This window comes from Tenrec ecaudatus, chromosome 12 (genome assembly GCF_050624435.1).
Source record: "Tenrec ecaudatus isolate mTenEca1 chromosome 12, mTenEca1.hap1, whole genome shotgun sequence".
In the NCBI taxonomy this organism is placed as follows: domain Eukaryota; kingdom Metazoa; phylum Chordata; class Mammalia; order Afrosoricida; family Tenrecidae; genus Tenrec; species Tenrec ecaudatus.
Window position 1 is genome coordinate 25558451 of NC_134541.1, and position 144179 is coordinate 25702629.

Sequence of the window (144179 nt, forward strand, 5' to 3'; positions counted from 1 at the left end):
TATATCAGGATATTCCCATAGACCTAAAAAGGGGGTACCCCGAGGAAATACACTTTACCACAACTACAAGGAGCACGTTTGTGAAGTGGGCCTGAGCATCTCTGAATACTCCTGTAATCGCTATTTTTTTCTAATTAAATAATTTTATTAGGGGCTCATACAACTCATCACAATCCACACAAACATCCATTGTGTCAACCACATTTGTACAATTGTTTCCCTCATCATTCTCAAATTATTTGCTTTCTACTTGAGCCCTTGGTATCCGCTCCTCGTTCATCTTCTTCTTCTTTTTAATCATTTTATTAGGGGCTCATACAACTCTTATCACAATCCATGCATACATCAATTATGTACAGCTTACCAAAGGGAGAGCGGGGGGCGGTGAGGGGTAAGTTTTGAGAACTAAAATGGAAGCACCTGAATCAAAATGGGGTTTCTTGCGCCAAGGCCAGACAGTTGCTACATTGCACCCTGTCTAGCTCACCTCCTCCAGATACCCTTCTGTAAGGGGATATCCAGTGACCTACAAATGGGTTTTGGGTCTCTACTCCACACTCCCCGCCTCATTCACTATGATATGATTTTTTGTTCTGATGATGCCTGATACCTGATCCCTTCAATACCTCATGATCACACGGGCTGGTGTGCTTCTTCCAGGTGGGCTTTGTTGCTTCTGAGCTAGGTGGCCGCTTGTTTACCTTCAAGCCTTTAAAACCCCAGATGCTATATCTTTTGATAGCCAGGCACCATCAACTTTCTTCACCACATTTACTTACTCACCTGCTTTGTCTTCAGCGGTTGTGTTGGGGCGGTGAGCATCATAGAATGCCAATTTAATAGAAGAAAATATTCTTGCATTGAGGGAATACTTGAGTGGAGGCCCAATGTCCTTCTGCTACCTTAATACTAAACCTATAAATATAAGCACATAGATCTATTTCCCCATCCTTATATATAAATATATTTGCATATGTACATGCCTTTATCTAAACCTCTATAAATGCCCTTTGCCTCCCACCTCTTTCCTCTATTTCCCTGGACTTTCCTCCTGTCCCACTATCATGCTCAGTCCCCACCTGGGTCTCAGCAATTCCTCTTGGTTACATTATCCTTGATCACGCACTACCAGGCCTCCCACATCCTCTTCACCACCAATTTGGATCACTTGTTCCCTTGTCCCTGGGTTTGTTAACACCACTACCTTTCCCCCCAACTCTCCCTCTCCCATCTCCCCCAAGAACTGTCAGTCCCATTGTTTTCTCCTCCAGATTGTTCATCCAGCCTATCTTATTTAGACAGACCTGCAGAGATAATAACATGCACAAAAACAAGACAGAGCAAAACCAAGCAACAACATACAACAAAACAATAACAACAATAAACCAATGACAAACAAAACGCAAGAAAGAAAAACTTGTAGTTAGTTCAAGGGCTGTTTATTGGCCTTTAGGAGTGTTTTCCAGTCCAGTCTGTTGGGGCACCATGTCTTGGCCCCACCTTCAGCATTCCTTGGGGACCTCGCTGCTCTGTTCCCTTGCTGTTCTGTTGCACCCACTTAGTGTTTTGCCTCGGTGTGGTGGGATCAGATAGGGTACAATTCCCACATTGTGTCTCCGGTTTTGTCCCCTGTAGGGCTATGGGTTTGTGAGGGGCATCATGTTTTATAGTGGGGCCGGTCATGTGGTCTTCTCTGTGGACTGACTGCTCTAATTGGGTACATTGTCCTCAGGGCCTGGTGGGCCAGGATGTGCTCCACTCTCTCCTCCTCCTCCTTCATCTGCTCCCGTGTGCTCTGATAAGATATGTCCCTCTCCTGGAGCTGCAGATTCAATGCCATCCTTTGAAATAAATTATTCTGGAGGGAGAGGGAGGTGTCCACATAGTAGCTGGGTTTGGGGCCAGTCCCCTAAATCTCTCCACTGGTTGCCTACTCCATGCCAGCAGTAATTGCTATTTTATATGCACCAGGATTAACAGTGGGAACTGCCCTAAGCAAACTCTGACATTTCACAATGGGGCTGATAGGGGCCCATGGTGGTAGAGGGCTGGTGTCAACACTGAATCAAAAGAGACAGGGTGGACATGGTTATAATAGACAGTAAAGTTTCTGTAGTAAACAAAGCAACCTGTCTCGTGTCAGCTTATGGCACTGGCTACTTAGCCACGGTGTCCCTAGGAGTGAAATACATGGGAAACCTATTAACTATTTACATGATCTATACAGGTGGAAGAATGACAGATCAGGTGAACAGCAGAATAGACAGTCATGATCACTCAATCAATTCCCAGACCTGAGCCAGTTTACAGACCTACAACCCCTTGAATGAGGGGAAGGCCAGGTCCCTTTGAGGAAAGACCCTGCTACATCACCGAAGGTTTATACTGTTAGTCTTTCTTCTATCCTTCCCCAAAGGGGCCTGAGGCCTTTCACAAGAGTGACTTTTCATTGGGGGAAAGGAAATAATCAAACCTTTGGGGGATTACTGGACACTGGCTCGGAACTGACACTAATTCCAGGAGACCCAAAGTGTTTCGAAGGCCCACCAGTCAGAGTGGGGGCTTATGGAGGTCAAGTTATCAATGGAGTTTTAGCTCAGGTATGCCTCACTGTGTATCCAGTGGGCCCCGGACCCACCCTGTGGTTATTTCCCCAGTTCCAGAATGCATCATTAGAATAGACATACTTAGTAAATGGCAGAACCCCCGTATTGGATCACTGAAATGTGGAATAAGGGCTATCATGGTAGGAAAGGCCAAGTGGACACCATTAGAACTGCCATTACCTAGGAAAATAGTAAGCCAAAAGCAGTTCTGCATTCCTGGAGGGATTTCAGAGATCAGTGCTACCATCAAAGACTTGAAAGGTGTAGGGGTGGTGATTCCTAACGCATCCCCGTTTAACTCACCTATTTGGCCTGTAAAAAACCCAGATGGATACTGGAGAATGACAGTGGATTATCGCAAACTTAACCAGGTGGTGACTCCAATTGCAGCTGCCGTCCAGATGTGATTTCATTGCTTGAACAAATTAATACTTCTCCTGGTATTTGGTATGCAGCTATTGATCTGGCCAATGCCTTCTTTTCAATACCAGTCCCGAAGGACCACCAGAAGCCGTTTCCTTCAGCTGGCAGGGGGCAACAATACACTTTCACAATACATACCTGAGCTAAAACTCTCCCCAAGGGGTACACCAGCTCTTTGGCTTTGTGGCATAATTTAGTCAGAAGGGACCTTGATTGCCTGTCTACTCCATAAAATGTCATACTAGTCCATTATATTGATGACATTATTTTGATTTGACCCACTACAGAGGACGTATCAAAGACTCTAGATTCATTGGTACACATCTGCAGACAAGAGGTTGGGAAATTAGCCCAACGAAGATTCAGGCACCCTCCACCTCAGTAAAATGTCTAGGGGCCAGTGGTGTGGGACATGTCAAGACATTACTACTAAAGTGAAGAATAAGCTATTGTATCTGACCTGCACCAACAATTAAACAGTGGGCCTCGTTGGATTTTTGAGGCAACGTATCCCTCACTTTGGTGTTCTATTTCAACCTATTTATCAAGTGACATGAAAGGCCTCTAATTTTGAGTGGGGCCCAGAACAAGAAAAGGCTCTGCAACAGGTTCAGGCTGCTGTGCAAGCTGCTTTGCCACTGGGACCATATGATCCAGCTGACATGATGGTGCTAGAGGTGTCAGTTGTAGATAAAGATGCAATGTGGAGTCTTTGGCAGACCCCTATTGGTGAATCACAGAGTAGACTGTTGGGATTTTGGAGTACAGTCCTGCCATCCTCTGCAGACAACTACTCCCCCTTTGAAAAAGAGCTGTTGGTTATCAGGCATCAAGGAACAAAAAAATCATATCATTGGGTGCACACCTCCATGATACAATCGCTGAGGACAAATGGGTACATAAGCAAATGTGACAAAGAAAGCTGATGGTGTCCAGCTATCAAAAGGTATAGCGTCTGGGGTCTTAAAGGCTTGAAGGTGAGCAAGCGGCCATCTAGCTCAGAAGCAAAAAAGCCCACATGGAAGAAGCACACCAGCCTTCTTGATCATGAGGTGTTGAAGGGATCAGGTATAAGGCATCATCAGAACAAAAAAACTTACCATAGTGAATGAGGGGGGGAGTGCAGAGTGGGGACCCAAAGCCCATTTGTTGGTCACTGGAGATCCCCTTGCAGAGGGGTCTAGGGGAGGAGACAAGTCAATCAAGGTGCAATGTAGCACCGATGAAAAATACAACTTTCCTCTAGTTCCTAAATGCTTCCCCCACTCCCTCCCCTCCAAATATCATGATCCCAATTCTACCTTGCAAGTCTTGCTCGACAAGAGGATGTACATGGTACAGCTAGGAACTGGAAACACAGGGAATCCAGGGAGGATGATACCTTCAGGACCAGCGGTGTGAGTGGCGATACTGGGAGGGTAGAGGGAGAGTGGGTTGGAAAGAGGGAACCGATTACAAGGATCTACTTGTGACCTCCTCCCTGGGGGATGGACAACAAAAAAGTGGGTGAAGGGAGACGTTGGACAAGGCAAGATATGACAAAATAATAATTTATTGATTAGCAAGGGCTCATGAGGGAGGGGGGAGCAGGGAGGGAGGGGGAAAAAAGAGGACCTGATGCCAAGGGCTTAAGTGGAGAGCAAATGTTTTGAGAATGATGAGGGCAATGAATGTACAGATGTGCTTTACACAATTGATGTATGTATGGATTGTGATAAGATTTGTATTAGCCCCTAATAAAACTATTTAAAGAAAAACAGCTGTTGACCTGTTACTGGACCTTGGTGGAGACTGAATGCCTCACTATGGGCCACCAAGTCACCATGAGGCCTGAACTACCTATCATAAAGTGGGCATTGTCTGACCCATAGAATCATAAAGTTGGATGTGTGCAGCAACATTCCATTGTTGGGCCAAAGTAGGACCTGAAGGTACAAGTAAGCTGCATGAAGAAGTGGCCCAAATGCCCACAGTCTCCACTCCTGTCACATTATCGTCCTCCCAGTCTGCATGTATGGCCTCCTGGGGAGTTCCTTACCATACTTTAACTGAAGAACAAAAAAGTCATGCTTGGTTTACGGATAACTCAGCACGATATGCAGGTGCCACTCGTTAGTGGACAGCAGCAGCACTACAGCCCCTTTCTGGGATCTCCCTAAAGGACAGTGGTGAAGGGAAATCCTCCGATAGGCAGAACTTTGAGCAGTGCACCTGGCCATTCAGTTTGACTTCCAGGAAGAATGGGCAGATGTGAGACTGTATACTGATTCATGGGCTGTGGCTAATGGCTTGGCTGGGTGGTCAGGGAATTGGAAGGAACATGATTGGAAAATTGGTTTGGGGAAGAAATATGTGGACAGACCTCTCTGAATGGGCCAAGAAAGTAAAGATAATTCTTCTCATGTGAACACTCACCAAAGGGTTACCTCTGAAGAGGAGGATTTTTTTTTTTTTTTTGAGGAGGAAGAGGACTTCAACAAGCAAGTGGATAAGATGACATGCACTGTGGAGACTGGTCCTCCTCTTTCCTCTGCCACGACTATCATCACCCAATGGGCACATGAACAAAGTGGACATGGTGACAGGGAGGGAGGTTATGCATGGGCACAGCAACATGGATTTCCACTCACCAAGGCTGACTTGGCCACTGCCACTGCTGAGTGTCCCATCTGCCAGCAGCAGAAACCAACATTAAGTCCAAGCTATGGGACCATTCCTAGGGGAGATCAACTAGCAACTCGGCAGGTTGATTACATAGGACCACTTCCATCATGGAGGGCTCAGCTTTTTGTTCTTACTGGAATAGACACCTACTCTGGATATGGATTTGCCTTCCCTGCACGCGATGTTTCTGACAAAACTACCATTCGTGGATTTACAGAATGCCTCATCCACCGGCATGGCATCCCACATAGCATTGCTTCAGATCAAGGAACTCACTTTACAGCAAATACAGTGTGGCAATGGGCCCATTCCCACGGAATCCACTGGTCATATCATGTTCCTCATCATCCTGAAGCTGCCGGCTTAATAGAACGATGGAATGGGCTCCTAAAGACACAATTATGGCGCCAACTAGGTGGCAACAACTTGTGGGGCTGGGGCAATGCTCACCAGGAAGCTGTATATGCTCTAAACCAGCAACCAATATGTGGTCCTATGTCTCCAATAGCCAGAATTAATGGGTCCAGGAACGAAGGGGTGGAAGCTGGAGTGGCACCACTCACTATTACTCCTAGTGATCCACTTGCAGTATTTTTACTTCCTGTCCCAGCAACCCTGTGTTCTTCAGGCCTAGAGGTGCTAGTCCCGAAGGAAGGAACTCTCCCACCTGGAAACACAGCACTGATTCCACTGAACTGGCAGCTGAGAATGCCCCCTGGCCACTTTGGGCTTCTCATGTCTTTGGATCAACAGGTCAGAAAGGGTGTCACTGTACTGAGTGGTGTGATTGATCCTGATTACCTAGGAGAAACTGGACTGGTAATGAAGGTAAAGAAGACTATGTCTGGAATCCAGGAGATCCCATAGGCTGACTCTTAGTGCTACCATGCCCTGTGATTAAAGTAAATGGTAAATTACAGCAACCCAATCCTGACAGGACGTCTAATGAAACAGAACCCTCAGGAATGAAGGGTCTGGCAAAAAAAACCACAGCCAGCTCAGGTGCTTGCCAAGGGCAAAGGTAATACAGAATGGGTAGTAGAAGAAGATAGTTCTCTACCTATCAGTTATGACCACATGATCAATTGCAAAAGCAAGGTTTGTGATTGTCAGTTTATTTTCTTTATATGTGCTTATTGAATATCTTTCCATTGTTCATGTATGATGTGTCAGATACAATTGGACTCAGTGTGTTTTCATTTATATATTTGATGGATGTTTGATGTTAAGTATAAGTGTGATTTCATTAATGTCTGGAAATTATATATGGCTAAAGAATTGTGTACAGGTGCCAAGTTGGCAAGTGGTGGATTGTGATATGTAGGTTTATTGTGCCAACTTGGCCAATGAACATATGTGAGATTAATTGAAGGGCTGAGAGATAAATCTCTCGACGAGCCTCACCCTTCTTATCTCTTGCTCTTTGATGATCAGACCAGTGTGTGGCTGCCTTAGCTTGCTCTCTGCCTCAGTTTGCAAGCTACACTATCTGTGGGACACCTAACCCGTGGACTGTGTCGCTGTAGTTTGAGGTCCCTTCAAGGTCTGCTTCACCATGCTACTGGAGTATACATCGCTTGAGCTGGGGACTGTTGGACCTTGTCATCCGCCTGACTGTTGGTTACCTGCCTTGCTGTTCACTGCCTGTGGCTGGATAGCATGCATTGCTCTACAGAGGACTACCTGGTGGCCCTCAAGACTTGAAAGACTGCCAGTGTATTAGCTGTCTCACAGATATGAGTTGCACTGAGCCATTTGTACTGTTCTGTAGATTAATTAACTATTTCTTATATTATATCTATATGAATATATCTACAATCATAAGTGTCCCAGTTTGTTTCTCTAGAGAACCTCATCTAACACATTTATGAATTACATGTAACCGTTCCTCAAATCAGAATATAGAACAGTTTGTATCTTTCTGGGAAATGCTGGTGCCCCTTTCCAGCTAAGGTTACTTTCCCTACCACCATCACTTGCTGATTTTTATAAACATTGCTTTGTTTAATTTGTTTTGAGATATGTTTTTTAAACATTTTATTAGGGACTCATACAACTCTTATCACAATCCATACATACATCAATTGTGTAAAGCACATCTGTACATTCATTGCCCTCATCATTCTCAAAACATTTGCTCTCCACTTAAGCCCTTTGCATCAAGTCCCCTTTTTCCCCTCCCTCCTCACTTCCCCCTCCCTCATGAGCCCTTGATAATTTATAAATTATTATTTTGTCATATCTTGCCCTGTCCAACGTCTCCCTTCACCCCTTCTCTGTTGTCCATCCCCCAGGGAGGAGGTCACATGTAGATCCTTGTAATCGGTTCCCTCTTTCCAACCCACTCACCCTCTACCCTCCCAGTATCGCCCCTCACACCCCTGGTCCTGAAGGTATCATCCACCCTGGATTCCCCGTGTTTCCAGTTCCTATCTGCACCAGTGTACATCCTCTGCCCTATCCAGACTTGCAAGGTATCATGTGGATCATGGTAGTTGGTGGGGGAGGAAGCATTTAGGAACTGGAGGAAAGCTGTATTCTTCATTGGTGCTGCATCGCACCCTGACTGACTCATCTCCTCCCCTAGACCCCTCTGCGAGGGGATCTCCAACAGCCGACAAAGAGATATGTTATAAATTAAATCACATAGCAAGTTTTTATCTGTCATGACATTGCCCCCCCTTTTTAAGAGTACAGACAACTCTTTTGTTGACTGTCCCTCAACTTGATGTTGAGCATGTCCTCGGAGTCAGACAGTCCATGTGGATAGGAATGCCACCGATGCCACATTGTGTCCTTCTCGTGCAAAATACCAGGAGCAGCATAAAATCTATTCAATATCACTGATGATCATTTAGTTAAATCAGTGTCTGTCAAATTTGTTCTTGATAAAATTAATGCGTCTTTGATTTGCTGTTTAAAAATAGATATAGAATGAGGTTTTGATTTTCACCTTGTGTCAGTGTTTGGTTATAGGAGCCGATGTCCCCAAGAGCATCATTTGATCCCTATAATAAATGTGAATTGATAAGCAGAAACAAGTGAGCAAACTGAGTTGGTTTAATATTCCAACCCAAATTTGGACTTCATTTTAGTGGCAAGCATGGAATTTTATGTGTTTACCACTAGAGGGTAAACACTAACAGAGTTTGTAACTTTGCAGATTCTAATACTGGTTGAAAGGCAAAACTCAGGACTTCCGGGAACAAGGCGACTGAGTAACATGTACCAGAGGGACTCCGCAGAAATCCCCAATGAGTTTAGGAAATTTTACACTGCTGAGTCGCAGAAGGAGCATCATCAAGGTAAGGAGGCACAGACCCACTAGGTTTTGAGGAGCTGGGAAGTTTTGGCTCACCACAGTGGAGGCCGGCTAGGGTTTGACCTTAGCCCCACCACTGTCTTGGCCGGAGCTGGGATCATTTGGAGCCGGCTTGTTAGAGCTCTCTTGTGGGAGAAATATACCGTGGTCCTTGGCTTTGCAGGAGAAAGAATTCACTCTGAAACTTGATCGTGATCCAAGTAAGTTTTAAGGAAGGTCAAAGAAGCTTCAGGTTTTACACAGGCGCCTCAGGGCCCTTCACCACCCCACATAGAGTCTCGAGGCCAGAGGAGATGCTGCATGACCTCTGAGGAGCAGCTTGAGAAGCAGAAGGGCCCCAAGGCTCTGGATTCTGGCTTTTCAGGACATCTGCTGGGAGGCATGGCCGATGATCCTGGTCAACCCCATTGGCTGAATTGAATTCACCTGGCTTAGATGGGCCAATCCAGGTGTTACGTCCATCTAGGTATACCACCCCTTCCTGGCCAGAAGATTGAACCTCTGAGCATGCATAATGGACACCCCAGTCCCTATGCTAGCTACCTAACTGGCTCAGGGGCTTTATCTCAACACAGCCACAGCTTGCTACCTCCTCAGGGCAGGGATTAAACCCCTCCAGGCCCACGGTCAGGGATCGGGGCTCAGTTATATTGTTACTTTTATTTTCCGCTCTTCTCTCTCACCCCACATTGTCAGCAGGCTTAGTTTTTTTCTTTTTCTCTTCCCTTTTCTCTCATAAGTCATTGCCGACCTCCAGACCAATCCCCTTAGCCTAGGGGTTTTACACCTGCCCTCCACCCAGATGGGAGAGCTCCACCCTCTGCAGCTTAACCGGAGGCCAGGGAAAGCTTGCCCACCCTCCACCAAGGGATATCCCTGCCCAACTTCTTCCTGGGGATATTGTGCCTGCCTACCCACTGTAGTGCTTAACACTTGGCTGGGGAAATCCCACTGACCTTTTTTGGGGGAAATCCTGCCTGAGTGGCTGGGGGAGCTCCTATCTATCCTCTGTGGTCCCATGTGACTGAGGGAACAGTCTTCTACATGCTGTAGAACCTCACATGGCCTAAGGCATCTTGTGAGATTGAGGAGGACTCCCTGAGGAGAAGATAATGTGTTAGTCTGGGTACATTAGAGAAACAAGGGCAAGTGTACATTAAGAAAGCATTCCAACCCAGTTCTCTCGAGGGCCATAAATCCAACATTATCCCAAATGTCCGGCACTGATCCATAAAGTCCTCCTCCATCTCACAAAGCACACGCAATGATGCCGACTGCAGGAGGAAAGTCGAATCAGTGAGCGTGTAAGCATCTCAGTGCTGGCAGGGGTCTGCACACAGCTGCTTCAGCACCCAGGGCTGCATTGGGGTAGTTCCATGTGGCTTTTCCTCAGGGGTGTCTTGCAGGAAGTGAGTCTTGCAAGCTGAATCAGGGAACTGGCTAAGGCACCTGCAGCCTGGTCCGACCATCACAAAGCAAGAGAGCCGAGAACTAGAAAGGTGAGGCTCACCAAGCCATTTATCTCTCTGCCCTTCAGTTAATCCCACATGTGTTTATCAGCCAGGTTGGCACAATAAACCCTAACTCTCTCACTCCTTCAAAGCTACATATTTGTCTCAAAAAAAGTTATATTTCTACTGTTTAATGATAAAAATGAAACATTTGTCTTTTCTCAACTTTTTTGACCTTTAAAGCTACACATTTGTCTATTTTATTGTTGTTAGGTACCATTGAGTCGGTTCCAACCTATCATGACCTTATGTAAAATAAGGCAACACTGTCCTGTCCTTGCCCCATTCTCACAATTGTTTCTATGCTTCCGCCCATTGTAGCAGCCATGGGAGTCAATCCATCTGAAGCACCTTCCTCTTTTTCACTGCCCCTCTACTTTACCAAACGTGATGTCCTCCGCCAGGGACTGGTCTCTCCTGATAACTTGTCCAGAGTCTCCCCATCCTTGCCTCTAAGGAGCAGTCTGGTTGTACATCTTCATTACACACTTGTTTGTTCTTTTGACAATCTGTGGTACTTCTCCAACACCACCATGCCAATGCATCCGTTTTTTCAGTGTTCCCCATTCCATGTGCAACATTCCCAGGCATGTGAGACGATGGAAATGACCACAGCCTGGATCAGGCCCGTATTAGTCCTCAGAGTGACACCCTTGTCTTTTCAATAGTCTAAAGCAGTTTTGTGCAGCAGATTTACCTAATGCAACGTGTCTTTCATCTCTCTCTCTCTCTCTCTCTCTCTCTCTCTCTCTTTAGGTTCACTACATTTATTTTTTAATCATAAAACATTTCTTACAAAAGAGCATTACGTTGTGGGCAGAGCTCTGAACTGAAGACAGAGGGCACGTGCACTATCGTTACGGTTAATTTTCCTCCGTGTTGCCGCACCCACAGCTTACAGTGATCACAGAAGCAAGGTGTTCACAATCATTACATTGAGAAATTTGCTTTAAACCACCAACCGTGAATAAAAAATAAAATTCACTCGCTCTGATGCTGTTTCAAGATTTCAGTGTCCATTCTTGCACACTCTCCCCCTCACCCTGGGTTTAAGGAGTTCTCACATTGCATCTCGGGAACAACAACGATTTCACCACATCGCAAATGAAGACCGACTATGAACCAGAGGAATGTTGGCTTTTTAAACAGAAGCAGATTAAAAAGAAACAGATGCAGGACTCCCTCCGTTCTTCACTGGTCTTAGAAAAACTTTCTAGAATACTGCTTCACACTGTTCTGCAGCAAATACTATGCATTCTGTATCTGGTCCTGTGCCCCTGTAATGGTCACGATCCAATCTTCAAACCCCATCTAAAAGCTCCTCAATTTTGATCGAAGCTCCTCACTCATGACAAATTTGGTGAATCCACTGACCACCTTTGCCAGTAACAGATTGAACCAAATCTTTGGGGATAGTTACTTGGGTAGTAACAATGGGTCCACCAAGATCGCCGCATCATCCATGACCTCCTGCATAGGAATAATTGTATCCTGAGCCACCCTGTGACTCCTAAGCCATCTGCCACTCCAATGGGCTCCATGTATCTACTGCAGAATCCCAGTTCTCATCACTGAAACCAACCCTGCCATCATAATAGTCTCCGGGAGTCCCTCTTCTGTCATAAGCCATCAGATCCCTGCCTCTACGTGGTGGTGGTGGTGGTGGTGGTGGTGGTGGTGGTGGTGGTGGTGGTGGTGGTGGTGGGAAAGGAAGAGTCTTAGCTTGGCTACCACTCCAGCTGCAGGAGGCAGTGGAGGAGGAGGAGAAATAGACCGAGAAAGAACTCCTTAATGGGAGCTCCTATCAGCATTATATCTTCTCGAGGGAGGCATTCTGTCCAAACCACCTCTCCCCTGCCTGGGGAACCCCACAGCCATCCACAGCGATCATCAAACCTCATTGTAAAACCACCGTAATCCTAGGTTTCATTATAAAAATTGGGATCATCAGGTTGTGCACGTCCTTTGATGGGTGACTCAGATGTAAGCTAAAGGTTGATGGGCATGCATGTGCTCTACAGTTCTATCAGGTTTCCCTCCAATAAAAACAACTCCGTCAGTAGGAGGAGGACAGCATTCCTGGAGATGCTTGATTGTTATCTGAGTGTTCTCACGAAACTCTTTGATTTCAGCACCTTTGACTCAATAATTCTTCCTGCCAGACTCTGATGAAACAACAGTCCCGACTCGCAATCAAAGTCTCTTCCTTTATGGTGTTGCTAATTTAAGCAATCGACAGCATCCGATTGGAGCGGGAGCTGACTGGTTACAGGGGTGATGGCAGCTGCAGGCGCTCCTCTAAGGTAGGGATGGTTTTCTTCAGAATTTCCCCAATTGTTTCAATATCAGCATTGATACTCAATATGCACTCAGGGCCATTGCTGTCTGGGACGGAAACACTGGCATCGTAGACTGTGTGAAGATCCTTAATAGGCCTCCCTCCTTTCCCAATCACTGCCCTAGAATTCTTACTCAACTAGCTCCTCAGGGCTCCTAGATCTTGTACATGCTTGTTCCTCTTCCATATCATTTGCTGGCCATTTACGATATTCGCCATTGGTTTCAGCATTGGGGAAGGTTTCTTCTTTTGGTTCAGTTTCCATTTTCTTTTATTAAGTGGACACAGAAATCAGTTATACTCTATCCTTGCTGAGCTGAACGTGTGTGTTCCTGGCAGGAGCAACAATGGACGCCCTGGTGCTTCAGTAGCCTCTCCAGGGCCTCATCTCATCACCACCACGCAGCCTCAGCTGGTCACAGCTACACGGAGGGTGAGCGCAGAGCCCTGCCCTCTCTTGATCTCTTGGCTGCTACTTCCAGGAACGTTGATTGTGGATCCAAGCAAGACAAAATCCTTGACAACTTCAACCTTCCCTCCCCACACCCCCCCTCATCTATCATGAGTCTACCTATTGGGCCAGTTGTGAGGATTTTGGTCTTCTTTGCATTGAGTTGGAATTCATATTGGAGGCTGCAATCCCTGATCTTCAGCAGTAAAGGCTTCAAGTAAACAAGGTTGTATCATCTGCATATTGCAAGTTGCTCATAAATCTACCTCCGATCTTGTTGCCACATTCTTGTTCATATAATCCAGCTTCTGAATTGAATAAGTATGGCGAGAGGACACAACCCCGTTGCACATTTTTTTCTGATTTTTAAGCTCTGCCGTATTCTCTTGTTTTCTCGGGGGCACTGCCTCTTGGTCCATGTGTTCTGGAAGTGTTCTGGAATTTCCGTTCTTTTCCATAGTTATCCATAGTTTGCTTTGATCCACACAGTTCAATGCCTTGGAAGAGTCAATAAAACATGAATAAGCCTTCTAGTATTCCCTGCTTTCAGCCAAGATCCTTCTGACATCGGCAATAATATCCTTTGTTCCACCTCCTTTTCTGAATCTGCCTGAACTTCTGGCAGCTCCCTGTAAATGTACTGCTGCAACCATTGTTGGATGATCTTCAGCAAAGTTTTACTTACAAATGGTATTAATTGTATTGTATAATTTGAGCATTAGCCACAAAAACAAGGCTCCAGGAGTTGATTGAATACCAATCTAAATGTTTCAACAAGCTGATGAAGCACTTACAATATGCAGATGACACAACCTCACTAACTAACTAACTTACTTATGCTTGTATGCCCGGAAATTTGGAAACAGCTACTGGGTCAACTGACGGGAAGAGATCCATACTTGTACCCATTCCAAGGAAAGGTGATCCAACAGAATGCTCCAATTATGGAACACTATCACTGATCACTTGCAAGTAAACTCATCCAACATTGTTACAGCAGTACATTGATGCTTGATGCCAGGAGGGTAGGCCAGATTCAGAAGATGATGTGGAACAATGAATATCATTGCTGAAGTCAGATGGATCTTGGCTGAAAACAGAGAAACGAAGAAAGAGGTTTATCACACTCCAAAAGCCACACCAGGAGGATCTGATGTGGAAACTCCTCTAAGTGAAGTGGACTCTACCACAAGCACTCCTGTAACTTGAGGATTTAAAACTGAAAATTCTCCCTAATAAAATGATTGGGAAAAAAAAAACAGCACTGAAAATTCATGGTGTTTAAAAAAACAGAAGACAAGTTATACCAAGGGTATTGAACTATCAGTAGACAGATAATCGTCAACTTATTACTACATCAGTGCCCTGTATGCTGTATTAAATTATATATTATTCTGGTAAACCTGTAACTGACATTGTTGGTGAATATCATTGTAAAGTTTCCTTGACATCCAACTCCCAATGTTTGTGCATATAGCATCCAGCCACAAAAGGATTGATTCTGTACAAATGAATCATTCAGGTATTGCGATACGGAGTTAGCCTATAATGGCCCAATATCCTTCTCTCAACAGTGTTTTAAAAATTAGTACCAGGGGTTAATTGGTGACAATATTAACAGAAGATCTTTGTGTTCCAGGGAGATGATCTATAAGACTCTACCATAAACTAACAAGGAGGTCTCTAAAGGGAGCCAAAGGCAGATGAAAAAAAACATAGATCCAGGAAAGGGTTTGGGGCTCGCACTAAATCCTAGCTCTAATTTAGGAACAGTTAGTTCTTACATCGTGGCCCTGCTTCATACTCACCTCAAGAAGGGAACATGGAGGAGACAGGTGCTTTAGAAAAATGTGGTGAAGAAATTAGATGGTGCCTGGCTATCAGACAAAGAGCATCTGAGGTCTTAAAGGCTTGTCTCCAAACATGCTGCCATCCGAGTGAGAAGTAAGAAAAGCCCGCAAGGAGGAAGTACACGTACATCAGTGACTGAAGGATGGTGAATCACAGAACCTGAAGTTGCCGTAGGGATTAGCATCAAAGCTAAACTGTGGAGCTCTGGTTTACAGAGGCTCTGGATGACAGTGGGAACCCAAGGTACTTTGGTGAGCTCTACACAGGAAATAAGCCTCCGGTGATTTCCCTCTGTCCATAATGGAGGGGTGGGAATAAACAGGTTGCCTAACAAAATGCACTGAGGAGATGACCATAGGAAATCAAAATGATAAACCTGACTTGAATGGTTAAAACCTTGTCAGTTGATTCTCCCCACTGATAGACCTTGAGTCCCTGACCTGGTTTTCAACATTTTCTGTGTTTTGTTTTGTTTTTATACTGGGTTTGCCTCTAATATATTGTCATTGGGGGTAGCCCTCTTGAATTTTTGTTATACGTCTTTCTGTTTTTCAGTATATAAAACCCAGGATTGATGAACCTGTACAGACAAGAAGAGTAAGGGTTCCTGGGGGGTGGTACACTGGAGGAGGGGGTGGGGATGAGTGGTAAAAGGGAGTTGATACCAGGAAGTTCAAGAAAGAAAAGTGTGTGATCCAGCCTTACATCTGGATGGGTCCTAAAGGAAGGTTGTGTAATTGAAGAGAAGTCATTAAGAGACAGACAAAAGTTTTGGGGTGCTCACCTCCGCCATGGCTTCAGGAACCAGGTCTGAGCAGAGAGAGAATATAATCTCACATGATCTTATACACTCTTGTTAAACACAGACTTAAGAAAGTGTGCTGAACCCTAACCCTAGAGGTCCCTGAGTTCATTGGAGGAGTAACCTAACATCAGTGCTGGAGACAGGTAAGGGGGAGTGACAGTCCCCTGAACAGGGAGAGCAATAGCAACATGTCTGCTCTTACAGATAAAGCTGCAGGCCAGATAGCAATCAGCCATTTGCTTGTAAAAAGTAACTTTAAGGTATCACTATTATGGGAGGATATTGTAGAGATTAATTTTGGTTATGAGAATATGATTGGGACTCATCTCTAACCCCCAAGTGTGAAGTTTCCCTCTACCCAGAATCCTGACCTCCCAGGCTTCTTAAAATATGAAAATAAAGAATGTGTCTGTAAATACTCTCTTTCTGTTTCTAAGTTTCCTACATTTCCCCCTTTTGTTTCATGGATAAAATTCAAAAGAACCATTGAGGCTATATGACCTTTTTTTTCATATGCCTTGGCTTTCTATATAAGCAGCATGAGATTGAAAGATAAAAAAATTATGGCGCTAAGTAACACAGTTAGGCTGGAACCTAAGCTATTCAAAATGCTTTGAGCACAGGCACATGGGTTAAGCCCCTCGAGACCATCTACCAATTGTTTAATTACATCAGAGCTAGGGTATAACTTTAGGCCATCTTTAAATGTATAGAAAATTTCCTCTTTTATCTGGTTAACATCTAAAAATAAGTTTCCCTTAAATCCTTGCAAATGCTTTCTCATCAAAGCCCAATTATGTAAGGTTATATTGTACAGGTAAGGGGTTATATAAAAAACTTATAATATCCCAGTCCATATTAATAATCACTTGAGAGTAAAGGTCCATGCGATAATTGGGGTGCTTTAGAGAAACAAATCCACAGGAACACATGTATAAGAGAGAGTTTTATATAAAGATTAAGTGCACATCAAGAAAACATTCCCACCCAGTGCTGCCCAAACCCACAAGTCCAACATTAACCCATCTGTCCAACACCAATCCACAAAGTCCTCCTCCATCTCACAAAACACACACAGTGATGCGACTGCAGGAGGAAATCTGAGTCAGTGAATGTGTTAGCATCTCAGCATTGGCAGGGGTCTCCACACGGCTGCTCTAGCACCCAGGGCTGCATCGGGGTAGGTCCATGTGGCTTCTCCTCAGGGATGTCTTGCAGGAAGTGAGCCTTGCCAGCTAAAGCAAGGAACTGGCTAAGGCAGCTGCACCCTAGTCCAACCATCACAAAGCAAGAGAGCCGAGAACTAGAAAGGCGAGGCTCACCGAGCCATGTATCCCTCCGCCCTTCAGCTAACCCATATGTTTATCGGCCAGGTTGACACAATAATCTAATGACCTCAGTCCATAATCTCAATCTTTCAGCAAATGAGCAGTCTGTTGTAGTAGTCCAGTCACTTTAGCATGTGTTCAGTTATGATAGACATAACTATCATAGAGTGTCTCATAGGCAGCACCGGCAATGGTAGAAATGATTATAAGTCTCAGAAGGGCAGTCCACTGAACTGGCAGCTGAGAATGCCCCCTGGCCATTTTGGGCTTCTTATGCCTTTGTATCAACAGGTCAGGAAGGGTGTCACTGTAATAAGTGGCGTGATTGATCCTTATTACCAAGGATAAATTGGACTGGTGTTACATAATGGAGGTAAAGAAGACTATGTCTGAAATCCAGGAGATCCCATAGGCCAACTCTTAGTGCTGCCATGCCCTGTGATTAAAGTAAATGGTAAATTACAGAAACCCAATATTGACAGGACTTATAATGGCCCAGACCCCTCAGGCATGAAGGTCTGGGTCACCGCACTAGGCAAAAAACCACAGCCAGCTGAGGTGCTTGCCGAGGGTAAAAGTAATACAGAATGGGTAGTAGAAGGTAGTTTTGCCTATCAATTACGACCACGTGATCAATTGCAAATGTGAGGTTTGTAATTGTCCATGTATTTTCTTTTTATGTGCTTATTGCATATATTTTCTTTGTTTAGGTATGATATATCAGATACAATTGGACTCAGTGTGTTTTCATTTATATGTATGATAGATGATTGATGATAAGTATAAGTGTGATTTCATCAAGGTCCAGAAATTATATAAGTATATATGACTAAAGAATTGTGTACAGGTGCCAGGTTGGCAAGGGGTGGATTGAGATAGTTTATTGTGCCAGCCTGGCTGATAAACACAAGTGGGATTAATTGAAGAGCAGAGAGATAAGTAGCTCGGTGAGCCTCGCCTTTCTTGTCTCTCGCTCTTTAAGTTCTTTAATCATCGGACCAGTGTGCAGCTGCCTTGCTTGTTCTGTGCCTCAATTTAAAGGCTCACTATCTGTGGGATGCCTAGCCTGTGGACTATGTCACTGTAAGTTGAGGTCCCTTTAAGACCACTTGAATGAAATTTACATCTCCGGAGCTGAGGACTGACAGTTGGTGAGCTGCCTGGCTGTTTGCTGCCTGTGCTGGGATAGCCTAGCTCTCTCTCTCTCTACAGAGGACTACCTGACGGCCCTCAAGACTTGAAGGACTGCCAGTGTCTCACAACTCTCTCACGGGAGTGAGTCGCACTGAGCCATTTGTACTGCATTATAATTTAACTAACTGTTCCTTTCTTGTATTATAGATCTGTTTATAATTTAACTGTTCATTTCTTGTGTTATATATCTATCTTTATATATATAATTATCAGCAATCTGGTTTTATCTCTCTAGAGAACCCTGTCTAACACAGGCAGCAATGCCCATTAGGGATCTTTGATGTTCCTTTGATGTTTTCGTAACTTCAGCAACAGGACAGGAGTCTCTGGGCTGTTTTCCCAACTCTCATGTGACGTCTTCAGTTGTCCCTTCCCTTCTGGGCCTTGCTGGCTAAAGAGAAATCCATGTATCTCCTTTGCCTGTGAAAACACAAATAGCCCCTCCCTTTGGGCTGTTAGAAACCTGAACACAGAGCCATTGTCCAGATTGGGTGGTTTCTTCATCTTTTCCTTGTCCTTCATCTTCCTCCACACGTGGAACACCCTCCTAATGGACGTCTGTCTGCTTTCTCCTGAAAAAACGTAAGCCTGTCCTATGGACCATTAGGGGACCGGATCCCAAACACAATGATCATCTTTCTGGGTCTTCTCAGGATCAGCTTTTTTTGTAGGGGTGAAAATGTGTTTATTTGCCTTAATTTTGTTAGAAGCTTTTATTTTATTTCCAAGTTAAAAAAATCATTTTATTGGGGCGCGTACAACTGTTATCACAATCCATAAATCCATCCATTGTGTCAAACACATTTGTACATTTGTTGCCATCATTTTCAAAACATTTTCTTTCTACTTGAACCCTTGGTATCAGCTTCTCGTTTTTCCCCTCCCTCCCCCCATGAACCCTTGATAATCTATAAATTATTATTTTTTCATGTCTTATACTGATTGATGTCCCCCTTCACCCACTTTTCTGTTGTCCATCCTCCTGGGAAGGGGTTCTATATAGATCATTGTGATCAGCTCTCCTTTCTCCCCCTACTTTCCCCTTCCCCTCCTGGTATGGCTATTCTCAACATTGGTCCTGAGGGGTTTATCTGTCCTGGATTCCCCATGTTTTCAGCTCTTACATGTACTAGAGTACATCCTCTGGTCTAGTCAGATTTGTAAGGTAGATCATGATAGTGGGTGAGTGGGGGAGGAGCATAAAAGAACTAAGGAGAGTTGTATGTTTCATCGGTGCTATAACACACCCTGCCTGACTCATCTCCTCTCCGCCACCCTTCTGTAAGGGGATGTCCAATTGCCTACAGATGGGCTTTGGGTCTCCACTCTGTACTTCCCCTCAGTCACAATGATATGATTTTTTGTTCTGGGTCTTTGAAGCCTGATACCTGATCCTATCGACACTTTGTGATGACATAGGCTGGTGTGCTGTTAGAAGCTTTTAGTCGGGAGAAAAAAATGGAGATAAAAAAACTAAATGAAGTTTGTTATACATAAAATGTCTCTTCTTCTCGCCCTTCTGTCTTCATCATGGAGATTTTAAGGCCTTGTGAGGAAGTTCTGGCAATTTGCTTGATTTCAAACCTGGCAAGCAAGATCAAAAGGGCAGTATTTGCACACAAACAAAGCTCAGGAACCCAGCAGGGCAGAAAATGAGCAACCCAGGAAGGAAGTGGGCAGAGTGCTATTCCACTGAGTGGATCACCCTGGAGGCCACAGAATAAAATCTGTATAAATCACTGAATGGAAAACCAATCTACTTATTTGCTCCATAAACTTTGACCCAAACTGCAATTAAAAACAAAAAGGAAAAAAAATCCCATACACAATCCCTATCCTTCGAGGCTTTAATCCTCACACCACAACCACCTCACACCTCCTTACCTAGTATGCCCTTGATTAAGACTTTGACAGAGGTCAGGGTTTTCCTCTCCATTTTTATCTCCGGCCCTTATCCCGAGTGACTTCATATTCCAACTCTTTGAGCTCTTCATTTTCTTTTTTGTTTGGTTGTTTTTTTGTTGTTGTTTATTTGTTTTGAGCTCTTCATGTTCATCCTCACGGATTTTACCTACTCCACCCGGGCCATCAGTCTCAGCTGATTGCTTGCTGAATGTTCTGGACATTCGGAATTGCTCCTCCAATAAAACCACTCATTTAAGTAACCTGTTCTCCAGTCAGGAACTCCTTCCCACCTACTTTGCTAGCTCCTACCTCATCAGAACTGGAATAGCCTAAGTAAAGCCATTTCGTAGTAAGCAAACATTCTGCACCAGACCCTAGGTTCAACCACAGGCCTTATAACATTCTCAGAAAAAACAAAATAGCCCCTTATCCTTAGAACTGGTAACAGACCACCCTGAACCAGGAAGTTGTGCTTAACCGCCTAATCGCAAGATCTGCTTCTGTATCGGCTTGCTTGCACAGCTGCGCAGCTCAATTGTTTGATTAAAAAAAATACATAAAAACATAAGTCTGGCAGCGAACAGGGCCAGCCAGACAGACACCCTCTTCCTTTTAGGTGGCTGGTCCCTGCACAGGTTTTTCTTCTTCTTTTTTTGTTGTTAATAAACTCTTTTTAATTATTCCAATCTCTCGTCTCTGTTGTTCTTGTCTGGCCTACGTACAACAGAACCTCCAGTTTACTGGGTCCTCACCAGCTCCCAACTGGTTGGGGACCTTCCACCTTTATATTTCTCTCCCAATCTAATTCCTAGGTTTTTTGATCCATTTAGCAGCCCCTGGTGTCACAGAAAAGCAGCAGTTCAAACCCACTAGCGACTCCACGGGAGAAAGATGATGCGTTCTACTCCAGTGCAGATTCACAGTCTCATAAACTCCGGGTGTTAATCCGGGTAGACTAGAGAAACAAATCCATAGAAACTCATATGCGTATAAAAGAGAGTTTTCTATAAAGGGTAAGTGTACATTAAGAAAGCATCCCAACCCAGTCTACTCGAAGCCCATAAATCCGACATTAGCCCATATGTCCAACACCGATCTATAAAGTCCTCTTCAGACTCATGAAACACATGCAATGATTGCCAAGTGCAGAATGATCACAGGCCAGTGCGTAGAAAGTCTTTGGATCCAGTGGCGTTGTAAGCATCTCAGCGCTGACAGGGGTCTCCATGTGGCTTCTCCAGCACCCAGGGCTGCATTAGGGTAGGTCCATGTGGCTTCTCCTCAGGGATGTCTTGCAGGGAGTCAGTCTCCAAGTGAGTGAACAGGGAGAGAGTCTCTCCTGCTTCCAAGGAAGAAATTTCAGGAATTCCCAGAATCCTTAGGGGAAGGCCACGTTCCCACAGGGGCCTCATTGGCTAGATCCTGAATGACAGCCTAGACTCCACCCCTACACTCTTAATCCTCAAATTGACGCCAGCTTATGTAACTACCACACTCAGAATCAACTCGATGGCAGTAAGTCTGGTTTGGGGTTTGGTAATCCATTTATTCAGTCACCTAACTTGCCTGTCTTTCAGATCTAGACTTCTCCCTATCTACATACACCTCGACAGGTCAACCTTCTAGAGAAGATCACTGGACCGGCATCTCTTACACTTCATGGTCACCAATCTCAGCGGGGGCCCTCAGTATCGCTGGCAGGCTGGCAGCAGTTCCCCCAGTCTCTCAAGCCCTCTTCACTCTTCTCAAACCTTCAATTGCATTTATATTCACTCTCTGTGGACTGCCCAACCCAGACTCTGATTTGATAGGGAAAACACAGGCCAGCAGGCAAGAAAATCCAACTGCCACCAAATCAGCAAGCCCACCTCCACCGGCAGCTGTATTGAGCCTTCCTGCGGTATAGCAATCTCTCCCCTTACCAAAGGCTGAGATTCCCTGGTGGCACATTAGTTAAAGCACTCACTTGCTAATATAGAGGTCCTTGGTCCCAACCACCCTCCGCTCCAGGGAAGGAAGACATGACTCTGCATTCATAAGGATTTCATTGTTGGAAACCCTATCAGGGAGTTCTGCTCTGCCTTGTACAGTCTCTAGGAATCAGACTCAACTGGACAGCAGTGGGTTCTTTGGGGACAGGGCCTTCTACTTCCGTAAAGAGTTACAGACTGGGAAACTCACTCTGAGTTGGCATCAACTTGATGGTAGTGAGTGAGATGAGCCCTAGTTGCCTAGGGGTGAGGTGTTGGTCTGCTGACTGCAGGGTCAGTAGTACGAAACCACTGGCCACTCCATGGGAGAAAGACAAGACATTCTACTCCAGTAAAGAAAATGACCATCCCTTCAGGAGAAAAAAATATAAACAATCCAACCCAAAATGGGCACAAGCCAGGAGTGGACAGTTTACTAAAAAGGACATCCTTGCAGCCAACAATCATATGCGAAATGCTCACGTTCATCAGTCATTAAATAAATACCAGTTAAGGGCAATGAATGTACAAATGTGCTTTACACAATTGATGTATGTATGTATTGTGATAAGATTTGTATGAGCCCCCAATAAAATGATAAAAAGAAATACCAATGAAAGCAACAATGCACTCAAGATGCCTTGACAGTTGCTGACGATGGAAAGGGAAACGTTGAAAACAGAGAAGGAACAGGAGGTGGGTAAGAGGGTCTTGGTAAAATAAAAACAGCTGGAGATCACATGATAGAACGTTGTAAGACCAACAACTTGTTCACCGCAATACCTCCTTTCAGTTGAATTCCCAGTTTAGAACCCCTAGTTCTATGGGTAGACCGCAAACCTCAGTTTCTGGCTTTAAAACTGGAGACAAACCTCCCCCCACAAAACAAACAAAAAACTCATCCATGGAGTCTATTCCAATCATAGTGACACTTAATGGCAGGGTAAAACTGCCCCTTTCAGTTAACTAGGTTATAAATCTTGGGAGTAGAAAACCTCATATTTCTCTCCTTCAGAACATTTGCTGGGCTTGAACTGCTGACCTTGTAGTTAAGAGTCCAAAGCATTACTACTATACCACCAGGTTCTATTGGAACCTGATTCATCCATTAACTAACAGTCTACTTATTTCTCACCAGAAGGTAACACATTCCATTTGCCGGCTATCCTATTTACGTCCTGTCCATTTCCACTGCTGATACCACCCAACTAAAGCCACAATCACTCCTTTCTAGGATTAAACAAAACACCAAACTTCTTTTGTTCTCTAAAATTCTTCTATTGGGGGCTCATACAACTCTTATCTCAATCCATCCATCTATCCACCCATTGTGTCAAGCACATTTGTACATTTGCCATCATCATTCTTAAAACATTTGCTTTCTGCTTGAGCCCTTGGTATCAGCTCCTGATTTATTCCCTCCCCTCCCTCCCTCACTAATCCTTGATAATTTGTAAATTATTATTATAGTTTATATATTATTGATATATAATTTATATGTTATAAATGATAAAATATTATTTATAAAAAGATTATTATTATTATTACTGACGAGCCAGTCAAGGTGCAGTGTAGCAACAATGAAACATACAACTTTCCTCTAGTTCTTAAATGCTTCCATCCACCTCCCCTCTACTATCATGGTCCCAATTCTACCTTACAAATCTGGCTAGACCAGAGGATGTACACTGTACAGATAGGAACTGGAAACACAGGGAATCCAGGACAGATGATCCCTTTAGGACCAGTGCTGAGAGTGGCGATACCAGGAGAGTGAAGGGAGGATGGGGTGGAAAAGGGAAACTGATGCCTGATGCCTGATACCTGATCCCTTCGACACCTCGTGATCACACAGGCTTGTGTGCTTCTTCCATGTGGGCTTTGTTGCTTCTGGGCTAGATGGCCTCTTGTTTAGCTTCCAGTCTTTCTCCCAAGGAGCAGCTGGTAGTGGTTTAGGTAAAAAGTTCAAGTTTGGCAAGAGAAACAAAAGAAGAAAAACAGCTCATGGTTGTGCAAGATGAAGGGCACTTCCCAAAAATGTGAGAGGAGACCCTACAGAAATCAGGACCTGGGTGTCCTCCACCCAGGGCACATGACTATGCCCCATTCTGTCCCCAAGAGGACTGTCCCCAGGAACTCCCACAACTGAGAAAATTGAAGGAGATCTCTTTGGTGGTAGATCCATCACAGGAAACCAATGGCCCACCAGCTGCCCAAACACCTTAGTATGCATGCTTTGCAAGGTGCTGACCAAGATGCCCCTCAAGATCCACCCCACCTCCAAACTAAACAATCCTTCCCCTTCCCCAAAATCAAAAGCCGCTAAGCTTTCAGACCTCTCCAATTAGCTCAACTTTAAACCCCACATCACTTTCTGTTGCCTGGTAGATTGCCCCTCAATTTATTGTAAATTTTCAACCAGTCATTTCCTACTTCGCATACATGCTAGTGGTCCCTTTAGTCCCCTTGTTTCTCTTTCAGAAGTTTTGGCAACTGTCAGAACTTTTTACAAATTATGTGGTGCTTGAGGGTATCTTTTCTAGCCTAGTTTTGCAAACCAATTGAGAGCAAACGCACCTCTAGACCGCCCCACCCCGCACTCGGAGCATTCCATTCCCAGCTGATGGTCTTCATGCACAGCCACCATACTTCTGCGAGTGGAGTCTTGCTATGATGCCAAACAGACTTCAAGGGAGCTTCCACACCAGGACAGACTAGGAAGAAAGGCCTGGTGATCTGGTTCCAAAACTCAATCAATAGAAACCCTATGAATGGTTAACAGTCCAATCCATATTGGACCACAGGATGGGCAGCGCCTATCAGTGCTCCATTCCATTGTGTGTTGGGTCACTTTGAGTCAGGGATGGGCTTAACAACAGCTAACAACAACAACAACATAAAATAATCTTGTGTTAAAATCCTCATTAACACACACCAAAAGAAGAAGTTTGTGGTTAAAGGGAGACCAGGAAGGACAAAGAAGGTAAGGGGTAGGCATAGAGAATAAAGAAAAATGAAAAAGAGGGACACATAGATGCAGTTAGCAAGCCAACAAGGAACCACTATGCCACCAGGCCTCCTAGATACACACAATTGCGCGCGCACACACACACGCACACAACCATACCACATGGCCCTGACTGCTAGAGGCCATGACAAGAAGCAACCTCCGGATGATGTGGCCACTGAGTGGCACAGCTGAGAGAAGAAAGAGAAGGAGCCTAGATCCCGTTGGTAAATGAATAATTTTATCAACCTTGGAGCTTGCCTGCATCAAGGGCTTCTCCTGATGACTGGAGAAATGTCTTTGTTGCTTTCCTGACCCTGAGCCACATTACCTGCAGCTGAAAATAGCTTGACCTCCCAGACAAGGAAACCAGAAGAGGAAGATACAGGCTCCTGGCGATACTGTTTGAGTCCCTGATGGAGCTGTGCCTGAAGCCTCACTTGAGCTTCTCAGTTAAATGCGACAATGCATTCTCTACATGTTGCCATCTAGGCTTGGGTTTTCTGCTTGTCATCACCAACAATAAATAAATAGATCGATAGACTGATTGATGAGATCAATCCATAGATCGGTAGATAACAAGGGATAGTGGGTAAGCTAGCAATAAGAGCAGGGACCCTGGAGTCAGGCTATATTGTCTGGGTTAAACCCAGCCTTCACCCCTTGCTAGGTATGAACTTGAGAAATTGTTCTACTGAGTTTCAGTTTCCTACACTACAAGGTTATGGGAAATGTGGCAATTGGATTGATGTCACCTCCCTGTATGAAAGTTTAAGGGTGGAGTCGCACATCTCAAGTCAGAACCTGAGAATGACTGTTTGGGGAAGTGGCCTTTGCTATAAGAGAAACAGAGAGAGCGTCTCCTTCTTCCTCCTGCACCTTCACCTGTCTGTTTGCTGGGACTCTGTGTCTGCCTCCACGGTTGGCCCCACATAGGCCACACATGCTGGGAGCCAAATTTTGAGCTGTCTGCATCCTGTCAGGTTCTCACCAGCCTTGGATCCGTGTAACCCTGCACCCACCAGCCTGTGGTCTCTCGGTCTCCAGTTTCACCTTTCTTCCTGGCGGCCTGAAGCTGCATTCATCTGAAGAGGGATCCAGCTAGCATTGGACCCAGAGACTCAAGTTGGACAGCTTCTTGATATGAGATTACTTCTTGATATAACATTCTTTCATATATAAATATGAGCATCACTGGTTTTTTCCTCTAGACACAGGCAGGTAAGCAAATAAATTAATATTTGGAAAGCCCTTAGAACAGTAAAGCCCGAAATGTTTGTTAAGACAGTTTTCTTCTCATTACGAGTTCATACTGCTTGCTGATAAGCTAATCTGCTTCATTCATGTTTTAGATCCCAGACAAGTGTAGAGGTGAGTCAGTCCTCAGGAAGGTATGCTGACTTCAGTAGTCTTCATCTAATTATTCAATTGCATGGCCAAAATCACAAGGAAACTTGGGCCTTGCCTTAAAAGTGGCCTACCCTATCACATGTAATACTATCAGGTAGTAAAAGTTCTTGAAGTATAGATGTGGGTCCAACCCCTTTGGGGGTCAAACGACCCTTTCACAGAGGTCACCCGATTCATAATAGTAGCAAAATGACAGTGATGACGTAACAATGAAAGTAATGTTATGGCTGGGGAGGTCCCCACCACATGAGGAACGGTCTGAAAGGGTGGAGGCATTAGGAAGGCTGAGAACCACTGGTCTAGGAAGTCCTGTTGGACACTTCCCATCCTCTGGGCAGGGAGTTGCGGGGAGGAAAAGGAGTTGGTAGTTCTTCCTTCTAGGGATCTGTCTCTGTTTGGAGGGTAGAAGTATAATGCCTGACCCTTTAGGAAAACCTGAAGAGAGGGCTTATGGAGATAAACTCACTGCCATCAAGTTGATGCTGACTCATAGCGACCCTACAGGACAGGGTGGAGCGGCCCCTGTGGGTTTCTGATGCAGTAACTTTTTTTTTTTTCACCAGCAGAAGCAGCTTTTATTGATGGGTTATCTTCACAAACCAACACATGGAAATCACTTTCAATTAACCCCCATCGCTATAGAATCTAACCTTGCTCCACCAGGGAAGGAGCTCTAAGTTGTCTTTTGGTTTTCCAAGACCCAAATCTTTCCCTTCTTTGTGCAGCTTAATTTAGAAATTTGGCAGCAATCGGGTTTTGTTTCTTTTTTTTAACTTTTGTTTTGTTTCTTTAGGGGTGGGGTCCCCCTACCACCACCACCTGTAATGTCTGCTGCTAGGATGGAGGGTGGGCACAGAGAAGCAGCTGGGTGAATAAGAAAACGAATGCACAGGAGACACAAAACCTAGTCTATCAAAGGCCCCTCTGTCCTGTCTCTGGGACTTGATCCTTCATGGGTTTCCTTTGTTTTTGTGGTGGACCAAGCCCTCCTGAATCTGATCCGCAATGACCACAGCCAGCCCCAGAGGCATGAGATCAGCCAGTCCTAACTTGGGGATGTTCCTGGCCCACAAAGGTTTGAAATGATCAGTCAGGCAACCCTGTATACCGTTGCACTCTTCCCATCCAGTCCAGGGACTGCAATTTCTGGAGCAGGAGTGGGATATGCAAGAGGAAGGTCACGCTCCTGTGGGAGGAGATCGTGGACTTACCAGCACGTCCCCGACTTCCCACCCAGTCCCTTCTTTGCTGGACTCCAGTGGGAACCAATCATTGCCCGAATTCTTGTTGCGCTCCACAGACCGAATAAGTCACTGATAGTCCTCTTTAAGTCGCTGCACCCACAACTCACGATCTCGGGGTGCTGCGTTCCTCTTCAGTAACGGAATCTCAGACACCACACGCCAGGTGACCTCGTCCGCCATCTTGGAATGGGGGCAGGAGTAACCAGAGAGTAACTCTTCACGGAGAAGAAAGCCTCATCTTTCTCCCAAGGAGCAGCTGGTAGTCTCCAATTGCTGTAAATCATCCCCGAAAGCCACGGGCAAGGGTCTCAAATAACTTTACTACCAGACAGACACCCCTGCAAACTTGATGATACTGGTTCCAACTTGACCCTCGGTCCGTTGGCCTCCCTCTTGACCCGACCTGAATTTGCTCTAGTGGAAGCATTTCTTGCGTGCTGCGTGACAAAGATTCCTTCCCTAGCTTTGAATATACGGATAGTGGTCTTTTCTTTCTCATGATGTGCACTTTTAGCTTGATATTATTGTTATTATTTTGTCCTTACCACTTTATTGTGTTTTTTATTGCTTCCATTGGTTTCCCAGTTTGTGACGCACAGGAGGCGTAGGTGCGCGGAGAGAGTAACTGGTGCACGGGTTTAGAGGGGATGTGGGGGTGACGGGGAAGACAGTGAAGGTCAGGGGGTGGGGAGCGGCCAGTGTATGCAGGCGCGGGGAGGGATGACTGCGATCACACAACTCGTTTTAAACGCAATTTACCCAGAGCAAGAAAAGAAAATATCCTAAAATTGATTTATGGTAATGATTGTACAATTCTTGATAGGATTGAAGTATTGAATGGTATGATGTGTGGATTGTGTGCCAGTTGAAACTGTTTAAGGGAGAGGGGAGAAAACACATTCCTGAGTCTTCCACCCGCCGGGGTGGGGAAGGGACTAGCAATATAACAGCCTTTGGGGTTTGTTTGTGGTTTTGTTGACTAAGTTGCCAGGGAGTGAATTCTGATGTGGGGGCCATCTGAAATGGGGAGAAGGGTTGGCGTGAGATATTCATTTGGAGGGGGTTACCGTATATCCTCAAATCAAAATAAGTTTTCAGAAGGGCCGCTATTCGGCTGCGCACCAGGGCATGCCCCACCCACTCAAGTCTCTCCAACCTGGCAGAGCACCCTTCAGGGGATTTACAGAGCCCGCCTTCGGGCACGCTCCCCGGCGGATCCGGGACCGCTGGGCTGGTCCTTGCAGCTGCGCACTTGGCTATTGGAACGAGGCGCCCGAGGCGGAGCTGTCAGTGCGCCTGCGCAGAAGGCCAGCGGTCTGGCGGTAAGCGCCCACAGGTGTCTGCGAACCGGTAGGTGCAGCTTGGAATTGCGCCCCGCTCCGCTGGGCGTTCAGTGTAGCCATGCAGAGCTCGGACCCCGCGTACCCCGTCAAGCGAGCACGAATCGAGGGCAGCCCCAGGACCCCGGCAAGCACCCACCCCGCGATGGGGAGATCCCTGAGCTCCGAACTCCACGCGGACCCCCAGACCTGGGACCCGGAGCAGGTGTGCGCTTTCCAAGGTAGCGGAGCGGGGCGAGGTGGGGGCTCCAGGGAGTGCGGGGCTGAGGGACCCACCCCAACCCGGTCCGCGGAGGGGGCGACTGAGGCCGGGGACTGGGGTCTGGGATGGGGACTCCCCGTGGGACGGACTGAGGAGGAAGGAGTCTAGGTCCTGAGAGCAGGCGACCGACCGACCGGAGCCGAGCTGGGAGAATGGCCCCGGAGGCTAGCGGAAGGCAGAGCGCCCCGAGAATGGGGGCGACTTGAGGTTGGGGACACTAGGGACTATGACCCTGCAAGGACCAGTGGGGGTTTGGGTCTTCCTCCGGAGGTGCGGCGGGGGTGGGGGTGGGGGGGGAGGGTTCTTCAGAAACTTGCTACCTCAGCGCTAGATGGGTGTTCAGTCCTTTTACTGAGGACCTTGATGGGCTGCTTGCTGCCAAGCACACTCGTATTCCGTGTCTCTGAAGCTCCTTGCAAGCTTGTCCCCTTAGAGTGTGGTCAGAGGCTTTCAAGTGTCCGTACCGCGGCCGCAGCCTCAACCTCCTACCCACGTCACTCTGGATTTTCCCAAAGGGGAGGGAGCTTGTTTTGTCCCTCTCTGAATTCCCGAAAAGTGAAAGCTTATCCTCCCAGTGAAACCTAACTCCATTTGACACGTCCTCCTAGTGACCCTATAGGGCAGGGTCCTGGGACGGCCCTTCGAGGTCTCCTTCCTCTGTGTGGACTCTGTTTGTTGTTGTTGCTGATGTTAGGGACCATGGAGTCAGTCAGACTCAGAGTGACCCACTCCGTGCACAACGGAAGAAAACCCCGCCGGGTGGAGCCCGCCCGCATTCCAGCCACTGTGTCAGTCCATCTTGTGAAGGCCTTTCCTCTTTTTCGCTGCTCCTCCACTTTGCCTTCTCCAGCAACTGGTCTGTCCTGACTTACCGAATTTGGAATTAACGAATTATGGTGCTAATAAAGAATATTGAAAGTACTGTGGGGGGGGGGAGCTGGGAGCGAGGGGGAAATGAGGAGCTGATGCCAGGGGCTTAAGTGGAGAGCATATGTTTTGAGAATGAGGGCAATGAACTTACAAATGTGCTTTGCATAATTGATGTATGTGTGGATTGTGATAAGAGTTGTATGAGCTCCTAATAAAACGATTTAGAAAAGAAGAAAGTACTATGGATTGCCAAAATGAAGTGATTTGGGGCAGTGGTTGTAGATTGCAAAATAAGTTTCGGCAAGGTTTGGGTGGGGCCTTGGTCACCCAAAGTGCTCTCTGTGGTCAAAGGAGGGTTTTCGGGTTTCAAGACCTAAAATGGGCTTGAGTGGTTCTCGTTCTCTCTCTCTCTCTCTCTCTCTCTCTCTCTCTCTCTCTCTCTCTCTCTCTCTCTCTCTCTCTCTCTCTCTCCCTCTCCCTCTCCCTCTCCCTCTCCCTCTCCCTCTCTCTCCTACTCCCCCCTCCTCCTTGCCCCTCACCATCCTTTCTCCTTTTATTTTGCTTTCCTCCTCTGTAGCCGCTGGAATTGTTCTTTGAGTAGCAAGGGAGAAGGATGAAAAAGAGAGCGCTGTAACTTTAAATGTTCTCTGTCCAGAATATGATCCAAAGATGGGTCTCTGTTCTCTGGGGTCTGCAGCCCAGCAGAGCAGAAGACACGACCTGCTTTCACTGGTCACACATATGTGCGTGTACACACATGCACATACACACACGAAGTGGACTTTAGCACCTATGCCAGCTGTTTCTTAACAAATGTCATTAAAAAACTGGAGCATATAACCCAAGTTAGAACAAAAAGGAAAAAGCTGACGAATTAGGGCACAACACACGAGACTATTGACAACCAGTCAAAAATCATAAGATAAAGATGTTCACTCTCAGCAGTAAACAAAGAAATACCAATTTTTACTTTAGTTTGAAAAAAATGTGTGGAAGTGGCAGTTAGCTCAACCCTTTTGATAAACAATTTGTACATGTGATGCCTTTTGATGGATAAGAATTTCACTTACAGGAATTTACAGACATAATTACACCGGAGTTCAAAAACAGATATTTGTTCTTCTTGTAACCATTGGTTATAAAACAAAAACTAAACTCACTGCTACCTTGGACTCCAGCCCACAGCCTGCCTGTAGGACAAAGGAGCACGGCCCTGCGGGTTTCAGAAGCTGGAAATCTTACCTGACCGGAAAGCCTCGTCTTGCTCCCACAGAGCAGCGGGTGGTTTCAAACCACGAACCGTGCAGTTAGCAGCCCCACTTGTAACCCACTACATTCCCAGAGCTCCTCGTCACTGTTGCTTAGTAGCAAAAAAAAAAAAGTAGAAACAATCTAGATGCTTACTAATAATCCACTAAGACTGATGGCTAGCATTTATTGGGGGAGTCCTGGTGATCTGGTAAAGTGCTTGCTTGTTAACTGAAAAAGATTGCCATTGCAAACACACCTATCAAATCCTGTAAAGCTGATCATCAGAAAAGTCCTATGGAGCTGTTCCCCTCTGTCACACAGGGCTGCCAGGAGTGGGAATCGGTTTGGCGGCACTAACGACAGGGTCTGGTGAACAAGCGCTTTGCTTTTTGAGCTTTCCAGGCTTTGACTTAGAAATCGTTTCAGCTACTCTGTGACGTAGGTTCATTGATACCTATTTTAGAGACGAGGATAGGGCCCAGATCAGATTAAAGATACAATGATATCTCTGTGTCATGGAATACAAAGCAGCCATTCCAAGTGATAGAAGGTTTAATAGTTAGCAAGGTGTTTATGATCCATGAGATGGAAGAAATAGGTTATGTGATGGGTTCAGCAATGGCCCCTCAAAATCCTGTTGTGAACCCTAATCTCTATTCCTGTGCCATAATCCCATTTGGGAATGGGGTTTTTTGTTATGTCAACAGGATGCTGTAGTTTAGACAGAGGGGAGAGTAAGCCAGGGAGCAGAGCAGATATAGGGAAAAATGGATGCCAAGTCAGAGCCAGAGTCAAAGGGCTTGTTCCAGAGCCAACAGAGCAAGAGAGAACACGTAGAACCCAGACTCCCAAACCCCCAAACCAACTCACTGCCCTTAAGTTGTTTCTGACTTACGGTGACCCTAAGGGACTTAATAGAACCACCCCAAAGACACACACAACATTCCTCTAGTTCTTTAATGTTTCCCCCGCCCCACTACCATGACCCCCATACTTCCTTGCAAATCTGGCTAGACCAGAGATCTGGACACACAGAATCCAGGACAGATATTCACACACACACACACACACACACACACACACACACACACACACACACACACCGGGAACAGTAATGGGAGTAGCAATACCAAGGTAGAGTTAAGATGCAGAGAGAAAGGGGGGACTGATCACAAAGATCAACCACCCAGGAGAACATACCACAGAAATCTGGGTGAAGGGAGACTGCGGACAGTGTAATAATCTATAATTTATCAAGAGTTCACGAAGGTGGGAAGGTGGGGGAGGGAAGGACAAAAGAGGAACTGATACCAAGGGCTTTCGTAGAAAGCAAATGTTTTGGAAATGTTGATGGCAACATATATACAAATGTGCTTGATATAATTGATGTATGGATTGATGTAAGAGCTGTAAGAGCCCCCAATAACATGATTTATATGAGGGGGGAAAAAAAGAAGAACTGCCCCGGTGGGTTTCCCAGACTTAAATTTTTACAGAAGTAGAAAGCCTCACCGTTCTTCCATGGAACTACGGGTGAGTTTGAACTGCTGACCCTATGATTAGCAGCCCAATGCATAACCCTCCATGACATGAGGGTACCCGCCAGAACCAGTATCCTGAATTCTGACTTCTCACCTCCAAATTGTGAAAAAAATCGAATGTCTGCCTGTTAAAGCCACTCATCTCTGGTATTCCATTACATCATCACTAGATAATGAAGGCGGGTTATAAAACAGCATAAATCATTTGCATAAAATTATATAATTGTATAAGGAAATGCCTTGAATGGTATTGTCTAAAATTGTTGGTAGTAGACAGCTACTGGAAAATTTTAAGGAAGCTTCTATTTTATACTTCTTTATATTTTTTATACTATGTGGATATTTTAAACTCAGTAATTCATTACTTTTGATAAAAAACAAAACAAGCCTTTTGATTAAACATGTTTCTTGTAGACAGCCCCGAGTTTTGATGTCTGAAGTCAGAAAGCACTAGAACTACCAAAAGCAAAGAAAAACACATACATGTATGTGTATGTACACATGTGAGTGTATGTGTGTGTTTAACATTCCATTGTGCTTTAGATGATAGTTTGCACCGCAAATTAATTTTTCAATAAATAAGTCATAAAATTTACTTGGCAAGTCAATATTTCAATCAATAACTCATACATACATTGTTTTGTGACAATAGTTGCAATCCCCATAGGTGTCAGCACAGTCTTCATAGCTGTCTGTGTGGCTTTTTTCTCTTTTTTAAAAATCATTTTATTGGAGCCTTTTATTGCAATTGCAGCCATGGTGTCAAGCACATTTGTACATTTGTTGCCCTCATCATTCTCAAAACATTTGCCTTCTGCTTGAGCCCTTGGTATCAGCTCCTCATTTTTCTCCTCCCTTCCCTGCTCCCCCCTCCCCATGAACCCCTGATAATTTCTAAATTATTATTATTTTGTCATATCTTACACTGTCCAATGTCTCCCCTCGCCCCCTTCTTTCCTCTATGTCTCCTCTTGTCCAGCCCCCAGGGAGGAAGTTATATATAGATCCTTATAATTGGTTCCCCCTTTCTACTCCACCTTCCCTCCACCCTCCCAGTATCATCACTCTCACCACTGGTCCTGAAGGGATCATCTGTCCTGGATTCCCTGTGTTTCCAGTTCCTATCTGTACCAGTGTACATCCTCTGGTCTAGCCAGATTTGTAAGGTAGAATTGATATCATGACAGTGGAGGGTGGAGAGAGAGGAAGTATTTAAGAACTAGAGAAAAGTTATATGTTTTATCGTTGCAACACTATACGTTGACTGACTTGTCTCCTCCCTGTGACCCTTCTGTAAGGGGATGTCCAGTTGTCTACAGATGGGCTTTGGGTACCCAGTCTGTACTCCCTCTCTTTCACAATGATATGATTTTTTTTTTCTTTGATGCCTGATACCTGCTCCCTTCGACAACTTTACATCACACAGGCTGGTGTGCTTCTTCCATGTGGGCTTTGTTGCTTCTCAGCTAAATGGCTGCTTGTTTACCTTCAAGCCTTTAAGACTCCAGATGCTATATCTTTTGACAGCTGGGCACCATCAGCTTTCTTCACCACTTTTGCTTATGCACGCATTTGTCTTCAGCGATCGCATCATGTCAGGAAGGTGAGCATCATGGAATGCCAGGTTAATAGAACAAAGTATTCTTGCATTGAGGGAGTACTTGCATAGAGGCCCAATGTCCATCTGCTACCTTAATACTAAACCTATAAATATATGCACATAGATCTATTTCCCCATCATCATATGTAAATATACTTACATATATACATGCCTGTACTTAGGTCTCTTTAAATGCCCTTTGCCTCCAAGTTCTTTCTTCTAATTCCTCTTGTCCCACTATCATGCTCAGCCTTCATTTGGGTTTCAGAAATTCCTCTCAGTGGGTTTCAGTAATTCCTCTCGGTGTCTTTGTGTATTTTATCAGCCTGTGTTATGATTTGGCTCGGAGGTGGCCTTTGGAAGTTACTTGTGTTTCCAGTTAGAAGGTTGTCTTAGGGCAGTAGTCTCAGTGGTGGCTCTGGCCTCTTCCAAACTTGTAAGGTTGTGTTAGATCTCTCTGGAGCTAGAGTTATACCTCGGTCCTTGGCTCCACGCAAGAAAGAAATCATGCCAAAGCCTGGTTTCGTGATCCAAGTGAGTTTTATGAGAGTTAGAAGAAGTTTCAGGTTTACACGGCACCCGTAGGACTCCTCCCGACCATGCAGCCTGGCGGAAGCTGCTCAGCTTCACGCAGAGACTCTGGGCTCCTGCCTTTTCAAGGATTCCACTTGGAGGCGTGGTGGACGACCCCTAATCGGCCCCATTGGCTGAATTGAATTCACCTGGCCTAGATGGGCCAATCCAGGTTTAGCGCCCACCCATGCCTACCGGCGGGAAACCTGAACCTCTGAGCATGTGCAGTGCGCCACTCCTTGTCCCCGTGCTTGGCTCTCTGGACATGCTTAAATGGCCTTTATTTTTTCATATTAATTCTGTTCCACATTATTTGCGCCTTCCGACAGAGCCCTTCAATTACGGTACTGGTCCTCATGGAAGGAAAGGGGGAGGGGTGTGTGTGTGTGTTAAGTGTTTCAAAACATAGAGTATTGAGTGTTATTCACAGAGATCTTAGAAATAAAGGACAAGCATCAGCTTGTGGCTTAACCTGGAAATTCTAAGGACAACAGACCTTAGTGTTGTCCCTACCCCACCCCTCTTCTGTTTTGAAAGGAAGCTGCTGACTGTGCTAGATTCAATAAAGTGTTACTTTGCCTTCCTGTCCCTCATACATGTTGGTCGTTTTGCTTTAATTGTGATGTGCGTGCGTGCGTGTGTGTGTGTGTGTGTGTAAAACTGGTGCTCATTTGTTTTTTTGATGTGAGGGGCATAGTGCTTTCGGAGTTCATTCTACTGACTCAAACTGGCAATCAAGCATTCTATTTAGAGATTCTGAAAGGCCTGCTTTGTGACAGATGGGGAACTGGTTTTGCCACCACGACAATGCACTTTGCTCATGCAGCCATCTCGGGGCTCCAGTTTGGGGCAAAAAACAGCATGCCCCTCTTGCTACACACACCCGACTCACCTGATCTTGCGCCATGAGACTTCTTTTTGTTTCCTCGAATGAAGAGGTGAAGAAAAACAACAAGGGAGGTGCTGTCAGCCTTCCAAACAGATGAGTCTGAAAATGTTTCCAAGAACGGAATCGCAGATTTGCCTACTGTGTTAAGTACACTGGGGAGTACTTTGAAGGTGATACGGTTGTTTTATTTAAAAAGTTAAACATATAGCTTTGAACAAAACATTCCAATTTGGGAGGATACTCCCGTGTGTGTGTGTGTGTGTGTGTGTGTGTGTGTGTGTGTGTGATAGCATTTTTCATGTGTCATTCAGTGACAATGAGTAGCAACAATCATCAACATGCTCCCTTCCAAATAATCCCATCACTATTTTAGAATGCCCCTCGCTTTTTTTTTTTCAGCTAAATATTTTAGCAAAGAATTTGCACGACCCATGTTTTACACTTTTACCTCACACAGTGACTCGCGGGCAGTGAGTTTGGTGTTGGGTATAGTTAGCGAGCTAACATTGCGCTTCCGTAAATTATTGTGGTGGTTGTGCTCAGTGCCATCAAGTCCCGTTCTAACGCGCGCAGCCCTGTGTGCGGCAAGGCGGCACACCACTCCACCCTGCGCCATGCTCACCACGGTCTTACATGTGAGCCCATTGGGGCAACCAGCTGGTGGCGGGCCTGCCTCTTTCACTGCCCCTCCACCTTGCAAAGCATGGTGCCCTTCTCCAGAGACCACTCTCTCCTGACAGCCCATGCAAAGTAGGGGAGGCAGTTCCAGTGGTCTTCATCACTTCATCAGAAATGCCACCAAAAGGGAGAGCTTGCTCTCATCCATGGCCTGCGGTGGGTCCTTAAGAAACATTGATCCGATCAGGTAAATTCTGGTGGTTCAAACGGAAAGACATGGAAAAACCTCTCTTGGAAACCTTGACTCCGTTCATCTTTTTCCCATTCTCTTCCTTCATAGAAAACAAAACCGCAGCTCCACAACGGCACTCCTGCAGTAAGACTCCTCCTGAAAGTCCCGGAGTAAGGTAAGGACGGCAATGCACACTGCAGTCAGGCACACTGGCTGTTGTTGCTAAGTGGCATTAAGTCAGTCGTCCCTCATGCTATGGATGAAACACCACAAAGTCCTGCCCCACCCTCGCAGTTGTTGCCTCTTGTTGAGGGCCTTCCTCTCTCCCCGGCCCCTCCACTATACCGAGGAGCAAACCCCAAGATGGCGAATATCAATTGCCCTCCTTTTCGATTGAGGAAGTGTTTTAAAATAGCATCTTCTGCCTCCTGATTAACACAGTATTTTTGCTACTCTTGTTGCTGCTGTGTCCGTTCTCTGTTTGATATGGCTGTTTCTTTCGGTTTTGAGCGTGTTGCCTGACAAGCTGGCATTCCAGAACAATTGAGTAATACGCTGCAGAAAGTACACAGAACTCAGAGGGCGGTAGGGAAATGTTGGCTTGAAATATCAGGACAACAACACAAGTTTGAGCATCTTTCTAGTTGTTTTCAGGCTGGTTTATCCCTAGACCTGGTGTTAGATTTAAAGATACACGAGAAATTACCTTAGTCACCCTGTTGTTGATGGTGATGACAAACTATAATCCTCCCATTTCTGCACTTGTGACGTGAAGAATAATAAGGATCAATAGACAAAGCGTTCAGTGCATGCTAAGTCCTTAATAATGCCAACTGGGACATATCCTATGTAAGGCTGAACATTCTAGACTATATATTTAAGAAGGGACCATTTGAAAATCTCAGTTATGGTCTACATTGGTTAAATTAATCTTTTAAGTAGAGATTTTGTTTTCATTAGGGAACTGGCAGACGGGATCAAATGCAGGCCTTTTTTTCTGGAGTTTTCCTGGACTAAATGTTGTTTGTGCTCACAGCAACCTAAGAATCAAAACAAAGGATTATGCTGAATTACTTCCTGTCCTTTTCTCAGCAGTAGATAATAAAAATAGAATGTTTAAAATTCATCATAGGACATTTAACTGACTTTGAATAAATATTTGTGGAATCTGAATCTCCAGGGACCTCCTCTTAGCCCTTTCACAATCATATTCCCCCTCAATTCCCATCAAATGGAGCCTCTTTTTTCCCCCATTATATTCTTTCTTCTTTTTTTTTTTTTACATTTTATTAGGGACTCATACAACTCTTATCACAATCAATACATATACATACATCAATTGTATAAAGCACATCCGTACATTCCCTGCCCTAATCATTTTCAAAGCATTTGCTCTCCACTTAAGCCCTTTGCATCAGGTCCTCTTTTTTTTCCCTTCCCTCACTGCTCCCCCCTCCCTCATGAGCCCTTGATAATTTATAGATTGTTATTTTGTTATATCTTGCCCTATCCGGAGTCTCCCTTGCCCCCCTTCTCTGCCGTCCCTCTCCCAGGGAGGAAGTCACATGTGGATCCTTGTAATCAGTTCCCCCTTTCCACCCCACTCACCCTCCACTCTCCCAGCATCGCCCCTCACACCCCTGGTCCTGAAGGTATCATCCACCCTGGATTCCCTATGCCTCCAGTTCCCATATGAAATAGTGTACAACCTCTGCCCTATCCAGTCCTGCAAGGTAGAATTCGGATCATGGTAGTTGGGGGGAGGAAGCATCCAGGATCTGGGGGAAAGCTGTGTTCTTCATTGGTACTACATCGCACCCTGACTGACCCATCTCCTCTCCTAAACCCCTCTATGAGGGGATCTCCAGTGGCCGACAAATGGGCCTTGGGTCTCCACTCTGCACTTCCCCCTTCATTCACTATGGTATATATATATATATATATATATATATATATATATATATATATATATATATATACACACACACACACATATATACATACATATGTAACAAACATACATATACATACTTTTTTTTTGCATGATGCCTTATACCTGGTCCCTTTGGCACCTCGTGATCGCACAGGCTGTTGTGCTTCTTCCATGTGGGCTTTATTGCTTCTGAGCTAGATGGTCGCTTGTTCACCTTCAAGCCTTTAAGACCCCAGACGCTATCTCTTTTGATAGCCGGGCACCATCAGCTTTCTTCGCCACATTTGCTTATGCACCCATTTGGCTTCAGCGATCGTATCATGGAGGTGTGCAGCCAATGATATGATTTTTGTTCTTTGATGCCTGATAACTGATCCCTTCAGGACCACGTGATCACACAGGCTGGTGTGTTCTTCCATGTGGACTTTGTTGCTTCTGAGCTAGATGGCCGCTTGTTTATCTTCAAGCCTTTAAGACCCCAGACACTATCTTTTTGATAGCCGGGCACCATCAGCTTTCTTCACCACATTTACTTGTTCACCCGCTTTGGCTTCAGCAGTTGTGTCGGGAGGGTGAGCATCGTACAGTGCCAATTTAATAAAAGAAAGTATTCATGCATTGAGGGAGTGCTTGAGTAGAGGCCCAAGGTCCTTCCCCCACCTTAATACTAAACCTATAAATATAGACACATAGCTCTATTTCCCCATCCTCATATCTATATTTGCATGTACATGTCTTTGTCTAGACCTCTATCAATGCCCTTTGCCTCCTAGCTCTTTCCTCCATCTCCCTTGACTTTCCTCCTGCCCTACTACTATGCTCCGTCCCCACCTGGGCTACAGCTATACCTCTTCTCTATGCAACCTTACCCTTGATCATTCCCCACCAGGCCTGCCACTCCCCCCTCACTACCATTTTGGGTCCCATGTTGTTCCCTTGTCCCTGTGTTTGGTTAACACCACTTCCTTACCCTCCCACCTCCCTCCACCCCAAGTCCCCCCGGAACTGTAGGTCCCATTGTTTTTCCTCCAGATAGTTCATCCAGCCTGTCCTATTCAGACAGACCTGTGGAGACAATAACATGCACGAAAACAAGACAGAGGAAAACAAAGCAACTATACAACCAGACAACAAAACAACAATAACAAACCACTGACAAAGAACAAAACAAAACACATCACGAAAGAAAAGTTTGTAGTTAGTTCAAGGATCGTTTGTTGGCCCTTAGGAGTGTTTTCCAGTCCAGTCTGTTGGGATACCACGCCCTGGCCCCAAAGTCCACTTTCAGCATTCCCTGGGGCCCTTGCCACTCCATTCCCTTGCTGTTCCGCTGCACTCCCCCAGCGCTTTGCCTCGGTGTGGTGGGATCAGGTCAGGTGCAAGTCCCACACTGTGTCTCCGGTGCTGTCCCCTGTATCGCCCTTGGTCACTGGGGGGCATCATGTCTCATAGTGGGGCCAGCCATGTTGTTCTCTCTGTGGACTGGCTGCTCTACTCTGGAACATCATCCTCATGGCCTGGTGGGCCTGGAGCCTCTTATTACCATTAGTTCTTGTATGTAGATGTAAGGTAGGTCAAAGGTTTGGGCATCAGGATTTCAGTTCATACATGCACGGGTTTAAACATGTGTTTAAACATGTCTGTGTGGTCAGTGGATGGCTGCAGACACTTTCTCTCAGTAATGCATTTGTCTTAGACTCCTTAGAGCGTCATGAGAAAAGGGTTCCATCCGATGGTATCTGCTTGGCTTGTTAAGTCAGAGCAGAGAGGGCAGCTCAGAAGGTTATGGCACCTGTTTGGGGGGGATTCCCAAGGGGTGGTCTTGGTAGATTTTTTCTACAGCCAGAGGCTGATCATGAGGGCTTTCAGGAAGAAGTTCTAAGAAAATTGAAGAATACGTCACTAAGAAAAGGCCAGGAAAGTTGCACTGAAATTTTGTTGGTTTTGTTTTTTCCACCTGACAGGGCGCCTGCCCTTGCTTTGAGAATTCCGAGGAGTCTCGCATGGGAATTTCTTCAGGACCCTTACCAAAACCACCCTACAGTTCTGGTGTTGCCCTTTCAGACTTACTTTTGTTCCCAAATCTCAAAGAGCGCATAAAAGGAACATAATTTCAGTCCCCTGAAGAAATCAATACTTCCTTTTTGACATGGCCCATTCTTTTTTCTTTTCAAGCTAGGTACTTAAATTTTTTAAAATCATTTTATTGGGAGCTCTTATATATATTTTAAAATCCAAAACTCAATTAGATCAGGCACATTTGTACAATTGCTGCTACCATCAGTTTCAAACCATTTTCTTTCTACTTGAGCTCTTTGGTATCAGCTCCCCTTTATCTCCTCCCTTCCCCCCTACCCCCCTAGGAACCCTTCTTATTACATTATATATTATTATTATTGCCATATCTTACACCATCCAGTGTGTCCATTCCCCTACAATTGTGTTATTCTTTCTGCTCAAGTGGGGTTATACAATCATCATTTGCTATCATTGTCCCCTTCTCCTCCATCTCTTCCCTTACCTTCAGGGAATCATTACCCCTGTGACTGTTTCTGAAGAGTTATCTATCTTAACTTCCATGCACCAAATGATCTTAATTATACAAATGAACTTACGCAGGTCTAACAAGATTAAGAGCTAAAACAGAGACCATGATAGTAAGGGGAAGAAATGTTAAGTAACTAGAGGATAGTAATGTGTTTCTTCAGTGCTACACTACACGCTGGATATATCATCCCTTCCGTGTGGCCCTCTGTAAGGGACTGTCCAATTATCTTACAGGTGGGTTTGGGGTCTCCACTTTGTCCATGCTCCTTCACGCCAATCTGATTGCTTGTTTTTGAATTTCTGCTATCTGTTCCCATCAACACCTCATGATCACACAAGCTGGTATGCTTCTTCCTTGTTGCTCCCCTGCTAGATGACTGCTTATTTAACTTCAAGCCTTTAAAAACCCAGATGCTATCAGCTTTCTTCACCACATTTGCTTACGCACCTATTTCGTCTTCAGGGATCCTGTCTGGAAGATGAGTATCATACCTCTCCACATTATTAGAGCAAACCATATACACAGAGAGAGAGAGAGAGAGAGACAAATGCACCTATCTATATATTTATAGCTTTACATTTATACATGTCTATATTTATACCTATATATTTAAATTTTATTTTCTTGTTCTTTCTGCTTTTTCTTTTTTCTTTCTAACTATCATGTTGGCCCATTATTCACCTCTCAGTAATTCCTGTCCAATACATTTCAATTGATCAAACAGGACCAGGAACGCTAGCTCCTCCTCATCGTCAATTTTAGATCACTTGTTATTCCCCTGTCCCTGTCATTATGGGCTCATCACTCCCCACCCCCACCTCCTCCTTTCCCATGCCCCCCCAGAACCCTAGGTCCCATTGCCATCTTCTTGGGATTGCTTATCCTGCCTATGTTATATAGATAGACAACAAAAGGGGTGAGGGGAGGAGAAAAGAGACCATGCAAATAGTTCCAAGTCTGACTGGGGTCCTGACCCAGAGTAGGTGAGCATCCCTCTGTTCAATAGCGAGCAGGCCCTAATAGAATCCCCTTTTCTTTCAGGGATCTATCTCCCAGGACCCGCTTACCTAACACCCCTTCTACCCTTTCAGTCTTCAACGTATGTGTCCATGCCTTCTATGAGACCCCATTGCTCTGTCTGCAGTCTAGTGCCCCACCCCCACCCCATTACACCTTTAGACTTTCCGTGTGTCCCCCTTGTGAATATCCCTCAACCAGTTCAGATAAGGTGCCAAGTGCTGCCCCCCGAGATTCCTCAGGAAATTTTATGTCTGTCTTTTCTCCTTTTTCTGGTCTGTTGCACTGCCCTCTTGGTTTGCCTCCCTGTGTGGGTGGGTCCAACTGGATCCTCAGTACTGCCCTCTGTAACTCGGTCGTTTAGGGTGGGGGCATCGTGTGTCCAGCTGGGGCCGGCCCTGCAGGCCTCTCAGCTGCTCTAAGGAGGTACATCACCCTCCAGGCTTGGCACACCGGAATGAGGTCTACTCTCTCTCTCCTTTTCCTGAGCAGACACAATTTTCCCTCCCTTTGGGTAGATTAGTACCCTGTTCCCCCATTGACATATTTTTTTCTTCTCCCACCCTCTTAGACCTTAAAGGTTTATGGAGGGGGAGGACATGGTGCATTCTTTGTGGTAGGAGGGGCTGGAGAGATGGAAACACAGCCATCAGAAAAAGTATATAGAATCAGGCATCCTCAAACTACAGCCCGCCAGGTGTTTTTGCCCCCATTTGTCTTTTTATTTCAAGATAATATATGTGCAGTGTGCATAGGAATTTGTTCATAGTTTTTTTTTTAAAACTATAGTCTGGTCTCCCAACGGGTCTGAGAGACAGTGCACTGGCCCCCTGTTTAAAAACCTTGAGGACCCCTGGAGATCTAGATGGATCATATGTTGAGAAATAATAATGTCCCGTTTTTAATATTTTTAATGAAACTTTATACGATTTTGGAACAACGCTTTTTTTTTCATTGTGTCCTATTTAAATTAAATGGGTTTGGGCAGAAAGGGAGAGCTTTCTAGTTTATTTTTTAAACTTTCTATTGTGAATGAGGTTTACAGAGTAGATCAGTTTTCCTTTCAACGACCCTCATACATATTTTCTTTCATTTCATTGATTGCAGATCCCATTATGTGACATCACTAACCCTACTTCCTTCCTGTGCTTCCTATTTCCGTTCTGATTTCTTTCCACCTCTTCTGAACTTTGTTAATGGGGAAATTCCTCCCCTTTGATCTCAAATGATGGATTATTCAGTGGGATCTATTTTAATAGGGTCTTTCTTTTAAAGAGAACCATATACTTCTATGTGCACTAAATGCTTCTTTCAGCAAATACTGTACGCTAGATGTTCTTCCAGGAGTTTGGAACATATAAATGAGCAGACAAAATTTCAGAAGGGGCAATATCCGATAAACCTCTTCTGGTTATTTTATAATTAGTAGGTGCGTTGGGCACAGCTTATTAGAGCTTCACTAGCAATCTTGGTGCCTAATGGATTACATGCTGGGCTGCTAACCACAAGGTCATCAATTGTAAATTGTCATCTGCTCCTGCGGGGGGAGGGGGGGTGGCGGAGCAAGGCTTTCTACCCATTGAAAGAGCTACAGTCTCAGAACGCACATGGCCAGTTCTGATCTGTCCTGTAGAATCACGGAGTTGGAATCATGGCAGTGAGTTTAGGTTCCAGGTTGGATTAGAGCAGCAGTTCTCCACCTGTGGGTTGGGGGGCGAAAGACCCTGTCACAGGGGTCGCCTGACTCATAACAGTAGCAAATGACAGTGATGCAGTAGCAATGAAAATAACTGTATGGCTGGGCGGGCACCACAACACGAGGAACTGTATGGAAGGGCCACGGCATTAGGGAGGTTGAGAACCGCTGGATCAGATCTGCAGTGGCCTATGTGGCAGCCCCTCGCTACATGTGGGTATCTAAATGAACAGCCACTTAAATGAAAAGTTCGGCTCCTCCGTTAGGTTAGCCAAATTTCAAGTGCCTAGTGCCCATTTGAGCAGAAGTGTTGGTCCGCAGAGATACAAAACACTTCCATCACTGCAGAAATTCCTACCAGGGACTCGGGGAATCCAAATGACAACAGATCCACTGACCGTGGGACCCGTGTATCTGACTCACTAACATATCTTTGCTGTTTTCCCTCTTTCCCTGTTCCGCCTTTCACAGATGTCCGCTCCATTCCCAGGGCTCACTTTCCAAAGCAGCTGATGCAAACTCTTGTCCTGGGCTTTGCTTTCTAGAGAAAATCCTACACAGACAAGCACGTCTTGTGCTCCCTCAAACGGGTGCCCTTCTGGGAAATGAGAAACATTGTCACCTTAAATGTAGATCTCAGTCATAAAAAGCTTTCCATTTTAGAAATGTTGAAATACAGAAATCTAACTGTATCAAAAGAGTGCTTTTTAAAAACTATCCTAACCCATGCTTATTTTAAATTTTTATTTAAAACGTTTGAAACACACCCACACACACACACCAAAAACAAAACAAAAACCACTAGATCTTTGGCAGTTCTTAAAGGCTACAAAAAACTAAGTGTCCCTTGTAACCCCAGTGCTGAACACAGTGTTCAGACACTCATGAAATGGTTGCTCAATGAATATTACTCTACTTCATAACGCTTTATAATCTTATCAATACTGCCAGGGGGCCTGACTAGTAAGCTAATTAAAAAATATATATTTTTTAAAGATATATCTTCAACATGCATTCCTAACTTAAAAAACACTCAATAAAATAGGCATAGAAGGGAAATTTCTCGACACAATAAAAGCCATATGTGTGAAACCAATAGCCTTCCTTTCACTTCATGGAGATAAATTGAAAACATTTCCTCTTTAAATGGGAACCCGACAGGGTTGCCCTTTATCACCACTTTAACCTAATCCTAGCAGTTTGAGCTCACTGAGTCATAAGACATCAAAAAGATATCCAAGGGATCCACATAGGTACAGAAGAATTAAAAATCCCTCTGTTTTCAGATAGCACCCTATTGATAGAAAACCCCAAAGATTCCAGTGAAAAATTGCTCGAACTAATTGAAAAAGTTGGCAGTGTAGCAGACTATAAGATCAGCATACAGAAATCAGTTGGTTTCTTGTGTATTAAGAATGACCATATCGAAAAAGATATTAAAAGAACAGTTCCATTTGCAGTAACTACACAAAAGATAAAATATTTATGAATAAATCTTCCCAGAGAGATAAAAGATTTATACAAGTAAACCTGCTTAGTAATGCCCCTTCAAGCCAAAGGAAACTTACACAAATGAAACAAGCTACCATGTTCCTGGATAGGCAGACTATAAACATCGTGAAAATATCAGTTTTACCAAAAATACTGTACAAATTCAATGAAATTCTGATCCAAAGCCCACCAGTTCTTCAAAGAAACAGAAAAGCTAATAACCAACTGTATATGGAAAAGAAAGAAACCCAGGATAAATAAAACACTATTTAAAAAAAACAAAGTAGAAGGTCTTTCACTCCCATACTTTAAAACCTACTCTAGATCCACAGTCACCGGTGGGATTCAAATAATTTAACAATTGGTTCGCTGCCCTAGTGACCATTTTAAGTATTAGAAAGATAAACTAAAAGGTAGTTTATTATTTTACACAGTTAATACTTAAATAAGAACAATTTAAAAAGGTACACAAAACTAAATACTGTTGCTGATATCAAGGGCTCAAGTAGAAAGCAAATGTTTTGAGAATGATGATGGCAACACATGCACAAATGTGCTTGACACGATGGATGGATATATGGATTATGATAAGAGCTGTATGAGCCCCTAGTAAAATGATTTAAAAACAAAAACAAAACTAAATGCTGTTATAAAAAAAGAGCTAAAATATCAAGTAAGACCTGACAAAAGAAATAAAACTGTTCATTAAGATGTTTCCATATTGCTTCTTGACTGGCATCCTTGCTGCAATATTCTTTGTTTTTATGACAAGCATAATTCTGTCCAATTTTTGTCGTTATGGACAGAATGAACAATCCTACGGCACTTAGAATACTCTGTTGCACAGATGCATGTTAAAAAAGAGTAAGAAATGTACATTGGTAATTTCCACATTGGGCAGCTGCCCAGCCACCCCCCTTAGAGAGAACCCTTACTGCAAGTGCCATTGTAACAATGATTTCACCAAACTCACAAAAAATTAGGTATTGGTTCTGCCAAACCGGTCCAAACCAACTGAATCCCACCACTCGCCATAGTAATCAGAACAGCCTGGTACTGGTACAATGATAGATAGAACTGAGGACCCAGGAATACAACCACGTACCTGTAGACACCTCATCTTCAATAAAGGACCAAAACACATTAGGGAAATGGATAGCCTTTTCAGCAAATGATGTTGGGAAAACTGGATCTTCACCTACAAAAGAATGAAACAGGACTCATGCCTCATATCCTGTACAAAAATACAACTCAAGATGGATCAAAGCCCTAAATAGAAACCACACAATTATAAAAACCTTCGATGGAAAAATAGAGACAAACTTTCGTTCTACGTCCATTCATTGGGCCTGCCGTACATCAAATAAAAAGCTAATCTCCAAAATCTATAGAAAACTGCAACATCAGAAATAAATAAATAAATAGAAATTAAAAAAAAGAAAACTGCAACATCTTAACAAGAAAAATGCCAAGAACCCAATAAAAAGGGCCACAAGACATCAATAGGCAATTTACCACAGTAGACCCTATGAAGGTATGTTCAAGTTCGTTAGCGGTAAGAGTAATGAGATAGCACCTTACACCGACACTTTTAGCAAAATTCCATAAGACAGAAAATAATAAATTCTGGAGAGGCTACAGAGAGACGGGAATGGTTTTCATTGATGGTAGGACTATGGCATTGTACAACCACCGTGGAAATCAGTAGGGCACTCCAGCTACCTTCCTACCCTAAAGAGATAAAGAATACAGCACCAGCAGACACGCGCACGCCTATTGTAGCAATAGTCACCATAGCAAAAACAAGGAAACAACCCAAACCCTCAATTATAGAGGAGTGGATAAACGAGCTCTAGCACATTCATACTGTAGAATATTATGCGTCAGTAAAAAAATGACAACGCTCTCAACACCGTGAGACACGGACAAATCTAGAGAACATTACGCTTAGTCAACTTAGTCAATCTTACAAAGATAAATACGTAGTAACACCCCAGTTATAAGGAAAAACAAACAGAAGTGTGGTTTATATATCAAAAGACTGTAAGTGTTTGATGACTGTGAGAGGCCAGGGACTGGGACGGACAGGGAGGGGAGAGAGAGGACTTTGGAAGGGAGAGAAAGAGAACTAGCAGCTATGGGGGGTTAGCAGGATATTGTTGGTTTCATTTTTGAGATGGGCTGTGTAAATCAATATGCACAGGATATTTCTATAAGAACTTCAAAAGAAAAGTCCCTCCAGATTCTTAGTGCCTCAAACCTCGAAGTCATAATCTGAGCGACTAAAAAAGTAAATGAAAAAGTAAAGTGAAACTGAAATGGACTTGGAGTCTTGAGTGACAAGTTCATCTCCAATGTACAAGAATGGATAAATCTATCATTAATTGAGGAACCGCTGGAAGCTCTGTGCTGGATGTATCTCGGGCATGTAGATGATCCCTGGGTAACAGATGAGAGGATCCATGGGCAGAAGGATGTTAAGTGGCTTTCCAATGAAAAACCGTGCCCATGGCCATGACGTCTATTCTGACCCACAGAGACCATACAGGACAGGGCAGAACCGCTCCTTTTGATTTCCCCAGATTTTACATCTGTCCAGGAGTAGACAGCCTTCTCTCTCTCTCTCTCTCTCTCTCTCTCTCTCTCTCTCTCTCTCTCTCTCTCTCTCTCTCTCTCTCTCTCTCTCTCTCAGCGGCGGGTGGGTTCGAACTGCTGACTTTGTGGTGAACTCATTGAGTAAATCACTCTGTCACCAGAGCTCCTGACTTGTCCAATTCCATATGGCAGATCTAAACTGTTTCTAAATGTGTCCAAAGTCCTCTTTCATTATTATGGTGCCCTAATTCACAGTGGCTCTCAATTGGACTGCTAACTTCAAGGTTAGTAGTTCAAAACCACCAGCCGCTCCAAGGGCGAAAGTTCCTCTCACCCATAGGGCTAGTTCTTCCCTGTCCTGTAGTGTCACTATGAATTAGAATCACCTTCTTGGGCAGTGAGGCGTGGGCGTGGGTGTGTTTGCTTTTTAATTCAAAGCAGTATGTTGAACTTTCACTTAGTGTCATGCACCTTCAGATCAGGAGGGGAGATGTTAACGTTGATTTGGTTGAAATAAATTGACGTATACATTGAACATTCAGAAGGGATGTCGTGGAAAGTGGCAGTGGGAACGAAGGGGTGGGTGAGAGAAGGTGGACTCGGCCTTCAACTACAGGCAGGAGGCGTTGGTGCCCTGAGTCGCCCACGGGAGGAGAGGATCAAGGACAAACCCCGCAACAGGCAACCTCGCCGGATTCGGGAGAGCGTCCAGAGTGCACGTGTTCAGATGAATTGTTCCTTCCCCTGCTGTTGGTGCGGAGAAGCCACGGTAGATGGCATTCTGGAGTCTTCCCCACGGACTCTCCAAGGCAGGGTGACGGATTTGCATATTTTTTTGTCATTTTAGTTTCCCGGAGGAGACAAAGAATCAGACTCCAATTATGATGAAGGTAAGAGGAGTCGGACTGTATTTCGTGTTCTTTTGAATGTGAAATGGTACAACCCAAATCATGTACATTTCCTTCTAAAAAGACTACAAAGAAATCTGCTTCTGGGGACAAGAACTGTGGGTATCCTTACACTTCCCTGAACTGCGTTTTCTAAAATATTTAATGCACACAGAAAACATCTTACCACCAAGGCTGCAAATCTCCACATTTTGCACTATCGGCTTCAGCCTGTCTGGAAAGCAAAATGTTAAAAAATCATTGACGGCCTCCTTAGTCCCCATTCCATGTGACTCTCAGCACCCCCCCACCCCCCAGAAGCAAGCTGCATCTGGATTTGGTGTTTAATCATTTCAGTGAATATTTTATACTTTTACTACATCTTCATAGGTATCTCCATAAACAGTGTATGGTACTGTTTTATTTTTTTTTAATAGTACTGTTTTACTTTTTTTTAAATACTATATAAATGGTATTGTACTGTAAGCACAATACCAATACTTCTTAAACTTGCTTCAATACCAATACTTCTAACCCTTGCTTCTTTTTTTTCCTTTTAATATTTATGAGAATCATCCACATCAACACACTAGCCCTAGTCATCCCTCAGTTACAGAAGAACTTTAAAGTTGTACTACATATCCTTGTCGCTTTGGGTAAATAATTTTTGTCAAATGCTAGCCTAGCTGGTGGATACGGTTCTAAATTTGAATCGGTCGATGGTTGTTTACCTCTCCTCCCCACCCCCCTTCAGACAGCTCAACAAGAACAGGTGTGAGGATGGCGCCGGACTGGGCACTGTTTGGCTCTATTGTACGTGGGTTTGCTGTGACCCGGAAATGACTTGACAGCCCCTGACACCCCAACACTACTCATGGTCACCACCTTTTTGTGTTATTTATTTATTCATTTAATTTTAATCATTTATTGGGAGCTCTTTCAGATATCGTAACAATCCATAGTCAATCACATCAAGCAGTATGGTGCGATTGCTACTACAATCGGTTTCGAAGCTTTTTCTTTTTTTTTTTTTTGCTTTTGTTTCTTCTTGACCTCCTTGATATCAGCTCCTCTTTTTAAAATTTTAATAAATCATTTTATTGGGGGCTCTTACAACTCTTATAACAATCCATACATCAATTGTATCAAGCACATCTGTACCTATGCTGCCATCATCATTTCCAAAGCATTTTCTTTCTACTTGAGTCCTTGGTACCAGCTCCTCATTTTTTCTCCCCCCGCCCTCCCACTCTAGTGACCCCTTGATAATTTATAAAGTACTTTTATTTTCATATTTTACACCATCCACTGTCTCCCTTCACCAACATTTCTATTGTTAGTCCCCCTGGGGGCTGGTTTGTGCATCGATCATTGTGATCAGTTCCCCCTTTCTCCCCCCCCACCACCGTCCCCCTAATATTCTTTCTTTTAGTTATTGGAAACTGTTAAGAAGAAATAAAATATGCCTCGGTGCAATGTACTTTTATTCTAACCATTTCAGTGACATGATTCACCTGGCGTGCAATTCAGCAGTTCAGTCGTATCAAGACGAGTTGTGCAAGCTTCACCACAGTCCGTTTTAGAGCATTTCCTTCATTCGTGTCCTTATGCCGTTAGCTCCCCATCTCCCCAGCCTGCCCTCTGTTCTCATGATCCAGTTACCGTCTCTGGAGATGTACCTCTTTTGGATTTCATATACAGAAAAACATTTCTTAAAAACAAAGGGAAAAATGCAATATGCTTTTATCTGTTGATAGTGATAGTAAATAAGATAATGGAATGAATGTCTTAATCATTTCCCTAAGCATTCTTCTTACTTGAACAATTAAATCGGTTTGACTTCTCAGCACAGGTAGGAATGGCTGCACAAACATGTTCGATGGAGTTGTGTGTCATCATGTATGTTAATCTGCGTCTCATTTTCTAGGTTATTAATGATCCCATCCATGGCCACATTGAGCTCCACCCCCTGCTCATCCGCATCATTGACACACCTCAGTTTCAGCGACTTCGGTACATTAAGCAGCTGGGAGGCGGGTACTATGTTTTTCCAGGAGCGTCGCACAACCGCTTTGAGCACAGTCTGGGGTAAGGAGACCCGGATGGAGGGGAAACCCTAGCGGTACCTCCTCTGTCTCATGAAACCATCCCCTCATTTCAGCTCTTCCATAAAAAGTAACTTTGTCAAACGATAGTACTACCCTTATTTTATTGATGACAAAATTGAGCTTTTTATCTGCTTTACTATATTTCATGTTTTATGCTCCCTTATAAGTCACTGTAGATACTTCCTGGAGAGATCATGCACACTGCCTCCCGACACATCATTGGTGTGAGCGCCTCATAGTGTATTGCTTTGTTCTTTGCTGTTTGCTTTGAAACATTGCTGGTTAATGAGAACACCTGTCTATACTAAAATGTTTGTTTACTTATCAAGAAATGTTTGTTGAATGTTAATGAGGCCTATGAAAACATAACACAGATAGAAATTATCTTTACTTTCATGGAACTCAAAAATATATTGAGGGTTTGCGTGCGTTCCTGCCCAGGTCCAAGCAGACTATTCTATATGGCCTCTCTAAAGAGATTCTGCAAAGTCACGCGAGAGCTCTGCCAGAAAGCGGCTCTAAAGATGTTTGAGAAGCCCTCTGTCAACACAAGAACACTTTGTTCTAATAACTTGGTATTCTGTGACACTCACTTTCCTGACACGGTCGCTGAAGATAACATGGGTGCATAAGCCAATGTGGTGAAGAAAGCTGATGGTGCCCGGCTATCACAAGATAGAGTGTCTGGGTCTTAAAGGCTTGAAGTTAAACAAGTGGCCATCTAGCAGGGGAGCAACAAAGTTCACATGGAAGAAGCACGCCAACCTGTGTGATCACAAGGTGTCATCAGGATCAGACATCAGGCATCAGAAGACACAAAACAAACCACCATTTCAGTGCAAACGAGGGGGGTTTCACATGGAGACCCAAAGCCCAACTGTAGACAATTAATTTTACATCCCTCACAAAGGGGTCACTAGGAAGGGACAAGCCAACCAGGGTGCAGTGTAGGACCAACTAAATACTCAACATTCCTCTAGTTCTTGAATGCTTCCTCCTCACTCACTATCATGACCCTAGTTCTATCTTACAAATCTGACTAGACCAGAGCACATACACTGGTACAGGTAAGAGCTCTCAACACACAGAATCCAGGACAGATAAACCCCTCAGGAACAGTAATGAGAGTAATGATACCATTAGGAAGGTGGTGTGAGAAGGGACAGAAAGGGGGAACCAATCAAAATGACACACAACACCCTCCCTGCCCCCAGGGAACCAACAACAGAAATGTGGGTGAAGGGAGACAGTGAATGGTATAAAATATGAAAATAAAAATAACTTATAAATTAACAAGGGTTCATGAGGTTAGGAGGGTGGTGGGAGGGAGGGGTAAAAAGAGGAGCTGATATCAAGGGCTCGAGTAGAAAGAAAATGTTTTGGAAATGATGATGGCAACATAGGTACAAATGTACTTGATGCAATTGATGTGTGGATTGTGATCAGAGTTGTGAGAGCCCCCAATAAAATGATTTATTAAAATTAAATAAATAAAAATGTTTGAGAAAGCATACGAAAGGACTTGAAGACCCCAGGTATCACCCAGTTTCCAAACGGAAGAGTGACTTGCTCTCTGTTTTTGCTGTGCAGGGTGGGGTACTTAGCAGGACGTCTGGTTCGTGCGCTGCATGAAAAACAACCGGAGCTGGGGATAAGCGAGCGAGACATGCTTTGTGTTCAGATTGCGGGGCTCTGTCATGATCTCGGTAAGCTGGACAGAGAGCCGGGTGGCTATCTAAAACTGTAACATTTCTATTTTTCTCTTTCTCTGAGACTTATGGCAAGTTCTGTTTTTAATTTGTTAACATCAATATAAATCTTCCTTCGCGTCTTCGTAGAATTATAAAACCAAAAACCCCCAAAAAGCCCATCTTCTGCTGTCAAGTCCATTCTGTCCCTCTCGGCCGGACAGAATAGGCTCGCGAGGCTGGAGCTGCCCTAGGGGGTTTCCAAAGCTGCCAGCATCCAGGGACGGAGACCGCAGCGTGTGTATTTCTCCTGTAATCAATCCAAAGCGTTTCTGTTGCATTTCCTGCAGCCTTCCAGTGATTTTTCCATGTAAAACATCTTTGCTACTAGGGACGGGAAAGGACTTTTGAATCATTTGAATAACGAGGTTTTCTACCAGTGTGGTGTTTGGAACCCTGTGTTTAGGATACTTCTCTGTCGGTCTAGCACCCGGTGTGTGTTCGTGTGCCCCTGTGATGCCTAAAAAGTATGGCTGCCACTGGTATTTCAAATGCTAGCAAGTTCACCTGGGGTAGACAGGTTTCAGCAGAGCTTCCAGACTGAGACAGGCTAGAACAAAGGAGCGGCCGGCCTACTTCTGAAGGAGTCGCCACTGAAGCCGTGTGGATCGCAATGGGACATGGTCCGATGCAGTTCCCACACCTGAGCCCCTCACGTGGGAAGGCACACAGAGTACGACAGGGGACGAGTCCCCTCAAAGCAGAATCGACCTTCAGGAGAGGCATAGAGTGAAGCTTCCAGGACCTTGGTATTCTGACGGACATAATTCAAAATGAGGAGAAACAGCCGAAAACATGCATTAATAATCGGAACGGGGACTATATGAAGTGTTCATCTCGGAAAATTGAAAGTTGTCAAAAATGAAATGAGATCCCAAAGGATCGATGTCTTAGGCATGCGTGGTCTGAAATGGACTGGGGTTGCTCATTTTGAGTTGTACAACCATAGGACCTACCACACAGGGAATGGCAATTAAAGTGGCATGGCCTCCCATTGGTTGTCAAAAAGAATAGTCCAAACTTGACCTGAGGGTCCATGCTGTCAGCAATAAGGTCAAATCCAGACACCTATGAGGAAGGCAACTTCATGGGATAAATACTGGTGATTGGAATGAAAAGTTGTCAGTGGCATATCAGACAAGGGACTGATTTCTCAAATTCAAAGAAAACTTTGACACCTAACAAGAAGGCAAATAAGCCCGTTTAAAAATGGGCAGAAGGCATGAGCAGACACTTCACCAAGGAAGACATTCAAGCGGCCAGCAAACAGATGAAGAACCGCTCATAATGGTTAGCAAATATCACGATCCTTCAGTGCACTAGACATGCTCATCAAAATAACCATGAGCTGTCCCTTCACCCCAGCATTCATAGCAAAAGTTCAGGAATCTGCAACAGCAGCAGCAACAAATGTTGTGGAGAATACGAAAGCATGAGCCTCCACCCCCCACCCCGCCCATGCGCTGCTGGTGGAGCTGTGATGGGTGCTGTCAGCATCATGAGGCATGTTCTCAAAAGAAACTGGGACTAGACATAACCATACGAAGCAGCCAGCCTTGCTCGTGGTACATGTTCTGGAGAAATAACAGCCGCAACAGGAATAGATATGCACACACCCATGTTCACCACACCACTATTTACAATGACAAAAACATGGAAACCGCCTAATGCCCATCAGGGGGAGGATGGATAGACTTTGGCACATACACACAATGGAACAGCAATATCCCTGCTCAATGCCACTTAACGTGGGTGGGTCTGAGGACCTGCTGAGTGAGATCAGTTGATCACGAAAAGGTAGGCATTGCCTGAGAGCACTATTATAAAAAGTAAAAAAAATGCTCACGCTAAAAGAATTAGTCTTTGATGGTTTTCTAGGGAGGGAGCGGGGGAATCTGTGGCCCAGAGAGTAGACGTGCATTAACTTGTGTGAAGGGGGAAGAAGTCGATGATAGGAGGGAAGCTGGCAAACTTGATGAAGGCAGGGGAGCACAGAGGCACATAATGTCATTGACATAAGCCTGCAATGTTGGGACAACACACAGCCTGGACAGCTGTGGCAGGGACAGTGCTATGGAAAGAAGCGGTCCAAGGGGCACCGGCAATGAAAACCCCACAAGACAAGGCTCAAGAAACAGAGGGACTACCAACTGAAATGTTTCAACAAGCCCATGCCACACTGGGGGTGCTCATTCATCAGTGGCAGGAAGCTTGGAAGACAGCTGGCTGAACGAGATCCGTGGTTGAGCCCATTTCAAGGAAAGACGCCCGCCCCCCCCCGCCAGGACGTGGAAATTATCAAACACTGTCATTACTATTGCACACAAGTAAAATGTTGCTGAACATAAGTCAACCACTCTAGCAGCATGACATTGACAGGGAGTTGCCGTAAGTTAAGCCAGATGCAGAAGAGAGCGGAACATAGGCCATTGTTGCTGATGCTAGATAGATGTTGACTGGAAGCACAGCATTCAGAAAGATGTGCACCTGTGTTTCGTTGAAAATGCAAAAGCATTCACTTGTATGGGTCAGAACAAGCTTTTGAAAATTTTTCCCTAGTTGGTCATGTGAAGAACAGAAATTCCCGAACACGTCATTGTGCTCATGTAGAACCTATGCATAGGCCAGGAGGAACTCATTTGAACAAAAAACGCTGAGTGGTTAAAATGGTGTACTCCAGGCTGCAGCCTTCCACCAGACTTCCATCAGTCTGGATGCTTAGAAAATAATATTAAGAAACAAAACCAAAAAAATGGCAGCAGGATTGCAGGAAGAGTCCTTCACCCATTAATGCCCAAATTAATTATTTTGTCTTATTTTTACATGAATTTTCATTGGCGACTCCTTAAAATAACTAACCCAGAATATCAATGAGAAATTCATGGTCATAATACAGTTCAGAGAGGTGTAATTAACGTGGACATTTGTGGGGGGGGGTGTTCTCCCTAAGAATTCTTAAACATTTGCAGTCAGCTTGAATGAAAATGCTCAGTTAAGAACTAAAGACGGTGGCATAAATGGGTTAATCCCTGGCGCTTTGCTTACGACAGGGGACACTTGAAGCACTTCCTGAGAAAGAGCAAAGACTGAAGCATTCGGCGTGAATTATACCTTCATGTGACAAAACAAAGATCCTCATAGTAAATAACATCATGGTAAAGGGAGAAAGGACTTAAGTCGTCACGGATTTTCTTTTACTTGGCTCCACCATCAGTGCGTACAGAGGCAGCAGTCGAGAAATGAAATCATGTGTCTCATGGGCCAATCTGCTGCACAAGACCTCCTGAAAATGTGGGAAAGCAAGGAGGTTACTTTGAGGTCTCTGGTGCAACCACCCAATTACCCAGAATGGTATTTTCAATTGCCTCACATGCTTGCGAGGCAGGAGCCATGAATAAGGCAGATAGGAGAAGAACTCGTGCCTCTGAATTACACAGTGTTAGCGACGAATATTGCACCAACCACACGGCCTGACAGAATGAGAACATCCGGCTGGGAAGAAGGCTGCAAGAATACACCCTTAGAAGCAAGGATGTGCGCTTTGGTCATGTTATCGGAAGAGATCAGTCTCCTGAAGAGGGACATCAGTTTAGAAAACTAGAGAGTGAGCAAAAAGAAGAGAAAGCCCCTTAGGGAAAGGTGGTCTGACGGGTGCAGACACAGGAGGGTGGACGGCGTTTCCTCCAGCTGTGCTAGTGTGGCCACGCGTTACACCTGACATGACGTCCGACCACCTGTTTAGGGTGGTGTGGCTTTCGTTTTCTTTCGTCCTCCAGGTGGGATAAAATAGGCGCTCCGGTGATGCAAGGGGTCACACAGCAGGCTGCTAATCACCAGGTCCAAAGTTGGAACCCACCAGCCACGCCATGGGAGAAAGATGAGGCTTTCCTCGCCCCTAAACAGTGACCCATCTCGGACACCCCCAGGTCACTTGAGTCAGTGCAAGAGTGGGATGAAAATGCCGTTTTCCATTTAATCGCTCTGTCAAACCAGGACCTTTTCTTGGTACGTGGACCACGTAGTCCAATTTCAGAAACACATAGATGAAGAGAAGAACTTCTTCCTGGACCCGGCTGAGGTCCCGTCTCGGTCCACTTGAATACAAGAGGAAGAAGATCATTTCCTTCCTCTGACCAGGAGAACAGCCGTCCTATGTTCGTTCAGCACCTCAGGTGGGGATTGTGCTAAACTTTCTGAGTGTGTAATTACTCAGCCGAAGAGCCCAAGCATTCACATGCCCATCATGTTAGCCTCCATTGATCCACACAGAGCGGCTTTTTCACCAATTGGATGTAATCTCTGGTGATTCTGGGGGGTGCTGACTTGTCTATTTGTTTCTACTTCCTCTTCTTTTAGGAAAGAGGAAGGAAGCATGATCCCCTTTTATGGCAAATTTCTAGATTATTTCTGTTGGTGTTCAATTGAACTAAAAAGAAACCTGTGGGGTTATAAAGAGACTTTACCCCAGCTTTGTCTCCCTCAAAGACATGCCAAACATTAGAGGCAGTTTGCCAGCACATGGTGGGAGGTAAGATGCTTGCCAGACTACTGTCTTGCCCCACCCCCCCACAGATAGGGTCCGCTCCCTGCTGTTAAGAACAATGGGTGATTTTACCCTGACTGCTTGTGGCCATCAGTTGATTCCTGTAGGTGGGGTTCACACCCTACTGATAATGGTTTCAATTGAGATCCAGAGAACAGGTCAAACCGGCTCAGTGACCTCCAAAATTAAGCTGACTCCCTGAATCTAGGATCTACCCATCTTGTCACATGTGTACCCCCAATCCCTCCCCTTCCTATTGCATGGATACCCCTAGATCATCTCCGTCTCACTACTGTAGTAACTATACCACAACCCCTTCCTGTGACATAAGTTTTTACCTGTAATTAGGGTGTATACCCCCCAAAGGGATATAAGCCTTGGTTAGCAATAAAAAGGTCTCTCCCCAGTCCTTTCCCCCTATTACTTGTTCCTAAAATTCCCACCTTCCACATCTCCACATGAACCACCAAGCAGGGCTGAGGTGAGCATGCGACGAACTGTGTCTGCCTCCATTATTTGAATCTCTCTCTCATGCTCTCTATGACTTTACTATAATCTTTACTTATTATCGCTGTACCGTTGTGCCTACCCGACCTGTGATGACGTGTTAGGGACTGGACTCCTTGACAGAAAGAAACCTGAATCCTTTTTTTTAAAAAACACAGAAATACTTTATTTCTCCCAGTTCTAGTAGCAACTACAGAGAAGAGCAAGTACAAAATAGACTTTCCTTCAGGAAGCAGGTTTTTATGCCTGGGAAAAGATAGCTGGTAGCTTGGAAGCCCCAGTTTCAGTCCAGGCCTGATTCCCTTTTATACCGTTTCTCAAAGATGTTTCTTGCTTTTAAGACTGCTTTTGTTTTTAAGGTCATGGACCGTTTTCCCACCTGTTTGATGGAATATTTATTCCACTTGCTCGCCCAGACATAAAATGGAAGGTATGTATTTTTATATCCCATATGTAATAAATAAAAAACTATTTGAGAGGCTTATTAAGTTATTTGTTTAGCTCCACTGTTGTATTTCCCATTATAGTTTTCAGGGGGGTGGGGGTGGGGTGGGAGTGAGATAGATAGATAGATAGATAGATAGATAGATAGATAGATAGAGAGTTTGGATAAAAGAAGACCACTACATGTCCAATTAGAACTATTAAAGTTTTATTTTTAATATCAGGCTCGTCTGGGCTGCACGGGAAATGTTGAAAAGGAACCTCTCTCCAGACAGCAGCCCCCTCTTCCCTAGCCAATTTTCTTTTATAGTATTCAGGGAGGGTAGAATACAGAAGACAGAAGAAAAAGCAAGTGAAATCCATGTATCACTAAGTGGTATTGACAGAAGGGAGAGAGTGGATGGTGCAATGAGGTTGGTTTGACCGTGGTGAAGTAGCAACAGCAATGTTACGGTTGCGGGGTTCCCCCAACATGAGGACCTGTATTGAAGGGCCGCGGCATGAGGAAGGTGGAGAACCACTCATCTAGAACTGATGGTGGTGATGGCTGCACACCTCTTCTTGATATGATTGAATTGTCTGATCTGTGAATGAAGTGCCAATAAAATTGTTAAGAGAAAAAAAAAAAAGGAATCATGGACTCAGAAACTCACAAGGACTGTCCTATACGGTCACTATGAGCCAGCATGAACTCAATGGCAGGGAGTTTGGTTTGGTTTGGGGAATATATTGAGTTGTGCATTGGGCTGCTCCCTACAAGGTGAGTAGTTCAAACCCACCAGCCTCTCTGGGAGAAAGGTGAGACAGTGTATTTTTGTAACAATTAAGAGCTTCAGAAACACTGTCTAGAGTCATTGTGAGTCAAAGTTGACTCGCTAGCAGTGGATTTTGGCTGCCTTTGGGTATGATGCATTATCTCAGTAAGCACTTGAAAACTCTTAGCGTTAATATTACTGACAATCATTTAGTTAAGTCAACTGTATTCTCATAAAATTACTCTAATTCTTTATCATGTGTATTATCTTTGATTTAATTTTTTTAAATAGTTATAGGGCCATTGAAGGTTCTCTCCAGTCAGTGTGTGGTTACAACCTTGCTTAGGGCACACATTCTTTGGGGAGTCATTTGATCCTTAAAATGAGTGACTCAGCAGAGACAGGTAGACAAACTAAGGCTGATATGAGATTCCAACGCCGATCTAACTTTGAATGCCCTTGAAAAAATTTGGTCTGGCAAATTTTCAACTACCCCTTTCCACCACTATGTGGAAGTGTTAACACAATTGTAGCTTCACATCTTGTTCTGAATTTTATAGTGATTTCATTTACATAAGGATACCTGATGGCACTGTGGGTTAGGTGTTGGACTGCTAGCCACAAATTCATGGTTCAAACCCACCAGCCACTGCAGGAGAAAGATGAAGCTGTCAGTTCCCATGAAGATTTACAGCCTCTGAAAATCCTATGTGTAACAGCTATGAGTGGGAATTAACTTGATAGCAGTGGGTTTGGTTTTTTGTTTTTATGCATTAAGACTGAGTTCTACCTGTATGACCTGAGCATAATCTTGTAGGCACTGTAAATAAATATCTCATTGATGCATTAAATATCTTAATAAAATGGTGAGCATGGTCTGTAAGAAAGTAGAAAAATACTGACAAATTTGACAGGTTTTTAACATGAATCTGAAGATGATAGCTGGAAACGAGATAATTAACCTGCAGTAGAATTTATTCTTATTTTTTTTAAAAAACCAGTTTTGTTAGCACTTCATCCACATGTCATACAATTCAATAATTCAAGTATATCAAGAAGAGTTGTACAAAAAAGATTTATACAATTATTACCATATTCAGTTCTAGAATATTTTCTTGTTCCTTGTACTCATCATTATTCATGTAATTTTTTAATGTGGCAAAAATATACGAAACATAACAGTCTCCAATTCCGCACCGTCTTGTAGTATTCAGTGCCATTGATTATGGTCTTCATGCTGGACAACCATTACTGATGTAACCCACCACCATGGGCATTAACCCAGTGCCCCTATGCAAGCCCTCTTTCCCCCTCAGCCTTGGCCACCATTGGTCAATTGTGGTCTCCTTGAAACACTATTCACACATCATACATTTCCATGTTTGAATCGCTTTTAAAATGAGTTGTTGATACAACATCACAATCTTTTCTAGTGCTCCCTCTCTCTTCCCACATTCAGTGTTTGCTCCCCAAATCCCCTCTCCCTCCCCATCCCCACGCCCACATTCCCTATAAACCACTGCATCAGTTATTGTCTCTGTGCATCGACTCCAACTGTGCTTCCCAACCTGGAAACCCAACAGAAACAAAAAAACAAAATAGAATGGCAAGAACATAATGATATAAAGATAAAAATACAAATAAAGAATAAGGAAGAAAAGACCACCATCAATGTTTAAAAAGCCAGTGGGAAAAAAATTCTGTCATGGAACCAGAAAGAAATCCTTGAGCTTAGAATAAATTCAGTTGGGTCAAGAGGGAGGCCTACTAACCAAGTACCAAATTATACCATGTTCAAGCCACCATCATCAAGTTCACAGTCGTCTCTGTGTGGTAGTCAAGCTGTTCGGGCCCCGAGTGACTAGAGGGCAGCTGCCAGAGGCTTCAACTGACTAGATGCTTGCAGATGGGCCTGGGACTCCCACTCCCCTCCATGGCCTTCTACAAATTGGGTGGGTGCAGTAGAACTTATCCTCTGAAGTCCCTAGACCCAACTAATTTTGATCATCTAGATTGAAGAATGTCATGCTTGGTAAAGGAACAGGGCAGCGAAAAAGAGGAAGACCTTCAACAAGACGGATGGACAGAGAGGCTGCATCGCTGGGCTCAAACCTAAGAACGACGGTGAGGGTGGTGCAGGACTGTCGGTGTTCCCTTCTGTTGGGCACAGGGCTGCTATGAGTGAGAACCACCTAGACAGCCCCTAACAACAACAGAGGCCTCGCGGCCAGCAAGGAGCACTGGGGACCCTGGTGAAGCCCTGGGTTGCTAACAAGATCGACATTTCAAACCCTCCAGCTGCTCTGCAGGAGCAAGATGTAGCAGTCTTCTTCGGTAGACATTACATCCTGGGAAACCCTGGAGGAAAACTCCACTTGGTCTCGTATGTCTCAGGTCACTGTTGGCTAGAATCAAAGCAGCAACAACGGGTTTGGCTTGAGAACTGGCCACGGTCTATGATAGACCTGATTCTCTTGGTTTATTTTTTTTCTAGCACGAACAAGGCTCCGTCATGATGTTTGAGCACCTGGTTGAGTCTAACGGACTCAGAGAAGTCATGGAGCACTACGGACTCGTCCCTGAAGAAGACATCTGTTTCATCAAGGAGCAGATCGTAGGACCACTTGAATTCTCAATGCAAGAGCCTACTGTGAGTTTCTGTCCAGCTTCATTTGAGCTGAAGGATGCTTTTTAAAATTTTCATTATTAATTGGGAGTTAATTCAAGTATCGTTATCATTCTCTTGTTCAATCGCATCAAGCAGAATTGTACAATTGCTACCACCTTCCATTTCCAAGCATTCTTTTTCTTCCTGGACTTCTTGACACCATCTCTCTTTCACATACATACATGACACTTTTGATCTTGTCTTTCCTTGATTCCTTCAAAGGTACGCTTTGGCCTATTTTAGAGGAACTAAATGATAGATCATGCATTATGTGTTTCTACTGTTTATGCAACAAATGAAGCATACACACTTGTTTGGCTCTTTAACTGAGTTCTTTAAAAATTGTGCCCTCATATTAAAAGCACATAGACATATTTTAATAAATATATATGATAAGGAATTACATATGTATGTAAGGAAATCTCTAGAGAACCCTGTATGACAAAGCATTTCTTTCCCTTCTCTACTAACTTAGGAATCAAGTAGAGAAAGAAAGAGTAGAACCATTGAATGCATCTCATGTTTCCAGCCAAGTGCCTGGTTATAGTGTTTGAATGAATGTGATTGCTTTGCCTTGCTCATAGATAGAATCTGGTTCCTCCCCTAAAACTTCCCATGGGTTTCCTTGTCTTCCAGTGGACCTACAAAGGGCGCCCTAAAGAGAAACGCTTCCTCTATGAGATAGTGGCCAATAAGCGCAATGGCATTGATGTGGACAAGTGGGACTATTTTGCCAGGTGTGCACTGAACGCTTTATAAAAGTTTGTTGGGATCCTTGTACCTATTCAGGGTTCATACATAAGGTGCAGTTTCCTTGTTGAAAAAACATTTACCTCTCTTTTAGGGACTGCCATCATCTGGGAATCCAAAATAATTTTGATCACGAACGCTTTATCAAGTTTGCCCGTGTCTGCGAAGTAGATGAGGAAAAGCATATCTGTACTAGAGAAAAGGTAAATTATGTCAACAGAAGCAATAAAGAAGATGTGATTCCTGGTCTGCAATCTAGAAAAGACCATCCACTAGTGTGGGAAAATCTCAGTGCCTTGTAAAAATAGTCCATCTCTTTACTTTAGATCTAGCATTTTTAGGGTTTTAAGGCTCTTTTTATTTCTCTTGCACTGCTAAATAATGAAAATAAAATTCTAATCATTCATTGACTGTTGTGGTAAGCGCCATTCTAAGTGCTTTGCATGGATTCGCTTAATTCCTACAACCCTATGAGCTGGGAACTATTGTTATTAGCCCACTGAAGATGAGCCACTTGAGGTGGGAGAAGGCATGCAACCAACAAGTGGCAAAGCTAGGATTGCAACCCTGGTAGTTTGGCTCCAGAGTCTCTGTCCTTTCTTGCTACGTTAGTGTTTCAGAACAGTGGCAATCCTTTGATCCTGTGAGATCATAACTAAGGAGTTATATAGTATAAACTATGAGATGTCTTTTTATTGTGTTGAGAGCAAAGAATACCACGTAATGATACCTATTTCCTAGAGTTATGGGAAGATTGGAGTCAATACGTTTTAAGACGTCTTGAACAGGACCTGTCACAGAATGAAAGACCTCAGTAAATTGCACTTGACTATTGATCAGTAAGAATGAATGTTGCAATCCAATTAGCAGCTTTACTAATCTACATCCCTCATTTTCAGTGGGCTCAGAGTCTTTAATTTAGTCCTATACTGAACCTTCTTGTCTGCCACTATCTCTTTTCCTTGTCTGTAGACTTGGATATACTCTTAACACTGCATTAATACTTACTGTGTGCCTTCCCGCAGGAAGTTTGGAACCTATATGACATGTTCTACACACGCTACTCTTTGCACCGCAGAGCTTACCAACACAGAGTTGGCAACATCATCGAGATCATGTAAGAAATACGATGCCACTTCACTATAACATGTCCCTGATACTTTATTAGAGTATCACAGTTGGGCTGGTTGGGACTTCTGGAAAAAATCCAGATGAATTTTAACTGAATAAATCTGAAATAATTTCCTTAACTGATACCCAGTGAACTAAATTTAGTGTTAGAGCAAGTGAGACGATGGAAGTTGGTAAAGGGAAGAAGAGCTGACTTGGGAAGAGCAGTGCTGGAAAGACTAAAGTTTCCACATAGGTAGGGGATTATATACCAGTCGACTTAGATTCATGAAATTAATTTTAGGATTGAAGATTAATGTCTTCTGGTGCTGTCAACTATTTATCAAAATTAGCCTATAGCAAACCCCACAGCTATTTAGCATACAGCAAAGCCACAGGAATTGCACATCTTGGCTCTGAGTGGGCAGCAGAGTCAAGTCTCTGTGTGACTCATCGGCATCATGTGAACTTACCGAAAGTTGGGTGTGCCATTCCATGTCTGTGAAATAGCTTCAATTGATTTACTCTAAACCTTTGGATACAAATTTAGGTTGAAGAAACTTCTCTTCATCCCCTCCCCCTGACGCCCCCCCTCCAACAAACAATTAGTTGATTACATTGACCTATTTGTATGATTGCTATTTTGGTAGAGTTTTTGTTTTGTTTTTTAACTTGGAAAAATCTAGGTTCAAAGACTGCCATTGCATCTTCCTAACTTAGTTCAATGAAAATTACTTAATTTCTGCACCTGAAAAATTGAGGATGCTAAAACCTACTTTTTTGTTTGGAAAAAGATGTTTTAAATCTATCTAAAGCTCTGCCACGGTGCCTGGAACATGGTAGACAGGTCAGTTCATGAGAACATAATCGAGAAGCTGTTCTCTTCAGAGTGCCAGTAGGGACTGTAGCGTTCAGCACCTCTAAGGAAATGTTCGTTTCTCACAAGCATAACTTTTTATAAAATGATTCTCTTTAGGATTGCAGATGCTTTCCTCAAAGCAGATGCCCATATAGAGATTACAGGCGCTGAGGGGAAGAAGTATCGCATTTCTACAGCAATTGATGACATGGAAGCCTTCACGAAACTAACAGGTAAGAACTAGAGTGACCCATCTCAGGTAAAGGATAAACTGTCCCTGGCAACACAGATGGGTAAGATTCTCCAAACATTCACATGTTATTTCAGGTTCCCAAGTGAATACGCACATTTGGATTTGAGGTTTAGCTCTGCTTTGTAAGACTTTAACAGAAGGTAACTTTAACAAAGTCATTTAGCCTCATTAAACCTTAGTGTTCTCATCTTGTAAGATGGAGGAAGTGAGTGGTTGTGAGGTCCATTGGGTTGGCTCCGACTGAACTAAAGCAGTACGCAGAAGGCAATTTATAGCAAGGAATGCACATTAGATTGGAGCAGAAATAAATGAATCCGATGAAATCAAAACAAGAATTTAATTCTCTGAAAGCCTTAAGAAGATTGACCAGGTACTGGCAAACCTATCAAAGGAAAAGAGAGAAGGTGTAAATACCATTGACTAACAGATAGACTGAGCAACAGTTGTGAACTGAGCCAATTGAAATGAATAAGCCAAAAACACAGGACAGTACTCCACCAAATTTGAACAATGTGAAGAAATACCTACCTAAGCTAACACAGACTGGTGTAGAAAAACTGAAGATAGCTCTCACAAAAGAAGAAATTGATCTGGTTATTTTAAAAATCCCCAATAAAAACAAGTGGAGGACCAGACAGCTTCACAGGGGAATTCTATTCAGAGAAGATCTAATATTGATTCTACTCAAACTATTCCAGAATGGAGAAAATGATTGTAAATTCAAATTTGTTTTATGAAGGCAGTATACCCCTCATACCAGAACCAGGCAAAGACGTCACCTGAGCAGGAACGCATAGATCAATATCCCTTATGAACACAGATCCAAAAATTCTCAACAAAATTCTAGCCCCAAGAATCCAACAAAAATTTTTTTAATAATACATCATGACCAACTGGATTTATCCCAAGTACAATCAAAATAATCCCTGTATGAGTAAAATAAAGGTTTAAAAAAACCCTTGATGCTATCAATTCAGAAAAGGCATTTGACAAAATCCAATACCCATTCCTCATTAAAAAAGACTCAACAAAATAGGAATTGAAGATAAATCCCCCAACCTAGTCAAGGGCACATACGCAAACCAAGGACCAACTTCGAGCTCAAGGAGGGAAACTGAAAGCATTCCCCTTTTGTGAACAGGAACCAGATACGATGCTCTGTAAGCCACTCTTATGAAATATTGTGCTGGAGGTCTTCGCCAGAGCGATTTGACAACCAAGAGAAATTAAAGACGTCCAAATTGGCAAACAAGTGAAACTCTCTCTATTGGCAAATGGATATGATTCTATATAAAGAAGACCCCAAAAACTCAACAAGAAAGTTTTGAAACAACTTGGAAGTATCAGTAACATGGTACGTAGTACAAGATCAACTTATAAAAATCAACCCCATTTTTATATACTAATGACGAGAACTCTGAAAAGGAAGTCAAGAAAGCAGTTCCATTTAGCCACTCACAAGGTGAAATACTTAGGAAGAACCCTAACTAGATAAATAAAAGACTTGTACAAAGAAAACTACTACAGGAACCCGAAAGAGACCTGTATAAATAGAAGCGTATACCGTGCTTATGGATAGGGATACTTAACATTGTGAAAATGCCGATATTACCCGAAGCAATTGATAAATATAATGCCAATCCAATCCAGATCCCAGCATCATTCTTTAAAGAGAGAGAGAAAAAAAACAACAAATCATCAGCTTTATATGAAAAGGAGAGAGATCCAGAATAAGCAAAACACTACTGAAGAAGAGCATTTCCCGGACTGAGGAACCATAGGCACATAGCCTGGTGCTGGTACTGACAACACCAGTACACTAGTGCATCGCATGTACCGTTGTGAGACACGATGACGGTGTAGTGATCACAGGCTGGACTGCTATCAGGGCTTTCGACTCCTGTAAACAGTTACAGGCTCAGAAACTCGCAAGAGCTGTTCTGCCCTACCCTGTAGGGTCACTATGAGTTGGCATGGACTTAACGGCGGTGAGTTTGGCTTGGTTTGGCTGTGCGCCATTGTGATAGAGGAGACCGGACGGCGCAGTGATTAGCTAGATTGAATGGTTGGAGCCCATCAGCCACTCTGTGGTTGAAAGATACGAGAATCTGATTTCATCAAGATTACAACCTTAGCACCTCATTGGGCAGTTCCACTCTGTCTTGTAGGGGCTCTGGGCGTCAGAATCTACTTGGTAGCAATGGATTTAAGGAGCTCTGGTGGCACAGAGGGTTCAGTACTCAGCTGCTAAATGAAAGGTCAACCTACCAACTGTTCATTGTGAAGAAGATGTTCAATCTACTTTCCTAAAGAGCTAACCAAACCCACTGCCATTGAGTCTATTTCAAATGTTGGGCAGAATAGGATTGCTCCCTAGGGTTCTCAAGGCTGTAAATTTTTACAGCATCCAAAAGCCTCATCTTTACTACCTAAGAGAATTACAGCCTTAGAAACCTCATGAGATTGTTTTGCTCTGTCCTACAAGGTCAATGTGAGTCGGAATCGACAAAGGCAGTGGGCTGGGATAACCATCACTCAGCCTCACCAGTCATCGACTTGAACGTGTTCTTTCTTCTCTACCCGTGTGCTGGGTTATTTGGAAGCAAATCTACGACACTGACTGGAACACGTTTGGAACTAGTACAATCGTAGTATATTTACATTGTGAACTCTTACTTGAAAGTGTTTCATGGGTGCAGCGATGTGCATCTTTTAAAATCTAGGCTTCTAATTTTACTATAACTGTGAAATGTCACCCAATTGGCAGATAACATTTTCCTGGAGATTTTATATTCTACTGATCCCAAACTGGATGAAGCAAGAGAGCTATTAAAAAAAATCGAATGCCGCCAACTATACAAATATGTGAGTTATACTCTCCTACCAGTGGGCAGTGAAAAGATTAAAAGGGTAAGTTGAATTGTTAACTTTGCATGTCTGTCTTCCAAGAGAAAACTACCCATCAACCCACTGTGACAACACAACACCATACGAAATGAGCCCTTTCCCTTCATTCTCGCTTACTCTTGACAGCACGCAATGTTCTTAGACCTGCTTTGCAGCTGAGTAAACTGAGGCTTGAGAGAAAGATGAAATAACTTGTTCATGAAAGCACCCTTAATGAGTTAGCATTGAAAGTCAGGGCTAATTGACTCCAAGCCTTTGTACTCACCCTAGAAGTGAGGAGGGGACCTCAACTTTTATCTAACCGACAGGTAAGCAAAGGGGTCAAAGGATGTTGTTGTTAGGGGCCACGGCATCTGTTCTAACCCATAGTGACCTACGTACAATAGACAAAGCAGCTCATAGTCCCGTGGCACCCTCATAGCTGTTCTTATGTTTGTGCCTATCGATGCAGCCTCTCTCAGTTCATCTCATTAAGGGCGCTTCTCTTTTTCGCTGCCCCTCCACCACACCGAACATGATGTTCTTCTCCAGGCATAGGTCTCACCTAACAGGATGTCCAAAGTATATGAGATGAAATTTCACTATGGTTTCCTTGAAGGAGCATCCTGGCTGTACATCTGCTAAGACACACCTGTTTGCTCTTTTGGCAGTCCATGGTACCGTCAGTATTCTCCTCCGTCACCGTGGTTCAAATGCATCCATTCTTTTTTGGTATTCCTTATTCAGTGTCCAAGTTTGACGTGCACATGAGACGATTTAAAATATCGTGGCTTGAGTCAGGCACACTTTAGTCCTCAGAGTGATACCCCTGCTTTTTAGCACCCTAAAGAATTCTTGTGCAGATTTGCCCACTGCAATGAGTCATTTGATCTCTTGACTCCCACTTCCAAGAGCACTCATTGTGGAGTCAGCCAAAATGAAATCCTTGACAACTTCAGTCTTTTTTCTGTTTATTTATCATAATGTTACCTACTGATCTAGGTGTGTGGATTCTAGTTTTCTTTACAATGAGTTGTAATTCAGCTGAAATCCTTGAAAGCTTGTTAATAAGCCTTCCTCCAATCTTGATGCTGAATTCTTTATACAATCCAATTTCTCTGACTATTTGCTCAGCACTCAGATTGAATAAGTACGATGAGAAGAAGCAACCCTGATGCCCACCTTTCCTGGTTTTAAATCATGCAGTCTCCCCTTGCTCTGTGTACATAAGCACCTCCTGGTCCACGTACAGGTACCACATGAGCATAATGAAGTATTCTGGAATTCCCATTCTTCTCAAGGATATCCATAGTTTTTTGTGATCCACACCGTTGAATGTCTTTGCATAATCAATGAAATGCAAGTAAACATTCGCATTTCTTTCTGGTATTCTCTACATTTAGCCAAGATCCATTTGATATCAGTAATAATATCCATTGCCCCATGTCCTCTTCTGAATCCAGCCAGAACCTCTGATACCTCTCTGTCAATGTTCTGCCGCAGCCATTGTTGGATGATCTTCAGCAACATTTTAGTTGCATGTGATAGCAATGACATTTTATAAATCGTGCAGGCTCGACTCCATTCTCATCCTCAAGGTCAGCTCTACTTTGAGAAGGCAGCTCTTCCTCAGCCATCATTTGAGGGCCTTCCCACCTGAGGGCCCCATCTTCTGGCACTCTCTCTGACAAATATGCTGCTTCTGTTCATCAGATTTTCAGTAACTGACCATGTTTTCATGTCAGCTACAGGGTTTTCAGTGGCTAATAACTGCAGTGAACAGCCTGCTTCTGCTTTGTCTTCGGTTGTCAGTCTGGAAGTTCTGCTGAAACCCGTTGGCTTTGGGTCACCCTGCTGGTATTTGAACTCCCAGTGCTAGCTTCCAGCCTCACTGCAACACAAGTTACCACAGCACAACAAAGGGACCGACAAGTAGTGGGATCTAAAGATAAGGGACTTTAAAGCTTTTAACTACTTGTTTCACAATATGGCAGGTTCTTCTGGGAGCACTTAGCTATCTGTCTTCTACAGTTCCAAATAACCCGTTTTCTCCTCTTGCTGTTGAAGGTTAGTTTTGCTTTGCTTTTACCAGAAAGCCAGTAACACGAGTCGGGCTGATAACCACACTCCACTTCACAATACACCTTGGTTATATTTTACTTCCTTCTATTTACTAATAGGTTGACACCATCTGGTTTCCAACTGTGAAATTTTTGTTATGAAGAGTCTCTATGTGGTTTGTTTAAAAGATGACAAAGGTAGATGCTCTGTGTTTGTTAGGAATCCAAAATATCACTGCCATCAAGTTGATGCTGGCTCATTGTGGTCCTATGGGGCAGGGAAGGCCTGCTCCTGTCAGTTTCTGAGACTGTAAGTCTTTACGGGAGTAAAAAAATATCATCTTTCTCCCCCATCTCCACCAGGAGTGGCTGGTGATTTCCAACTCCTGAACCTGCAGCTCACAACCCAATGCATAACCACAACACCCCCAAAAGTAGCTACGCAACCCCTTCTCTTTCTAGTCAGGTATCATTCTCAGAGAAAGCACACCTTCATGACAGAAGCATTTCTTCATGCACACCTGGAATTCTGACGTGGGAATTCTTACCTGTTCCAGGACCGTAAAGGCCTTCCACAAGAGGTTGTTGACGCTAAGCAGCAGGATGAACTGAAGGCTGAAGATGTTGTCGTGGATGTAAGTGGCTAGACCAGTAACACCAGATGTAAAGGCCTTTTTTTTTTAAGACATAAAGCACCTGCCATTCGAAAAGTAGCATATGTTCATTATTGAAATGTATGAAAATGCCATTTTAAAACGTTCTCTCTTATTGTTCAATATTTTTAATATAACTGTGATCAGATGACTGCTACCCAGAAGTACCTAATCCACTCCCATTGAGTCAGTTCAACCCACACCGACCCTGGAGGACAGGACAGAACTGCCTTGAAGGTTTTCTCAGCTGTAATCTTTACTGGGGCAGATTAGCAGGTTTTGTTTTTGGTTTTTTTCTCCCACTCAGTGGCTGGTAGAGTCAAACCTCTGACCTTTAATGAGTTGGCAGGCAAGTGCTAAAACACCGGAGCACCAGGAAAATTCCAATCTCCCTTAGGATCCTTGTTCAATTGTTGGTTCTTCTGTGTGACACTTTTCACAAATACACTCTCAGTAAAACCCGTGAGAGCTGGAACTCCTTGGACTGCCTTGTTTTTCCTGGTCTCACAAGTTCTCTGTTTTTTTGCAGGGTTCTTACCACTGCTTTTCTGGTGAATGTTCCTTCTCTGGAAAGGTTTCCACCGTACCCAGAATGGAGCTTCTTCAGGCTTAACTGTATTTGTTCTGTCTTAATCTAGCCCACGTGGTCTGTGGGAGCTGAAACGACATGATATCTGTAGTGCCCGGCAAAGTGTTTATCATAAAACAAGTGTTCAGTGTATAAGTTCTTTCTTTCTTCCGGGTTTCAAAACAAAATCCCTGTGAGCCAGCAATCAGAATTCTTTTTATTCCACTCTGAGACACCGGACAGTCCCCTGGCTTCTGAGCCTCTAGAGATCTCTGCCGCTTTGCTTGTGATGCTTCTACACCCCTAACTCTATTCTCCTGGTTAGTGTGTAAGGGGTCACCTGTCTTGCTTTTACACAGGTTGTCAACATGAACTATGGAATGGACGACCAGAATCCGATGGATTACGTTCACTTCTATTATAAGACTGATCCCAACAAAGCAGACAAGATTAATAAAGACCAGGTAACTGTCTGTCTACTTCAGTAAAATAGGTATACCATAGGGACATTTGCATATTATTACAGGAATTTGCAATTTAAGTGCAGGTTTGGTTCCCTTTTTGAGAACTTTTTATTGTGAATTGGGTGAAGACTTGTGGAGCCGATCAGTTTTCCATTCAACAATTTAATCACGGTCCCCACATTGTGACAGCACTTATCTCACCTCTTTCCTACTTGTTTCTGTTCCGCCTTCCTTCATAACTCTTCCGACCTTTGTCCTTGGGAAAATGCTGCCCTTTTGATGGAAAACGGTTGCTAGTTCTTATGAGTTCTTATCTTCCTAGCGTAAGTGTTCGCCTTGTAGACTTTCATCTAAAGTTTGACCGAAAAGTGAGTTACAAGGATGAAACAAAAAGAGGGATGAATCCAGTTCCAGCCCTGCAAGGGGAATAAGGGTCACGGGTTAGACTCTACGTCAGTGTGTAAGGGGGAGAAAAGCACTGATCTTTTTTTTTAATCATTTTATTGGGGGGCTCATACAACTCTTATCACAATCCATACATCCATCAATTGTATAAAGCATATTTGTACATTCGTTACCCTCATCATTTTCAAAATATTTGCTCTCCACTTAAGACCCCGATATCAGCTCCTCATTTCTCCTCCTCCCTCCCCGCTCCCCACTCCCTCATGAACCCTTGATAATTTATAAATTATTATTTTGTCATATCTTACACTGTCCAACGTTTCCCTTCACCCACTTTTCTGTTGTCCGTCCCCCAGACAAGAGGTTATATGTAGATCCTTGTAATCAGTTCCCCCTTTCTACCCCACCCTCTCTCCACCCTCCTGGTATCGTCACTCTTACCACTGGTCCTGAAGAGATCATCTGTCCTAGAACCGGTCTTTAAAATGAAATATACCTGATTTTTCATAGAATTTGCCATCCTTTTTGTTTTGTTTTGTTTTAACAGCTTTATTGGGACATTACAATTCACTAGTTCAGTCATATCAAGAAGACTTGTGCAATCATTCTCACAATCCATTTAAAACATTTTCTCCTTTCTTGTCTCCTTGTTGTTAGCTCCTCATTCCCCCCTTCCCCTGCCGGACCTCGAAGAAACCATGAATCCAATGTCTGTCTCTGTACAGTCACCCTTCTTGGATTTCATAGTACAAAAACAAGGAAACCAAAAGCTAGCAATAATAACAAAATAAAATAGAGAAAAACCTCAGTAGAAAACAAAGAAGAAAATATTAAAAGCTAGAACAACTTTAAAAAGGGTCACAATGGCAATAAAATGATGAGGTCTATTAAAGTTTAACCTAACTGTTTCTGCCACAATCCACTGTCCAATGACTTCTGCATGCTGACAAGGCTAGCCATGTCCCTGGGCTACAGTAGACTTGCCATTTTAAGAACCAATTTTTTTGGCTGCTAGAGACAGATGAGGACAGCTTTTGACAGAGGGACTGGGTTATAATTGTGGTGGGAGGAGGGTTCTATCAGGTTGATTTCATGTAAGTTCGATGTGCTCGTTTGCATAGTTCCCTATGGAAGTCTGATCTGTATATAATTACGCAATACAAACTCTCAGTCTTTGGTTAACTGACTTAAACCAATACATATTTTACAATATGACCATGATAGATTCTTTTCTTTAGATTATGATTGGGTAAGTAGCAAAAACAACTTTGTGTTTTTAATGTAACTTCAAGAGCGCTGCTTAGAAAAAGTAATGCGTTGTGACCAGATATGAAGACTGATTTAACATCAGGAAAACATTAATGTAATCATTCACATTAATGTAAATCTTCACAATGGAGAAGAACTTCATGGTCACATCAGTTGAGGTACAACAAACATTTTACAAAATCTAACACCTGTTTGTGGTTAAAAAAAGAAGTCCAAGAAAATAGGAATTTAAGGAGATTCCTCAATATAATGCAGGGCATAGATACAAAACCAGTGACCAGCATGAATCTCAGCAGAGAGAAACAGAAAGCATGCCTTTGTGAATAGAAGCCAGACAAGGAAGCCTTTGTCACCTCTCCTGTTCATTATTGTGCTGGAAGTCTTAGCCAGAGCTGTAAGGAAAGAGAGGAAAATTAAAAGCACAAGTAAAACTCTCACCATTTGCAAATGATATACCATATACACTTGAGTATAAGCCGACATGAATATCAGTCAAGGCACCTAATTTTACCACAAAAAATGGCATTAAAATGTGCTGGAAAACTCGGCTTATACACGGTTATATACGGTAATCTTATACATAGGAAATCCCACAGAAAATTGTTACAACTAATTAAAAGAGTCATCAACATAGCAGGGTATAATTCCAATGTACAAAAATCAATTGGTTTCGTTACCCTAGCAGAGCTATCTCTGGAAAGGAAAAAATACCATCAACAATGGCCACCTAAAGATGAAATATCTACAACCCGAGAAACAAAAGACCTGTACACTACGGCAAGAAACCTACATATGAAAGAATGTACCCTACTCATGGATAAGAAGACTCTGACATTGTGAACATATCAATACTACTCAAATCGATCAAAAGATATAGGGCCATCCCAATCCAGTTTCCATTATCACTCACTCTTAAAAAATGGAAAGACTAGTCATAGACTTCATATGAAAATTAAAGAGATCGATTCACAAAGCACTACTGAAAAAAAAACAACAACAAGTAGGAAGCCTCTCACTTCCCAGGTCTAAAAACCAACTGCATAGTCGTGATAGCCAAAGTAGCTTTTCATTAGACATGGAACTTGACGGAACAGAATTGAGAACCCAAAAGTAAATCCGTTTACGTGCAGAGAGATGATGGTTGACCAAGGACTGAAACACAATAGTAGAGGAGAGATAGCTCTTCAACAATGGTGCTGGCAAACCTGGGCATGCATCTGCAGAAGACTGAAACAGGAGCCCTATCTCACCCCACAGACAAAAACTAATTCAAGACGGATCAAAGTCCTAGATGTAAAAGCAAGAAGTTATAAAGATCTTCAGTAAAAGAGCGAGGAAAAACAGAGGGGCCTGAATATATGGCATAAATACAGAATCAAACAATGAAAACCACACATACAGAAGACAAATTGACCGCCCCCCCAAACTGACACTTACATGCGTCAAAAGATTTTTACCAAAAGATTTCAAAGAAACCTATAGACTGGGGGGACATTTTTGGTAGTAGTGAGATTAATTTCTAAAATGTATTTAAAAAAACTTGTATACCTCAATGAGAATAAAAGATGTACAAGTCTAATTTTAAAATGGGCTGAGGACATGAACAGACGCTTCACCAGAGAAGACATTCAGGCAAACATATGAAGAAGCATTCACAACCATTAGCCACTAGAGAAAAGCAAATCCAAACAACAGTGAGATATAACATCTCTCCAGCTTTCATCGCAAAATTCACAAAACCAGGAAACAGTCAGTGTAGTGAAGACAGGGAGGAACTGGTCGAGAGGGGAAGAAGAGGTAGCCAGCAGGGTGTGCACTGCTGATGGGACTGGAAATGTGAAACTTCTATAAAGATCTTCCTAAAAATTTGGGGAATAAAACACTATCTGACCCAGCTATCCTTCCACTTGGTATAGATCATAGAGAAATATGAGCCATGCTGCACATAGTTCTCTGCATGCCCGTGTCCGTAGAGGTACTAATAACACAAAAAACTGGAAACAACCTAAATGTCCATCCGTGGAAGAATGGATACACTTTAGCACGTCCACACAGTGGAATACTACACAAAGCTATTTAATGGGTGAATCTGGAGGACATTATGCTGAGTAAAATTAGTCAATTCACCAAATGGACATTGTGATTGAGGGGGAGTGCGGAGTGGGGACCCAAAGCCCTTCTGTAGGCAGTTGGACGCCCCCTTAAAGAAGGGTCGTGGGGGAGAAACAAGCCAGTCAAGGTGCAGCGATGAAACATACAACTTTCCTCTAGTCCTTTAATGCTTCCTCCCCGCGTGCCCCCCCACCACTATCATGACCCCAATTCTACCTTACAAATCTGCCTAGACCAGAGGATGTACACAGGGAATCCAGGACAGATAAACCCCTTAGGACCAATAATGAAAGTAGCCATACCTGGAAGGTAAGGGAAATGGGGGAGCAAAGGGGAAATGATCGCAATGATCTACTTATAGTCCCCTCCCTGGGGGACAGACAACAGAAAAGTGGGTGAAGGGAGACATCGGTCAGTGTAAAACATGAAAAAATAATAATTTATAAATCATCAAGGGTTCGGAAGGGGGGGGGAAAGTGGGGAAGGGAGGGGAAAAAATGAGGAGCTGATACTAAGGGTTCAAGTAGAAGGAAAATGTTTTGAGAAGGATGATGGCAACAAATGTACAAATGTGCTTGACACCATGGATGGATGGATTGTGATAAGAGCTATAGGAGCTCCCAATAAAAGGATTAAAAAAATAAAACAACAATGTTGCTTGGAAGCCTGGAACAAAGCTGACCTACCTGCCAAGTGTGATTTCAAGGTGACAGTGAAATCTTTTCTTCCTTTAACAAGGTTTCGCAGCTTCTGCCTACAAGCTTCGCGGAGCAGCTGATTCGTGTGTACTGTAAGAAGTCTGATGACAAGAGTGTCCTGGCCACAAACCAACAGTTTATTCAATGGTGCCTGAACAAAGGTTTCCCTCGGCCACAGGTAGGTACTTATTTACATATACTCACACTTTTATGTGTAAATAAAAACCATAAAGACCCTTGATGCCCTCTGAAAAGGTCTCATTTAAATTATGTTCATCTAGGTAAGACTTTGAACATGAAATCATTCACTTCCAGTTTTCCTTTTAAAATGTCTAATTTGGTATCAACATCTGGTTTCTTCCCATGCTAGTTGAGAATGAGTGCTTGATCATTATTGTTCTGGTAATAAAAGATACAAACAATGAACATATATGAAGGTGCCTTATACATTCTCACCAGTGTCTCATCCAGGCCTCCCAGTGACCCCATATTTCAGAGTCGGTTACTGGAATTGAATAGTTAATGAGTCAAAAGCCATGCATAACCGGTGATAAGCATTCTAACTCATTATTTCAAGCTTAGGTTCTCAACACTACTTAAATTCTCTACCAGTAAGAGAAGAGAGGGGAAGAAGAGCAAAGCTGTAATTGTCAACCTTGTAGAGAATGCTGTTCATCTTGTGTTTTGTTGACCTGTATCTAGTAGGTGCCCGATAAAAAGAAAGGGACTTATTTGTTGAATGGATAAATGGGTGTAGTGGGAAGCAACATTCTACTCCTAAGCAAGCGCTGACCCTCACAATCCCATGGTTGCCTGTTTTATCCACGGGTCAGATGCTGAAGGGACCAGAGAGGACAGGTCAGACATGAAAGAGTAGCCTAGTATTTTGCCAAAAGGAACAATGTGAGTAAGATCTTTGGGGTTTGAGGAGTTGAGAAAGCAGAAAGAACAGCCTTTGGCAGAGGGAGTGCTCTGCAGGATGAAGAACGCAGAGCTCCGTCTGCGTGCACAGCAGGGAGAAGGGTGTGCAAAAGGTTTGGGGCTGTGAGGGCAACCCAGAGGCCTGAAACCAGAACAGGTTGAATGTGGTGAGGGCACCAACCTGACAAGAGCGGAGATTTTTACTCTTGACTTGTGACAGGCTAAATGGGAAACCTAGACTAGATCATGGAGAAGCCAAAAAGGGATTATTTTTTTTCCCACCTAGGGAATCATTCAGAGTATCCAAGACTTCCCATGCCTCTGTAATTAGCACGTACTTGTGTGTTTGTTAAGGTCTCTGAAGAGCACAAATGAGTTATACTTACCTATAAGAGCCCTGATGGCTTAGTGGTTCCACATTGGACTGTGGTCTTCATGGTGGGCAGTTTGAAACCACCAGCAGCTCCTTAGGAGAAAGACTGGGTTTATCTACTCCTGTCAGTGGGTACAGTCTCCGAAACCCACAGGGAGCCGCTAGGAGTCAGTGGCAGTGAGTTTGGAGCGCTTTCAATCTAAAGGCTAGGGATTTGATCAGTGGCACGGAGTAAAAAGATCTGCAATTTGCTTCTGTAAATATTTCAACCAAGAAAAACCATGAGGCAGTTCTATTCTGTAATGCCATGAGTCAGCATCAACTCAATAGCCAGGAGTTTGACTTTGGCGTGTGTGTGTGTGTGTGTGTGTGTGTGTGTGTGTGTGTGTGTGTGTGTGTGTGTGTGTGTTTTCTCCAACTAGACTGAGATTCATGGGAATAAGGGGTATGTCTGTCTTAGATCCTGTAAGGAAACTAAATTAAGAAAAAAAAACAAACCCTAGTGGCAAATGGGTTGGAACCTGGAGAGACTGGAAGCAGAGATTATTATGGTTACCAACAATCTTGTCCGAACGCTGAAACTTAGATGCATTCCCTCTTTAACGAGGCTCTGTATTAGATACAAGGAGTGAACCAGTACCTAAGGTGACTTAAGTCTTCGTGCCCATCCATCTTTTCCTAGGTGGAGATCACAAACACACAAGCCAATGGCCCTGGCACTGGCATGGTGACTGCCCTGGTAGGGCAGAATAGAGGGTGAGAGGAGCCCGAGAGGAGGGTTTAAGTCATGACTTGGTTAGTCAGGAGTAGCTGCCTTAAAGGACTGAGACATTTAAACCTCAAGGGTGGATAAAAAGGAGATTCCGCTGCAAAAAGGGGATGAGGGCACCGAGGTGCTGGGGCACGGGAACAGTAGGGGCGTGCCCTTTGGGAAAGGGCCTGGAAGTTACCCATCATCTCACGAACTATGAGCAATGGCGTTTTCAACAGAGGCATGATGTGCTCGAGTCTGCAGTTATAAAAGTCACTAGAGATGAGTTTGAAGACAATAATGTTTGCTTGCATAGAGTAGGGTCTTCCCATGGAGACTGTCACAGCAGGTGAATGGTTGTGAGGTACACAGAGCCTGTGGGGGTTGATTGTTCACCAGAAGAAACAGAAAATGGGGGGGTGACACACAAAGAATGTGGCAGTGCTAAGTGAGCAGAGAGGGCAAGGCGAAAGGAGCCTGAATGTTACTGCCTTCACCCCAGGAGGGAGCAGGGGAGACCACCTGCCGAAACGCATCACACATGAGTCAGGGCCACTGCTGTGGGACCCGGAAATAAAGCAGAAGAAAGACCTCATGCATCCCGTCTTGCATCTTGAAAAACAGGGCAGAGTTGTGTTCTGGGCAGGGTGTGAGGGTTGGAGGTCCTAGGGCGAGCACTCAGTGCTGTCTGAGCTCTAGTGGCTTTGGCCATAGACCGCGGTGTTTCTAACTTGACCTAGCGTGGACTGGTAAGAGGAGGCTTCAGAAAGTTGTAGTGGGGGAAACATGGGATTGAAAGAGAATAAGCTCGCTCCCTGAACTTTTGGAAGCCCCCTCAGAGATGATTTGGGGTTCCTCGGGTGTGTCTAGAAGCAACCCATTTGTGTGAACAGGGCAGGTGTAGCTGAGACCTTTATTCAGTAAATTGACATAACTGGTTTTTTTTCTTTTTCCTGCTTTTCTTACTCTTGCTGTAGTATGGTGATCCTGTAGCTACCCTCGAAACACCAGAGAAACAGAGAGTCCCACGTCAATCTCAGCATGTGACTGATGAAGATGTATCCAAAGCAAAACAGAAACTTTTTAAGAACTGATGCCATATGGATGTGACAAAAAGCCATTTTCTCTCCAACACAACTAACGCAGGGAATTCTATCAGAGTGCCACACATTCAGCAACAATGAGGGCTTTCTGTTTTTTATTTCAAATGTGCTTACATGCTAGAGCTAAGTAACTTTATTCAAAGGGCAGTAAACAAATCTTGCTATGGAAAGTATAGCCTTGCTTATTTTTAATATTAATTAAAACCTTGCCTTTTTAGTAGTTTGTTTTCGAAGTGCAACTCTTTTATATACTCAGAACTCTTTTTTTTTTAAATCTGAACTCTTAAGATAAAGGATTTTTTTTTTTAAGATTTGGAAATGAGACAAGGGCCCCCTCCTAACCCCAGTTTGGCAGATCTTCACCAAAACCAGAGTCTAGGGGAGAGCCAAGCTGGTGATGTTCTGATGTGCCGAAGGAGCAGAGCAGAGGGAGACAGAACCCATAGCCCCTTTCATCATATCCCTTGATCTGCCCTGGACTGAAGCATCTGAAGGCGTAAGGAGGGCATCAGTGTGAGCAGGAGGAGGCCAGACCACAGGCCAGCAGGAGGGCCATGGGGTGCCTGCTATGTTCTCACCTTCCACTCAAATTTCTCAGGTTCTGTTCTGTTGACACACTTACTGGAGTGAAAGTATTCGAAATGTCTACCTTCTGATACTACCACACACACACACACACACACACACACACACATATCCCCCAGTCTCTCTTTAGATCAGGGGTGGGGAACATGTGGCCTGAGGGTCAAACAGTGCCCGGTGACATCATCAACCACAACACACACCTCACGAAAGAGAAGCAGTACGCAGCCATCACTGGAGGGGTGAGTTCATGCAGTGTTTGACCAGGAGGAGCAGTGAATGATGTTATAAATATGCAAATGGCCCTTGGCAGATAAAGGTTCCCCATCTGCAATTAGATCATTAAGGTTTAGCTGTAATCCAGAGGAGAAAAGTTGGAACCTTTCTCCCCCAACCTCAAGGTGGCACTTTACAGGTGGGATTGAGTTCACACATGGGCTCAGAGAAGCAGAGTGAGGTGTGCCCAGATTCTGGGTACCTGGTGTCATATCTGCCTGAGCCCTTGGCCTGTAAGACACCCAGTGGGGACAACTACAGCCCTCGGGCTTTTTGTGCCCAGACACAAGGTTGTGAATGTAAACATTTTTTGCTACTTATTTCATTTCCATTTTAAAATAATGTGACTTACAAAAAAGCAATATGAAGATAAAATTGATTGTGATGACTGTACAACTCTTCTTAATATGATTGAACTATTGAATTGTATATTAATTATATGCCAATAAAACTGATTTTTAAAATAAATAAAATGAAATTGTAAAAAATATATATTACATTTTAACCTTTAAAAAAAGAATGTAAAAATTTGGGGGTGCTAAGATTGCTTTATTATATTTTTATAACCTACCTTTAAATCATTGTGGTTTACACTGGAAATTTTTCGTTTCCATTATTGATTGTATCATTGCCCCAAATTGCTGCGACTTGAATCTATTTCATTTGTTTCATAGCAGGAAGCTTCGCTTTATGCTCTTCGCAAGTGTTGTATTGAGGAGGTTACATTTGCCTTAAGAAACCTCTTCAGTATTTATAGGAAAAAGGGGGACTTTCACGGCTTAGCAGCTACAGTTACCGGCCCTGTGTCACCTTAAGAATGTAAATCGAGCCACAGGTGAAAATGAACGGCCCCGTCCGTCCGTTGGGTGCGAGAAACAGCTGCAATAAAGCTTTGAATAAATCTCCATCTTGGTCTCCAGGCGCTCTCCTTCAGGCCTCCTTGACCCTGTGCAAAAGAACTGAAGGTTGTGTCGCAGTTTGACCTGCTGTTTCTGAGCACCTCGATATTACCTTGTATTCGGGAGGAGGGTTGGTATTGCCGTGGGTTCCTGGTATTCTGTTTGTTTGTTTTTCTTGTTCAAGAGCTGCCAAGTGATGGCATGATAGAGAATCCTTTCCTTTGGGCAGGAGGCCAGACGCTGGCATGGGGATTTGTTCTTTGCTGCGCGCCAGTGGTGCCAGGAGACCTAGCTTCCCTTCCGTTCATTCTGCCCGAGGTCCCTGCACCGGAGTTTCCATTGTGTTATTTGCCTGTTCACAACTCTCGGTGGCTGCTTCCACTGCTTCCTCACGAGCCTCAACGGCATCGTGATGCACCAGGGTCTCGGGAGACACAGTCACCGGGCAGGAGAAGGAACGAATGAAGTTGAGTTTAGGTTTCTGTAGGTCAACAATATTTTTTCAAGCCCCCAATAATTTCCCAAACTTGCATCAAGTAGACTTCCATCTTCGTAGCAGAATACCTACACAACGGTCTGGAGAGGTACACTTGAAAAGGTTGTTCCTTTGGGGAGGGGGCGGGATGAAACTTTAGATCAATTTTATTGGATTTTTTTTACGCCTTCTGGATTTTCTGCAATAAGCATGTCTTCATTTCTGATTTCTCCGTGTGCAATTTTCACGAGAAGCTTTGTGTCTCTTGAGTGAAGTAGGAGTCATTTTTCCACCTTCAAAGTCACGTCCCAGTAAACACTGCCGCCCTCCCATTCCACCCGTGGTCACCCAGGCTGCTCTGCAGCTCCCATGCTTGTTCTCACATGTTCCCACAGAACAGTCTTCCGGGCTGCCACTGTCAGGCGGGCCCAGAGAGCGTCCACGAGCAGGTCCGGTACCACAGAAAGTGCCTGCATCGATACCGGTCTCCCTCCAACCACAGCTCGAACTGGCGACCGAGAGAAAAGGACATCTTGTCATGCGCACTTCTGTGGCCTTTCCGCTCATGACAGGCGCCTCCTGGTAAAAGGGCAAAAGACCCCTGACTCCAAAATGTTGGCTTGGTTTTTTTCAAAAGTGTTTCACCGAGATCTTTTCATGAAGCCTTCAACGGGCCAAAGACAGCCATTGGAATGAGGGAGACTCAACATCCCCTCGGTGCAGAGCCGATGAAATCAACTGAAGCACAGCCGTGGCGTTTATCACCTATTGCAGCGGTCAAAGGAAATCAAAATAGCATCATGATTGGTGGCGGCTCACTCTGCCAGATGGGACTCAGAAGCTGGAAAGGGAACGGCTATGTATAGAATTGCGGCTTATAAAAGGTATGGAATTGGTTCTGGGGTTCTAATGACCTGTTGGGGTCAACTCATGAATATGCAACTCTGAGTCATAGTCACAAGGTAGTTACAGGATACCAGCTCTTCCCTCCAATAAGATACACCAGGAAGAGTCCCTCCTTTGCTTTACGCAGGCACACTTAAACTTCTTAATCAGTAGGGACACGATGGTTACAGTGTTCCTAGGAGCTGAACCTTAGCCTAGCTTTTCCTATTAGGACCAGATACTTATAAACTTTGGGGGGGGGTGTCTTCAATCTCTACATCAATCCCTCCATTTTATCAAATATGTCAGCTGCACATACCGCCCTTGTCTTTTGTCTGGACTTATATTATCTCCAGCATCAATTTGGCTTACACAATCTTCCATGTGGACTTTGCTTCCCCAAATGTGGTCCCTAAGTTATAAGTTTTTCAATCTATGGCTGGTTGGGGTTTTTATTTTTTGCAAGTATATTGCCTGAATATTTAGCTAGACATTATCTCATTCTTAACCATGATCCTGTGGTCTCTGCCAAATGCCATCCTCTATGTATGTTGATTTTCACTATCCTGGGCAAATGTGGGATATATGTCCATTAGAGACAAGAGCCAAATTGAGAAGGAACAGCTTGCTGTTCATGACAGCTAGTTCAAGGTGCAGGACCCTTACACTGTGTGACAAATGTGTACGGCATCGATACACAGTAGTTGTTTGGAACATGGTTTTGTGTAACCATGGTTACACATTTCATAAGTACATGTTCTTATGGCAACAATGATAACAATTATTAATGTAGTTATTATAATTATCAGAAGAAGAAATCGGGTTGGCAATAAAATTCTCAGCTACCACCTTATTCTTTGTGGTAACCAACTGAAAAGGATGGCCTGGAGGCATGGAATATAACCACGCTCTTTCATCGGTTTTACCAATATCTTCGTAATGTTAACGCATGAATAGCAGGAAGTGTCGATTATTGATCAATAATCTGCTAAAAGTATTATCTGCTCAAGCCCCAGTGATTAGTGCTATCAATAAAACTAATCTATGCCCAGACATTTTTAATACAGCTAGGTGCCCTAATGGAAGAAATCTACATTTGTATTCATTTGCAAAGAAAGGTGACCCAACATATCGATATGCTGTTTACAAGAAACACATCATAGACACCAAAAGGGGAAAAAAGACTAAGAATCAAAGAGTGAAATAGTATATCAAGCTAATAATGACAATCAAAAAGAGTGGGAGTGAAAACATTAATCCCAATAAAATAGGCTTGAAGGCACAATTCACCACAGGAGACAAGGAAGGGCAGCACAAAAATGATTAAAGGTAATTGAACAAGCATAATAAAGATAATAAATATCTATACCAAATTCCATTGATCAATAGACAATACTGCAATAATAGAAGGAGCCTTCAATACACCATTGTGTAGTTACACAATTTCATGTCAAGAATGAAAGGATGGAGTCTAGCCAGTCAATCAGGTCACAGAATGAAGGGGTGGGGTCTAGCCTGTCATCAGGCTGAACATCAGCCTGATATTCCCTCTCTGTAGGCCTGGTCTTCTAATGAGGATTCTGGGAACACTCTCTCTCCTGGACATTCCTGTTGGCAAGACACATGGAGCCATACTGGTGGCAGTCAAAGCTCCAGAGATGCTTCCACTGCCGTTGGATCCACAGGACTTTCCACCCATCACCCTGTTATCTTCCTGCACTCAGCGTCATTACATGTGCTGCATGAATCTGAAGAGGAACTTATGGGCTAATATCAGAGTTATGGACTTGATCTGGGCTGGGCTGGGATGTTTTCTCAATACGCAATTGCTCTTTGATGTAAAATTCTCTCTCACACATATATGAGTGTCTCTGGATTTGTTTCTCTAGTCAATCTGGCCTACCACAACCACTCTCCAGGAAGGACAGAGCAATGAGAAAGAAACACAACAAACACACAGAAGAACTTAACAACGCAATGAATCAACTTTATCTCTTAGATAAACAGAACACTTTACCCCATAGCAATGCATAAATATTATTTTCCAGAACACATGGGTCATTTCCCAGAATAGGCCATATGTTACATCACAGAACAAGCACTAATAAATTTAGAAACATGGGGATGCTATATAACATCTTCTTAGATCACAGTGCTATAAAATTAGAAATCAACAATAAGAAGATCAATGGGAAAAATCAAATACACGGAAATTGAATAATACCCTGCTTAAAAAATCCATGGGCAATTGTAGAAATAAAGAAGAGATTTTAAAATTCATTGAAACAAATTAGGGTGAAAATACAACATGCCAAAAAATATGAGACACAGCTAAAACAGTACTCAGGACAATTCTCAGCAATGAACACAGCAAAACAAAAAAAATCAAAATCAACCATGTAAGCCAACATCTACAAAAATTAAAATAAGAGCAGCAAAATAAACCCACAGCCAACAGAAGATAAATACTAATTATTAGAGCAGAAATAAGTTAATTAGAAAACAAAGACAACAGAAAAAATTGACAAGATGAGAACTTGGTGTTTTGGAAAAGAATAACAAAATTGAGAAGCCACTAGCAAGTCTAACAAAAGAAAAGAAGATATAAATATTAAGAGGTTAACACTGAGACAGGGAACGGAGATAGGATTGAGACAAAGGGCATGAGGCTAACAGCGGCTTCATTAGGGCAGGGAAAGAGCTCCAGGGAGGGAAGGGAGATCAGAGAGAAGGCCAGGAGCATCATGAGCTCCCGAGCGGTTCTGAGACCCAACGAGTTAGGTCAGGGAAATCGCAGCTTGTTGGTGAGGTGGTGGGAGATATCTAGGGCTCGGGTTAGGGAGGTATTGTTGACAACAAGAAGGGAGATTTGTTGCTTGCAGCTGCAGGACCTTGAGTCAGGATGCGATCCGTGGGAAGTGCCTGAGTTGTTTGCCAACCTCCTCCCTGGAGTGCTGGGACAGGGGCTGCACACCCTTGGTCTGGAGAGAGGTGCTCCAGTAAGAACACAATACTACGCAGGATTGTGAAACTAAAAGAAATGGACAAATTTCTAGAAACACGCCACCTACCTAGGCTAACAGTTGGGAGTCAAAAAAGTGAACAGACATATGGCAAAAGAAGAAATTAATCAGGTCATTAAAAAAAACCTCACAACAACAAAAAGTCACTGAAGAATTCTACCAACCTTTCAGAGAAGCTCTAATACCTCTTCTACTCAAACTAATCCAGAATCTAGAAAAGGATATCAAACTTCCGAATTCATCTTAGGAAACACGCATAGCCTTGATACCCAAACCAGGCAAAGACATCATCCGAATAGAAACTTCTAGATCTATAGGCCTCTACTACACATAAGACTTTCAGCGGCTCCTTCCTCCTCCAAGGAGAGGGGCAGCCCAGGAGAGGAATGGCCTCAGCAAGATGGATTTATCCGGTGGCTGCAGAGTGGGCTCCAGCAGGAACAAAATAGGAACTGAAGGGAAATTTCTCAACCGAATAAAAGGCCCATATGAAAAGCCAACTGCCAACATCTCCCTCAATGGGGAGAAACTGAAAGCATTACCTTTGTGACTAGGAACCAGGGGAAAAAATGACCTTGATCACCTTTCCTATTCAATATTGCACTTGAGTGGGAGCCAATTGTAAACAATTGAAGCACTTATAGCCAATTCAATATTGTACCGGCCTGTGCCAGAGCGGTTAGTCAACAAAAGGATACCAAAAAAGATACCAAAGACACCCAAATTGCCAAAGAAGTAAAACTATCTGCAGATAATATTCTCCAAGTCGAGACGACCAGCAAGATGTTTGCTTGCGTTTTATTGACCCTGGAAAGGCACGTGACTGTGTGGAGCATAATAAACTGTGGATGACCTTGAGAAGAATGGGATCCCCACAACACTTCACTGCTCGTGCAGAACGTGCGCATGGATCGAGAGGCTGCTGCGTTAACCGACAAACACTCAAGAAATCCAATCTGTACTTTTAGCGAGAGAGGGGACTGTATTGTTTGATTTTGCAAAATTGGGCACCCGAGCCTCATCTTTCTCATGGAAAGGTGCTGACAATTTTGAACGGCATAACCCATTACACCAGCCAGGTTTCCTGTGGTGCCATGTAGTCAGTATATATGAAGAATATACGAAGCTGAACATTTGGATGTTAACAAAAATTGTCTGGATAAATGGTATGATTTCATTAGTAGAAACTATTATTTCTCATGATGCTAGGTTTAAAGGAAATAAAATTAAGATCAAATTATGCGATTGAACTAATAACATCGTGTCATAATATCACGTGCTTCTTGTCCAACCTTAGGTAAAACTTATTGACAGAGAAATTTTCATTCAAGAAACATTTGTAAACAATTTTCCAAAACAAAGGCAGGAAGTAGGATAAGTGATGCTACATTGTAGGGATTGCAGTTTTCAAAGAGCCAGACTGGAGCTCTGGTGAAAATGAAATAGTTTATTGGAGTAGCAAATCAACCCAGGACTCCCCATAGCACAGTTACAAAGTAACAGTTAAAGTCGCAAAACAATAGCAAGAGCCCTTAACCATTATTTGTCAATCCTAACGTTTGAGTCATTTTACCGTTTATTCTATGTATATGTCAAGGCCAGTCTAAATGAGTGCCTGCCGCTGTGGGAAGAGGGAAGAGGGTGTCTGCAGGCTTCCCCAAGGATGCTGGCTAGCTGACTTTTGAGAAATAGGTCAGGATAAGCAGCAAACATGGGGGGGGGGGGGGGCGGCGCGGGAATTTGGTCTGCAACTTGGCCTGACGCCTGTCCTTTTGAACTGTTCATAGTACGTGACATGAAGCAAATGTGTATGAAAAACTGATTTGCTCTGTAAACCTTCGCCCAGTTCACAATTAAAAGTCACAGAGAGAGGGAAAAAAATATGCCAATTCTGACTTTGACCATGTTTTTTATGTCATTCATAACATATCAGATTCTGTTTTTGGAAGTCTTCATTTTTACAGAACAGCGACAAATCTTTTGTAGCTTTTTACGAAGTTTCAAAGTTGTCTGAAATTTATTATAGATGACTGGGAAGCACTACTTAGGTTATTTTAAGCAAAGAATTTAAGTCGAAACCTTAACTATTCCTTTTCCCAAAAAAAAAAAACGTTCAGTTTTTTTAAATTTTAAATCTGGTCTTGCTTTGTTGTTGAGACTTTATCACTGAGACAAATTGCATAAAAGATAAAATTATAATCAAAGAAAATTTTGTCACAAACGCAATGACAAACCCAAATCATTGTTTAATATGGTATTTGACATCAAGTTCTTCAAAAACATACATTTATTATATTAGACAAAAATCTGTACTACACTTCCAAATTTCTTCTTGTCTGTTATATATATTTATTTATTTTTACACTTGTTATATTCGTTTAGTTCTTCAACTGGCATGCAATGGTCGCATATATTATGAAACTTAAATGTACACACAAAAGTAAGTTAAAAAAGGTTTGCTGCTGAGGCCTGGTGAGTGGTGCTGGCCCCAGCCTGACCCTGCCAAGGAGGGTTTGTCAGATTCCAGCTCCTGGACGGGAAGGGGTGGTACACCTAGGTGGGTGTTACACCTGGATTGGCCCACCTGAGTCCGGTAGATTTGATTCAGCCAATGGGGTCCGCCAGTATTTTCAGGCCTCCCAGCGGAGGGGGGCGCTGAAAAGCCCGCGGTGCTGCTCTGGCCGCTCGCTCCCAGCGGCTGCGCATAGTGCTGCGGGGGACGCGGCTGCGGTCTCAGAGCAGCCAGCACGCAGCCGAGCGCGGCCCCACCACTTGTGCCGCTTCTGTAATCTATACACTCATTGGGATCACAAACCAGTCTCCAGCGTGGATTGTTTCTCGTGCAGAGCCCCCGCCCCCACCCCCACCCCGAGGGAGTGATCTAACAGGTTGCTGTCCTGGACACACAGAGCCCAAGAGTTTTCACACAAGCAAGGCGTTATAGGCTCAGGGGACTCTACCCTGCTCTCCTGGAAAGTGCAATAGGGAGGTGATACATATTCAATAAAACTTGGGGGAAAAGGGGGGTCTGCCTGGAATGGACAGGCCTATGCTATTTGGATGCGCCAACAGGTGCTCTCCTAGACGGATTCTGCTTCCAAGGGATTCTAGGAAAGAGGGCTGCATTTATTATGGGATTTTGAATGTGTTTGCTGTGCTCCCTGAAAGCAGGCCCCCTCCTCTCTGCACCACTGAGCCTGGGCTTCTTGTAAGACAGTGGTTCTCAACCTTTCTAGGGCCGCCGCCCTTTAATACGGTGCCTCTTGTTGTGGTGAACCCCCCGCCCCAACCAGCACATTATTGTCGTTGCTACTTCATCACGGTCATTTTGCTACTGTTATGAATCGGGCCACCCCTGTGAAAGGGTTGTTCGACACACACCCACACCCCCCAAAGGGGTCACAACCCACAGGTTGAGAACTGCTGTATGTAAAACAACTTTGGGGGACTTTAAAGATGAAGCCTGCTTGCTTGTTCTAGATTGTGGGTTTCCGTTTTTTTGTGTGGTTTTCCGCTTTTTCTGTGTGCCAGTTCAGCCCACATGCAAGTTCTGCCTGTCTGCAGTCCTTGCTGGAACGATTTCTAAGCTGGTTTCATTTAACAGCCCCAGGGAGTTCTTGGGACCCCTTCCCATCTCACTACTGGGTTCGAGTTCATCCGTGCCCAGGTTTATTCCAAACACAGTATGTTTAAGCACGTGTGATCAGTGGTGGTCTGCAGACAAATTCTCTTAGTAACAGACTTGTCTTAGTCTGGTGAGAATGGCTCAAAAGATATATATTTAAGAAATCGAGTGATGTATTTTATTGGGAAAATGACACTTTCAGCACTAAGGTGTACCTCAACCAAGTCATGATCATTTCTTACAACTCTTATCACAATCCATACATCCATACTTTGTGTCAAGCACATCTGTGCATTTGTTGCCATCATTAGTCTCAAAACATTTTGTACTTGAGCCCTTGGTATCAGCTCCTCATTTTGTTCCCTCCCTCATGAACCCTTGATCATTTATAAATTATTATTATTGTTTCATGTCTTACACTGACCAATGTCTCCTTTCACCCTCTTCTCTGTTGTCTGTTCCCCTGGCAGGGGGTTCTAAGTAGATCATTGTGATCGGTTCCCCCTTTCTCCCCCTACCTTCCCTTTCCCTCCTGGTTTGGTTTGACTACTTTCAATATTGGTCCTGAGGGGTTTATGAGTCCTGGATTCTCTGTGTTTCCATCTCTTTTCTGTACCCATGTACATGCTCTGGTCTAGCCAGATTTGTAAGGTAGAATTGGGGTCATGATAGTGGGGGAGGAAGCATTAAAGAACTAGAGGAAAGTTGTGTGTTTCATCGGTGCTACACTGCACCCTGACTGGCTCATCTCCTCCCTGCAGCCTTTCTGTTAAGGGATGTTCAGTTGCCTACTAATGGGCTTTGGGTCTCCACTCTGCACTCTCCCTCATTCACAATGATAGGATTTTTTTTGTTCTGGGTCTTTGATGCCTCATACCTGAGCCTATCAACACCTTATGATCACACAGGGTGGTATGCTTCTTCCATGTGGGCTTTGTTGCTTCTGAGCTAGATGGCCGCTTGTTTATCTTCAAACCTTTACGACCCCAGATGCTATATCTTGATAGCTGGGTACCTTTAGCTGGGCACCACCACATTTGCTTATGCACCCCTTTTGTCTTCAGTGATCATGTTGGGAAGGTGAGTATCATGGAATGCCAGATTAATAGAACAAAGTGTTCTTGCATTGAGGGAGTACTTGAGTGGAGGCCCAATGTCCTTCTGCTACCTTAATACCAAACCTGTACATAAATGCACATAGATCTAGTTCCCCATCTTCATATATAAATATATTTACATATGTACATGCCCGTATTAGATGCCCTTTGCCTCCTAGTTCTTTCCTCTATTTCCTTTTACTTTCCTCTTGCCCCGCTATCATGGTCAGCCTTCATTTGGGTTTCAGTAATTCAGTAATTACATTGCCCGTGATCAAGCCCTACCAGGTCTCCTACACCTAATCCCCACCAATTTTAGATCACTTGTTGCTCCCTTGTCTCTGGCTTTGTTAACACCCACTTCCTTTCCCTCACTACCCCGTCTCCCCGAAGGGTCAGTTCCGTTTATTTCCCCTCCAGATTGTTTATCCCAACTATCTTATCTAGATAGACATGCAGAGTTAATAATATGCACAAAAACAAGACAGAGCAAAACAAAGCAACATAAGAAAACAAAACAACAAAAACCAATGACAAAAAAAGAATCTTTAAATAGTTCAAGGTCTGTTTGTTGACTTTTAGGAGTGTTTTCTGGTTGAGTCTGATGGGGTGCCATGCCCTGGCCTCAAAGTCTATTTTTGGTATTCCCTGGGGACTTCCTTGCTCTGCTCCCCTTGCTGTTCTTTTTTTTCCCCCCTTGCTGTTCTGTTGCACGCCCTTAGTGTTTTGCCTGGGTGGGGTGGGGTCAGATCAGGCACAATTCCTTCAGTGTGTCTCCAGTGTTGTTGCCTGTAGTGCTGTGGGTCAGTGAGAGACTTCGTGTCTTGCAGTGGGACCGGCCTTATGGTCCTCTCTGTGCATTGGTTGCTCTGAGCATGGGTATTGTCCTCAAGGCTTGGTGGACCAGGGTATACTCCACTCTCTCTTCCTCCCCCTTCATTTGCTCCCGTGTGCTCTGATCAGACATGTCCCTCTCCCTGAGCTATAGTTCCACTGCTGTCCTCTGAAGAGAATACTTATGGTGGGGATAGGGGGAGGGACTGTCCACATAGTTGGGATTGGGGAAGCCCCTCAAAAACAATAGATTTTAGATAGATCAAAATCTTGATCCTATCCTCCTCCACTCCTAATCTCTTATCTGACTCTTTTTTCTTTTTTTGGTATAGCACCAATTTCTTTTCTTTTAAAAATCATTTTATTGGGGACTTTTACAGCTCTTATAACATTCCATACATCAATTGTATCAAGCATATTTGAACATATGTTGCCATCATCATATTCTAAATATTTACTTTCTATTTGAGCCCTTGGTATCAGTTTCTTCCCCTCTCATCCTTGTGAACTCCACGATAAATTATAAATTATGATTATTTTCCTAACTTACACCATCCGCTGTCTCCCTTCAGCCACATTGCTATTTTTCGTCCCCCAAGGAGGAGGGCAGGGTGCTCTGTGTTAATCAATAGCAGCATTTTTTTCTTATTTTTTAGCTTTCAGAAATCTTGATCTTTTTTTTATCATTTTATTAGGGGCTCATACAACTCTTTTCACAATCCATATATACATCAATTGTGTAAAGCACATCTGTACATTCCTTGCCCTCATAATTCTCAAAACATTTGCTGTCCACTTCAGCCCCTGGCATCAGCTCCTCATTTTCCCCTCCCTCCCTGCTCCCCCCTCCCTCATGAGCCCTTGATAATTTATAAATTATTATTTTGTCATATCTTGCCCTGTCCGACATATCCCTACACCCACTTTTCTGTTGTCCATCCCCCAGGAAAGAGGTCACATGTAGATCCATGCAATTGGTTCCCTCTTTCCAAGCCACCCTCCCTCCACCCTCCCACTCTCACCACTGGTCCTGCAGGGATCATCCACCTGGGATTCCCTGTATTTTCAGTTCCTTTCTGTAGCAGTGTACATCCTCTGGTCTAGCCAGACTTGCAAGGTAGAATTCGGATCATGATAGTGGGCCGGGGGTGAGGGGGGGAGGAGGAGGAAGCATTTAGGGACTAGAGGAAAGTTGTATTTTTCATCGTTGCTACATTGCACCCTGTCTGGCTCATCTCCTCCCTGAGACCCCTCTGCAAGGGGATCTCTAGTGGCTAACAAATGGGTTTTGGATCTCCACTCTACACTACCCCCCTCTTTCACTATGGTAAGATTTTTTTGTACTGATGATGCCTGATACCTGATCCCTTCAACACCTTGTGATTGCACAGGCTGGTGTGCTTCTTCCATGTAGGCTTTGTTGCTTCTGAGCTAGATGGCCGCTTGTTTACCTTCAAGCCTTTGAGACCCCAGACACTATACTCTTTGATAGCCAGGCACTATCCACTTTCTTGACCACATTTGCTTATGCACCCATTTGTCTTCAGTGATCTTATCATGGAGGTGTGCTCCCAATGATATGATTTTTTTTGTTCTTTGATGCCTAATAACTGATCCATTTGGCACCTTGTGATCACACAGGTTGGTGTGCTTCTTCCATGTGGGCTTTGTAGCTTCTGAGCTACATGACCGCTTGTTTACCCTAAAGCTTTTAAGACCCCAGACGCTATATCTTTTGATAGCTGGGCACCATCAGCTTTCTTCACAACATTTGCTATTTACCGGCTTTGTCTTCAGCAATTGTGTTGGGAAGGTGAGCATCATAGAATGCCAATTTAATAGAAGAAAGTATTCTTGCATTGAGGGAGTACTTGAGTGGAGGCCCAATGTCCTTCTGCTACCTTAATACTAAACTTATAAATATAGGCACATAGATCTATTTCCCCATCCTCATATATAAATAATTTGCATATGTACATGTCTTTATCTAGACCTCTATAAATGCCCTTTGCCTCCCAGATCTTTCCTCTATTTCCCTGGACTTTCACCCTGTCCCACTATCATGCTCAGTCTCCACCTTGGTTACATTCCCCTTGATCACGCCCTACCAGACCTCCCACACCCACCTCACCACTGATTTGGATTATTTGTTGTTCCCTTGTCCCTGGGTTTATTAATACCACTTCCTTTCCCCACACCTTCCTTTCTCCCATGTTCCCCCAGAACTGTTGATCCTGTTGTTTTCTCCTCCAGATTGTTCAGCCAGCCTATCTTATTTAGACAGACCTGTGGAGATAATAACATGCACAAAAACAAGACAGATAAAAACCAAGCAATAATATACAAAAAAAACAACAACAACAAATCACTGACAAAGAACAAAACAAAACACAACAAGAAAGAAAATTTTGTAGTTAGTTCAAGGATCATTGTTGGCCTTTAGGAGTGTTTTCCAGTCCAGTCTGTTGGGCACCACGCCCTGGCCCCCAAAGTCCACCTTCAGCATTCCCTGGGGACCTTGCCGCTCCATTCCCTTGCTGTTCCGCTCATTAGCAGCAATTTCTAATGTTAGTTTCTTATTTTTAGTTATGTCATGGTTCAACGCTAGTTGAACCTGTAGAATATAAATTTCACTCGGGCAGAGATTTTTGTCTGTTTGGTTTATTGATGTGTCCCCAGTGCCCAAAGTCGTACTTTGTAAATAATAAGTACATTGTACCCCATAAATATTAGTATTTGCTGAGTGGACGAGTGAATGAGTATATCTATAATCAAAGTAATCCTAACTGCTATAATACCTATTAAAGAAGGTTTTTTGAAAATTAGAAATTGCAGATATAAAGGATATATCATAAAGATATAAAGTACAGCACAAGTAGAATGTCTGATTCATAGTCGGTACCCAAAGAATGTAGTGCCTATTATCTTACAGGGGAGCCCTGGTGAGGTAGTAGTTATGCATTTCACTGCTAATGTAAGGTCGGCAGTTCAAAATCATCAGCTGCTCCTGACCAGGTTTTAACATTGGTAAAGCGGGACACCATTGATAAAACCCATATCCTGGCGAAATAGCCACATGGCAGCCGAAAACTGTATACCCTGGCTTGTCGTGCAGTCTTTCCAAAAATCGGGACTTTTTAAAAATGCTGCGGGACGCCAGAAAAATTGTTAAAAATCAGGACTGTCCCGCAAAAAGTGGGACGTCTGGTCACCATACTGAGAGTTACAATCTCAGAAACCTACAAGAGCAGTTCTACCCTGTTTATAGGGTAGACCCTACCCTATAGGGTCGCTGAATCGGCCTTCGTTCTGTGGCCGTGAGTTTGGTTTGGTTTTGAGTTAGTACCCTCTTACGGGTTTCTTTCTTAAAGAATCTTCACCCCTGAAGCTAAGCCTAATGTGTATGAAGAGAAAAAGATTGATGGAGTACACGAAGTACATTTGCTCTGTTTGTTTAAGTGTTTTGGCTTGGCTTTGAGATTTGTGCAGATGCAAAAATTATGCTTGAGGAGGCTAGGTTCTGCAAAAGGATGGTGAAGTGAAAGATTGAGCTGGTGTCGAGAATGGCTGGGGAGGAGACTTCAAACCACAAGGCTAATGCTGCTGGAAAGTGCCCAGCTTGGTTGGGTAGGGGGAACGTAGCTGCGGGGAGTGGAGGAGGGGGGCGGTGAGGGAATTGATTGCTGGGAGCATTCAAAGTATATGGACAAGAGGCCCTAAATAAATTGATCTTACAGGTCTTTTCTAATCCTAACTATGGTGTGACTGTCTTCAAAAGAAGGGAGCTTAAAGTATCATGTCTTTCAGAGTGGTCACAGCACAAGCCTGCATCTTACAGGTATTTGTCCCCATGAGACAAGGTCACCAGGACTGTACGTGGATTTAAGTGGCAAACTGGGAAGCACCCAAGCTTTGGAGTCGGACAGCACTGACTTTGAATCCTGACTCTGCACTTGCCAGGCCATGTGACCCTGAGCAAGAAATCACCTGCGACTAGATCAAGAGCCCCTAGAAAAGGGGAAGCAGCAAAACAGCACAAATTAGACTTTTTAGCAAATGAAAACAAATAGAAAATAAAACTTTTCATAAGCAACTGCTCTTTAAAAAAACAACTGTTGGAAACTGATTACAGGGATCTACATGTGACCTCCTCCCCGGGTGATGGACATCAGAAAAGTGGATGAAGGGAGACATTGGACAGTGCAAAAAATGACAAAATAATAATTTATAAATTATCAAGGGTTCAGGAGGGAAGGGAGAGAGGGGAGGGAGGGGTAAAAATGAGGAGCTGATGCCAGGGGCTTAGGTGGAGAGCAAATGTTTTGAGAATAATGAGGGCAATGAATGTACAGATGTGCTTTACACAATTGATGTATGTATGGATTGTGATAAGAGCCCCTAATAAAATGATTAAAAAAACAATTGTTTAAATTTAGACCTCTGTCTTTGTCGTGATCTATTGTCCAGGGACCCTTATTCCAGGCCAGTGGATCTCCTCCTAATCTCATTCACACAGATTTTCAAACTAGCCATCTCTGATTTGAAATATAAGGCTCTCACACATTAGCAATTTGTTGTTTCTTTAACCACTTTGTTTCACTTCTCTAAGTTTTGGCAACTGTCAGGATGTTTTTAGTGTGTGCTATTCTGGTTTCACCCTGTGTGCTGATGGGGAGAGCTTGGTTCCTGCCTAATGTATCTCCTGAGCAGCCACCACTGCCCTATCAGTGGAGTCTTGCTGCTCTGCTACCATACTAGGCTTCCTTCCAGGGGTATCCAGACTAACACACAAGAAATGAAAGGCTGGGGCTTGGCCTAAAAAAAAACCCAGCCAGTGAAAATAATCCAATCCTCATTGGATCACGGGGATTGTTCAGGACTGGGCAGCGTTTGAGTCAGGTCACCAGGAGTCATGGGCTGACTCGATGACAGCTGACAACAATATAAAATAATTTTGTATCAAAATCCTCACTAACAAGCTATGGTGGGCAAGGTATGAAGAACATGAGCTCTGGAGCCAGGCTAGGTCTCCTGGGTTTGAATCCAGGCTTCCTCCCTTGCTGTGTAAGGTTGGCAAATTACTTATCTCACCGAGCCTCAGTTTCCTACATCTTAATGTCATTGTAATTAATATTTGCAAAACCCTTAGAGCAGTGTCTGACACACAGTATGACTAGGTGTCTGTTAAGAGTTTTGTCGTTCCCACTAGATGACTAGTTCGTACTGTTTGCTGATGAACTAATCTGCCTCATTCACCGCGCATCCTGTAGACCAGTGGTTCTCAACCTGTGGGTCACGACCCCTTTGGAGGGTTTGAACGACCCTTTCCCAGGGGTCACCCGATTCAGAACAGTAGCAAAATGACAGTGATGGAGTAGCGACGAAAATAATGTTATGGTTGGGGGTCACCACCACATGAGGAGCTGGAGGAAAGGGTGGCGGCGTGAGGACGGTTGAGAGCCACTGTTGCAGACAGTGGCTGCATGGACGGCACCCAACCTAAGAGTAACTGTGAAGACGCGCGGGGCGGGCAGCCTTGTGCACAGGGTCGCTGTGAGTCCAGGCACCGAACGGCAGCAGCGGTTGTTTTTTAACTCGGTCAATTGCATGAATCGGAATTTACAGGGACACTTGTTGCTCGGGGACAGCTTGCCGGCTCTGACCAGGAAGAGGGCTGCTGCGTCCTTTTCCTAAGGATGTGCATTTGGAGAGCCCCAGTTTGAAGCCTGCCCCTTACGGAAGCCTGAAGAAAGGGTTCCTGGACAGACTGGCAGCCCCCCTCGGGAGCTACTGAAGTGTCTGTTTGTTGTAAGCTTGGGGAGAGAAGGCTCAAAAACAGTTGCTGGGGAGTCCATGCCCAAGTGGGGGTGGGGTACACGAAACCCAAACGAGAGGAAGCCTGGGATTTCTAGGAGACGATCCTCAATCCACGAGGCTCACCGCCGTCGAGTCCATTCACACGCACAGACCAGAATTGTGGGCAGGAGTCGAAAGCCCAGTCCTTCTCCCGCCGAACTGCGGCCGGTTTCGAACCGCTGACTCAGCCTGTCACAGCCCAGCGCGTCCCCACCGCATCGCCAGGGCGGCCCTCAACCCAGCGCTAAAGACCCGCCCACCGCAGTGTGGGCTGAGGGCCACTAGGGGGCGCCCGGCCCCACCCTGTATTTAAATCCGTTCCGAGCACCGCCCTCGGGGCGGTCTCCAGGGCTCCGCGGGGGGGAGCGGTTTGGCACTGCGCTTGCGCACGTGGCCTCCGGGCGCGCAAGCCCCGGCGCCGACGAGCTATGGATGCGCCTGCGCAGAAGTCCGCAGCCCGCGATGCTCAGCCGACTGACGCCTAGGTTCGGATGGTCAGTGCGTCTGCGCGCAGGCCGGGCCCCGCGCCTCTTGAATGTGCTCCCCTGGGCGCGCTGTGTAGCCATGCAGAACGCGGGCTCCGAGCATCCCCTCAAACGGGCCCGACGCGATGGCAGCCCCGCGACCCCGCCAGACCCCCGCACCGCAGCGGCGGAGAGATCCCTGAGCTCCGAACTCCATCCGGACCACCAGACCTGGGACCCCGAGCAGGTGTGCGCTTTCCTAAAGCGCTATGGCTTCGGGGACCCCGAGCTGCAGACGCGTTTCCGAGGTAGCTGGAGGGGGGGTCCAGGGGGTTCGGGGCTGAGGGACCCACCCCAACCGGGGCCGGGGAAGGGCGACTGAGGCCGGGGATCGGGATGCCCAAAGAGAAGGAGCCAAAGCGGAGAAGCGCGACCACGGAGGCACCCAGAGGGGGGACTGGGGTCTGGGATGGGGACTCCCCGTGGGACGGACTGAGGAGGAGACTAGGTCAGGTCCTGAGAGCTGGCGAGCTGGCGACCGAGCTGGGAGCTGGGAGACTGGCCCCGGAGGCTCGCGGAAGGCAGGGCGCCCTGAGAATGGGGGACGACTTGAGGTTGGAGGAAGGGACAGTGGGGGTGGGTGGGTCTTCCTCTGAAGGTTCGGGGGGCGGGGGGGTTCTTCAGAAAATTGCTGCCTCAGCCCTAGATGAATAATCAGTCCTTTGACTGAGGACCTTGATGGGCTGTTTCCTGCCAAGCATATTCTTTTTTATTTTTTTTAAGCCAAGCATATTCTGTCACCGGATCTCCTTCCATCCTTGTCATCTTAGAGTGTGTTGGGAGACTTTTAGGTGTGTCCGCCCCCCCTTACACCCCTCACCCGCTTAATTCTGGGTTCTCCCCAAGGGGAGGGAGCTTGTTTTGTTCAGTGAATTCTCCACCAGTGAAAACATAGCCTCCCCATTGTTGCTAGGTGCCTTGAGTCGCTCCCAGCTCGGGAGCCACCCTGTGTGCCACGGAAGGGAAGACCGCCCAGCCCTACGCCGGCCTCACGGTGTTCCTGTGCTTGAGCCCCTTGCTGCAGCCGCTGGTTGAGGCACTTCCCTCTTTTTCGCTGCCCCTCCACCAAGCATGCTGTCCTGATCCAAGCACTGGTCTCTCCTGATAGCATATCTGAAGTTCGTGAGGTGAAGTCTCGCCCTCCTTGCCTGTAAGAAATATTCTGGCTATACTTCTTCCAAGACAGATTTGTTTGTTTGTTTGTTTTTGGCAGTCCGTGGTACTTTGAATATTTTTCACCATGATTCAAGTGCATTGGTTCTTCTTCAGTCTTTCGTATTTAATGTCCAACTTTCACCTACAGGTGCAGTTTAGTCCTCAAAGTAACATCTTTGCTTTTCAACACTTTAAAGAGGTCTTGTGCAGCAGATTTGCCCAATGCAGTGCATCATTTGACTGCTGTTTCCATGAGCATTGATTGTGATTCCAAGCAAGATGCAATCCTTGACAACTTCAGCCTTTTTCCTTTCTGACCATTTCACCTTTTGGTCCACTTGGGAGTGTTTGCTTTTTCTTTACACCGAATTGCAGTGCATACCGAAGGCGTCGATCCTTGATCTTCCTCAGCAAGTGCTTCAAGTCTTCCTCACTTAAAGCAAGCAAGGCTGTTTTATCTGCCTATCGAAGGTTGTGAATAAGCTTTCCTCCAATCCTGATAAGCAAATTCTTCTTCATATAATCTAGCTTCTCTATTTGCTCAGCATACTGATTGCAGAAATATGGTGAGGGGACAATCACAGTAGGGCTCATTATATGTTTACTGGACACAGAGCTTCCTAATGTTTCCAGTTCAAATGCAATTTCCCTTTCTGAGCATTGCAGTTGCACCGCTGACTGCTGGACCCCAGCAGCCCACAGCTGGGTTTCTGTCACCTGGACCTGTGTGGATTCTTGCTCTCACCAGAGACTTCTGAAGCAGCATTGTAGGATGTGAATTTTAAGGAGTTTACCGGCTACTTGAGATCTACTCAGCTTTCTGTGGTAAAGGGACATTTAGACCCTGCTTTTTTCTCCACCCAGGTCTTCCATGGAAGTGGTTCCTTAGGGTAACCTTTGTAACGCTTGAGTGGAGCCCTATTTGCCTAGGTTAAGGTAGGAGGGACTTTAATGATTGCAGATCTAAAGATATCTTGAATTTGCATTTCTCTTTTTTCCCCCATCCCTCTTTTTCTTTTCTTCTTAAGCTACAGTGAGCTGTTTCTTTGCGTATGAAGGGAGGAAAGTGGGCCTTGTAGGGAAGTAGCTTTAAATGTATCCACAAACTCACTCAGCTACTTGACCAACTAGCTGGAAGCGATCCATATCTGTGCCCATTCCCAAGACAGGCGACCCAACAGAATGTTCCAATCATAAAGCAATTATCATCGATAGCGCATGCATGTAAGTGTTGCTGAAGACCATCCAGCAACTATTGCAGCAGTACATTGACAGCGAGATGCCCAAGTTCAGGCCAGGCTCAGAAGAAAATGAAGAACACTGGATATCATCGCTGATATCAGATGGACCTTGGCTGAAAGCAGAGAGTACCAGAAAAATGCCTCCTTGTGTTTAATTATACCAAGGCATTCAACTGTATGGATCATAACAAACTATGGATAACCTTGAGATGAATGGGAATTCTAGAACACTTGGTAGTGCGCACGCAGAACGTGTCCATGAATCACGAGGCAGCTGTGCAAATAGAACAAAGGCATATTGCATGGTGTAAAATCCAGAAAGGTGTGCCCCTCGCCGTACTTATTCAGTCCATGTGCTGATCAAATAGAGAAACTGGTTCATATGAAAAAGAACGTGGCGGCAGGAGTGGAGGAAGGTTTATTAACCACCTGCAGTATGCAGATTTAACAACCTTGCTCGCTGCAAGTGAACCGGACTTAAAGCACTTGCTGATGACAATCAGAGACTACAGCCTTCGGCCTGGATTACAGCTCAATGGAGTGAACACCCAAATCCGCACAACTGGACCAATGGGTAGGATGACGGTCAATGGAGAAAAGGTTGAAGCTGTCAAGGATTTTCTCTTGCTTGGGTTCACAATCAGTGCTCGTGGAAGCAGCAGGCAGGAGATCAAAAGAAGAGGTGCATCCGGTCAGTCTGCTGCGCAAGCCCTCTTGAGAGTGTTGAAAAGCAAGGGTGTTACTTGGAGGTCTAAGGTGTGCCTCACCCAAGCCGTCATTTCAATTGCCTCATAAGCATGTGAAAGCTGGACATTGAATAAAGCAGATCTAAGAAGCATCTATGCATTTGAATTGGGGTGCTAGAGAAGAATATTGGAAGTACCATGGACTGCTAAAAGGACAAACACACCTGTCTTGTTAGACGTCTGTCCAGAGTGCTCCTTAGAGGCATGGATGGTGAGACTTTGTCGTACAGACTTTGGACATGCTGTCAGGAGAGACCAGGCCCTGGAGAAGGACATCGTGCTTGGTAACGTGGAGGGCCAGCAACACAGAGGAAGGTCCTCGAGACGGGTTGACATCGTGCCGGCAACAATGGGCTCAAGCACAGGAACAATTGTGAGGAGATGCAGGGCCGGGCAGTGTTGTGCAAGAGGTCGCTATGAGTCTGAAGTGACATGATGTCACCTAACAACAACAGCTTTAGCCGCTCTGTCTCGAGGATGTGGCTGCCCACGCCGTTGGATCTCTCGGTGGTGGTCTTCCCTTGGTCCTGCAGCCTGCCACAGCAGAGGACATGACATGCTGTCGGTGGATATAAAAACTAGTCTCAAGATGTTGGGTTCATTTCCTCATCGTGGAATACAGTCTACGCAGGTCTCTGAAATGGAAAGCTCTAAAGTGACTTGTTTACAGATGAGGTATCTGAGGTCTACAGATAGAAAGTAACTTACCCAAGGTCACACAGCTAGGAAATAAGAGGGCAGGATTTAAGTAGAGGTATGTCTTTGGATTTCAGAATCTTATGCCAGCTCTACCTTAACAAATACTCTTATCAATAAGCATTGGAGAACACAACCAAGGTTAGAAAATCTCATAATTGTTGAGAAAGATATCCATGATGTATTGTGTAAGGTAAACAAACAAATTATGTTGTTATATTTTGTCCCTCCAAAATATGTGGCGTTAAACCCTAACCTCAAACCTGTGGTCATAATCCCGTATGGGAATGAGTTGTCTTTGTTAGCTCACTGAGACCAGATTTGTGTGTGTGTGTGGGGGGGGGGGTGTAGTTTGAGTTAATTTGAGTTATAAAGGAGATTAAATATGAGAACAAAGCAGAGATAGGAGATAGGGGGAAAAGAGGTGTGTAAATCTTTGAGCGGAAGCTTTAAAAGATAAGGACAGTATTCCAGAGCCAAAAGAGAGTCAGTGTAAGACATGAAAAATAATAATAATTTATAAATTATCAAGGGTTCGTGAGGGAGGGGTGGTCGGGAAGGGAGGGGGGGAAATGAGCTGATACCAAGGGCTCAAGTAGAAAGCAAATGTTTTGAGAATGATGATGGCAACAAATGTACAAATGTGCTTGACACAATGGATGGATGGATTGTGATAAGAGTTGTACGAGCCCCCAATAAAATGATTTAAAAAGAGAGAATCTTCCCTAGAGCTGGGACAGTGATTTCAGCCTCCTAAATCTTTAACTAAGACATTTTTATTTGCTACAGTCCGGCATTTATGGCATTCCTGGTGTAACTGCGCTAACTAGCCAAGTAAACCAAACTCTGTTGATGGCGACTCGTGCGACCCTACAGGGCAGAGCAGAAGTGCCCGTGGATTTCGGAGACAGTAGCTCTTTACAGGAGGAGAAAGCTTTGTCTTTCTCTTCAGGGAGCTGCCGTTAGCACCCCAACTCAACCCACTACTGGGCTCTTAGAGAGCCAAAACAGGTTCTAAAATCTCATAATTACATAATTGCGCTAATATAGGTCTTGAATGGTAGTCTCTAAAATGTTAATAGTGGTCACTTATTGGGAGAACTCAAGTAAGTTAATATTTTGTGTAATATTTTGTACATATTAAATGGTTTTTTAAAAATACTAAATAACTTTTTTATAAGAACATAGAAAACAGACTATTTTCATTTCAACATTTTTTCTTTCCGGGGATAAACTTGTTACTTCTAGGCAGCTTTATGTTTGTAAACAGCCCGCAGTTAGCAGCTAATTAGCAGGGAAAGAAAAAAGACAACTTTTTCATCTTTTCAAAAGAGAGTTTGGGATGCTTTTTAAAGAGGTTTTAGGAAGAAATCAGCACTTCCAGCCAACTTCAGATTGTGATTTGAGTGAAGAATCCTAAGAAAAATAGACTTAAACTTCCTCCACTATTTCTACCCACTTTCTGTTTTAAATTGAGTGACAAAACGCCACAGCTTCACATGACCTTTTTGGTTGGTGTTTGATTTTGTTTGAATTGTGGTGTATATAGATCTATATAAAAGCATTTTCCACTTTGACATTTCATACACGTGCAATGCCGTGACACCGTGTTCATCATGTTCTGTATAGAACCAGCACTGCCCTCCTTCCTACCTGTCCCATCCTGTTACGACACTCCGGCGCCCCCTCACTGTATTTTTTAATAGATTGATATTCTTTCGAATCACTTACACAAATACTGAAGCAATTTTTGTTACTCAATTTTACTTAATTTATCACAAAAGGCTTCTTTTTATATCATTTCTAGCTGAAATTAAGACTTTATATATATACCCAAAAAGTGTACTAGTGCTCAATAAATGATCTGATTAGGTAAATCCTGGGAGATCAAACCGAAAAACATCGGTAGTAAATATTGAATTTGTTCTTTTGTTTTCTCTCCCCTTTTTTTCCACAGAAAATAAAATCACAGGTTCACTACTACACTTCCTTGATGAGTCTCTTCTTGAAAAACTTGGAGTAAGGTAAGAGTGATAAATTCACATTGTAGCCAAGTGCACGCAGGATCATGTTAGGCACCTCTGTGAGGCAAAGCCCAGCATCCCTAATAAAAGCCGTCCACTTTTCAAATCCATGAGGTGTTTTTTTTTTTAGGAGAATTAATGAATGAAAGGTAGAAGTTGGGGAATTGGAGAATGTTCTGTTGAGATATTTATGCCACAATTAGGGAAAAATCCTAATAATTACATGAATAACAATGACTAGAAGGAAGAAGAAAATCCTCTAAAATTGAGTATGGTGACAATTGTATAACTCTTCTTGACATGATTGGATTATTGACTTGTATGACATGTGGATAAGGTGCTAATAAAACTGGTTTTTTTTTAAAAGTGGAATTAAAATAAAGAGTAGGAGGAAGGGGGAACCGATCACAATGATTGGCACATAGCCACACACTCCCCTCCAGGGGGAAAACAACAGAAACCACGGGGGCCGGGGGAGATAGCAGTCGGTGTGAGACATGAAAATAATAATTTATAATCCATGAAGGGGTCACGAGGGGGAGAGGGGGAGGGATGAAAGAGGAGCTGAAACCAGGGGCTCAATAGAAAGTAACTGTCTAGAAAAGAATGATGGCAACATATGTACAAATATGCCTGATACAACTGATGTATGGATTGTCATAAGAGTTGTAAGAGCCTCCAATAAAACGATCTTTTAATTTAAAAAATTGAAAAACAAACATAAAATTAGAAAAACCCTCAATGCCATTATTTTGAATATTCTCCAGCACATTCTGGCAGTGATCGCCCGCCGAGATTTAAAGTTCTTATGTGTTCCAATGTTGTCTTGTGTTAAAAGTATCACGGGTTCCCACAATAGGGCAGGTGGTGAACACTTTGGATTGGAGGCAGCGCATAGACTTCAAGTGAGGCTTTTTCTGCTCCAAGGTTTTGTGTTTGCTGAAGTAGAGATATGTTAAGCTAAAAGTAAGTAAATTTAGATAGAGTGTGCCACCTCTTGGGTAGCACAGTATTTTGTTACAGATGCTGCTGTATAAACCCTGTATTTAATATCACTGTTGATTCCTGCTTTCAAGAATTTTTCTGACAAGCCTTCACGAAATGAGTAATAGCCAGCTTTTTACTCTCAGTTTTGGAAGGCTCGTATCAAAACCATGCACACCATAAAACGTGTAAGAACTAGTGGAAGTTAATGTAGGAAAGAAAGGTCAAAGCCACAACCTTATGTCGAACATATCTCTTACCTCTGTATTAAGACTGGAAGTATCCCGAGCATTAGACCTAAAGATTTTGTCACATTGTTATTGATCATTCCAAACACATTATTTAACCTTTCTATTTGTATACCTGTGAAATAAAGACTAATAATGAGGCCGTATATGAGGAAGCTTCTAAAAATTTCTATAAAATGTCCATGACCTTTTAATTCAGTTATTCTACAAGTTTCTTAAGCCCCCTAATATGTAAAGCGCTCAATGCATTCTAAGCCCTTAACAAAATTAGAGAGTTAAATTTCCCCGTGGAAGGTTGGAAATTTCAAATCTAGATTAGAGTAGGAACATGTTAAAGATCCAGGCTGAGGATCCATTGGTTAAATTAAAACAAAATGAAGACTTTGGTTCATTAGAGAATTGTCAACAGTGAGGAAGCATGGGGCTTTTCCTTGTGGAATTTCTCTTGGCTAAATATTGTTTATGTTCACATAAACAAGGGATCCAAACAAAGAATTACACTAAATTATTTCATGCACTGTTGCTTAGAAACTGATCATGGAAGTAGATTGTTAAAAAAGATCACATTGGGAAACAATCGGTCTGAACGACTAATGGGCCACATGAACCGCAGCCTCTATCCCCGGAGACCAGAAGAACTAGTGAGCTAGTTACATAATTTCCTGTCAACTTGTGAAGGGGTGGAGTCTGGCCTGTCAATCAAGTCTAAGCTTGATGACCTACTATGGAAGCACCACAGAGATAAATAGCTCATTGGAGGGCAGACACACACTCTGCTTCATATTCCTGCTGACAAGCCAGATGTGTTATGCTGATGGAGCCAGAGCCCTGGGGCTGGAGGAGCCACATGGAGACCCATGCCAGCATTGAGATGCTTCCACTGCATGAGTCTGAAGAATTTATAGACTGAGAATGGACATGTGGGCTAATATAGGATTTATGGACTAAACCTGGGCTGGGCTGAGATGTTTTCTTAATGTACAATTGCTCTTTGGTATAAAGTTCTCTTACACACACATGAATGTCTCTGGGTTTGTTTCTCTAGTCTACCTGGACTAACACAACTAGGTAGCGCATGTCTGCAACTACTGACCACTCTGATCAGGATCTCAGATTGCCCTGGAAAGAATGGAAGAAAAATGTAGAACAAACTTGAAAGTCTTAAAACAGACCAAACTTCAAGTCTGTTACATACCAACCACTAAAGCCAAAGAGGAAGAAATTGAGGAATATTACCAATGTCCTCTGTCTGAAACTGATAAAAAATGCATTGATAATTACCAGTGATTGATATAAGAAAGTTGGAAACAAAGGAGGGATCAATAGATGGAAAAATGGCCGTGGTGATAGAAAATAGGATAGAGATCATAGGACAGAATTTTGCAAGACCGACAACTTCTTTGCTGCAAATACCTTTTCTTCCAACATAAGCAGTGACTATACACATGGCCCTCACCCAGTGACATAGCACAACTCAAAGTGACTGCATGTTTGGGAAGAAATGACAAAGAAGCTCCATATCATCAGCCAAAATAAAGCTCAGGACTTAAGTGTGGAACAGGCCATAAATTATGCATATGCAGGTTCAGGTTGAAGCTGAAAAAAATTTTTTTTAAGTCCAGAAGAGCCAAGATACAACTAATAATATATCCCACCTGAATTTTGAAACCATCTCTGGGATAGATTTGACATATTGAACACTAATGACCCAGACTAAAGATGAGTTATGGTTGAAAGCAGAAGGTCATTTAAAAGACAAAGAAAGAAGTTTTTCTCCCCCCTCCAAGCCCCCCCCCAGCCATCTTGGCGGCTGCTCTTGGTTGGGGGCCGTCCCGCACCTAAGACAGGAAGATGGTGGCCGCAAAGAAGACAAAAATGGAGCTGGAGTCCCATCAGCTGTAGCCTCCAACTCGTTCTGAAAAGTGGAAAATACGTGCTGGGCGACAAGCAGACGCTTGAGATGGTCGGGCAAGGGAAAGCGAGACTGGTCATCCTGGCCAACCACCGCCCGGCCTGGAGGAAACCGGAAATCGAGGACTACGCCATGTTGGCCGAAACCAGTGCCCATCACAGCAGCGGCCACAACATGGAGTTGGGCACGGCGTGCGGCAAGTCCTACAGGGTATGCAGGCTGGTCTTCACCGGCCCTGGGGATTCTGATATCATTAGAAGCGTGCCCAGAACTGAGTGGTGAGAATCCGGCAATATTTTTCTTTAATAAAACTGGCCAGGGCTTGTTTTTTAAAAAAGAAATACCAAAAAGGATGTCAGGATAGACTCTAAAACTTGCTTTTGGTTGTAGAGATGCTTAAGCATCTGGGACCAATGAGGACGTGAAAGAGCTTGTGAGTTGCTTGGTTTAATGTGCCTAATTGGGTACTTTTGACCTCGTTGCTATCTTGCCCTTGGTGGCCCAGGCAGAACCTACAGACAAGCGGGACTTGAGACTGTCCGCTAGAGGTGCACAATAGGCACCTTCGTGGGCCACATGAAAAGGATCCAATCTGGAAACCCCACCAAGCAAACTGGACTTTTCCTTAAACACACCTGAAGCAGATCAAAGGAACGGGAATACTCCCTTGGACTTAGGGCTGAAACGCCCTTGTGAAAGCAGATAACCCCTAACCCAAGGTTATGGATTTAGAAGCCATTGGACTTTGGTTCAGATCTCCTGCTTTGAGGACACACAATAAATGCCAACTCAAGACCTCCATGTGTTTGCTGTAGTCCTACTCTTTGCTGGACTGTTTTCCAAAACAGCAGAAATGAAGTTGGCTAGATTTCATCGCACATACTATGGACATGTTATCAGCAGAGATCAGTCCTGGAGAAGGAGGACGTAATAGAGGAGCGGCCAAAAAATGGAAAAAGACCCTGGACAAGCTAGATTGATACGTGGCTGCAAGAATGGGCTCAGACATGAACATTTGTGAGGACGGCGTAGGACCAAGCAGTGATTCGTTCCAATATTCAGAGGGTTGCTATGAGTCGTAACCAACTCGATGGCGCCCCCCAACTGCAGTGACCATGGAGAGTGCTGTGTTTTCCCTGCATGTACTGTTCTCAGGATCAAGGACAAACCCAGCACCTGGCGACCTGGCCGGATTCGGGAGAGCGTCCAGAGTGCACGTGTTCAGATGAATTGTTCCTTCCCCTGCTGTTGGTATGGAGAAGCCACGGTAGATGGCATTCTGGAGTCTTCCCCACGGACTCTCCAAGGCAGGCTGACGGATTTGCATATTTTCTTGTCATTTTAGTTCCCTGGAGGAGAGAAAGAAGCTGCTTCATTATATCCAAAGACTGAGCGAAACTCCGGTTGTTACAATGAAGGTAAGAGGATTCGGACTGTATTTCGTGTTCTTTTGAATGTGAAATGGTACAACCCAAATCATGTACATTTCCTTCTAAAAAGACTACAAAGAAATCTGCTTCTGGGGACAAGAACTGTGGGTATCCTTACACTTCCCTGAACTGCGTTTTCTAAAATATTTAATGCACACAGAAAACATCTTAGCACCGAGGCTGCAAATCTCCACGTTTTGCACAATTGGCGTCAGCCTGTCTGGAAAGCAAAATGTTAAAAAATCATTGACGGCCTCCTTAGTCCCCATTCCACGTGACTCTCAGCACCCCCCACCCCCCAGAAGCAAGCTGCATCTGGATTTGGTGTTTAATCATTTCAGTGAATATTTTATACTTTTACTACATCTTCATAGGTATCTCCATAAACAGTGTACAGTACTGTTTTATATTTTTTTAAAAAACATTAGTACTGTTTTACTTTTTAAAAAATACTATATAAATGGTATTGTACTGTAAGCACAATACCAATACTTCTAACCCTTGCTTCTTTTTTTTCCTTTTAATATTTATGAGAATCATCCACATCAACACACTAGCCCTAGTCATCCCTCAGTTACAGAAGAACTTTAAAGTTGTACTACATATCCTTGTCGCTTTGGGTAAATAATTTTTGTCAAATGCTAGCCTAGCTGGTGGATACGGTTCTAAATTTGAATCGGTCGATGGTTGTTTACCTCTCCTCCCCACCCCCCTTCAGACAGCTCAACAAGAACAGGTGTGAGGATGGCGTTGGACTGGGCACTGTTTGGCTCTATTGTACATGGGTTTGCTGTGACCCGGAACTGACTCAACAGCACCTGACACCCCAACACTACTCATGGTCACCACCTTTTTGTGTTATTTATTTATTAACTTAATTTTAATCATTTATTGGGAGCTCTTTCAGATATCGTAACAATCCATAGTCAATCACATCAAGCAGTATGGTGCGATTGCTACTACAATCGGTTTCAAAGTTTTTCTTTCTTCTTGAACTCCTTGATATCAGCTCTTTTTTAATTTTAATAATTTTATTGGGGTGTCTTATAGCTCTGGTAACCATCCATTAATTGTTTTTTAATTGTTTTATTAGGGGCTCATACAACTCTTATCACAATCCATACATACATCAATTGTGTAAAACACATCTACATTCATTGCCCTCATCATTCTCAAAACATTTGCTCTCCACCTAAGCCCCTGGCATCAGCTCCTCATTTTACCCTCCTTCCCCCACCCTCATGAACCCTTGATAATTTATAAATTAATATTTTGTCATGTCTTGCACTGTCCGACGTCTCCCTTCACCCCCTTTTCTGTTGTCCATCCTCCAGGGAGGAGGTCACATGAAGATCCTTATAATTGGTTCCCCCTTTCCAACCCACCCTCTCTCTACGCTCCCAGTATCGCTACTCTCACCACTGGTCCTGAAGGGATCATCCTCCCTGGATTCCCTGTGTTTCCAGTTCCTATCTGTACCAGTGTATATCTTCTGGTCTAGCCAGACTTGCAAGGGAGAATTCGGATCATGATAATGGTGGTGAGGGGATGGAGGTGAGGAATCATTTAGGAACTAGAGGAAAATTGTATTTTTCATCATTGCTACATCGCACCCTGACTGGCTTGAGACCCCGCTGCCAGGGGATCTCCAGTGGCTAACAAATGGGCTTGGGTCTCTACTCTGCACTCCTCCCCCATTCACTATGATAAAATTTTTTGTTCTGATGATGCCTTATACCTGATCCCTTTGACACCTTGTGATCATGCAGGCTAGTGTGCTTCTTCCATGTGGGCTTTGTTGCTTCTGAGCTGGATGGCTGCTTGTTTACCTTCAAGCCTTTAAGACCCCAGATGCTATATCTTTTGATAGCTGGGCACCATCCGCTTTCTTCACTACATTTGCTTATGCACCCATTTGTCTTCAGCGATCGTTTCAGGGAGGTGAGCACAAAATGATATGATTTTTCTTTCTTTGATGCCTGATAACTGATCCCTTCGGCACCTCATGATCACACAGGCTGGTGTGCTTCTTCCATGTAGGATTTGTTGCTTCAGAGCTAGATGGCCGCTTGTTTACCTTCAAGCTTTTACGACCCCAAACACTGTATCTTTTGATAGCCGGGCACCATCAGCTTTCTTCACCACATTTGCTTATTCACCCGCTTTGTCTTCAGTGGTTGTGTAGGGAAGGTGAACATCATAGAATGCCAATTTAATAGAAAAAAGTATTCTTGCATTGAAGGAGTACTTGCGTGGAGGCGCAATGTCCTTCTGCTACCTTAATACTAAACTTATAAATACATGCATATAGATCTATTTGCCCATCCTCATACATAAATAGATTTGCATATGGACATGTCTTTATCTAGACCTTTATAAATGCCCTTTGCCTCCCATCTCTTTCCTCTATTTCCCTTGTCCTTCCTCCTGTCCCACTACCATGCTCAGTCCCCACCAGGGTTTCAGCAATTCCTCTTGGTTACATTACCCTTGATCATGCCCTACCAGGCCTCCCACACCCTTCTCACCGCCAATTTGGATCACTTGTTGTTCCCTTGTCCCTGGGTTTGTTAACACCACTTCCTTTCACCCTCCTCCCCCTCTCCCATGTCCCCCCTGGAACTGTCGGTCCCGTTTTCTCCTCCAGATTGCTTATCCAGCCTATCTTACTTAGATAGACCTGCAGAGATAACAGCATGCACAAACACAAGACAGAGCAAAACCAAGTAACAATGTACAACAAACTAATGACAAGAAAAACAAAACACAACAAGAAATAAAAGCTTGTAGTTAGTTCAAGGATCATTTGTTGGCCTTCCATCCATTAATTGTGTTGAGCACATTTTTACCTATGTTGCCATCATCATTTCCAAAACATTTTCTTTCTACTTGAGCCCTTGGTATCAGCTCCTCTTTCTCCTCCCCCCACCCCACCCTAGTGACCCCTTGATAATTTATAAATTATTTTTATTTTCATATTTTACACCATCCACTGTCTCCCTTCACCAACATTTCTATTGTTAGTCTCCCTGGGAACCGGTTTGTGCATCAATCATTGTGATCAGTTCCCCCTTTCAACCTCCCCCCCCACCATCCCCCTAAATTTCTTTCTTTTAGTTATCAGAAATTTTTAAGAAGAAATCAAATATGCCTCAGTGCAATGTACTTTTATTCTAAGCATTTCAGTGACATGATTCCCCTGGCGTGCAATTCAGCAGTTCAGTCGTATCAAGAAGAGTTGTGCAAGCTTCACCACAGTCCGTTTTAGAGCATTTCCTTCATTCATGTCCTTATGCCGTTAGCTCCCCATCTCCCCAGCCTGCCCTCGTTCTCATGATCCAGTTACCGTCTCTGGAGATGTACCTCTTTGAGATTCCATATACAGAAAAACATTTCTTAAAAACAAAGGGAAAAATGCAATATGCTTTTATCTGTTGATAGTGATAGTAAATAAGATAATGGAATGAATGTCTTAATCATTTCCCTAAGCATTCTTCTTACTTGAACAATTAAATCGGTTTGACTTCTCAGCACAGGTAGGAATGACTGCACAAACATGTTAGATGGAGTTGTGTGTCATCATGTATGTTAATCTGCTTCTCATTTTGTAGGTTATTAATGATCCCATCCATGGCCACATTGAGCTCCACCCCCTGCTCATCCGCATCATCGACACGCCTCAGTTTCAGCGACTTCGGTACATTAAGCAGCTGGGAGGCGGGTACTATGTTTTTCCAGGAGCGTCGCACAACCGCTTTGAGCACAGTCTGGGGTAAGGAGACCCGGATGGAGGGGAAACCCTAGCGGTACCTCCTCTGTCTCATGAAACCATCCCCTCATTTCAGCTCTTCCACAGAAAGTAACTTTGTCAAACGATAGTAGTACCCTTATTTTATTGATGACAAATTGAGCTTTTTATCTGCTTTACTGTATTTCATATGAAGTATGTTTTCTTATATGTCACTGTACTTCCCACGAAGATAGTGAACGTGTTTATGGACAGATGAGTTGTATGAAATATTTGTGTGTGAGAGTGAAATTAAAAGCTGATTGTGTCGGTTGCTCGTAAAACCAATCCTGTGAGTTTGATGCGTGAGGTTTGCCAGTAGCCATAGTTTGTGGCACAGGGAGCTTACCTTTGAAATGAAGTCATTTCCTGACCTATAGTAAGTATGTCAGGGAAACATTTACAGGCTTAGAGCAGGGAGCACTGCTGTCTAATCAACTAAGTTGAGGCTTTGGTCTAATTTTCCCTTCGAAAGTGTGCAGCCCAGGGACATCGGAGAGGGGAAGGAAACTGGACAGTTTTTCAGATTTCATAAAATAATTACAGGGTACTGTTTTGTTCTTTCCTGTTTGTTTGTTTGTTTTTAATTTACCAGAACATACGTGTCTATAATCACATGTTCACTTGCTCATCAGGAAAGGTGTGTTGAACATTAGCCCGGTCTAATAAAACACAATCAGATAAAAATTGTCTGTATTTTCAAAGAGCTCAGGAGTAATAGTGGGACTTTGTCTGTGTTCCTGCCCAGGTTTGCACTAGACTGCTCTGTCAAGCTGGAAATGTATTAGAATGTTGGAGAAAGCATACAAAAGGACTTGAAGACCTCAGGCATCACCCACTTTTCCAACAGAAGAGTGACTTTCTCTCTGTTTTTGCTGTGCAGGGTGGGGTACTTAGCAGGATGTCTGGTTCGTGCGCTGCATGAAAAACAACCGGAGCTGCAGATAAGCGAGCGAGACATGCTCTGTGTTCAGATTGCGGGGCTCTGTCATGATCTCGGTAAGCTGGACAGAGAGCCGGGTGGCTATCTAAAACTGTAATGTTAGCACCTCTCTTTGAAGTAGCAAAGTCATGGTAACCAAGAGAAACAAGGTCATTCTGTTTTAACATCGATGTAAATGTGTCAGGGCTTCCTACTAGGATGACTTAGAAACTCCAAATCCAAATCGAATGCTCTAGAGTCTGTTTTGGCTCCTAACAACCAGTAGGACAGAATAACACAGCCTCTAGATTTCCAGGGCTATAAATCTTTAAAGAAGCAGAATGCCATATCTTTCTCCTGTTATATAAGCACAAAGAGTTTATATTTTATTTTCTGGTAGTATTTCAGTGACTTTTCAATGCTAAATATCTTTGATATTTGTTATATAATCAGGGGCTTAGGGTAGGGCAGGGAGGGAGGGGGGAGATGAGGAGCTGTAGGGCTCAAATAGAAAGAAAATGTTTTGAGAATGATGGTGGTAATAAACATACAAATGTGCTTGACACAACAGATGGATGGATGGATTGTGGTAAGAGTTGTACAAGCCCCCAATAAAATGATTAAAACAAAAAAAGGGAGCTTACAGATAAGACCTCACAACCCACTGAGTCCAGGTCAGATAAACACTTGAGGGACAGAAATGGGAGTCATGATAACAGGAGGATAGGGGGAAGGAAAGGGAACCAATTACAATGATTGATATATAACACACACCCCTGGTGGGTGGGGGAGACGAACAACAGAAATATGGGTGAAGGGAGATAGCAGTCGGTGTAAGATATGAAAATACTAATAATTTATAATTTGTCAAAAGGGTTGGGGTGTGGGTTGGAGCTGATACCAAGGGCTCGGATAGAGGTAAATGTTTAGAAAACTATGATGACAACATATATATAAATATGCTTGATACCGTTGATGTATGGAATGTTGTAAGAGCCCCAATAAAATGATAAAAAGAGGGGGCTTTCTGCTCGATTAGTGAGTTTTCCTGAATTGTATGTCAGTATCTGAATATCGACAATATCTGATCACTAGTTTTAGGTTGATGTGAACTTTTATTCTTCTCGTGGAATAAAACTGCCATTTTTCCTTTAATGACTTTGTCATACCAAATCCATTTTTAATACGATCCTATCATAGGATTTGTTCCCCTATTTCTGTAGTTCCTTCTTGCCTCTTAGAAGAGCCTGAAAGTTGGCCTTGAGGAGAGGTGTGTTTCAGTAACGCCATCAGGGGAACTGGGGATGGTACTTTCTCCCAAAATCACTCAAGACAACTCATTCCCCCAGGAGTTCAAAGTAGGACTAGCACCATCTTCTAGATCGTACATGTAACAGATTGTTGGCGTCTTAAGAGAGAGAATCATTTGGAAATTGTGATAATTCCAAGTTGTATCCCAGCAAAGTTTATAATTATTAAGTATGGCATTTTAAAATCACCTATGAAGAAATAATATAAAATAAGCAAAATGACCTGCAGACCCTTTTTTAATTCCCACATCGTCAATAAAAAAATTGAGATGCCACCTCAATGTGTGTATATATTTTTAAAGTGCATTATGTGTAGTGTGCATGTGCATAAACTTAGATATTTTTAAAGGAGAAGAGTAATGATGTTCCAACTGAAATATTTTCTTTCTGCCCCACGGTGGCAGTGGTAGATTGCCTTAAAGCGTCTGTGGTAATCTGCAGATTCTGAAAGCTAACCCTTCCTTTAACATTCCATCATCTCGATTCTGATCTGAAAAAAAAAAACCTTCCACCATCCTTCCAGGTTCTTCTTCAGGTATGTAAGTTCTGGTGACTCCACGGCCGCTCTCTGGGGAGCTGACTTTTCCAGGTGGATCTGCCCCTTCTGTGCTTGTTTTAAGACGAAGGAGTTAAACTGTTCCTTCCTCTGTGGCGTCTTTCTAGGTTATTCATTTTTGTTGATATTGAAGTTGAGCTAAAGAGATAGAAAGATGAATCCCATTTTTACCAGGGCTGCTCTTGTGTTTTAGGCCATGGACCATTTTCTCACATGTTTGATGGAAGATTTATTCCACTTGCTCGCCCAGAGGTAAAATGGACGGTATGTATATAAAGAGTCAACAGACAATAAAAAGATTACCTGATCAGGTATTAAATTACCTGTGTAGTTCCATTCTTGTGATGTCACATAGTTCCCATGGTCTTTTCCATAGTGTGTGTGTGTCTGTTCTCCATTTGATACTCACAGTAATCTGTAAAGAAGGGATCATGATCTCCTTTTACAAGTCAAGAAACTTGAAGCTCATCAGATGTGTTGATGCTCCCAAACCAGCAAGTTCTGTGTCCTGTGGTAGAGGCAGCACGAAAAAGCTGGGTTTCTTGGCTGCCAATTTAATGATCCACTTTACTGCTCTGCTGTAAGATGAGAACATAACAGCTTGAACTCCTTTAGCATCACCATTGAATGCATAATCCCAACCAAATTATTCTCATAAATATAAATTATTTTATACTTAGGCATTTGCACATGGCTGACCCATGCTTTTGTATTTTGTAAAAATCAGTTTTGAAGTAAAAACGCTTGTAATTCACCACCAATCCCCCCACCCCCACCCACCAAGCTTTGATCATACTGTCTTTCTGGAACTTGGAGTAGAAAAGAGTAAGAGTATATATTAGAAAGTTTATTACATGTCAACCGTATTATCTCTCTCTCTCTCTCCTTCTTTTAGTGTGATTTAGATCCTGTATAATAAACCGTGTGTACACTTCAATGAGTTTGCACAGATATATACATTTGTGTTAGGCGGGGTTCTCCAGAAAAGCAAAAACAGTGTAGTTTTTGTGTGTATGTCTATAGAAAGACATTTACATCAAGAAAGGACTCACGCGGTTATAGAAGCAGGTAAGTCCATTCCAGTTTAAGTCTGATGCTAAGCTGCAAGCTTCTGAGGGATGTGGCTGTGCAGGCTCCAGAAAACAGGAAGACCATTGGCTAGTGGATGGAAAATTCAGTTGATCCAAGGTCAGCAGTCTGCTTGTGACTCTTGGTATTGGCAGGCAACATGGCAGGTGATCAACAACTAGATGCAGAATCTAGGTTCCACAAAGTGGCAAGCTTTCCCAAGGAATCTGCTTAAGAAGGACCAAGTGACAACCCAAGGAGTCTTTTTTCAAATTGCATCCAGTCTACAAACCGATCAAGGGGGCTGTACTCCACAACTTCTAGCTGCTCACAGAGTTGTGTTACGTTAGATCCCACCAGGGGTTGAGTATGTTGCATTACATTACGTCATGGTGGATCACTCCCAAACTACTGAGATGAACTTCCTACAGAAGCCATGGTGATAGAAATGAAGCTGGAGATCCCATGAGATAAATTTGCAAGACCAGTGACTTGTTCATAGCAAATACCTTCCCCCCCCCAATAACACAAAAGGCAAACTATACATGTGAATTTCTCCAGATAGAACACACAGAAATCAAATTGACTACATCTGTGGGAAGAGACGATGGAGAAGCTTAATATCAGCAGTTAAAAGCAGACCAAGCACCAATGATGAAACAGACCATCAACTGTTCATATGTAAATTCAGATTGAAGTTGAACAAAATTCAAAACAATTCCACAAGAGCTAAAATACGACGTTGGGTATTTCCCAATCAAATTTCAAGAACATCAGACATGAAGAACATGGAAGGTCATTAAAAAGAGGAAAAGTTGAGAGTGAATGTCAGAAGAGACTCAAACTTGCTCCTAATCGTGAAGTAGCTAAGGCATATGGATGAAGTGATGAAGTCAAAGAGCTGAATAGAAAATTTCAAAAAGAAGCTCGAGAAGACAAAGTGAAATATAATAAAATGTGCAAATGCCTAGAGTTAGAAGACCAAAGATCATGCTCAAGATATCTTAAACTAAAAGAACTCAAGAAATAATGTAAGCCTTGAAATGCAACATGGAAAGACTATAGCCCCCTCTCAGGGAGACAGACAACAGAAGGGTGGGTGAAGGGAGATAGCAGTCAGTGTAAGACATGAAAAAAAATGATAAACTATCAAGGGTATATGAGGGAGGGAGAAAATGAATTGATACCAAGGACTCAAGTAGAAGGAAAATGTTTTGAAAATGATGAGGGCAACAAATGTAAACGTGCTTGACACAATGGATGGATGGATGGATGGATTGTGTGAAGAACTGTAAGAGCCCCCAATAAAATAAAATTTTTTTAAAGAGACTCTCTGAACAACAAAAACAACAACCAAAAAAAGATGGAAAGAATACAGTCAGTGTACTAAAAAGAATTCATTGATCTAACCATTTCAAGAGTTAGCACATGAGCACGAGCCAATAGTGCCAACGGAAGAAATCTAAGCTGCGCTGAGCGCATTACCCAAAAAGAAGGCTCCGGGAATTGATGGAATACTAATTGAAATGTTTCAACAGCTGATGAAGCACTGGGAGTAGACAGCTATTTGGCCAACTGACTGGAAGAGATCCATATTTGTACCCATCCCAAAGAAAAGTGACCCACCAGAATGCTTAAGTTACAGAACAATATTAATATCACTTGCAGATCTTCATTTTGCTGAAGATCCTCCAGCAGCAGCATGTTGACAGGGAGCTGCCAGAATTCAGGTTGGATTAAGAGAATGTGGAACAAGGGATATCGTTGCTGATGTCAAGTGGATCTTGGCTGAAAGCAGAGAACACCAAAGAGATGTTTGCTTGTATTTCATTGACTATGCAAAGGCCTTCACTGTGTGGATCATAGCAAACAGGAGCGTCTTGAGAAGAATGGGGATTCCAAAACATTGTGCTCATGTCGAACATGGACATGAATCAAAAGGCAGTTATGTGAAAGAACAAGGAAACACTAATGTAGTTTACTGGACCAACCTGGCCAATAAACACATGTGGGGTTAGGTGAAGGGCAGAGGGATAAATGGCTCGGTGAACCTCGCCTTTCTAGTTCTTGGGTCTCTTGTTTCTGATGGTCGGACCAGGGGCAGCTGCCTTAGCCAGTTCCTGCTTCAGCTGACAAGGCTCACTTCCTGCAAGACATCCCTGAGGAGAAGCCACATGGACCTACCCCTATGCAGCCCTGGGTGCTGGAGCAGCCGTGTAGAGACCCCTGCCAGCGCTGAGATGCTTACACCTTCACTGGTTCGGCTTTTCTCTTGCAGTCAGCATCACTGCATGTGTTTTGTGAGATGGAGGAGGACTTTGTGGATTGGTGTCAGACATATGGGTTAATGTTGGACTTGGCTTGGGTAACACTGGGTTGGGATGTTTTCTTGAAGTGCACTTAACTTTTATATAAAACTCTCTCTTATACTTGAGTTTCTGTGGATTTGTTTCTCTAAAGCACCCAGACCCAACACACACAGCATAGTTTAAAATCAGGAAAGGCATGTGTCAGGGTTGTATGTATCTCATCACACTTATTCAATATGTTTACTGAGGAAATAATCAGAGAAGCTGGATTCTATGCAGAAGAATGTGGTATCAGGAATGGAAAAAGGCTTATTCACAACCAGTTGATAAGCCTCGCTTGCTGAAAGCAAGGAGGACTTGAAGCACTTGCTGATGAAGATCTAAGAGTGCAGCCTTCAGTGTAGTTCACAACTCAGGATAAAGAAAATCCATACCTTCACCACTCAATCAGTAGAGAACAGCATGGTGAATGGAGAAAAGGTTGAAGTTGTCAAGGATTTCATCTTGCTTGGATCTGCAGTCAGTGCTCATGGAAGCAGCTGTCGAGAGATCAAACGACACGTTGCATCAGGTAAATCCGCTCCACAAGACCTCTTTAAAGTATTGAAAAGCAAAGATGTGTCTTTGAGGACCAAGGTACACCTGACCCAAGCCGTGCTATTTCCCATTTACCTCGTCTACATTGTGAAAGTTGGACATTGAGTGAGGAAAGACAAAGAAAAATGGATGCATTTGAACTCAAACTATGATGCTGACGAAGTCTATTGAAAGGACCATGGACTTCCAAAAGAACAAACACATTGGGAGGCCAAAGAGGGCTGGCGAGAAGTCGCTGGCATTGAGCCTGAGCTGAGCCTGCCTTTGAGAGCGATCGTTCGAGTGTGGGTCCTCGGGGGGGTATCCCTGAGGAGACATTCCAAACAACACTTTCCAAACCAGATCATGTGAAGGTTAGGATGGCGACAGTATTAGTGAGTGCGCATTCCCCAGGTCCCCTGAGTCTGAAGAAAGGACTTCCAGGAGGCAAGGAAGACCACTGCTCCACTTGGGAGCAGAGATGCAGATGCAAAGGAACAGCAGAGGCCTTGGGCAGGAGCAGTGGTGCAAACGATTCAGACAGCTGTGCTACGAAGAGACCACGGGACCCCTAGAAGCACTGAACCATCTCGGGGAGCTCCGCCATCAGTGGCTGCGGCCTGACATCCACCCCAAGGAGCAGATCCTGGAGCTGCTGGTGCTGGAGCAGTTCCTGCCCACCCTGCCCGAGGAGCTGCAGGCCCATGTGTGGGAGCGGGGAGCACGTGGTGGCTGTGCTGGAGGAGCTAGAGCCAGCACTTGAAGAAATGGAGCAAGAGGACTCAGACCAGGCGGAGAAACAGAAAGGGCTCATGGAGGAGATGGAACCCTTCCAAACAGGGCAGGAGCAGCGGGTCCAGCCCAGGTGTGAAGTTTCGAAGCCTGACAACGAGAAGGATGAGGAGACTGAGAATGAAGGTGGTCACTGAGGCAGACTTGCAGAGGAGCGCAGTCATCTGGGGACAGATCTGAACCTGCGGAGACTCGTGAGGACTCTGACTGGGAAAGTCAGCAGGCAAAGGCCCAGGAGATTGACTACATATGCTCAGAATGTGGGGAGGGTTTTGCTCAATGCTCAGACCTGATTAAACATAAAAATTTAAAAAGCAAGAACAAACACATCTGTCTTAGAAGAAATACAGCCAGAGTATTCATCACAAGCACAGATGGTACGACATCGTCTCCTGTACTTTGGACAAGTGACCAGGAGAGACCAGTCCCTGGAAAAGGACATCAGACATCATGCTTGGTAAAGACGAGGGGCCGTGAAAAGAGGCAGGACCTCGATAATGAATTGACACAGTGGCTTCAACAATGAGTGCAAACATAAGAACACTTGTGAGGACAGCAGGGCCAGGACTGGGAGGTGTGTTGCTTTGTCGCACAGGTGCAGTCCGAGCCAGAGCTGACTCAGCAGTGCCTGACTACAGCTGAGAAGCCTGGCCCCACCAAGTTGACACGAAGCCCATCACCGCGTCTGTGAAACCACTCCCCAAGACAGTGTTTTATCTTTCTGGAAAATTCACGTGTGCCCTTTCCAGTTAATTTGACTTTTTTCCTGACTTTGATAAGCATTCATTTATTTTACCTGTTCTTAGACTTGGTATAAATGGAATAACATAGCATGTTTTTTATCTATCATGGCACTGCCACTTTTTAAAGATTATAGGCAAATTGTTTTGTAGCATGTCTTTCAACTGTCTGATGTTTTCTCACAGAGTCAGGAATGCCACAGAAGCCATACTGTGCCCTTCTTAGTACATAATACTAGGAGACACATACACTTATTTGAATTACTATTACTAGAGATGATTTTGTTAAGTCAGATCCTCTAAAATTACTATTATTCCTTTTGTAATTAGAATGTGTCTTTTGTTTAATTTTTTTAAAAAATAGTTACAAGACCATTTAGATTTTGATTTTCATCTTGAGTCGGTTTTTGGTTTACAGGGCTGATGCCCCCCAGGGGTCATTAAATCTTTATAATGATTGTGAATGGTTGTGCAGTAAAAGGTGAATGCGTGGAGGCTCATTTGAGGTTCCAAATCTTAACAAAGACCTTAATAAAGAAATTGTTAGGTTGGGGGATATTTTTTGGTTTGGGTTTTATTGTTTACTGGCAAGTGTACAGTTCCCCCTTTTCGCTACTTGGTGGAAGTACTAACATATCTTGTAACTTTATGTGTTCTACCATACTCACGGCCAGCCATCAAGTCGATGCTGGCTCATAGTGACCCCCTGTGCGTTTCTGAGACTGTAACTGTTTACTGGAGTAGAAAGCTCAGCCTTTCTCTGGAGAAGCTGCTGGTGGTTTTGAACTGCTGACCATGTGGATCGCAGCCCAACATGTAATCACTACACCACCAGGGCTCCATTCATAGCAACCCTGTAAATGACTTTTGAGACTAGCTTTTTTAAAAAAATAATTTTATTGGGGGCTTGTACAATTCTTATCGCAATCCATTCATATATCCATTGTGTCAAGCACGTTTCTACATTTGTTGCCATCATCATTCTCAAAACGTTTTCTTTCTACTTGAGCCCTTGGTATCAGCTCCTCATTTTCCCCCCTCCCTCGTGAACCCTTGATAATTTATAAATTATTATTGTTTTGTCATATCTTACACTGTCCAATGTCTCTCTTCACCCACTCTTCTGTTGTCTGTCCCCCAGGGAGGAGGTCACATGGAGAGCCTTGTGAGATGACTAACTCTTAATGGAATCAGGCAGCTACAACTTTCTCTCTCCAGGACGGCTGAGGCTAGTTTGACTGGTCTTTAAGACCGATTAAAATACATTCTGAAAGAGTATATTTGGAAACTCGATGATTAAAACACAGTAGAACCCATTCTCTGATTTATCTGGAGTCTAGTAATGTTAATCGCCTGGAGCCCCAGTGGACCAGGAAGGAGCCCTGGTGACCAGTGGTTAAGCACTGAGCTGCTGAGAAGGTGGCATTTGAACCGACCAGCTGCTCTGTGGGTGAAAGATGGGGCAGTCTGCGTTGTAAAGATGCTGTCCTTGGAGACCCCATAGGGAAGTGCTGCTCTGCCATATAGGGTCACTGTTTGTCAGAATCCACTCGGTAGCCGTGGCTCTGGTTTGTGGATGGGCCATGGTCTGTAATAGATCATATTATGCTGGGTTTTTTCTAGCACGAGCAGGGCTCCGTCATGATGTTTGAGCACCTGGTTGAGTCTAACGGACTCAGAGAAGTCATGGAGCACTACGGACTCGTCCCTGAAGAAGATATCTGTTTCATCAAGGAGCAGATCATAGGACCACTTGAATTCTCAATGCAAGAGCCTACTGTGAGTTTCTGTCCAGCTTCATTTGAGCTGAGATAGGCTTTTGATCTTGTCTGTTCATTACTCTTTCAAGCTACACATTTGCTTATTGTAGAGGCACCGAACAATAGACTATTATTTCTACTGTTGTTTTGTTAAATAAACTGCCTTACTGGGGGCTCTCACAGCTGTTATAGCATTTGGATCAAGCATATTGGTACCTATATTGCCATCATCACTTTTAAAACCTTTTCTTTCTACTTGAGTCCTTGGTATCAGCTCCTCTTTTTTCCCCTCCCTCCACCCCCCTTTCACCCTTGTGAACCCTTGATAAATTATAAATTATTTTTCTAAAAATTATAAATTATTGTTTCCTATTTCTATTGTTTAATGCAACAAAATGGCACCTTTTTAACCACTTAGCTGCATTATTTAAAAATTATCCCACTAAATTAAAAGTATATCTGAGTCTTTTTTTAATAAATGTGTGTAATATTTTACATTGAAAAGTTACAAAGTAAGAAAAAAGTTACAAAGTAACCTTGTTTACAAATGTGTAAATATTTATCTGGTTATCTCCTAAGATTGACATGTAAAATATTTAAATTCATGAAGACAGAAAAAAGTTGGATGGCTTCAGAAAGAAATAGGTTTTATCTCTTTTGTCTTTCTCTCTGTCTTTTTAAAAATTTCTTCTTTAAAGACGTTGGAAAGAATTTCCTCTAAGATTCTGAGAGCTTTATCTCAAATATATACCACTCTGATGTTAGCATGTAAGGTAACAGGGAATTTGTGGTCAGTAGTACATTACAAAGACATGGACCTCCAAAATTTCTTTGTACAATCCGTATCATTTAGACTAGATGTATAGCTACTTTTAAGATGGTCCTATGTGGCATTTATGAATTCAAGTTAAAGCACCTTCTTAACACGTCATTGTTAGATCTTTTATTTTTTTTTAAAGGAAATAGTTAAACCAAGAAAGCACAGAGCTATTGGTTGCGGGAAGTGACAGCTAGGATCTCTTTCAGGTACACAAGAAGGCTTAGTACTGATAGGGTATCCCATGCCTAGCTCCTCTTGTTTCTCGTCAGACATCTGTTTATACTTTTTCATTAATGCATCACCCTGACTGACTCATAGCAGATCTGGCTCCTCCCCTACAACTTCCCATGGGCTTCCTTGTCTTCCAGTGGACCTACAAAGGGCGCCCTAAAGAGAAGACCTTCCTCTATGAGATAGTGGCCAATAAGCGCAATGGCATTGATGTGGACAAATGGGACTATTTTGCCAGGTGTGCACTGAACGCTTTATAAAAGTTTGTTGGGATCCTTGTACCCATTCAGGGTTCATACGTAAGGTGCAGTTTCCTTGTTGAAAAAACATTTACCTCTCTTTTAGGGACTGCCATCATCTGGGAATCCAAAATAATTTTGATTATAAGCGCTTTATCAAGTTTGCCCGTGTCTGCGAGGTGGACAAGAAGAAGCACATTTGTACCAGGGAAAAGGTAAGCGCTGTCTGTGGAGACAGTAAAGAAGGCGCAGTGCCTGGCCAGATTCAGATTCAGTACCTGGCCAATAGCCTTTGTACTTTATACTGAGCGTTGGTTAGTTTCTTAGGGCTCTTTTCCTTGCATTTTCTCTTGCACTGTTAAGTAATAAAAGTAAAAGGGTAATTTACGGAGTGTTGTGCTCGGCAGTGTTTGTTTTCACCGACTCACGCCTCATAACTGGATGAGAGGGGGAACTATCACTATTATGCCACTTACCAAATGAGGCCCAGGGAAGCAATCAGCCAACAGGTGGCAGAAATGAGGTTTCAACCCTGGTGCTTTGGCTCCAGAGCCTCGTCCTTAATTCCTGCATGAGTGGTTCAGAACGCCTAGCACTCTGAGCTGTGCAGTCACCGCCAGCTTACAGAGGTGTAACGAAAGAGGAATATCATAGTGTTCTGTAAAATGCCTCTGTGTTGTCGAGAATTAACAATACAAGAGTAACAATACCTATTTCCTAGAGTTATTAAGAGGATCAGCCCCCAAGTCAAACCTACTGCCATAGTAACCTTTTTATAGGATTTCAGCCTCATCTGCCTCCCACGGAGCGGCTGGTAGGTTTGAACTGCCAACCTTGTGGTTAGCAGCCCTAAGCACCCAGCAGGGCCTCCAGGGCTCCTTTTGGGAGGAATAGGGGAAGTGTTAGATCAGAAGTGGTCACAGAGTTAGAGCACTCAGTAGACTGTTAGTTTACTATTTATCAGACTGAAATTTGCATCCCAATAAATAACGTTACCAAGTTGTCTGTCTGGTTTTCAGTGATTTTTCAGTAGACTCAGGTACCCCGGTGTGCATAGCCTGCTGGTCTGCCACTGTGCCTTTCCTTATCTTACAGACTGGCCTTCCCACAGGATGAACGTGCTCTGAGAGTACATTACTGTTTTTTACGTGTTTTCCTACAGGAAGTTGGGAACCTGTACGACATGTTCCACACACGCAACTGTTTGCACCGCAGAGCTTACCAGCACAAAGTTGGCAACATCATCGACACCATGTAAGAAATGGGTGGTCACACCCCTGTAAAATGCCCAGGATGCTTTGCTCGAGTCTCACAGTTGGGCTGGTGGGAACTTCTGGGTAAATCTGGGTGAATTGTAAAGTATTACATCTAAAATGGTGTCCTTGCCCATTAAAACAGAAACTGGCACACGGTGAACTAAATTTAGCTGTAGGGACCAAGCGCAAACTAAACTCACTGTCTCTGGATTAATTCTGACTCAGAATGACCCTAGACAGAGTCTCGGAGTCTCCGTAAACCTTTACGGGAGCAGACAACCTCCTCTTGCTCCCCCAGAGCAGCTGGTGGTTTTGAACTGCCAGCTTTGGCCACCAGAGCTCCTTTTAGTGGTAGGGAGAAGGGGAAACTGGGTGGTGGAAGTAGGCTAAGAGAAGAAAACCTGACTTTGACGTGAACAAGCATTGCTGGAAAGACTCGAACTTCTACACAGGCCGTAGGTTGTACACCAGGGGTTAGTCCCCAAGGAAACGGGACCTGTGAACTCAGCAAAAGTTGGACGTGCCAATTCCCTGTCTATGAAAGAGCTTTTGAGTTGATTTAACACAAACCTTTGGACACATTCATTTTTACATTATATTGATAGAATGTCTCATCCTTTATTTCTCTCTTTTTTGCTTTTGCCATGAACAAATGTTAGAATACATTAACCTATTCATATGATTGATACTTCCGTTTAAAAAAAATTCAATTTAAAAAAAAATTCAATTTAGGAAAATCTAGGTTCAAAGCCTGGCACCGCTTCTTCCTAATCTGATTAAATGAAAATTATTTCGTTTTTGCACCTGCAGAATTGGACATGGTCCTACCTACAATGTTAGGGGAAATCTATTAAAGAACCCTGCCTTTGGTGCTCCCTGGGCCATGTTAATAAACCTGGTCATTCAAGACCATACCCTGGTCTGAATGAAGAGCTGTCGTCTTTAGAATGTCACTCTTCAGCATTGTACTTCCCTAGTGTAGACAGGGAGAGGACCCCTGGTGCTGCCATGGGTTAAGCATTGGACTGCTCACTACCCACCTGCTGCTTCGTGGTAGAAAGTCGAGGCTGTCTGCTTCCGTAAGGGTTATAGGCTGGGGAACCTGAGACAGGGTCTGTGTAAATGGGAATGAACTCAATGGCAGGGGAGGTGGTTGAATGTGGAAAGAAAGAAGACCTCCTAGTGTTGGGGGTTCGGCATTGGGTTGCTAACTGCAAGGTTAGCAAGTCATACCGCATCTGCCAGATGCTCCATGAAGAGAGCTGTCTGCCCTCCTAAAGATGCACAAGCTCGGCGTGAGCAGAGGTGTCGTTGGATCAGGGATCAGAGACCCAGAGAAAAAAAATCGTATCAATGTGAATGAGGGGGAGCGGAGACCCAAAGCCTATCTGTAAACAATTGGACATCCCCTTACAGAAGGGTCACAAGGAAGGGACGAGTCCGTCAGGGTGCAGTGTAGCACCGATGAAACATACAACTTTCCTCTCGTTCTTTAATCCTTCCTCCCCTCCGCTATCATGACCCCAATTCTACCTTACAAATCCGGCTAGACCAGAGCATGCACACGGGTACAGATAAGAGCTCGCAACACAGGGAATTCAGGACAGATAAACCCCTCAGGACCTACTGTTGATTAGTCACGATTAGCCTCTAAAACTATTCAATAAATTTGCTTTGGAAAATTGGTGGGGGGGACCTTCAGGACCAATAATGAGAGTAGCGATACCAAATGGGGGAGAAAGAGGGAACCGATCACAAGGATCTACATATCACCCCCTCCCAAGGGGATGGATAACAGAAAAGTGGGCGAAGGGAGACGTCAGTTACTGTAAGACATGAAACAATAATAATAATGTACAATTATCAAGGGATCCTGAGGAGGGAGAGTAGGGAAGGAAGAGGGAAAAAAAATAAGCTGATACCAAGGGCTCAAGTAGAAAGAAAATGTTTGGAAAATGATGATGGCAACAAATGTACAAATGTGCTTGACACAATGGATGGATGTGTGGCTTGTGTTAAAAGCTGCAGACCCCCCAATAAAATGATTATTTTTTGTACAGGTTCAGACGTACTAAAGCAGTTCTGCTGGGTTCTGTGTGCTTTCTAGGAGTTGGCCTCGGCCCAGCAACAAGGGCTTACTGCCGAAAGACCCCCTTAACTCTGAGCCACGCTGCAGGAAATTTTCATCATTTCTTAGAAGCCTGAATTCTAATAAAATGGTCCTCTTCTCTAGGATTACAGACGCTTTCCTCAAAGCAGATCCCTACATAGAGATTACGGGCGCTAAAGAAAAAAGATATCACATTTCTACAGCGATTGATGATATGGAGGCCTTCACGAAGCTAACAGGTAAGAATGCAGGGTGGCGCCAGTGTCCAGCTCAGGTAAGGGCAAAGCTGCCCCAGTCTGACAGGTGGATTCTTTCCCCATGTCTTTGAGGCTCCCAGGTGGTGGTATGCTTTTGTGTTGGGGTTAAAGTTTAGAAAGCATATGCGATTTCCACTCAATAAGTCATATATAAAGTTGTTCTGTAACATTGGTTGCAATTTTTGCACCGTAAAACACGCTAGCTCCCTCTCATGTCTACCCTAGCTTCCCCTTTTCTGTTCTTCTCTCTGCTTCTCTTTTATTTTTCTCTTGTCGCTTGAGTGAAGCGTGACAGAGCCCATCATTTTCCTTTCAACACTGCATCCTCTGTTCCATGTCCTGGATGGCAGGCTCCACAGCGCTGTAGCGCTCACCTCCCTTCTCTGATTTGACATTCCTCCTTTCCTATCGCTGCCTGCCCTGTGCACGTGGTCCTTGGGCAAATGCTGCCCTTGGACCACAAACGGTTGGGTATGCTAAGGAGTGTTTTCATCCGGTTTTGATTACATACTGCTAGATTGAGGTTAAGGCCGGCCTTGATTGGTAAGGTGAGCTCCACAAAGTCACTTAACCTCTGTGAACCTAAGTTTTTAATCTCATGAACTGGGGGGAGTCATGCCTAACCGCGTAGTTTGCCTGCTGATGCTGAACTGCGGCGTGTTCTTGTATGTGACGAGTGGGACTGCCCGTCGGCTTTCGTCGCCTGTAATCTCGATGGGAACGGATCGCCAGGTCTTTGTGTCCTGTGGGTCGCTGGTGGGTTCAAAGGGACGGCCTTGTGGTTAGCATCTGAGTGCTTAACCGCTGTGTCGCCAGGATTCTTACTTGACCTAGTCAATCTAGCAGATCTAATGCCAGGATCTGGCTCATGCCTTTAACAGTGTTGTCATCTTCAAGCAGTGTGCAAATATAGAAATGTGTGTCCTCACTTCAGGGAAAAAAATGTGTAACTTAGAGTGAGAGGGAAGGAAGAGAAGGGAAGGTGTGCAGCCAGTTAGCTACGGTGGAAAGAGTAGCTTGAGAAATTAAGATCAGCAAAACAAGGGAGACAGAAACACACACGCACACACACACACACACACACACACACAGGTTCTAGGCACAAGAAACTGACCTGTTTGGCTACTGTAAAGTCAGAAAGCACTCGCACAGCTCACAGAACCAGTGGGAAGCCTGGAGGCTCTGCACTTGGGTATAAACAACAGAAGGTGACTGGGCTAAGATGCAGCATCCCCCTGGGTACCACTGCTGCCCCCTCACTGCTTGAATTTGTTTGCAGCACACTCTCAGGATGAAACCGAATCCCAGCCATCTCCAACTGCCTTTGAAGGACCAATTCTCCTTATTTCCACCCCCTCCCAGATGAACACTCCTGTAAAATATGACATACCGTATAAACTCGTGTATGAGCCGAGTTTTCCAGCACATTTTTAATGCAGTTTTTGTGGTAAAATTAAGTGCCTTGGCTGGTATTCGGGTCGGCTTTATACTCGAGTATATATGGTAAATTAATTAGTAGAAAAGTGGAATAGAGGGGAAAGAAAGCCAGAAACTGTAGGCCCAGAGTTTTATTATTGAATTTTGACAGCCTTAACGTTACATTCGATAAAGATAAATGGAAAGAAACACAAGAGAGAAAAGTTTTAAAAAGAAGGAACAGAATAGAGGAAAATAAAAGATCCTTCTAGAGCTAGGAGGTCTAAATAAAGGCATGTACATATGTAAATATATTTATATATGAGGATGTGGAAATAAATCTATGTACATATATGTATAGGTTCAGTATTAAGGTAACGGGTGGACATTGGGCCTCCACTCAAGTACTTCCTCAATGCAAGACCACTTGTTCTATTAAACTGGCATTCCATGATGCTCACCCTCCCAACACAATCACTGAAGGCAAATGTGGTGAAGAAAGCTGATGGTGCCTGGCTATCAAAAGATATAGCATCTGGGGTCTTAAAGGCTTCAAGGTAAGCAAGCGGCCATCTAGCTCAGAAGCAACAAAGCCCACATGGAAGAAGCACACCAACCTGCATGATCACGAGGTGCCGAAGGGATCAGTTATCAGGCATCAAAGAACAAAAAATAGTATCATTGTGTGCTCACCTCCCCATAAGGTAGCTGGAGACAAATGAGTGCATAAGCAAATGTGAAGAAAGCTGATGGTGCTCAGCTATCAAAAGATATAGCGTCTGGGGTCTCAAAGGCTTCAAGGTAAACAAGCGATCATCTAGCTCAAAAGCAACAAAGCCAACATGGAAGAAGCACACCAGCCTGTGTGATCATGAGGTGTTGAAGGGATCAGGTATCAGACATCATCAGAACAAAAATTCATATCATTGTGAATGAAGGGTAGTGCGGAGTGGAGACCCAAAGCTCATCTGTAGGCAATTGGACATCCCCTTACAGAAGGGTCACAGGGAGATGACGAGCCAGTCAGGGTGCAGTGTAGCAATGATGAAACATAGTTTTCCTCTAGTTCCTGAATGCTTCCTTCCTCCACTATCATGATCCCAATTCTACCTTACAAATCTGGCTAGACCAGGGGATGTACACTGGTACAAATAGGAACTGGAAACACAGGGAATCCAGGACAGATGATCCCTTCAGGACCAGTGGTGAGAATGGCGATGCTGAGAGGGTGGAGGGAGGTGGGGTCGAGAGGGGGAACCGATTACAAGGATCTACATATAACCTCCTCCCTGGAGGACAGACAACAGAAAAGGGGTGAAGGGATGCATCGGACAGTGTAAGACATGACAAAATAATGATTTATAAATTATCATGGGTTCATGAGGGAGGGGGAAAAATGAGGAGCTGATGCCAGGGGCTTACGTGGAGAGCAAATGTTTGGAGATTGATGAGCCCGGCTGGCACAGTGGTAAAAGCATTTGACAGCTAACTGAAAGATGAGTGCTTGGAACCCGCCGGCCTCTCTCTCCGGGAGAACCGTGTCAGGCTGCTGTCCCAAAGGTAACAGCCTTGGAAATCCTACTGGGCACTTGCACTGTGCCCAAGGGTTCCGGGGCCCACCTTGTCAGATCCACTTGGCAGCAGTGGCTTGGTTTGTATGGGTTAGATAGCCCTCTTCCAACCTCAGTAGTCATCAAGTTAAGTGAATGGCCTCCTGCTTCAATTCTACCCTTTTAAACAACAGCAACAATGAAACTCACTGCCATCGAGTCACTGCTGACTCATAGTGACTGCCCTGTGGGCTTCTGAAACTAACTGTTCACAGGAATAGAAAGCCCAGTCTCTCTCCCTCAGAGCTGCTGATGGTTTCGAACTGCTGACCATGGGATCCCAGCCCAACACATAACCACTACCCCACCAGGGCACCACCTCTCATAACCTATTGGAAATCTACCCTTGTGGTGTCTACCCATACCCTTCTAGTGGGTTATTTTTTTAGTAAATCTAACACATTGGCAGAACGTTTATTGTTTTGTTTTTTTTTAGGAAGTTTCTTTTGTAAACTTGTTTTTTCAGTTTAGTCTTCTAAGAAAAAAATTTCAGCTTATAATTAATCATGGTATGTCAGCATCTTTGAACTACTACTTGAAATAGCGCGGCAGAATTGATTTTTGAACCTTGGTATTTCATTCTAATGGAACCGGGATTTCGTCAAATTGGCAGATAACGTTTTCCTGGAGATTTTATATTCCACTGATCCCAAACTGGATGCAGCACGAGAGATATTGAAAAACATTGAGGGCCGCCAACTGTACAAGTACGTGGGTCAGACCCTCCCGCCAGTGGGCTGCGAGAGGATTAAAAGGGTAAGTTGAGGGGCCACACCCCTTCCGTTCATTCTCGTTCACGCTTTATAGCATGCAGGGTCCTGAAAATTGTTTCGCAGAGGGGTAGACTGGGGCTTGGGAGAGACTGAATCGCTGCTTTGGGAAGCACAGGGAACCCCGGATCAAAGTCATGAGAAAAGGGGGGGGGGGCGTCTCAAATTTTGCCGGCCATAAAGGCAGAAAATGGACCTAAAGATAAAAAGACTCAACTAAAGTACCTCTCGGCCCTTCCTTGAGACTCTGAGAGGCAGCCTCTGACGAGCTAACTCCTTCCACCGTATTCCCCGCTCTGAGGGCACAGGGCTGTCTCCTGCACTCCCCATAACCATGTCCCCAAACTGTGGGGGCTGTTGTTGCCAGAAGGCCAGGAACACAAGTCAGCCTGGTAACCACTCTCTACTTCTTCAGAATCAATACTCCTTGAGTTACATTTTGCCTCTTTTTGCTTACTAATAGGTTGATGCTACCTTTTTTCCAAAATGTGAAGAAAAAAAAATACTGTTGATGCGGGTTCTGAGCGGCTTCTTTAAAGGATGGCAAAGCTGGGGACGATGTATTTGATAGGAGTAGCTGCCATTCCTGTTCTAGCCAAGTGTTGTTTTCAGAGCTCGCACAGCTTTGTGACGTTAACCCTCGGTGGGAGACTGGCCTTTTCTGACATGGGAGTCTTGTCTCTGCTAGGAGGACTACAAGTGCCTTCCGCAGGAGGTTGCCAGTGCTAAACCCAATGTTCTGCTCCAGGCTGAACTGAAGGCTGAAGACTTCATAGTGGATGTAAGTAGCTAGACCAGTAGCACCATAAGGTCTTTTGTTGTTGTTTTAATAAGGCCCTTGTTATTATAAAAGCAGTCCATGTTCATTATAGAAAATTGGGGCAATGCCATTTTAAAATGTTCTTTTACATGTTTTATCTATATTTTAGGATGATTATGTGGCTAATACCAACCGCACTGACTTCGAATAGATCCCATCTCTCAGAGTGAGGAGTTTCTTTCTGTTCATCCGCCCCTCGGCACCACTGCAAAGCCCCTGGCTTCTGAGACTTTCTTCCTCGACAAAAACCACCCTCTTAGCTGCCGTCCTCTAGGTGAACGCGTTGGCACTGAGCTCCTGTAGAAGCTGGCCAAGTCTCTCCTCCCTTCAGCAGGAGTGAGCTGGCATTCAGCTTTAGGAAATAACCACACCACGTACTTCCGCGCTCGCTTCTTCGGGGTAAAAGGTGTGGCCAGGTTGTCTCCACTTGTCCTAGGTGCCACGTCTTCTCCAGGGGCTTCTCATACCTCTTTCTTCTCAGCCACCAAACTCCGAGGGGTTGGCTTCTCTCTGTTTCCTTCTCATTTACTCCTGGCTCTTTTTAAAGTCGCCATCATGAATAAAACTCCTCTCCCCGCTGTCACGGTGACTTCACAGGGATTTCCCTGTGGGTTGGGAAATCCAACAGATCCGTTCAGTCTCCGGAATGATGTTCCCTCCTACCTTGTGTTCATTGCCAGGTTCATTCTGATTCCTGGCAACTCCGTGTGTGCAGAGTTGAGCTGCCCCACGGGGCTTGCTAGGCTGTGGCTTTCTGGAAGCAGATAACCTGACCTGTCTGCCAACCTTCCTCTGGGAGGGCTTGAACTGCCAACCTTTCAGCTGTTGATACTTAACCATGTGCACCACCAGGAACTACTTTGCCCACCTGTGCCCTACTCATTTTATAGTAGCTCTATAACCTTGACGCCCTTTGGGTTTCCAAGAGGGTGAAGCTCTCATGTAGAATGATTGTGGTTTCGAACCTGCGACCTAGAAGATCAGAGCCCAACTCGTAAGCCCTGCGAACACCAAGGTTTGCCATGTAAAACACTGCGCCCAACGTGGGGCTCGAACCCACGACCCTGAGATTAAGAGTCTCATGCTCTACCGACTGAGCTAGCCGGGCACATGCCCTACTCATTTTATAAAGTCTCTCTCCCAGGAAGACAATCATCTCTCAGGCATCCCATACTCTACTGCGGCCGTTGAGGGCCTCATAATTGGCCCTGTGTGATAGCATCGAACTGTCTCATAGGGTTTCTTAGGCTGTAGTCTTTACAGAAGCAAGTCATTCAGTCTTGTCTCCCCTGGAGCAGATCATGGATTTGAACTACTCACCTTTCCGTCAGCAGCTGTGCACTTAACTACTGCGCCACCAGGGTTCCTTTAGTCCATGGGCCCCATTTCTAGTTTCCCAGTACTCTGCTTGGCTTTTGTTACTCTTTTAAGAAATGTTATCGCAGTGACACCTGTGAGGACCAAACTGACTGGGGACCGCCTTCGTCCTGAGGTCTCCAAGGTGTACATCTTTTCCCAGCATGCTTATTACCTTTCGACTCTATTAAGAAAACCTGCCTCCTAAGACGAGCCCGTCAGGTTGGAAGGCACTCAAAATATGACTAGGGAAGAGCTGCCGCGTCCAAGCAGAACTCACCTTAGGGATGTGGACAGATCAAAGGTTTGGGGACCTGCATTTGTTGATGGGCATGACTCAAAATGAGAAGAAACAGCTGTAAAAACCCATTCCTTGGAATGTGGAATGTGCAAAATATGAAACTTAGGAACATTGTAAATTGTCGAAAATGTATGAAGATCAATATCTTGGGCATTAGTGAGCTGAAATGGACTGGCATTGGCCATTTTGATTCAGGCAGTCATGTTTCACAATGCAGAAAATGATAAACTCAAGAGGTATGGTGTTACATTCATTATCAAAAAGAACATTTCGAGATCTAGCTTGAAGCACAATGCTATTTGGGTGGGGTTACTATTTCCATATCTATGAGGAAGTCCAGTTAATACAACTAATATTCACATTTATACATCAACCACTAAAGCCAGTGATGAAGAAATTAAAGAATTCTACCGACTTTCTCAGTCTGAAATTGATCAAATATGCAACCAATATGCATTGATAACTATTGGCCATTGGAATGTGAACCTTGGAAACAGAGCAAGGATCCGACATTTGGACATGTGGCCAATGGCTGCTTTTGTGCAGGTCCCTCTTTTCCAACCACACAGTGACTATACTACGCATGTGGACTTCACCAGATGGAATACAAAGAAATCAGATTGACGGTATAGTTGGGAAGAGATGACAGAGAATTTAGTTATCACCAGCCAAAAGAAAACTAGTCCAGAGCCTGACTGTAGAGCAGACCATCCATTCCTCACAGGCAAGTTCAGGTTAAAGCTGAAGAAAATCAAAACAAGTCTACAAGACTCCAAAGATGTCAACAGACCGCAAAGTGCTGAGGTACCTTTAAGAAAACCACCGAGGAGACGGGATAACTGTCTGAACAGGTTTAGCATGTAGACAACGGGCCCTTATTTGGGAGAGGTGAGAAATGTCACAAAGGACATTTGTTAGTAAGGAAGACAAGGGAGCACCAGGATTGAAGGCGGGAAGGGATAGACTAATGAGTGAACTGCCCTTACCCATAAACTGCTCAAGCCCCACGCCCTGAAGGGAAAGAGATACAAACCAACTGCTACACCAGAAGGCCGGGACAGCAAGAATCCTTTTCTGGATTAACAGTTCCATTGACTCTGTCCCTGATGTCAAGAAGTGCGCTACCAGTCAGAAACTGCTTTTTGAAGTTATGTGAATATTGGGCAATTCTGGCCACCCAGAACCCTGAGTTCAGCACTGAAGGCATCGAAGCAATCTATTTGCCTCCCAAACACAATAGGTCTAACTTCAGCCTCTAGTTAAAGCACTTCCCAGGCTCGTTACACATGGTTCTACATGGAAAGGATTGTCAGCCCTCTAAAGAAAACCACAGAGGAGGAGCCCTGGTGGCATGCTGGTTATGCGTTGGGCTGCGATACACAAGGTCTGCGATTCGAAACCTCCAGCCATCCCTCGGGGAAAAGGTGGGACTTCAATATCTCGAAAACTCACCGGGCAGTTCTACCTATCCCGTGCTATGGGGTCGCTGTGAGTCCGCATCGACTTGATGGCAGTGCGTGAATGAACAGGACATCTTGAAAGTCTGGAAGGGTTGTACCTTTGAAGATGTCACTGTTGGTATAGAGAAAGCCATCAAGTCCCGCTCGAGATGTCTTGGTAATGTGTACAACTTCACGGGATTTAAAACAGAGCCCATCAGGGAAATCATGAAAGGAGTCCTGGGTATGATGGGGAAGAAGATGGGGTGGAGTCTTGAAAGGTTCCAAGATATGAGTCTTAGAGAAATGAAATTGCTATTAGATACTCCACAGGAGGAATTGACCGAGGGTGACTTGATGGGGCGGGGTGCTTCTGTCTGATGGCGAGCAAGACGAACAAGAAGCGGTGCCGGAAAACCAGCAGCCCCAGACGACCTGGCAGGAGGGGCCCGTGACTTCTTTTAAAGCAGGGACCTGAGACGAAGGCAAACGAAGGATCAGTAGGGTACAGAAATGAACGCGTAAAACTGAAGCCAGGCATCACAGTGTATTTCCAGGAAGTGACACCGAGCGGGCCTTCCCCCCCTTCCTTCTCCTGCACCTCACTCCTCCCCGCACTTCCCGCACTCCTGAGACGGCCCTCCTCCTCCTCTTCCTCGGCCTGCTCAGCATGATGGTGACACATCTGGTAAACGGGTGGTGTCAATGTATCGTAGTCTTAAATGTCATGCTGCATTGCAAATGTATTTCCTTTCTTTCTTTTTTTCTTTTTTATCGTTGCATCTTTATTAGAAAGTCTCTACCGCCAACTTAGCGTTTCCCAGCGACCCGGGGAGCGGACACTCGCACGGCTGCACAATCTTTTGCTAGGTGCTGCCTTGGCGGGGGCCTTGGCAGGGCCATTGCTGTCTTTGTGGACGCCTGCTTCGCCTTCTTGCTCCCTTGGCCGCCCTGATGGCCTGTGCTCGTCTGGCCTCTCTAACCTCGGGTTTCTGGTTCCTCTTGGCCATCCTTTCAGCAAGAGACGCACCAGGGACGGCCCTCTGGACTGGCTGCGCGATCGCCCCTTCTTGAGCTTCCTCCTGTAGGGGACAGTCCAGTCTCTGTGCCGAGGGAGGGCTCCTCTTGGAATCTTGTACCCACTGAAGCTGCACGACTCAACCTGCATGGCTGCGGCTGCAGAGGGCGGGGGGAGACGGTGAAGAGGACCTTCTTACTTTGTTAATGCTTTCTTTTTCTACTTTATTGTAAGAACACAGTGTAGGATACGTACAACGTGTGTGTTAGTTGCCTCTACGTAATTGGTAAGGCTTCTGGTTACATTTTTGGACAGTCAGAGTTATATCAGGTTTTCGACTGTTGCAGGACGTGGTCCGTCACCTCTGCGTTGTTCAAGGTCAGCTGCATTTTTCCAGTCTAGGCCCCGCGGTCTGTGGACCTCGAGCCACGGTATATAAAGCGTGAATGTTGTACATGCAGTGCCAAGTGCTCGTGTCTGTCGCCCGGCTCGTGTGCAGTGTCAATGCTCTTCTTCTCCCCAGACTCCCAACCAAAGTATCTTTCTACACCCAAAACTCTCTGCCGGTTATTAGATGAGGGGTCACCTGTCTGTCGCTTTTACAAAGGTCATCAACATGGATTATGGAATGGAGGAGCAGAACCCCGTTGATCACGTTCACTTCTATCATAAGAATGATCCCAACAAAGCCATCAGGATTGCCAAAGACCAGGTGACCGTCTACTTAAGGAAACCCATATGCTGCAATGGTATTTGATAAATTTGCATTCGTTTGCAGGTTGGAGTCTAAGACTCGTGTATAAGGGTGAGGGGGAAAGAGCATATCTTTAAAATTAACCTATTCCACGTTTTACATAGATCCCCACTGTTTTTAGAGCCCATTTTTCCTGTTTGTTCAACATAAAAGAAAATACCATTTTAATTTTTTTTTTTAATTTGGGTTTATTTCGGTTTCAGTCCCTCAACCCTGACTGCACTGTAAAGAAGCAGTTTAAATCCCGAGTGAATCGGGGTGACAGTGAAATCTTTTCTCCCTGGAAAGGTTTCGCAGCTTCTGCCTGAGAGGTTCGCAGAGCAGCTGATCCGCGTGTACTGCAAGAAGACGGAGAAGAAGAGTCTGTACGCCGCGCAGCAGCACTTTGTCCAGTGGTGCTCAGACAGAGGCTTCACCAAGCCATAGGTGGGTAGCTCTCAGCCGCATACTTGGCACAGTTTTCTCTCTGTACGTAAGCACCAAAGAGAGATCTTTTATATCCTCTGTAAAGTTCGCATTTAAATAACACTCCTCCAGTTACGGCTTTTAGAATGAAGTCTTTCTTTCACTTTAAGCTTTCCTTTGTAAATGTCTGAATCTGTGCCAACCTTTTTTTTTTTTCTTCCTTCCACTAGCTGAGAGTGGGTGCTTTGTTTATTATTGTTGTCCTAATAATAGAATAGTAATACGACAAACATCTGCATGGTGCTCTGTAACATTCTCACCAGTGTCTCATCCAGCCTGTGTCAGCCTGGGTAGACTGTCGAAACAAATCCAGGGAGACTCATAGATGAAAAGGAAAGAGCTTTATATAAAAGAGCAATTGTATATTAAGAAAACATCCCAGCCTAGTCCAGATCAAGTTCACAAGTCTGATATTAGCCCATATGTCCAATACCAGTCCATAAATTCCTCTTTAGACACACAACACATGCAATGATGCCGAATGCAGGAAGATCACAGACCAGTGGGTTTAAAGTCCTGTAGATCCAGTGGTGGTGGAAGCATCCCAGCGCTGGCATGGTCTCCACGCGGCTCCTCCAGCTCCAGGGCTGTGGCTCCATCAGCTTAGCTCCACGTGGCTTATCAACAGGAATGTCTTGCAGGGAGAGTATGTGTCCCGCCTCCAGGGAGAAAGACAGGAGTTCCCAGAATCCTCAGGAGAAGGCCATGCCCACACAGAGGCATGGTTAAGACCTGATTGACAGCCTAGACTCCACCCCTTCCTCAAGTTGACAGTAGTTTATGTAACTGCCACATCTGCCTGGAATAAGATCTACTGGGCATCGTACATATTATGTACAGATAGTGTATAGTAGGTTGTGGTGGTGGGGGCCAATAAGCAAAATGATGATCAATAAAGAAAAGATCGAAGATGATGATGATTTCAATCCATGCCCATAGAAGTAGCAGTCAATAAAATCAAAGGACGCATTCCACTGGGGAAATCTGATAAAAATGCCTCTTTTTTTAAGTGTTAAAAGAGCACAGGTGTCAATTTGAAGACTAAGGAGCACCCGCCCCAAATCGTGGTGTTTCAGTTGCCTCGTCCGCAAGCTGAAGCAGGACAGTGAACGAGGAAGGTTGACGAAGAATTGATGCCTTTGAATTACGGTGTTGGTGAAGGACTGTGCCACGAACTGCCCCAGCAAACTTGTGTTACTGTAAGGAGTCCAGTCAGAATGCCTTTTAGAAGTGAGGATTGGAAACACTTTGCCTCATGTAGTTGGAAGGGCCAGTCCGTCCCTGGAGAAGGACATCCTGCTCGGTAAAGGGTCAGTTAAAAAGAGGAAGACTCGCACCGGGTGCTTGGACAACAGTGGGTGCCACAATAAGCCCAACGATAGTGCCAGCTGTGAGGAGGGCTCAAGACCGGGCAGGGTTGCATTCTATGGTACACACAGCATGTCTCAGCAGCCCCCCTATCGACAACACTGAGTATGTCTGGCTGCACACTGGCTGCAAGGAGAAGACCGAGGTACTGAGACCTACACTCAGAAAGAGAAGGATGTAACTGGCTTTTCCGCTAACTGCTTTTTTCTCTCTTCCTCTTAGAGGGACGCTGTGGGAGCCCTACCATATCACCTTGGGAATGGAAGCAGAATCGCCCAGATTTATCTGTGTGGTTGGATCAGCACCAAGAAGCATCCAAGTCCACATGCCAACTTTTAAATTATTTTCAGGACTGGTACCGTGTGAATGTAACAAAAGCTCTCTTTCCCCAACACAATTAGCTGAGAAAATTCTGTCAGAGGCCCCCAAACTGAATGTCAACTAAGGCTTTTAATTTTGTGTTTGGAATGTACATGCATCCTGGAGCTCAGTAACTTTTTATTTAAAGAAACCTTGGGTATTAGTTAAATATTGCTATATGTGCTATGAAAACTATACCGTTGCTTATTTTTTTTTACATTAGTTCAAACCTTTCTCCTGTAGTCATCTGTTTTCTTAATATACAACTCTTTTCATACTTTGAATTCTTACGACAAATGATTGTTTTGTTTTTCCATTGGAAATGGACAAGAGTACACATTGGAATTTTAAACTGGAATGGCCTTGAACCACTTGGGTGGGTCAAAAACACAACATAACATCCAAACCCACCGACCCACCCCTACCAAATTCATTACCATCAAGTCGATTCCGTCGCATAGGGCAGAGTCAAACTTCCCCTTGGAGTTTCCGAGGCTGTAAATCTTTATGGAAGCAGAAAGCCTCACGTTTCTTCCACGGAGTCCCTGGTGGAGTTGAACTGCCGATCTTGAAGTTAGCAGCCCAACGAGTACCCCACTACACCACCAGAGTTCTCTCATGTGACTACAGCCCTCCTTGGCCATTTAAAGTAAATGGAAGACACCTCCCAGGTGAGCAGTGCCCTGGGGCCTGCCAGGTTGGGGTTGGCAGTAGGAGCGTGGTTTGGGAGCAGGTTCCAGGTCTTGGGTGAGAGGCCTGTTCAAGCTGTCAGAGGGTCTGCACACTCTTGGCCTCCTCTGAAGTGGGTAATAAGAACACCCGGGGAAAGAACTACACCCAAGATGCTTTGTGCCCAGATGCAAGATCAAGATACACCCAAGATGCCTGTATTCATTTTGTAGATCCTACCTGTAAGTCATTATGGTTTACTCTGGAATTTTGTAGCCTCGGCATTGTGTCATTGTCCTATTTGTGAAACAACTTGAATCTGTTTGCCTCTTTTGTGGCAAATAAGGCTGCTGTGCTGTATGCTCTCGACAACTGTTTTAATGATGAGACCGTGTGCCATTTACAAGGTGGAGTTTTTCTTGAGAAACATCTGCACTGTTAGTATAAAAAGGGGCTCTAACAGCTTAGCCTGTAGAGGTGCTGAACTTTGTCACCCTGGGGCTGGAAATAAAACTGCACGTTAAAATAACCGGTGACTTCACTTGGGTGGGGACCGTCGTGATCGAGCTTTGTGCACGTACAGGGTAAGTAAAAAAGAACATTGCTACTGGAGTGACAGCTTGATGTATCCACAAGTTTATTCCAAGCAGAACACGCGTGAACATGTGTTTACGGTCAGCGGGCGGCGGCAGACAAGTTTCTCGGTACATGTCTTAGTGTCCTTAACATGCCTTAAAACAAAAACGTGTTGCATTCAAAAAACAAAAAAAAAGTCACTTCCACGGGGATTTTCTGGGCTAAATTCAAGCAGAGAGGATGACCCAGAGGTTTTAGAGACTAATTTGGGGCTGCAGAATGGGTTATCTTGATAGATTTTTCTCGACACAGGAAAATCATAGTGGTCTCCGGTGAAGTGGTTTTAAGGAAACTGAAAACCCATCGCGCAGCGGTTCTCCACCTTCCTCGTGCCGCGACCTCTCATCCAGTTCCTCCTGCGGTGGTGATGCCCCCCCCACCCAACCATAACATTGTTTTCATTGCTTTTTCATCACTGTCATTTTGCTACTGCGATGAATCGGGCGACCCCTGTGAAAGGGTCGTTCAACCTCTAAAGGGGTCGAAACCCACAGGTTGAGAACCACTGCCCTAGCGCAAGGACTGGCCATGAAAGCTGCATAAGGAAGTGGTCCTGTCCCCGCAGTGCACCTGCCCCTTCCTCAACAGCAGGAGTCCTCAGAGAACGTCCTTGGAAACCTGCCCCACTGCCCTCCAGCCCCTGCACTTGAGCCTTGAAAAGGAACCCGTTGGGCGTGCCCAAACTGCCATTTTGACCCAGTGTACCTGAAAGGGCACAGGGCTCTTCCCAAAATAAATGGTCAGAGAGATGGAAACCCCATCTTCAGGTGTGTATAGAACTCTGGTTCTCGACCGCATCAGTACTCGACATCAGAGAATTTTGACATGAAATGTCGAGAAAATTTTACATCGGAGCCCGAACAAAACATCAGAATCCGACCCGACGCACATGATTTTTTAAAACAAAAACAGTTCGCGTTTTAGTAACTTGACGCTGGTTGACATTGTTAGTACACACTGTTTAAACCTTTGGGGGCAGTGTTCCAAGTGTGTTTGCTATAATTTTCTTAGTTTTTGTGGCTTTTTGTACTGTTTTTAGATTTAAAAAAACATGGGTCCTAAGAAAGTGTTTTTTAAAGAATCATCATGATAAGGAACTGGTTAACTGGGTTGTAAATCTTGTTGATGATAATCTAGTAAACCCTTTTAGAAAACAGTTAAGGAAATGCCAACAGCAGACCACATTAGACAGATTTTTTTTTAGAGAAAGCCAGCAAGGTCCTAGTGAAAAAAGGCAAAGAAGGGGAAAAAAACTGAAAAGCAGCTCCCAGTTGCTTTTCTGGAAGGGGGTTCCCCTTCCAAACAATGACTCTCCACATCTCCTCTCCACATGCGTGTCCACAGATCCAGATCCTCATCCATCTCAAGGGATGGGCCATACTGCAGTTGTTAAAAACTTTTTTAATGTTGTGTTTCCTATTTAAATTATGTTATTTAACTCTGAACTTAATTTACTTTGAAATTTGTGTATAATGTTTTGGATAAGAAGACAAGGTAAGGGTAAAAACTTGGTGGTCGAGAACGGATTAATCCGTTATCAGTTATTCCTTATGGGAAAGTGGATTCGGAACTGACTGCATCGCATCTCGGTGCGCCGTCCAGAACGGATTAGCGTCACGTCTGGGGTCCAACTGTGTAGACCTAGATGGAAGCTGTGTTAAGAAACAGTCGCTTCCCATTTGGGTTGTTGTTTAGCACAGGCTTTTATGACTTTTGTAGCAATACCATCTGTCTTGCCGTTCCATCTCCACCGTAAATCCAAAGGCATTTTGTGCCGTTTGACTCCCGCGTGTGAAGGAAGTGGATGTTGTAAAAGTGGCTTCGTGTGCCTCGGCCCTAACACTGTGTCAGGTCTGTGAAGGGTGATGGTGTCTGCCTGGGTCCCTGATACTGTTGGCCTCGTTCACAAGCTGCGGAGCATGGCTCAGGAAGGAAGCTTTGCCTTCTGGCAGGAGGCTGACATTTGCATGGTGTGGGAAAGGAATTGTTCCTCTTCTCTGAGCTCTAATTGTGTCAGGAAACATCTCGCATTCCTTTTAACGTCTGCCAGGTTTCCATCACATGGGTTCCGACTTTCTATCAGGGTGCATATTGCTCATTGGCTGCTTTCGGAGCTGCCTGGTGAGATCGTGGACAAGCCCCTGCCCGCCCTGAGGGTGGACAGAAAGCCTCCGTGGTGCTCAGAGTCTGCTCGTGTGGTTGAGCCAGGTTTCTGTGGTTTGGCACTACTTGGCAAACCTAAAATCATTTGTTCTTTTTTTTTTTCTGGCAGTGTGTGTGCCCATAATGATTTGTGTGGAAGAATATTGTTGAAAATGTTAGTGGGGTTTTTTTGGGGGAGGGAGGGGATCAAATTTTAGGTGATATATATATTATGTCTTCAGATTTTTTTTCCCCCGCAGCTGTTAGGTGCCATTGAGTTGGCCCTGACCACTAGCAACCCCGTAACTGCAGAACAAAACCCTCCCCTGCCCTGCGCCGCCCTCACCTTGGTTCTAGACTGCAGCCTTGCTGCAGCCACTGTGTCCGTCCGTCTCCTTGAGGGCCTTGCTCTTTTTCGCTGCCCCTCCACTTTCCAAACATGATGCCCTCCAGGGACTGGTCTGTCCTGACCCAGGTCCAAAGGATGCAAGAAAAAGATTTGCCCTCCTTGCCTCTGAGGGAGCACTCTGGCCTTACTTCCAAGACAGATGTTTGTCCTTCAGCAGTCCATGCTGCTTGTTTGCCAGCACCGCCCTTCAAAGGCATCCATTCTTCCTCCAAAGCCCTTTTTCAAGGCCCAACTTTCACATGCCCGTGAGGTCACTGAACACACCCTGGCTTGCATCAGGTGCACCTGCGTCTTCAAAATGACGTCCTTGCTTTTCAGCGCTCCACGAAGGTCCTGCGCAGCAGATTTATCTAATGCAACTCATCTTTGGATCTCCTCACCGCTGCTTCCAATAGCATTGATGTGGAACCAAGTCAGAGGAAACCCGTGACAACTTCAGCCTTTCCTCCATTAGGTTACGATCAGTATGTGTTAACTGCGTCTTCACTCACTGCCCGAGTGGATTCCAAGTCCACAACCCAATACAGCTAAGGAGAGCTGACGGTTAGCTCCCTGTGGGTTTCCGAGACGGTAACTTTAGGGACTGGACAGCCTCCTCTTTCTCCGGAGGAGCAGCTGGTGGATTCGAACTGATGACTTTGTGTTTAGCAACCCAGTGCATAACCACTACACCACCAGACCTCCATTTGTGTGTTTTATATAAGCATATTTTATAATCGCTTACAATAAGCCTGTATTCATTATCTGAATTTCTCAGAAGATAATTTTCATGAAGGACTTTGCACCTGCTGGGTAAGAGGTACCCCAAACTCCTGCAAAGTTACTTCTCCAATGAATCATGCCAATCTCCATTCCAGCCTGGGGTCCCAGCTCCACAGCAGAGCTGGTGAACAGTCAGTGCTGCGGTGTTTGGAAATCCACGTCCCCCACAGAAAAGGCAGCCCAGGCTGCCTGCGGAAGGCAGCCCTAGAAGAGGCATCCAGGAACAGGTCCAATCCCTGGTACCACGGGAGGCTGTTCCACTGCAGCACATCAGCTCAGTGCCCAGGCCTCCAGCTCCTTGACACAGAACTGCTCCTGCCGGGCCAGCACCTCATTGTTGAAGGTTGCACAGGGGTGGCTTCCCCCACGATACAAGTCTCCATCCAGCCACAGCCCAAACTGGCCACTGAAGAGAGGAAGGACATCTTGTCAAGGCCCTTGTCTGGGACCTATCCGAGTTCCTGAAACTATTTTTACTTTCACCTGTTGCTCACAGCCATCAAATAATGCTGACTCCTGGTGACCCCCTCTGGGGTCCGAGACTAATTGTTTATAGGAGTAGAAAGCCCGGGCTATCTCCCAAGGAGCTGCCGGTGGTTTTGAAGGTTAGCCATGTGGATCCCAGCCCAAAGCTTAGCCACTACACCTGTTCCCGGCCTACCTTAAATTGATTCTTCCTGAGTTACTGGGGATTCAGCAGGGCAGGCCTCCTTGCAAGGTTTACGGTATACAACTGTGGGTGTTTTTAAATGAAGAATGAAATGCTGTTCACAAACATCTCCAGTGGTACAAACCACCACAGTCCTCTTTGGGAACACTTTAAGGACGGATGGCAACGCTTAACCACAGGGATGAGCCTCGCAGGCCTGGCCTGAGAGTCCCCTAAACACCCTAGAGAGCCTGGTTTAACCGAAAATCAGCCATCCAGTGCCTCTCACCGGGGCTTTATGGGGCAGTTGGGAGAGACTGTGGTGTGCTAATCGAGCCATGCTGTATTTCCATGCAGGAAGGCTCAGTCTCCAGAATTGGAAGGTCCCACCAGGGGTGAAACTAATCTTTTCTTCCTAACCCGCTCCACCCCCACAGGCACACCCACAAAGGCAGGTTTCCTGCCTCCTTCCAGGCCAGGGGCGGGCGGGGCCGCCTCGCCTACCCTTGGATCCGTTGCCAAAGCTACATAAATGCAGATTGCGTTGTCACCAGCTGTAAATGCTTTGGTGGGAAAGCGTTTCCCTTCGATGCAGGGCTAGCGGGTGGGG

General features: G+C 44.2%; 3 protein-coding genes, 1 non-coding gene and 3 pseudogenes across 8 annotated transcripts in view; 3 read left to right on the forward strand and 4 right to left on the reverse strand.

Annotated features, from left to right (window-relative positions):
* Positions 1-11726: 11726 nt before the first annotated feature.
* On the reverse strand, positions 11727-13129 carry LOC142422384 (heterogeneous nuclear ribonucleoprotein K-like; annotated as a pseudogene).
* A 14606-nt stretch (positions 13130-27735) lies between these two features.
* LOC142422588 (ubiquitin-fold modifier-conjugating enzyme 1 pseudogene) lies at positions 27736-28209 on the reverse strand (annotated as a pseudogene).
* A 1112-nt stretch (positions 28210-29321) lies between these two features.
* On the forward strand, positions 29322-79600 carry SAMHD1 (SAM and HD domain containing deoxynucleoside triphosphate triphosphohydrolase 1). Its single transcript, XM_075528790.1, has 16 exons — positions 29322-29590; positions 37314-37380; positions 49333-49375; positions 51300-51460; positions 53071-53186; positions 58638-58708; positions 61972-62127; positions 62782-62882; positions 62990-63098; positions 63921-64012; positions 64982-65097; positions 67885-68027; positions 70621-70698; positions 71644-71748; positions 76273-76410; positions 79255-79600. The coding sequence occupies exons 1-16, from the start codon at positions 29431-29433 to the stop codon at positions 79369-79371; spliced, it is 1773 nt and encodes a 590-aa protein (XP_075384905.1). The 5' UTR covers positions 29322-29430; the 3' UTR covers positions 79372-79600.
* Positions 79601-97375: 17775 nt separating this feature from the next.
* On the forward strand, positions 97376-139500 carry LOC142423469 (deoxynucleoside triphosphate triphosphohydrolase SAMHD1-like). 2 transcript variants are annotated; one of them, XM_075528794.1, is made up of 16 exons: positions 97376-97643; positions 103252-103318; positions 107808-107880; positions 111504-111664; positions 112563-112678; positions 114661-114731; positions 121576-121731; positions 122901-123001; positions 123109-123217; positions 124165-124256; positions 126492-126607; positions 130265-130407; positions 131110-131202; positions 135963-136067; positions 136398-136535; positions 138165-139500. In XM_075528794.1, the coding sequence occupies exons 1-15, from the start codon at positions 97424-97426 to the stop codon at positions 136533-136535; spliced, it is 1761 nt and encodes a 586-aa protein (XP_075384909.1). In that variant the 5' UTR covers positions 97376-97423; the 3' UTR covers positions 138165-139500. The 2 variants fall into 2 exon arrangements, with proteins under 2 accessions (XP_075384909.1, XP_075384910.1); XM_075528795.1 differs by having other exon boundaries at positions 97497-97704.
* Positions 106305-106744, forward strand: LOC142422195 (large ribosomal subunit protein eL30 pseudogene; annotated as a pseudogene).
* The window catches only part of TLDC2 (TBC/LysM-associated domain containing 2), a 49901-nt gene continuing 22546 nt past the window's right edge, over positions 116825-144179 (reverse strand). Inside the window, exons 6-7 of one of the 4 annotated variants that reach the window (XR_012779123.1) lie at positions 118279-118383; positions 116825-117323 (exon numbers count right to left, since the gene is read on the reverse strand). Coding sequence is in view for 2 of the 4 variants with exons in the window: in XM_075528796.1 (XP_075384911.1) it covers positions 143191-143326 (136 nt within the window). In the remaining 2 variants the exon portion in view is untranslated. Of the gene's footprint in view, positions 117324-118171; positions 118384-136626; positions 143327-144179 lie in introns of those variants that run through there. The other 3 variants (XM_075528797.1, XM_075528796.1, XR_012779124.1) reach the window with 3 other exon arrangements.
* On the reverse strand, positions 132277-132349 carry TRNAK-CUU (transfer RNA lysine (anticodon CUU)). The gene has a single exon. It is a non-coding gene; the product is annotated as a tRNA-Lys (tRNA).

What these genes read in the sequence shown, in the direction of transcription:
- SAMHD1 (XM_075528790.1), top strand. Translation starts at nt 29,431, where the DNA reads ATGCAGAGCTCGGACCCCGCGTACCCCGTCAAGCGAGCACGAATCGAG. An exon ending in GCAGGTGTGCGCTTTCCAAG is followed by an intron (nt 29,591 to 37,313) that starts GTAGCGGAGCGG and finishes CTTCCTTCATAG; the next exon opens with AAAACAAAACCGCAGCTCCA. An exon ending in CGCTTTGAGCACAGTCTGGG is followed by an intron (nt 51,461 to 53,070) that starts GTAAGGAGACCC and finishes TTTGCTGTGCAG; the next exon opens with GGTGGGGTACTTAGCAGGAC.
- LOC142423469 (XM_075528794.1), top strand. Translation starts at nt 97,424, where the DNA reads ATGGTCAGTGCGTCTGCGCGCAGGCCGGGCCCCGCGCCTCTTGAATGT. An exon ending in TCTCAATGCAAGAGCCTACT is followed by an intron (nt 121,732 to 122,900) that starts GTGAGTTTCTGT and finishes CTTGTCTTCCAG; the next exon opens with TGGACCTACAAAGGGCGCCC. An exon ending in ACATTTGTACCAGGGAAAAG is followed by an intron (nt 123,218 to 124,164) that starts GTAAGCGCTGTC and finishes GTTTTCCTACAG; the next exon opens with GAAGTTGGGAACCTGTACGA.